This window comes from Coregonus clupeaformis, chromosome 37 (assembly GCF_020615455.1).
Source record: "Coregonus clupeaformis isolate EN_2021a chromosome 37, ASM2061545v1, whole genome shotgun sequence".
Taxonomy (NCBI): Eukaryota; Metazoa; Chordata; class Actinopteri; order Salmoniformes; family Salmonidae; genus Coregonus; species Coregonus clupeaformis.
This window is the reverse complement of record NC_059228.1, coordinates 21,455,942-21,600,120: the sequence shown is the minus strand read 5'-3', so window position 1 is coordinate 21,600,120 and position 144,179 is coordinate 21,455,942. Positions and strand designations below refer to the sequence as shown.

Genomic DNA, 144,179 nt, shown 5'->3' with positions numbered 1-144,179 from the left:
TGCTAACAATTCTAGGGAGAGAGAACGTTTTTGTAATGTTACCTGTAATATTACCACAGTATGAGTCATAAGACCCATAAAACCTAGCGGTCAAACAAGGAAATGGTTCCTATCGTTTTCCACCATTCATTTTTCTCATAGGGGATATAGAAACACTTAAAATCAGGGCTGTGTTTCGTGTAGGCTTACCCTGGCATGATGTTTTGATAACCATGTAAATCGCTCTAGGACAATGTGGCTTTTATCAATGTATTCACCTGTATTTACAGCGCATTCGGAAAGTATTCAGTCCCCTTGACTTTTTCCACATGTTGTTAAATTACACCCTTATTCTAACATTGATTTCAATCTACACACAGTACCACATAATGACAAAGCGAAAAGATACACAAATGTTTAACCTTATTTACATAAGTATTCGGACCCTTTGCTATGAGACTCGAAATTGAGCTCAGGTGCATCCTGTTTCCATTGATCATCCTTGAGATGTTTTTACAACTTGATTGGAGTCCACCTGTGGTAAATACAATTGATTGGACATAATCTGGAAAGGCACACACCTGTCAATATAAGGTCCCACAGTTGACAGTGCATGTCAGAGCAAAAACCAAGCCATGAGGTTGAAGGAATTGTCCGTAGAGCTCCGAGACAGGATTGTGTCGAGGCACAGATTTGGGGAAGGGTACCAAAACATTTCTGCAGCATTGAATGTCCCCAAGAACACAGTGGCCTCCATCATTCTTAATTGGAAGAAGTTTGGCACCACCAAGACTCTTCCTAGAGCTGGCCGTCCAGCCAAACTGAGAAATCTGGGGAGAAGGGCCTTGGTCAGGGAGGTGACCAATAACCCAATGGTCACTTTGACAGAGCTTCAGAGTTCCTCTGTGGAGATGGGAGAACTCCACCAATCAGGCCAGACGGAAGCCACTCTTCAGTAAAAGGCACATGACAGCCCGCTTGGAGTTTGCCAAAAGGCACCTAAAGGACTCTCAGACCATGAGAAACAAGATTCTCTGGTCTTATGAAACCAAGATTGAACTCTTCGGCCTGAATGCCAATCGTCACCTCTGGAGGAAACCTGGCACCATCCCTACGGTGATGCATGGTGGTGGCAGCATCATGCTGTGGGGATATTTTTCAGCGGCAGGGACTGGGAGACTAGTCAGGATCGATGGAAAGATGAAAGGAGCAAAGTACAGAGAGATCCTTGATGAAAACCTGCTCCAGAGCGCTCAGGACCTCAGACTGGGGTGAAGGTTCACCTTCCAACAGGACAACGACCCTAAACACACAGCCAAGACAACGCAGGAGTGGCTTCGGGACAAGTCTCAATGACCTTGAGTGGCCCAGCCAGAGCCCGGACTTGAACCCGATCGAACATCTCTGGAGAGACCTGAAAATAGCTGTGCAGCGACACTCCCCATCCAACCTGACAGAGCTTGAGAGGATCTGCGGAGAAGAATGGGAGAAACTCCCCAAATACAGGTGTGCCAAGCTTGTAGCGTCAAACCCAAGAAGACTCAAGGCTGTAATCGCTGCCAAAGGTGCTTCAACAAAGTGCTGAGTAAAGTGTCTGAATACTTATGTAAATGTGATATTTTCGTTTGTTATTTTTAATAAATTAGCAAAAATGTGTTTTTTTGCTTTGTCATTATGGGGTATTGTGTGTAGATTGATGAGGGGGGGAAATGAAATGCTAATTATCTGCTAATGTGGCTATCATCAATAACTAAAAATGCCATGATGACCTGGACAAGACTGCCGAATCGAGGCAAAGGTAAGAATCTCTGGATTAACTATCTAATGATAACTTCATTTTGTAATTAATAAATTGGCTACATTTCTTTAAATTTACAATACTGTGAACTGTCTTGTGGAAGTTTTAAACTTACACAATACCTGTTAGCAAAGGTGTCAGCTAGAGATGACGTGCAGGAGCTTGCAGGGATTTGTAGTCTTGCATGATGTCTACTTTGATGCTAATTAGTATTTTCGAATCTGAGAGTAAATAGAGACGAATATATTGATAAAAGTAACCTTGTCCGAGAGAGAGTTACATGGTTATCAAAATGTCACGCCAGGGTAAGCCTACACGAAACACAGCCCTTATTTTAAGTGTTTCTAAAATTCCCTATGGGAAAAAATGAATGGTGGAAAAACAGTTGGAACCATTTCCCTGTTTGACCGCTAGGTTTTATGGGTATTATGACACCTCCACTGTGGGGCTCTATGAACGTTGTGTTTTTCAACACCAAACCCACACCTGGTGTGCATGGCCAAAGAGCTCTATTTTCATGTCATCTGACCATATCACCGCCTGGAGTTTGATCAATGGCATTGGAACTTGGATTGGAACCGGTGCTATGGTCAGATGACATGAAAATAGAACTCTTTGGCCACACACCAGTGGTGGGTTTGGCATTGAAAAACATAAATATATGCTGAAAAGTACCTCATACCTACAGTAAAATATGGTGGTGGATCTTTGATGTTATGGGGCTATTTTGCTTCCTCTAGTCCTGTTAAGGTCAACGGCATCATGAACTTTACCAAGTACCAGAACATTTTAGCCAAAAACCTAGTTGCCTCTGCCAGGAGGCTGACACTTGGCCGCAAGTGAATCTTCCAGCAAGACAATAACCGCAAGCACTAATCAAAATCCACAAAGAAATGGTTAATTGTCCACAAAATAAACATTTTGCAATGGCCATCACAGTCTCCTTACTTGAACCCCATTGAAAACCTGTGGTTTGAATTGAAGAGGGCAGTCCATAAGACCAGACAAAGGATATCAAGGATTTGGAAAGATTATGTATGGTGGAATGGCCTAAGATCCCTCCCAATGTGTTCTACAATTCATAAAACATTTAAGAAAAAGGCTCAGTGTCGTTATCCTTGCAAGGGGAGGGTGCTAGAGTATTGAAAACAGGGTTGCCAAAAATGTTACCCTTTATCTTTTTTTTTTTCTTACTCTGAGCAATTGTATTAGTATAAAATAATATAATTTCCCCATTTTCTTTTAGCAAACAATACAGCTTGGTGTTTGTATTATTTATTTTATAGTATTTTTTGCTCATCTTTATAAAGGGTGCCAATAATTATGTACCAGATTGTATATGTTCTGGCTCTTGTCAGCGTTGCTTTCCCCAAAATCGCAGACTTTTGCTTTGACGTAACAAAGCTCTGATGCAAATACTTCTGTTATTCCTGCAGAGAGTTTGCCAATATTTCATTCTGGGTTATTTGACTCACACAGATTACATTTGGCTTGGATGTTACTCCTTAAAGTAACATACCGGTAAACATCATTCCATGTCCATGGCAGCACTTTTTAGAGAAATATGTTGCTCAGAAAATGTGATAATAGGGAACTTGGCTACTCAGGGGAACTTATCTAGCTGAGATATGATAAAAGGCTTTCGATCACAATGAATTAAAGTGCCCTGCAGAATCCATTCTCTGCCATAAAATGTATTATTTTTCATAGAAAAAAGGCTTCTAGAGTAAGTATATCAAACAAGATTAGGATGGCTCCCTGAGAACTCCCTTGTTACGAAACCTGTTAGGGCTCAGGAAACTGGACACCAGCACTGTAATCACAGCAACCAGAAAAAATTATATTGTATAATCATACTGTAATTTCAAATGACTTTGGTTTCAATTCCTGCCTGGCATTGTGGTCCTCTGTAGCTCAATTGGTAGAGCATGGCGCTTGTAACGCCAGGGTAGTGGGTTCGATCCCGGGACCACCCATACGTAAAAATGTATGCGCACTTTGGATAAAAGCGTCTGCTAAATGGCATATTATTATTTATGTATTATTATTGTAAGAAATAAAACAGAACCACGAATACTAGTTTAACTGATTCAATTATACCCCCTTGTCCTGCTAAATGAAGGCAGGCATATAACCACAGGCATCAAATCAGAAAAACTTGATAAGATTTCTACTAGTTTTACACCTGGATATGTGGTGACTAGCATAGAGGACATGAATACTGAGGTAGTTTTTGGTTGAGAAATAGTGTTGATTTACAGAAATGCGAGAGTGATTACAACATTGTATGATTTGATAGGCTCACAAAAAGAAGATCCTATCTGATGTCAGAGCAATTACTTTGTGTGACCCCCAATTAGAGGATGTTATTAGCTGCTAAGTTCAGAGAATTCACAATGAGTAATGGTTTGGAAGATAAATGGTCTAACACCTCTGAACTTTAGGCCTTTAATAGGTCATTTTCCCACTTTCGTGGAAACCGCATTAACGGTAAACGCTGCATAAACGCTGCGGTCGGCTCAATCGGAAATTACCTTCAATGTTAAGTGCATTTAAAGGCTGTTAAACGTGTGTTAAACAGGGTGTGTGTGTGTTTATGTTTTGAATTGTGTATTCTTTTCTTCTGTTTTTATATTTTCGTTTTCCTACGACTATTCTGACAACCTTTTGTTTTCAGACTTAAAGGACAAACAAAAACAATCAACAAGGCTATATATGCTGGCTTAGACCAGCAGCTCCTGGTAGAACAGTGCTGTCAGTAGCATTGTCACGCCATCGACGAGTCTCCCATGATGTAGCACTCCAGCTGGCATTCAGCTACAACTTACTCTGCTGACACTTTACTGTACAGTCTGCAGCTTCAGTTATAGTTGTTATCACTAATGAATGTTTTCATTTTTATCAACAGATACTCCCACAATCCAGTGCAACTATTAAAAGGCATATTCATTAATCAAGTTATACTGTATATCTCTGTTGCTTCATTTAGGTGGAGGTTAACTGGCTGGAAATCCCTTTGTTACTGGTCAGGTTGTGAAACAATTTCCTTGAGTGCATTCCCCAAGGTAGTGTAGATGAATATACTGTATATTCCATATTTTCTATTTTTTATTAATTTGTTGTAGTTTTTACCCCATTTTCTCCCCAATTGCTAGTTATGACTTTGTCTCAAATGTTTACTACTGAACTTGTTTAGACTTGCCATAACAAAGGGGTTGAATACTTATTGACTTAAGACATTTCAGGTTTTAATTTGTTATTAACTTGTTTGTTTTTTAAGTGTGTAGGCTAGTGACAGAAAAATCGCCATTTCTAACTACAGTTCCATTCAGAAAGTATTCACACACCTTGACTTATTCCATATTTTGTTGTGTTACAGCCTGAATTCAAAATTGAGTAAATAGTTTGCTTTTCTCATCCATCTACACACAATACCCCATAATGACAAAGTGAAAACATGTTTTTAGAAATTGTACCAAATTGATTGAAAATGAAATACAGAAATATCAAATTTACATAACTATTCACACCCCTTTGCTATGGCTCTCCAAATTGAGCTCAGGTGCATCCAATTTCCTTTGATCATCCTTGAGACGTCACTACAACTTGATTGGAGTCCACCTGTGGCTAATTCAATTGTTTGGACATGATTTAGAAAGAACCACACCTGACTATATAAGCTCCCACAGTTAACAGTGCATGTTACAGCAGAAACTATACCATGAAGTCCAAGGAACTGTCCGTAGATCTCCGAGAATGAATTGTGATGAGGCATATATCTGGGGAAGGGTATATGGAACTACCCAGACTCTGCCTAGAGCTGGCCATCTGACCAAACTGAACAACTGGGCAAGAAGGACCTTGGTCAGAGAGGTGACCAAGAACCCAATGTCCACTCTGACAGAACTACAGAATTCCTTGGCTGAGATGGGAGAACCTGTCAGTCTCTACAACACTTCACCAATCTGGGCTTTATGCGAGAGTGGCCAGACGGAAGCCACTCCTGAGAAAAAGGCACAAGACAGCACACCTGGTGTTTGGAAAAAGGCACGTGAAATACTGAGATCATAAGGCAAAAGATTCTGTGGTCTGATGAGACAAAAATTGAACACTTTGACCTGAATGCAAAGCGCTATGTCTGGAGAAAACCATGCACACTTCATCACCCATCTAACACCATCCCTACTGTGAAGCATGGTGGTGGCAGCATCATCATGCTATGGGGATGCTTTTCAGCGACAGGGACTGGGAGACCGGTAAGGATAGAGGGAACAATGAATGGAGCCAAATACAGGCAAATCCTTGATGAGAACCTGCTTCAGAGTGCAAACAACCTTAGACTGGGGCAAATATTTCCGTTCCAACAGGACAATGACCCCAAGCATACAGCCAAAGCAATGCTGCAATGGCTTCATAACAAGAATGTGAAAGTCCTTGAGTGGCCCAGCCAAAGCCCAGACTTGAATCCCATTGAAAATATGTGGAAAGACTTGAAGATTGCTGTTCACCGCTGGTCCCCATCTAACTTAACAGAGCTTGAGAAAATCTGCAAAGACGAATGGGAGAAAATCCCCAAATCCAGATGTCCAAAGCTGATACAGACATACCCAAGACAACTCAAAGCTGTAATCACTGCCAAAGGTGCTACTACAAAGTATTGACTTAGGGGTGTGAATACATATGTAAATGTATTTTTCTGTATTTCATTTTCAATAAATTTGCAAACATTTCTAAAAACATGCTTTCACTTTGTCATGATGGGTTATTGTGTGTAGATGGGTGAGGGAAAAACATATATTTAATCTATTTTGAATTCAGGCTGTAACGCAATAAAATGTGGAATAAGTCAAGGGGTATGAATACTTTCTAAAGGCACTGTATCTTAGCCGGCATGCCTTCTGGCAAGATTGGTAGACTTTAGAAAAGCAAGCAATAATTAATTGTACTGAATAAGACTCACATTCCTTTCACTCTTTTACCCAGATTTTAGCAGATGCAGAGAAGCATATTTAGTTTCTTTAAAAAAAGAATATACATTTTTTTTTCTACATAGAATTAAGCATAATGATTGTGGCTCTAGATTGCAGGAAAAAAAAAGTTGTTTCAGGTGTTTGAAAAATGAAAAAGTCTAAAAATTCCGGCCCACCCCGCAGCCATCTTCACGTACTCAGTGCATGACGCAGCTGCCTGATGTCCTTAAGGATGAAGTGAGAGCCGGGCCCACTAGCTCCTTATCCAGAGAGGCTCCTAGGGGATCAGAGAAGCAGGCAGATCACCAAGGAGAGAGAGAGCTCATTAACCACAGGGAATATAATCACAATAGCTCTGCTTCCTGCTGCTCATAAGAACAAAGGGGTAAAACACGACACAAGCAGTGTTAACTGACAAAGCTTTAAATGGATGGGGTGAGCCATAAAAATGGGAATTAGCTGCCTTTCACGGTGTGGTAATTGAAAGTGGTGTCTGCCGTTTGAAGTTTATAATTTCATTAGTGCTCTGGCTGGGACAGGGGAGAGTAAGGACAGGGTAGAGGGCAGCTATAGTGCTGGCCAACCACTCAATCACACTACCTGATGAGGTAACTCTGGTCTGGGGCAGTACCTGAAAGGAAGGCCTACCATAGAGAGTACATTATATGAACTGACCAGTTAACGCTTTTGGCAACGTCTGTTCACAGCTATAATTCCCAGTCATAACACAAATGTCCATTGCAAATTAACTGTTAACATTGATGACTAGACAAGACGGTTGGTAGACTGTAGAGTATTACATGGTAGTATTTAAAAATTGTATTTTTTTCTGGTTCTCTTACTTTTCTTAGGAGTTCCCTCTCGTCGTAAACTTTTAGAGGACAGAGCAGTAAGATGTTGAGTGTGGAAACATAGTTTAATACACGCTAGGTCACTGATCCTGATGCCCCTTTCTTTAGGGGAGGGTGATGTGGGGGTGGGGAGGATAGTTCCTCAGGCTGGGTTGATGAATATTTCACAGTTGGCCCTCCGCCTCGTCTCTCTACATCAGTTCACACCTGACGAAGCTCTGCCGTGCCTCTGGAAGACACCACCACCGTTCTCCGCTGTGTCCTTGTTCCCCCAGTGCACGAACGACCAGACAGGCTGCATTAGAGGGCCGCGGTCGACAGGTAACCTTCCACTACTGTCCACTCCGGTTACAGCAGAACGGCCAAATGGCTTAGCAATTCTTTGCTGATCTGTGTGTCTGGGATGTTTAGTGTTTTAAATGGATCAGACAGGCGTTAGATAGAGGAAGACTAGAGGGCAAGAGAGGAGTGTAGTGTCCCTTGAGAAATGTATAGTGCAGCAGTCAATGTTTTCAACCAGGGAGAGAGAGAGCAAAGTTGCTGAATCATTTTAATCCTGACTATCAGCGATCAGGACAGAAGCCGTGAGGTTGAGTGACCGCTCTGTCACTAAAAATGCAGGTTAGAGACCACTTAAATAGAACTGCTAGGTATTTCCGCTGCTGTCTGATGGTGTTGGCACTTTTCTCCTTCCGTTCCTTTTCTTTATGGCAAGCGTCAGTCTAGATCAGTGCCCACACACTGAGGTATGATTAGTGTCAGATTTGGTCTTGGGCTTGTTGTAACAGAGTCATTCTGCTTTGTAGTAAATGATGAATACCATGTTACAAAGTGAAAACATAAAAGAAAAATAGAATAGGCATTAATTCTCCCCCCACCAGACCACCAACAGGAAATGAATGAATTTATACTGCATAATTACCATTTGACCTTCTTATAGTTAAGTAAGGAATTGAGGTTACTGCAACTATACTCCCAGGAGCAATGTTTGTTTTCCATTTGTCAGAATCCAATTGAATTGCAACTAGAGCCCAATCAATCTCCAAAGATTCCCTGTGTCTTTTGGGGCCACATATGCTAATGAGCTCTGATTGCAGGAGTGTCTGATGATCTGGGTGAGTCCCGCAAAGGCACAGAGGAAGACCCAGCTGTCCTGGCTGCTGCAAATCAACATCATTTCAGTCTCGGCATTTGCAGCCAAGAGTGAAAGCAAATCTGTTTGCTGCTGTTTCATAACTGAGGTCTGAAACTAATATGTGTTTTTTCTAAAGCTAATCAACATGGTTTAATGCATTTAGAATAGTATGTTCTCCCACAGAAAATAAAATGTTGGTGTTTTACGTATCAAATTACTGTCACCCCAATATTGGCCTGCCCAATTGTGAGTTTTTCGTGGCTTTGGTAGGCTGATAGGGCTGCCAAGCTCCCTAGACTTGAATGTACAATACTTTACTCTTAGCCTGGAATCCTCAGATAATCAGTGTTTAGATTTTTTGTTTGTGTATTGTTGTGTATTGTATAATGATGAACAAAGTAGTTTTTTTGGAATAGAACAGTGTTGTTTGTGGGTTAGTTGCTATGCTGCACTGAGAGGTTGGGGAGCATTGTGGCCATGGAGCCCTGCAAGGCCTGACGTCTTTCAAAGGAAATCTTATGTTCTCGGCATCTGAGAAAATGTACCAATGACATGTTTCAAGGTTGTCTAAACAATACATTAGTTATACAAGACAATATTATCTAAAATATTATTTTCTGGACTGCCTGTCTACGTAGCTTCACACTCGCTCCCTGTCTCCCTCCCCCTCCCACTCTCTCTCGGCCTCAAGGGAGACAGTCCTTCATTATAGACAAGGCCCAGTTTAGCATGTACGGAGCAGTTCCCATCGATCTGTTTGGCTCCTCAGACCTCTCCCATAGCCCTCTCATTAGGTAGAGCCTGGGGGGAAGTGTTAGCACACGCACAGTAATAAGGGCAGATTTAACAAGGCTCATCTCACCCCTCTTCATCTCTCCTCCTCAGACCACCCCTCTTCAACTCTCCTCCTCAGACCACCCCTCTTCATCTCTCCTCCTCAGACCACCCCTCTTCATCTCTCCTCCTCAGACCACCCCTCTTCATCTCTCCTCCTCAGACCACCCCTCTTCAACTCTCCTCCTCAGACCACCCCTCTTCATCTCTCCTCCTCATACCACCCATCTTCATCTCTCCTCCTCAGACCACCCCTCTTCATCTCTCCTCCTCAGACCACCCCTCTTCATCTCTCCTCCTCAGACCACCCCTCTTCATCTCTCCTCCTCAGACCACCCCCCTTAATCTCTCCTCCTTATCTCACCCCTCTTCATCTCTCCTCCTCAGACAACCCCCCTTCATCTCTCCTCCTCAGACCACCCCTCTTCATCTCTCCTCCTCAGACCACCCCTATCATCTCTCCTGCTCAGACCACCCCCCCTTCATCTCTCCTTCTCAGACCACCCCCCTTCATCTCTCCTCCTCAGACCACCCCTCTTCATCTCTCCTCCTCAGACCACCCCTCTTCATCTCTCCTCCTCAGATCACCCCTCTTCATCTCTCCTCCTCAGACCACCCCCCTTCATCTCTCCTCCTCAGACCACCCCCCCTTCATCTCTCCTCCTCAGACCACCCCCTCTTCATCTCTCCTCCTCAGACCACCCCCCTTCATCTCTCCTCCTCAGACCACCCCTCTTCATCTCTCCTCCTCAGACCACCCCTCTTCATCTCTCCTCCTCAGACCACCCCCCTTCATCTCTCCTCCTCAGACCACCCCTCTTCATCTCTCCTCCTCAGACCACCCCTCTTCAACTCTCCTCCTCAGACCACCCCTCTTCATCTCTCCTCCTCAGACCACCCCTCTTCATCTCTCCTCCTCAGACCACCCCTCTCCCCTCTTGAACTTCACTGCAGCTCTGCTAAATACTCTCTCCCCTCTCCCTCATAATTCTCTCTCTTCCCTCGCTCCCCCCCTCCTCGTCCCTCTGTCCTCTACTGTGGAATACACACATCTCTATATTGTTATATATTGCTAACTAGTTATATTTCTATTATGTCTGGTTATCATCCCAAAGTTGAGGGAGGTCTCTGCATGACTAATAATGTTACATCATAATGATTATGTATGTAGAATATATCACAGCTATTCCCCAACACTGCTCCATCATTTCTGTTTAATAATTTCTCATTCATCGCTGTGAAATGTCCAATAAGAAGGTCAACGACAGATGTGAAGGAGAAAGAACACATTCTAAGTTTGTGCCTGTCTATCAACAGAAACCATTTTCAGTGGAGCACACAGAACAGGAGAGAGTGGAGCTGTGTGTGTGCACCGTGTGTGTGTGTATGTGTGTGTGTGTGCGTGTGTGTGTGTGTGTGTGCGTACACACGTGCCTGTGCGCTCGTGTCTGTTTAAGTGCTCTGAAAAAGCGGTGACCAGGAGCGTGTCTTTGAATAAAGGACAAGTCTATTAGGTTTTGGAGGAGCAGAGCAGTGCTACAGTACATGACATCTGAGATTTTCCGGGTAGGTATAGAGTGATTGGTGTGTACCGAGCTAATCTCTCCCTTCCCAGTTTTAGTAGTACACACACATTTAAGGCAGCTGTTCCTCTTGAAGCTAAGCTATGCCTTCCTTCTCCGTCGTGCTTGAGAGGCATTATCAATAGCTAGGCCATTCACTAAAGCAGCCAGCCTCCCATCCCAATCCCTCTAGCACAGTGCTTCTCAATTATTTTCTGTTACGCCCCCCCTAGGAAGAAGTAAACATTTCGCGCCCCCCAACTCTCCGCCGCGACTGTAAATAGTATAATTTGTCTATAAAATTGTTATATGTACACCTCTGCATAACATTGTATCCTTATTAACATTAAAGAAAATAAAAAAGAAAGAAATATAGATCAACTTACAACAAAGAATAACTTTATTAACATTGTAACAGAAAATACTTAAAGTGCATCAATTTGCCTGAAAAAAAAAAAAAATGCAACCCTTATTTAAACTGTAAAATTTTTTTGACCATTTGATACTGAAAAATAAAATTAAATATAATCAATAAATAATAATACATTCAATTGATCAGCAACATTAACTCAGGAACACAATATATGAAACACTTTGACCTATAAAACAAAAATGAAAAAAACAATTTGTGCTGATTTTTATTTTATTTTTTATCAAAATGAGGAAGTCAGGATTAATGGCTACAATGAGCACGTTTTGCAGTGCACAGCTTTTCGAAGCGGGGTTTGAAGCATGATACTGCAACTCTCAGCTCCTGCTCAATGTTTAGCTGGGACCTGTACTTGGTCTTCAGTGCAGCAACAGCAGAGAAGCCAGTCTCACAAAGAGAGGCAGTATCCACTCTTAGCCCTCTGCCCTAAGAGTGGATACTGCCTCTCTACACTCAGCCAGAATTCACTCAGTGTCTATGATGTGAACCTCAGTCTCAATGTGGAGTCAGACGTGATATCAATGAACTGGTCCTCCTCTGCAGAGCTGAAACCAGTTGGAGCTGGTGCATTGAAATGATCTCTCACCCAGTCATATTGGGAACTGTTTTCAGGGAAGTACTTTTTAAAGAATCCCATCAGTGATGAAATATGCTCCTTAATATATGGAATCACTGAGGTGGCATCATAGTCAGTAGTGTCAACAAATTCATGCAGGTTCTCGAATGAATCAGTATTTCCTTCATCAAGTCGCCTGCCCCACATTGCAAGCCTTCGAGTGAAAGAGCTGATCTTGTCTGTGACCTGAGGTGTTTATCTTTCCCTTGAAGCTGTAGATTTAGTTCATTTAGCTTTCCAAATATGTCACTCAGGTAGGCCAGCTTTGCCAGGAAGTTCTCATCACTACATTTTTCTGCGAGGTCATACTTGTGCTCCTGCTCGAAAACATTCTAATCTGCTCTCTGAGCTCAAAAACTCGGGACAAGACTTTTCCTCATGACAGCCACCTTGCTTCACTGTGAAACAGCACAGCTTGATGTTCAGCTCCCATCTCCTCACAGATAGCAGAGAAGACTCTTGTTTTTAGTGGTCTGGTCTTTGTGAAATTGACTACACCTACAATGTCAGTCATAACCTCACTTAATTCAGAGGAAAGGTGCCTTGATGCCAGTGCTTCTCTGGGTATAACACAGTGTGTCCACTCAGCATTAGGTGAGGCCTTCTTGATGAGTGCCCAAAGTCCTTTTCTCATCCCTGCCATGGTCTGTGCACCATCACTGCAAACACCAATGCAGTTCTCCCACTTTAGCCCATTCTCAGTCAGGAAGTAGTCCAGCATTTTGAATAGCTCTTCAGCTGTGGCTCTGTCTCTGACATATTTACAAAAAAGTAGATCCTCACACAGGGAGTTTGTCATGTCAAAACGTACATAAACGATAAACAGTCTTTGTTGCTGTCAGTTGCTTCATCGAACTGTAAGGCAAAAAGTTTGTCTTTGAGTTTACCAGCTGTTCTTTAAGATCGTTATCAATGTCATCTATACGTCTGGCGACAGTGTCATTGGCGACAGTGTCATTGGACAGAGGGATCGTTTTTATTTTTGCAGCACTTGCGTCATCCAGCATGACAGAGACCATGTCTAATGCTGCAGGCAGTATCAGCTCCTCTGCTATGGAGTGGGGTTTTCTGCACTGAGCAATTTGGTACGCCACCTTATATGATGCTAACAGTGCTCGCTGGTTTACTGAAGTAGCATTCACAAAGCGGGACGATTGTTGGCAATATTCGGCACGTTTTCGCTGAAAAAACTCAAGAGGCTTATCAGCGTGATTGGGGTGTAATGTCTTTAAGTGACGCCTTAATTTATTTGGCTTCATGCTGTCCGCTGCCAACATTTTTAGACACAGTAAACATACCGGTCTTTCCTCGTCTCCCACCGTAGTCACAGTGAAGCCAAGCGCTACATACGCTTCGTCATATTTCCTCGTCTTAGCTTTCGGGAGACTTTGTCTCATTATCTCCGTCTCTCTCCGCCTTTCTTTTCATCCCTGTTAGATATGTTTCCATGGTGTCTCTTAAGGGTTTGTTATCTGCACTTCATATCTCCTGCTCTGTGCTGTGTGGTCTTGTTCGGTGCAAAAAAAAAATACTCCCTGCGGCAAAAAAAAGCATGTTCCCCGGGGTCACACGCGCCCCCCCTGGCATCGCTCCGAGCCCCCCCAGGGGTCGCGCCCCACTATTTGAGAAGGACTGCTCTAGCAACAGTCATAGAAATTGTTAAAAGGTTTAAAAAAATACAATTCTGATAAATGCAACAGTCGGACAACGGATGAAGATACCTTAAACATTTTTTTGTTGATGGCCAAGTTACACAACCCAACACTGCTCCATCATTTCTGATTCATCACTTCCCATTCATCGCTATGAAATGTTGTTTTACGTGTCCAATGGGAAGGTCAATGACAGATGTGGAGAGGAAAGAACACATTCTAAGATTTTGCCTGTCTGTCAACAGAAACCATTTCAGTGGAGCACCACAGAACGGGAGAGAGGGGAGCTTTGTGTGTATCTGTCTGTTTAAGTGCACTGAAAGAGCGGTGACCAGGAGTGTGTCTCTGAATAAAGACACACTATTATCAAATTGTATCAATCAAATCAATCAAATTGTATTTATAAAGCCCTTTTTACATCAGCAGATGTCACAAAGTGCTATACAGAAACCCAGCCTAAAACCCCAAACAGCAAGCAATGCAGATGTAGAAGCACGGTGGCTAGGAAAAACTCCCTAGAAAGGCAGAAACCTAGGAAGAAACCTAGCGAGGAACCAGGCTCTGAGGGGTGGCCAGGTGGAGATTATAACAGTACATGGCCATTAAGGCCAGATTTTTCTCCAAGATGTTCAAATGTTCATAGATGACCAGCAGGGTCAAATAATAATCACAGTGGTTGTAGAGGTTGCAACAGGTCAGTACATAAGGAGTAAATGTCACTTGACTTTTCATAGCCGTGCATTTAGAGGTTGAAATAGCAGGTGCGGTAGAGAGAGAGAGTTGAAAACAGCAGGTCTGGGACAAGGTAGCACGTCCGGTGAACAGGTCAGGGTTCCATAGCCGCATGCAGAAGAGTGGAAACTGGAGCAGCAGCACGACCAGGTGGACTGGGGACAGCAATGAGTAATTTTTTTACATTTTAGTCTTTTAGCAGACGCTCTTATCCAGAGCGACTTACAGTTAGTGAGTGCATACATTTTCATACTGGCCCCCGTGGGAAATGAACCCACAACCCTGGCATTGCAAGCGCCATGCTCTACCAACTGAGCTACAGGGGACTGTAGTCATCAGGCCAGGTAGTCCTGAGGCATGGTCCTAGGGCTCAGGTCCTCCGTGATGGGAGGGAGAGAGAGAGATAATTAGCATACTTAAATTCACACAGGACACCGGATAAGACAGGAGAATAACACCAGATATAACAGACTGACCCTAGCCCCCCGGCACATAGACTATTGCAGCATAGATAATGGAGGCTGAGACAGGGGGGGGGGTCGGGAGACACTGTGGCCCCATCCGAAGATACTCCCAGACAGGGCCAACCAGGCAGGATATAACCCCACCCACTTTGCCAAAGCACAGTCCCCACACCACCAGAGGGATATCAACAGACCACCAACCTACTACCCTGAGACAAGGCTGAGTATAACCCACGAAGATCTCCTTTACTGCACAAGCCCAAGGGAGCGACAAACCAGAGAGGAAGATCACGTCAGTGACTCAACCCACTCAAGTGATGCACCCCTCCTAGGGACGGCATGGAAAGCACCAGTAAGCAAGTGACTCAGTTCCCGTAATAGGGTCAGAGGCAGAGAATCACAATGGAGAGACAGGAACCGGCCAGGCAGAGACAGCAAGGGCTGTTTGTCTCTCCAGTGCCTTTCCGTTCACCTTCGCACCCCTGGGCCAGACTACACTCAATCAAGGTCGAGACCGAGTCTGCGTCTCTCACATGGATAGGCAGACCATTCCATAAAAATGGAGCTCTATAGGAGAAAGCCCTGCCTCCAGCTGTTTGCTTAGAAATTCTAGGGACAATAAGGAGGACTGCGTCTTGTGACCGTAGCGAACATGTAGGTATGTGCGGCAGGACCAAATCAGAGAGAGAGGTAGGAGCAAGCCCATGTAATGCTTTGTAGGTTAGCAGTAAAACCTTGAAATCAGCCCTAGACTTAACAGGAAACCAGTGTAGAGAGACTAGCACTGGAGTAATATGCTACTTTTTTTTGGTTCTAGTCAAGATTCTAGCAGCCGTGTTTAGCACTAACTGAAGTTGATTTAGTGCTTATCCGGGTAGCCGGAGAGTAGAGCATTGCAGTAGTCTAATCTAGAAGTGACAAAAGCATGGATGAGTTTTTCTGCATTATTTTTGGACAAAAAGTTTTAGATTTTTGCAATTTTACGAAGATGGAAAAAAGCTGTCCTTGAAATATTATTGATATTCGTCAAAAGAGAGATCAGGGTCCAGAGTAACGCCGAGGTCCTTCACAGTTTTTTTGTTGAGACGACTGTACAACCATCAAGATGAATTGTCAGATCCAACAGAAGATCTCTTTGTTTCTTGGGACCTAGAACTAGCATCTCTGTTTTGTCCGAGTTTAAAAGTAAAAAATGTGCCACCATCCACTTCCTTATGTCTGAAACACATGCTTCCAGGGTAGGACATTTTGGGGCTTCACCATGTTTCATCGAAATGTAGAGCTGTGTGTCATCCGCATAGCAATGAAAGTTAACATTGTGTTTCCGAATGACATCACCAAGAGGTAAAATATATAGTGAAAACAATAGTGGTCCTAAAACGGAACCTTGAGGAACACCGAAATGTACAATTGATTTGTCAGAGGACAAACCATCCACAGAGATGAACTGATATCTTTCCGACAGATAAGATTTAAACCAGGCAAGAACTTGTCCGTGTAGACCAATTAAGGTTTCCAATCTCTCCAAAAGAATGTGGTGATCGATGGTGTCAAAGGCAGCCCTAAGGTCTAGGAGCACAAGGACAGATGCAGAGCCTTGGTCTGACGCCATTAAAAGGTCATTTACCACCTTCACGAGTGCGGTCTTAGTGCTATGATGGGGTCTAAAACCAGACTGAAGCATTTCGTATACATTTTTTGTCTTCAGGAAGGCAGTGAGTTGCTGCACAACAGCTTTTTGTAAAATTATTGAGAGGAACGGGAGATTTGATATAGGCCGATAGATAGTTTTTTACATTTTCTGGGTCAAGGTTTGGCTTTTTCAAGAGAGGCTTTATTACTGCCACTTTTAATGAGTTTGGTACACATCCAGTGGATAGGGAGCCATTTATTATGTTCATCAAAGGAGGGCCAAGCACAGGAAGTAGCTCTTTCAGTAGTTTAGTTGGAATAGGGTCCAGTATGCAGCTTGAAGGTTTAGAGGACATTACTATTTTCATGAATGTGTCAAGAGAAAAAAAACTTGAGTGTCTCCATTGATCCTAGGTCCTGGCAGTTTTGTGCAGACTCAGGACAGCTGAGCTTTGGAGAAATATGCAGATTCAAAGAGGAGTCCGTAATTTGCTTTCTAATGATCATGATCTTTTCGTCGAAGAAGTTCATGAATTCATCACTGCTGAAGTGAAAGGCATCCTCTCTTGGGGAACGCTGCTTTTTAGTTAGCTTTGCGACAGTATCAAATATTATTTTGGATTGTTCTTATTCTCCTCAATTAGGTTGGAAAAATAGGATGATCGAGCAGCAGTGAGGGCTCTTCGATATTGCTCTGTACTTTCTTTCCAAGCTAGTAGGAAGACTTCCAGTTTGGTGGAGCGCCATTTCCGTTCCAATTTTCTGGAGGCTTGCTTCAGGGCTCGGGTATTTTCTGTATACCAGGGAGCTAGTTTCTTGTGACAAATGTTTTTCTGTTTTTAGGGGTGCGACTGCATCTAGGGTATTACGCAAGGTTACATTTAGATACTCAGTTAGGTCGTTAGCTGATTTTTGTACTCCTACGTCCTTGAGTAAGTGGAGGGAGTCTGGAAGGGCGTCTAGGAAAGTTTGGGTTGTCCGAGAATTTATAGCACGGCTTTAGATGGTCCTTGGTTGGGGTCTGAGCAGATTATTTTTTGCGATTGCAAACGTAATAAGATGGTGGTCCGATAGTCCAGGGTTATGAGGAAAAACATTTAGATACACAATATTTATTCCACGGGACAAAACTAGATCCAGGGTATGACTGTGGCAATGAGTAGGTCCGGAGACATGTTGGACAAAACCCACTGAGTCGATGATGGCTCCGAAAGCCATTTGGAGTGTGTCTGTGGACTTTTCCAAGTGAACATTAAAGTCACCAAAAATGTGAATATTATTTGCCATGACTACAAGGTCCGATAGGAATTTAGGGAACTCAGTGAGGAACTCTGTATACGGCCCAGGAGGCCTGTAAACAGTAGCTATAAAAAGTGATTGAGTAGGCTGCATAGATTTCATGACTAGAAGCTCAAAAAACGAAAACGCAGTCACTTTGGGGGGGTAAATTGACATTTGCTATCGTAAATGAACTAATCACTGATCAAGATTATGATCAGTGATTAGTTCATTGACCATAACTGCCTTGGAAGTGAGGGATCTAACATTAAGTAGCCCTATTTTGAGATGTGAGATATCACAATCTCTTTCAATAATGACAGGAATGGAGGAAGTCTTTATTCCAGTGAGATTGCTAAGGCAAACACCGCCATGTTTAGTTTTGCTCAACCTAGATCGAGGCACAGACACGGTCTCAATGGGGATAGCTGAGCTGACTACACTGACTGTGCTAGTGGCAGACTCCACTAAGCTGGCAGGCTGGCTAAAATCCTGCTGCCTGGCCTGCACCCTGTCTCATTGTGGAGCTAGAGGAGTTAGAGCCCTGTCTATGTTGATAGATAAGATGAGAGCACCCCTCCAGCTACAATGGAGTCCGTCACTCACTCCTCAGCAGGCCAGGCTTGGTCCTGTTTGTGGGTGAGTCCCAGAAAGGGAGACAATTATCAACAAATTATATATTTTGGGAGTGGCAGAAAACAGTTTTCAACCAGCGATTTAGTTGTGAGACTCTGCTGTAGAGCTCATCTCTCGCCCTAACTGGGAGGGGGTCAGAGACAATTACTCGATGGCAACACATCTTTCTAGCTAATTTACATGCTGATGCTATGTTGCTCTTGGTGACCTCTGACTGTTTCATCCTAACGTCGTTGGTGCCGACGTGGATTACAATATCCCTATACGCTCTACACTCACCAGTTTTTGCCTTAGCCAGCACCATCTTCAGATTAGCCTTTACGTCGGTAGCCCTGCCCCCTGGTAAACAGTGTATGATCGCTGGATGATTATTTTTAAGTCTAATATTGCGGGTAATGGAGTCGCTAATGACTAGGGTTTTCAATTTGTCAGAGCTAATGGTGGGAGGCTTCGGTGGCTCAGACCATGTAACGGGTGGAGGAGAGACCTGAGAAGGTTCGGCCTCTGACTCGTTGCTTAATGGGGAGAACCGGTTGAAAGTTTCTGTCGGCTGAATGAATGAAACCGGTTGAGCATGCCAACAGCATTTCTTTCCAGAAGCCTTGAGAAAATTGTCCGGCTGCGGGGACTGTGCGAGGGGATTTATACTACTATCTGTACTTACTGGTGGCACAGATGCTGTTTCATCCTTTCCTACACTTACATTGCCCTTGCCTAACGATTGCGTCTGAAGCTGTGCTTGCAGCACGGCTATCCTAACCATAAGGCGATAGTTCTCCTGTATATTATGAATACAGCGACTGCAATTAGATAGCATAGTGTTAATGTTACTACTTAGCTTCGGCTGGTGGAGGTCCTGTAGAACCATGTCCAGATAAAGCGTCCAGGGTGAAAAAGTTGAATGGAAAATGTCGAGCGATTAAAAAATATAAAAAATAACTAAGAAGTTGGTAAAAATGTGTTAAATGAAGATAGATTAAACGTTTAAAAAAATAGTAAAAACCGTCAAGTTTGGCAGGTAGCCAAGCAGCAACAAACAGCGTAGCACAGAAACAAGTGACACGCTCAAAATGGAAGTGGCACAATGGCCTACATACTGTGGGAGGTAAATTCGGTACAGTTAGCTTCTAGGTTCTGGAGGAGGAAAGCAGTGCTACAGTGCCTTCAGAAAGTGTTCATACCCCTTGACTTATTCCACATTTTGTTATGTTATAGCCTGAAATCAATTTTGTTCTTACCCATCTACAAACAATACCCCATAATGACAAAGTAAAAACATTTTTTGGGAATCTTTTGCAAGTTTATTGAAAATCAAGTACAGAAATATCTAATTTAAAGTATTCACACCCCTGAATCAGTAGAAGCACCTTTGGCAGGGATTACAGCTTTGATTCGTCTTGGGTATGTCTGCATCAGCTTTGCACATCTGAATATGGGGATTTTCTCCCATTCTTCTTTGCAGATTTTCTCAAGCTCTGTTAAGTTAGATGGGGAGCGGCAGTGAACAGCAATCTTCAAATCTTTCCACAGATTTTCAATGGGATTCAAGTCTGGTCTTTGGCTGGGCCACTCAAGGACTTCCACATTTTTGTTTTGAAGCCATTGCAGCATTGCTTTGACTATATGCTTGGGGTCATTGTCCTGTTCGAAAGTAAATCTTCGCCCCAGTCTGTCTTTTGCACTCTGAATCAGGTTCTCATCAATGATTTGCCTGTAATTGGTTCAATTCATTGTTCCCTCTATCCTTACCGGTCTCCCAGTCCCTGGTACTGAAAAGCATCCCCATAGCATGATGCTGCCACCACCATGCTTCACGGTAGGGATGGTGTTAGACGGGTAATGAGCTGTGCCTGGTTTTCTCCAGACATAACGCTTTCCATTATGGCCATGGAGTTAAATTTTTGTCTCATCAGACCACAGAATATTTTGCTTATGATATCAGAGACTTTCACGTGCCTTTTTTGCTAACTCCAGGCATGCTGTCATGTGCCTTTTTCTCAGGAGTGGCTTCTGTCTGGCCAGTCTCCCATAAAGCCCAGATGGGTGAAGTGTTGTAGAGACTGTTGTCCTGACAGGTTTTCCCATCTCAGCCAAGGAATTCTGTAGTTATGTCAGAGTGGTCATTGGGTTCTTGGTCACCTCCCTGACCAAGGTCCTTTTTGCCTGGTTGCTCAATTTGGTTGGACAGCCAGCTCTAGGCAGAATCTGGGTAGTTCCATATTTGTTCCATTTCCCAATGATGGAGACCTCTGTGCTCTTGGAAACATTCAACAATCTAGAAATTGTTTTATACCCTTCCCCATATATACACAACCAGTCAAAAGTTTAGACGCCTACTCATTCAAAGGTTTTTCTTTATTTTTACTATTCTTTACATTGTAGAATAATAGTGAAGACATCAAAACTAGGAAATAACACATATGGAATCATGTAGGAACCAAAAAAGTGTTAAACATATCATAAATCACAGACAGTGTCACCAGCAAAGCACCCTCACACCATAACACCTCCTCCTCCATGTTTTACGGTGGGAAATACACATGCGGAGATCATCCGTTCACCCACACCGCGTCTCAAAAAGACACGGCGGTTGGAACCAAAATCTCCAATTTGGACTCGAGACCAAAGGACACATTTCCACCGGTCTAATGTCCATTGCTCATGTTTCTTGGCCCAAGCAGGTCTCTTCTTATTATTGGTGTCCTTTAGTAGTGGTTTCTTTGCAGTAATTCGACCATGAAGACCTGATTCACACAGTTCCATCTGAACAGTTGATGTTCAGATGTGTCTGTGACTTGAACTCTGTGAAGCATTTATTTGGGCTGCAATTTCTGAGGCTGGTAACTCTAATAAACTTATCCTCTGCAGCAGAGGTAACTCTGGGTCTTCCATTCCTGTGGCGGTCCTCATGAGAGCCAGTTTCATCATAGTGCTTGATGGTTTTTGCGACTGCACTTGAAGAAACGTTCAAAGTGGACTGTCGTTTCTCTTTGCTTATTTGAGCTGTTCTTGCCATACTATGGACTTGGACCAAATAGGGCTATCTTCTGTATACCCGCCCCCCTACCTTGTCACAACACAACTGATTGGCTCTAATGGAATGAAAGAAATTCCACAAATTAACTTATAACAAGGCACACCTGTTAAATGAAATGCATTCCAGGTGATTACCCAATGAAGCTGGTTGAGAGAATGCCAAGAGTGTGCAAAGCTGTCATCAAGGCAAAGGGTGGCTATTTGAAGAATCTCAAATATAAATATTTTGATTTGTTTAACACTTTTTTTGGATACTACATGATTCAATATGTGTTATTTCATAGTTTTGATGTCTTCACTATTATTCTACAATGTAGAAAATAGTACAAATTAAGAAAAACCCTGGAACGAGTAGGTGTGTCCAAACTTTTGACTGGTACTGTATGCCTCATCACAATTCTATCTCGGAAATCTACGGACAGTTCCTTGTACTCGGTATAGTTTCTGTTCTGACATGCACTGTCAACTGTGGGACCTTACAGTATTTAGAGGTGTTTCTTTCTAAATCATGTCCAAACAATTGAATTGGCCACAGGTGGACTCCATTCAAGTTGTAATGACATCTCAAGGATGAACAAAGGAAATTGGATTACAGCCTTGAGTCTTCTTGGGTATGACGCTACAAGCTTGGCACATCCGTATTTGGGGAGATTTTCCCATTTTTCTCTGCAGATCCTCTCAAGCCCTGTCAGGTTGGATGGGGAGCATCGCTGCACAGCTATTTTCACGTCTCTCCAGAGATGTTCGATCAAGTTCAAGTCCAGGCTCTGGCTGGGCCAATCAAGGATATTCAGAGACTTGTCCCGAAGCCACTCCTGCGTTGTCTTGGCTGTGTGTTTAGGGTCATTGTCCTGTTGGAAGGTGAACCGTCGCCCCAGTCTGAGGTCCTGAGCACTCTGTAGCAGGTTACATCAATGATCTCTCTGTACTTCGCTACGTTCAGCTTTCCATCGATCCTGACTAGTTTCCAAGTCCCTGCTGCTGAAAAACATCCCCACAGCATGATGCTTCCACCACCATGCTTCACCGTAGGGATGTTGCCTGGTTTCCTCCAGATGTGATGCATGGCATTCAGGCCAAAGAGTTCAATCTTGGTTTCTTCAGACCAGAGAATCTTGTTTCTCCTGGTCTGAGAGTCCTTTAGGTGTTTTTGGCAAAATCCAAGTGGGCTATCATGTGCCTTTTCCTGAAGAGTGGCGTCCGTCTGGCCACTCTACCATAAAGGTCTGATTGCTGGAATGCTGCAGAGATGATTGTCCTTCTGGAAGGTTTCCAATCTCCACAGATGAACTCTGGAGCTCTGTCAGAGTGACCATCAGGTTATTGGTCACCTCCCTGACCAAGACCCTTCTCCCCCGATTGCTCAGTTTGGCCGGGCGGCCAGATCTAGGAAGAGTCTTGGTGATTCCAAACTTCTTCCATTTAAGAATGATTTAGGCCACTGTGTTCTTGGGGACATTCAATGTTGCATAAATGTTTTGGTGCCGTTCCCCAGATCTGTGCCTCGACACAATCATGTCTTGGAGCTCTACAGACAATTCTTTCGACCTCATGGCTTGGTTTTTACTCTAGAGGCGAAAGAAACGCACAGCTATTTAGGCGAGGTGCTGGCTAACGGAGTAAAACACTTGAAAAAGAAAAGGAAAGCCGCACACTCTAGGAGCTCAGATGCAATAATTTAATAACCTAATAACCAACGTTTCGACAAACAAGTTGTCTTCATCAGGGTATAATGACAAACACTGAGTGTCAAAGGACACACGCAGGTGTCTGTAATCATGGCCAGGTGTGGCCTAATAGCATTGGTTAATTCACAGATAAACAGAACATACAAAAAACATGGATAGCATACGATCATAGATACAACTTGGCTACATAGGCCCACAAACATTTACAATGAATAGCAAAATCACAATAATCACAAGAATGGCTTCAAATCAAAGTCTACGTTGAGACCGAAGGGAGCAAGGGTCTTTAAATTAAAGATCCAGGCAGCCTCCCTCCTAGGGAGGGTGACATGTTCGATTCCGATATAACGTAGGGACGAAATCGAGTGGTTCCTTTCCAAAAAGTGGGCAGCGACTGGGTATGTCGAGTTTTTGCACCTAATGGTGCCACGATGTTCCGAGATTCGTAATTTTAATTCGCGCTTTGTTTTACCCACATCATTTTTACCACAAGGACAAGTTACATTTACATTTTAGTCATTTAGTAGACTCTCTTATCCAGTGCGACTTACAGTTAGTGAGTAAGTTATAAGATAAATAACTGCCTTTGTACTCTGACATGCATTGTCAACTGTGGGACCTTATATAGACAGGTGTGTGCCTTTCCAAATCATGCCCAATCAATTTAATTTACCACAGGTGGACTCCAATCAAGTTGTGGAAACATCTCAAGGATGATAAATGGAAACAGGATGCACCTGAGCTCATAGCAAAGGGTCTGAATACTTATGTAAATTAGGTATTTCAGTTGTATTTATTTTTTATTTGCTTAAATGTCTAAAAACCTGTTTTCACCGTGTCATTATGGGGTATTGTGTGTAGATTGATGAATAAAGAAATGTGTTTAATCAATTTTAGAATAAGGCTGTAACGTTACAAAATGTGAAAAAAGTGAAGGGGTCTGAATACTTTCCGAATGCATTGTAGGTGTTTTTCATGCTGAACAAATTTGCCTCTAGGTCCGTCAGCATAGATTTTCCTCCATCTTGGAATTTTTTCATTTCTTCGCATGAACCATAATTCCAAATAATACAAAATGGGGCCAAGGTACATCTCTAAACTTCGTTTGAAAAAAGATAAGGGATTGGTAAAGAGATGGCTGAGTTATTGATAAATCAGGAAATCAGATTTTACGTGTCCATTTAAATCCTTTGTAAATCCACTTCACAATGGTCTTTCAACATAAAACTTTTTAGGGTCTTCAAAGACATTAATATTGTGACGAGTACTGAGGATACGAAGAGGCAGGACGCAGACGCAGGAATGAACAAGGTAAAGGTTTACTTAACAATGAGAAAGAGAATAACAAAGAGCGAGTAAACGACACAACGCTAACAATTACACACAACAATGACTGAACAGTCCAGGGCTATATAGTGGTGGTGATGAGATGATGAGGTGCAGGTGCACTGGAGGTGATTAGGGTGCGATGGGTTTCCATTCCTGTGTTGCCGAGGTGGTGTGCTCAGTAGACCGGCGAATCAGGAGGAGACGTGACAGTACCCCACGGAACCTGGAGTCCAGCAGGTCCCTCAAAGCATACGCCGGACTCCCGTCAATGTCCAGGGGCGGACGGGGCGTACCCCGGGGGACGGCATCCGCCAGAGGACCAGGAACCACCGGCCTGAGGAGTGACACATGAAAAGTAGGTGAGACACGATAGTGAGGGGGAAGGAGCAGCCGGTACGACACCTCATTAATCCGCCGGAGGACCTTAAATGGCCCTCTGGAGACTGACATGGGCGGTGTCCCAGACCTGTCCGGCCCGGCGGAACCACTTGTCGACAGTGCGCACATTGGTCTGGCTGGGTGTCCAAGGGGTCAGGGCCGGCTGGTACCCCAGGATGCTTTGGAAGGGAGTGAGCCCCGTGGAGGAGTGAACGAGGGAGTTCTGGGCATATTCTGCCCAGGGAAGAAACTTCGCCCACTCACCCTTTCGGTCCTGACAGTGGCAACGAAGAAACCTCCACAGCTTCTGGTTCATGCGCTCCACCTACCCATTTGACTGAGGCCTATACCCGGAAGTGAGGCTGTCCTCCGGAAGTCCATAGTGCCGGAAGACCTGTTGGAACAGGACCTCAGCGACCTGGAGATCAGAAGGAAGACCAGTTAGTGGCAGAAAACGGCATGATTTTGAGAACCGATCTACGACCACCGTGACTGTGGTGAAGCCGTCAGAACGTGGGAGGTCGGTGACAAAGTCTATGGACAAGTGTGACCAAGGTCGCTGAGGCACTGGTAGAGGAACTAGTTTGCCTGCCGGGGCGTTCCGAGGTGTCTTTGTTTGGGCACATACGGAACAGGAGTTAACATAGCGAGAGACATCAGTAGCCAAGGTGGGCCACCAGTACTTTTGTGATAGAGAATGCAGGGCGCGCGTAATACCGGAGTGCCCTGCCGTAAGGGTGGTGTGCGCCCAGATCAGCAGGCGGTCACGGACACTGGTGGGTATATACACGCGCCCCGGAGGGGCGTTGGCAGGCGCTGGGTCCTCCTGAGCCGCCAGGCGGATGTCTTCGTCTACATCCCAAATGACAGGTGCAACGATGAGAGACGGGGGCAGGATAGGACCCCCCAGATCCTTCCTTTCTCCGGTATGGTGCATCCTGGAGAGTGCGTCGGCTTTCACATTCTGGGATCCTGGGCGGTAGGACAGAATTAACTGAAAACGAGTAAGAAATTGGGCCCACCTGTCTTGACGAGAGTTCATCCGTTTCAAATTCGTGCGTGCTCCAAATTCTGGGGGTCAGTAAGAATCCGGAATGGATGGACTGCGCCCTCCAGCCAGTGTCTCCATTCCTCCAGAGCGAGGACCACCGCTAACAGCTCCCTGTCTCCAACTCCATAGTTCCTCTCTGCGGGGCTAAACCTTTTAGAGAAAAAGGCACAGGGATACCTTGCCGCTGGGAGAGGTGGGGACTGGCCATGACCTGACGGTGTTCGTCTTCTCTCTTTCCATGAACACACCCTGAGGACTGATCCTTTATACCAGGAAGGAGATGGCTTGTTGGTGGAATTCGCATTTCTCCCAGGTCCAACTTGGTAAAGTACTGGGCCCCTCGTAGCTGCTCGATGGCCGACAGAACCAGAGGGAGGGGGTACCGGTACTTGGTGGTGACTGCATTCAGCCCCCTGCATGTCTTTTTTGGCCACGAAGAAGAAGTTGGCAGAGGGAGGAGAGGTAGAGCGTCTGATGAACCCCTGTTTCGGGGTCTCCGCCACATACTTCTCCATGGCCTCAGTCTACGCCATGGAAAGGGAGTAAATGTGACTCTTCGGGGGGTGTTGTCCCTCCAGCAGGTCAATGGCGCAGTCCCAGTGCCTGTGAGGAGGGAGACACATAGCCTTTGATGAAGAGAAGACATCGGAGAGATCTGCGTACTCACGTGGAATGTTGGGCTGGAGGGCGGACTCCGGACTCTCCACTGACGTGGAACAACAAACCACCGGCAGGCAGGTCTTCCGGCATGAGGTGGACCAGGCTGTGATCCTCTTGGCTATCCAATTGATGGTGGGGTTGTGTAGTCTAAGCCAGGGCAATCCAAAGACGATCCGGTGAAGGGATGTCGTGATGATGTGGAATGACAGCTCCTCGTGGTGCTCCGGTAGTGTGGGAATGGTGATGGTGATGGGGAGAGTGACGTGAGTAATGGTGCCTGATCCAAGTGGTTTATTGTCCAGGGAGGTGACGTGTAGCGGAGAAGGTAGTGGCACGGTGGGCAACCCCCATTCAGAGACCAGCTCCCTATCTATAAGGTTCCCCGCTGATCCGGAATCTATCATTGCAGTGGAAATGGAAGAGAAGGAATAACCAGTCACCGTTATGGGAACTAAAAACAATGGTTTTGTGATAGGAGATGACGTAACACTCACGGAGCGGCGACGGGAGTAATACCGCCTAGATTGGGAGCCGCCCAGAGATCTGTGGTCCGTGGTGGTGTAGGGGGTGCTGCCCACCTCCATGGGTGAGGACTCGGAGGCAGGGCGGCTTCCATAGCTCAGATGGGGTGAGCGTCGAGGCTCCGGGAGGTGTTGGGAACGTCGTCTGTCTCTCAACATGTTGTCAAGACAGATGGACGTGGCGATGAGGGTATCAAGGTCCATCTCGTCGTCCCGACAAGCAAGTTCCGTCTTGATGTCCTCCCGTAAGCCTCTCTTGAAGGCTGTGCACAGAGCACGCTCATTCCAGCCGGAATACGCCGCCACCGTGCGAAAGCTCAGAGCATACTCGGAAGCGGGCCCCTCTACCTGTTGTAGCTGGAGGAGATGCTCACCCCCGTCCTTTCCCTCCGTGGGATGATCAAACACCGCCTTGAACCGAGCAATGAAGGTGGAGTAGGGAAGCGCCGAGGCCTCACCTCCTTCCCAGACTGCCGTGGCCCAATTAAGCGGCTTTCCTTTAAGTAGCGAAATCACCAGCGCTATCCTGGATTGATCAGATGGATATGCCCCAGGCTGACGTGTCAGATAAAGAGAAACCTGTAGCAGGAAGCCGCTACATTTAGTAGTTTTACATTCATTGCGCTCCGGTAGGGCGAGGGGTCCCTCAGAAGTTGGTGATAGCACGGGAACAGGTGGACTGGGTGCACTCGCCGCTCCCTGAGGTGGAACCGGAGTGCTGGGCAGATTATGCAGAGTTTGGGGCACTTCCTGCATGGTGGCGTTCAACTGGGCAAGTTGCTGCTGGTGCTGGTCGAGGCGCTGGGAAACTCCAGGAGAATTACCTGCTGCATCCATTTTCGTGAGAGGTGTGTAATTCTGTGACAAGTACTGAGGATACTGGGCTCCCAAGTGGTGCAGTGGTCTAAGGCACTGCATCTCAGTGCTTGAGGCGTCACTACAGACCCCCTGGTTTGATTCCAGGCTGTATCACAACCGGCCGTGATTGGGAGTCCCATAGGGCGCCGCACAATTGGCCCAGCGTTGGCCGGTGTAGATCGTCATTGTAAATAAGAATTTGCTCTTAACTGACTTACCTGGTAAAATAAAAAAATATGGCAGACGCAGGAATCAACAAGGTAAAGGTTTACTTGAGAAAGAGAATAACAAAGCGAGTAAACAACATGACGCTAACAATTACACACAACAATGACTGAACAGTCCAGGGCTATATAGTGGTGATGATGAGATGCAGGTGTGCTGGATGTGATTAGGGTTCATTGGGTTTCCATTCCTGTGTTGCCAAGGTGGTGCGCATAGACAGGTGGCTCAGTAGACCGCGAATAAGAGTGCCGGAGGGGAGCAACGGGAGGAGACGTGACAAGTATGATGGACCATGTTACATTTGGCATTGACACAGTGTATCTTAAAAAATAAGGAAACAATTCTCTTTTTTGACTATGTAACGCTAATTCTTAAAATAATCATAAAATATCTTCTTCCCATGGACTAAAAGTCAGATTCACTCCAAATTAGATTTTTGTACTCATCACAATAGTCCCTAAAGAGTTTGAGAAAAGAACGTTAATGCATTCAAAAATGGCCACACTATACCAGTAGTTGCATATTAGCACATACGCTAATATGCTAAAATACAATACTTCAGAAATCTTCTTCTCATGAACCATAGGACCAAATGACAGAAGCATTGCTCTTCATGTAGCCTAATTTTGGCTAGCTAATATCACTATAATCCAAGTTTTCAATGAGCACCCTCCAAAATAAAGTTATCTTTCTTCTGTTTTTTTTTTTATGTACAGTTGAATTCGGAAGTTTACATACACTTAGGTTGGAGTCATTAAAACTCGTTTTTCAACCACTCCACAAATTTCTTGTTAACAAACTATAGTTTTGGCAAGTCGGTTAGGATATCTACTTTGTGCGTGACACAAGTAATTTTCCAACAATTGTTTACAGACAGATTATTTCACTTATAATTCACTGTATCACAATTCCAGTGGGTCAGAAGTTTACATACGGTAAGTTGACTATGCCTTTAAACAGCTTGGAAAATTCCAGAAATTTATGTAATGGCTTTAGAAGCTTCTGATTGGCTAATTGACATAATTTGAGTCAATTGGAGGTGTACCTGTGGATGTATTTCAAGGCCTACCTTCAAACTCAGTGCCTCTTTGCTTGACATAAAGGGAAAATCAAAAGAAATCAGCCAAGACCTCAGAAAAAAATTGTAGACCTCCACAAGTTTGGTTCATCCTTGGGAGCAATTTCCAAACACCTGAAGGTACCACGTTCATCTGTACAAACAATAGTATGCAAGTTTAAACACCATGGGACCACGCAGCCGTCATACTGCTCAGGAAGGAGACCTTGTGAAGATGCTGGAGGAAACAGGCACAAAAGTATCTATATCCACAGTAAAACGAGTCCTATATCGACATAACCTGAAAGGCCGCTCAGCAAGGAAGAAGCCACTGCTCCAAAACCGCCATAAAAAAGCCAGACTACGGTTCGCAACTGCACATGGGGACTAAGATTGTACTTTTTGGAGAAATGTCCTCTGGTCTGATGAAACAAAAATAGAACTGTTTGGCCATAATGACCATCGTTATGTTTGGAGGAAAAAGGGGGTGGATGCAAGCCGAAGAACACCATCCCAACCGTGAAGAACGGGGGTGGCAGCATCATGCTGTGGGGGTGCTTTGCTGCAGGAGGGACTGGTGCACTTCACAAAATACGTGGCATCATGAGGAAGGAAAATTATGTGGATATATTGAAGCAACATCTCAAGACATCAGTCAGGAAGTTAAAGCTTGGTCGCAAATGGGTCTTCCAAATGAAGAATGACCCCAAGCATACTTCTAAAGTTGTGGCAAAATGACTTAATGACAACAAAGTCAAGGTATTGGAGTGGCCATCACAAAGCCCTGACCTCAATCCTATAGAACATTTGTGGGCAGAACTGAAAAAGCGTGTGCGAGCAAGGAGGCCTACAAACTTGACTCAGTTACACCAGCTCTGTCAGGAGGAACGGGCCAAAATTCACCCAACTTATTGTGGGAAGCTTGTGGAAGGCTACCCGATTTTTGACCCAAGTTAAACAATTTAAAGGCAACGCTACCAAATACTAATTGAGTGTATGTAAACTTCTCGCACACAGTCAGGGTTTGCCTCTTTGTCTCTTCAGAAAGTTAAAGGAAAATACAAATCACTTATGCATTGTGTTCATGTCTTATGATAATCTTGGGCATATTCATTATTTTCTAATAAGTTCAATACATTTAGTTGATTAATACTGTTGAATTCCTTTTTATTGTTGATTCCGTGATTCCATCCACGTTCTCCGCATCATGGATTTTTATAGGGCCCTAAGTGTAGGCAAAGCTCTCTAAGTATGGAGCTCAGTGGAGCCCAGCGGCTAGAATGCCACACCTGCTGCAGCTGTGCTTCTATGCTCTCCTGTTGGGAGGAAGTGGAACTCGATCAATCCAGGAAAGAGGAAGCTCCATTGAGATGATAAAGCGGCCGCCAGTGGGGCTGGCCACGTTTATCCATTTCTGACAAATACGCTCCCGGCAACATCAATCTAGCCTAATCCCACCAACTGAGGGACAGGTGGGAGAGCAATCAGAAGGGTGTCCATGACGTGTCCATGACACGGAAGATCAGAGCAGGAAGGGGAGGCCCTCTGTGGTGTCATATGAAGAGGAGGAAAACCATATAGGTGAGGCAGGAGATGGGGGTAGGATCTTGTGTGACACACTCAAGACCAAGATCATTGATGTAATTTTTTAATTTATTGATGTCAACACAATATTTTTGTTACTCATTGAAAAAATTGATAAATTGGGCAATAAAATATTGGTAAATATGTGGCTCTTAAAAACCTGACCCTAAAGTAAAGGAACAATTGTTTGATGAGAGGCAGAACTTTAAACGTAAGGTTCTCAGTCATTGAACTGTGTTGCTCTGACCGTGATGAAGGACCTTTCCATTGAAGTAAATGAGGTTCCTGTTGCCTCCGTCCTTTCCCTTTACCTCCTGTCATTTTGAAGCACAAAGAGAAGCTAAAGCCTTTTGTAAATCTGAGGAGAAATATAACTGTCAGATCTCTCTCTCTTTCCTTTGTTACGTTTACATTCTGCTCATTCTTTTTTACAATTCACCCTTTTATTAGCTTTATTTTCTGCCTGGCTGTAATTTTCTTTGTTAGTCATTCAAGTCTATTATGAAGATTGATTTCACACCACTTTTTTATTTTACCTTTATTTAACTAGGCAAGCCAGTTAAGAACAAATTCTTATTTACAATGACGGCCTACCTCGGCCAAACCCAGACGACGCTAGACCAATTGTGCGCCGCCCTATGGGACTCCCAATCACGGCCGGATGTGATACAGCCTGGAATCGAACCAGGGTCTGTAGTGACGCCTCTAGCACTGAGATGCAGTGCCTTAGACCACTGCGCCACTCCTTTTCATTCTATAAAAGGTTGCAATTATGTTGTTAGAGCCACAATACCTCTATTGAAGTGGGGGTGTACATCTTTATGATTGGCTGCTCAAGAGAGCTACAGACATAAGTTGAAAGTATATATCATGCCCCAATCCTTCACCTTTTGTTCACCCCCCACCTGGCCCCCTCTGCCCCCCAGGGCTGCCTACTGGGAGAGCTCCAACTCTACAACAGCAAACATTAGTCTGTAATGACAGCAATAACACTGGCAGCTGGGGAAATATGGGCTTTGGAGACTCAATCATGAGGTAACAAATAGGAACAAAACAGGCAAACAGTAATATTATGACTTCTCAAGGCACTGGTTTATCTGGTTTATCATGGGCCTGATAGCATATTTTAAATAAAATCATTTTTGAGCAAATATCTGAAATATGTGTTGTCTATGATCTAATGACAGCAAGTCAAGGACAAGTAGCACAAAGGAAGGTGCAGAAATGAAAGAGTTCAAATCATCGCTAAGTGTGCCATTCCTTTCATCTCTCTCTACAGAGAACAGATAGGCTTTTGAAAAATGTTGTGTGGCAGCCAATGTAAACAGGAGGACATACCGGTAGCCTCTGTCAGACACAGGTAAAGTATGGCCCACTTAACAGACTAGAAGACTCCTCTAACATAGCGAATAATTTCCATGTCAGCAAAATCAATGTCATGGCAGAACAGCTGGCAATGACCTCCCCAGGAAATGTGCTGAGCCATCCCTTCTAGTAGCGGGCACTTGCCTTGCTTTGACTCTACTACTCAGCCTAATTATTCAAAGCTTGAGGTGCTACACATTAGACAAGTTCCCGACTTAAGATTTAAAGTGGTTGGAAATCTCTGAGGTGAGGATTTAGAATAAAAAAATCCCATACTAGATTGATGTAATTCTGGCAAGATTTGTCGTGTCATATTATAGTGTGCTTTGGAATCATGGCTCATTTAATTAAGGTTTCGTTTTCATTACGTCTGTTCTCACCAATGATTTATATTTATACTAGATGACTGATGGGGGGGGGCTGTGTTGAAGCCACTGTGCATCCATCTTGGCACTCCCCCGCTCATGTAAAAAGATTTTGGAAGGTATAGAAAGGCATTTATTAATGTCTACATTAATTGTTACCACATGTATTATATTACAGACGCCTTAATGCATACTTTTACATTATATTATGTGAGCTAAACATAAACAAATATATAAATGAGAGAATGCCAAGAGTGTGCAAAGGTGTCATCAAGGCAAAGGGTGGCTACTTTGACGAATCTCAAATATATTTTGATTTGTTTAACACTTTTTTGGTTACGACATGATTCCATATGTGTTATTTCATAGTTTTGTTGTCTTCACTATTATTCTACAATGTAGAAAATAATAAAAATAAAGAAAAACCCTGGAATGAGTAGGTGTGTCCAAACTTTTGACTGGTACTGTATATATGACATATTCCTTAAATTATACATGTTTTTATTACTAATGTTACTGTTCCCACTACAAACAAAAAAATTATTAAATGCTTGTGATTTTGTCGTTGAAACATTTAATTGAAATACTGTAGAATTCCATTGATTCCAATGGAGGACTGCTCCTTCTGAGGAGTGCCAATATGGCCGACAGGTGGCTTCAAAGCCTCTCAATGGCCAATGCATTGCATCAGCAATCCAGGGTTTATACATCATTGGTTCTCACTGCCGTAATGTTATTTTAATATCATAATCCTCCTGACATGATTATCTCTTCTCTTGTATGGGTAAAGCTTCTCATGGATATGAGCTATTACTCAAAGATGAGTGTGTGTGTGTTGTACTCATGGGCCTGAGAGCATAGGTGTGGTGAGTGTACTGTATGTTTAGGAGTGTTTGTGGTTTTTATTCTCAGTCATCTCAATAGTCCCTTGATCTTGGAGCACCTCTCATTAATCTTTCATAGGTCCTCTAGTCACCGTATGTATACTTTGGGCAATTAGCCGGTGTTCCCTGCTGTGCAGTCTGGCCTGTGGTGAGCGAGTGATAAATCTTTGACGCGGTAGGTGTTGATAAATCAGCGGCAACAGACCCCCTTAGGATCACTTCCACTACCATCATTAGCAACCACGCTGCATCCTAAGACGGCTTTATAGTGAAGTGCTATTGATCTCCATAAACGTGTAGGGAGCAACACGTTCTCTTGCTCCTATCACAGTTATGTTGCATTCTTCGTTTTGCTCCCGAAATGATGATCTGCCATCTCAGTCACACTTCAAACCATCCGCGAGGTTATTTGATCTCTCAAGTACTGACACAGTCCTCCAAATTTGAGGCCAACTGAGATATTACTGATAGTTTAGGTTGCGATCCTGTGTTCAGGGTTTCATCTCTCTCTATTTGTTGTTTTTATGTATCTTTGTCTCTCTTTAGTCTGACTGAAGAGACACACAGGTCGGCGTTTGACAGCGCTGAGATTCGCCCGGTAATTGAGGCATGTTTTTCTTCATGAGCCATACATATAGGCTAAGAGAGGTGGTGTTTGAAAATGTATTCTGGAAGATGCACTTAAACAGACCATTAAGCCTGAGGTAAATAAAAACACTGCAAAACATCCCTTTGAAATTTACAAGATACAGAGAAACGTAGAGTTTAGGAAGAAAATGGTGCTTACAAGTGATATGGACAACTTCAAAGCTGAGGCGACAAACGATCAATTCATTAATACTGAGTAATAAAGCAGAGACGAGTTCACTATATTTATCTTCAAAGCGTGGTGTTCTTTCTGTATGTACCCGTCTCTCCCTTTTTTTGCTGTCTAAAAAACATGCCCACGCACACACACACACACACACACACACACACACACTCTCTCACAGTAGTGAAGCAGTTCCAATTGATTTAATGTCTGATTTCTGTACTTGGATGAATTATTCCACTCAAGCCAAACTCTTTCGAATAATTAATATTACAATTCAAGACAAAAGATTAGCCAGAAAAGCAGTGTGAATTATTTCACACATTAACATCTCAAACATGAATTGTGTTTATTAATTAATAATAACAAACTAAAACTTGAAAAAGGGGTTAAGGAGCTCTCTTTATATTTCCCAATGTGTTCTATTTCTCAGGCTTCTACGTTTACAATCTTCAGTCGGAGGCTAAGTCAAGGTTATGATTACACACAGGCTCTGCTCTGAAGTGCCGCGTGGACAGCAGTCCTTTTGCACATGGACTGTGTGTGTGATTAGGTGAAGGTACTGTAGGTTTTCTCACCTCCCTCAGACCTGTGTGAACTCCTGATTAGAGTGAATAGCTTGCTGGGAGTAGGAAATTCAATTCTGTTGCCTGGGAGGCACCTTTGAAATAATGACTCTACTATTCTTTTCTCACCTCGTAAACACTTTTTTTTTATCTGCAAATCAACATTGAATCAATATGGGTAGTCTTTTTGAGAAACTATAATAACAACATATTGATGTACAGTAACAGCATGAAGTTATAAAATGTAACATTGTAATACCAGGTTCATGTCCTTTCTGTATTTTACAAAGTAATACCAGGTTCATGTCCCTTTTGTGTTTTACATTGTAATACCCACCATACGTGATTTTCCCACAGCGATAATCTGAAACATTTATATTTTTATAAACAATGCAACACTGTTACAATTGAATGTTGGATGCATTCATTCGCTGGATTAGCTTTTAGAATATATATCCCATTATTGACACAACTGCTTAGCCTATCAGTCTTTCTGCTCAATAGGCTATCTAATAATTTATAATTGTTCGGTGATACAGGCTATTTACATCTCTTTGAAGATGTCACATTGCAATTATAGTGTTCATCAGTTTGCATTATACATTCACTTTGAACATGAATCATACAGATTTTTATATGGAGTAGCACGTTTCTCAGTGCCCAGCCAGCCCACAGCATGTGGATGGTCAAGTATGATCAGCCTGTCCTGCAGCAAAGGAATGGTAACATCTATCCTTTGCACTGACTCATTGAAAGTTGTATGCAAACACATGAGCAGTGTTTGAATAAATCAGCAAAATCGAGTACAAAACAAGGGATTTTTAGAATGAAGGCTAGCGTCTGGGGATCTGATTATGACCATGCTGCCATCGTCTCTCGCATGTCCCTTTTTTCACTTTCAAAACAAGCCGTCTCGCCTGCAGCGTTTGTGAATATTTGAAAGTATCGCCAGGAGGAAGAGAGCAGAGTTGGCATCTCCCTTTAAAAGAGGCACGGTAGCCTACACTGTGGCAGTGAGGCAGAACACTCATCAAACAACAAGTCAAATATAAAAAGTTCCTCTATGCCTTTGTGCTGTGTCACAGCTGAAGTATTTAAAAGCCCTTACATGAATTTGCACATTTTGCTTCATGGAGCAATGATGAGAGGGGATAAAAAAAGAAAAATGTAAAACATTTGAATACATTTCCTTTAGATGAAAACTGGTACCTCATTAATGGACATTATTAATACTGTAAATGTTTCATTAAGGTAAGATCTTACTTGACATGTAATTAATGCTTAATAAAGACAGAGTAAGAATGTATTTGTAGTTGATCAAACAAGCACTATACATAGAATTACCATAATATTACTCTCCAGGGTCTAGCGGGATTTGCTGACAAGTTAACTGTCAGAATCAAGGCCATCACTTCAAGTCAAATCAAATTATATTTGTCACATGCACCGAATACAACAGGTGTAGACCTTACCGTGAAATGCTTACTTACAAGACCTTAACTCTTTCTTGAACTGCATTGTTGGTTAAGAAAATATTTACTAAATAAACTAAAGTAGAAAATAAAATAACAATAACAAGGCTATATACAGGGGGTACTGGTACTGAGTCAATGTGCGGGGGTACAGGTTAGTCGAGGTAATTTGTACATGTAGGTAGGGGTAAAGTGGCTTGGGGGAAGAAGCTGTTAAGGAGCCTTTTGGTCCTAGACTTGGCGCTCTGGTACCGCTTGCCGTGCAGTAGCAGAGAGAACAGTCTATGACTAGGGTGACTGGAGTCTTTGAAAAATGTTTGGGCCTTCTTCTGACACCACCTAGTATATAGGTCCTGGATGGCAGGAAGCTTGGCCCCAGTGATGTACTGGGCCGTACACACTACCCTCTGTAGTGCCTTATGGTCAGATGCCAAGCAGTTGCCATACCAGGCGGTGATGCAACCGGCCAGGATGCTCTCGATGGTGCAGCTGTATAACCTTTTGAGGATCTGGGGACTCATGCCAAATCTTTTCAGTCTCCTGAGGGGGAAAATATGTTGTTGTGCCCTCTTCACGACTGTCTTGGTGTGTTTGGACCATGATAGTTCGTTGGTGATGTGGACACCAAGGAACTTGAAACTCTCGACCGGCTCCACTACAGCCCCGTCAATGTTAATGGAGGCCTGTTCGGCCCTCCTTTTCCTGTAGTCCACAATCAGATCCTTTTTTCTTGCTCACTTTGAGAGAGAGGTTGTTGTCCTGGCACTTTCCTTACCCACAACTCCAAAACTAACTAGACGTTAATTAGCTCTAGCCGGTAAAGCTAGTATGGGACCGTAATTAAGTGACTTTTATTTTGATAGCGGAAGCTGTGGCTCTAGGGCATAAGGAGCAGGGGTTGCTGGGATATCTCTTCAGTTTAGGGTTTGGGTGCCACAGCATGGGCGTATTCATTATGCCAATTCTGTTGCAAAACGTTTCTTAAACGGAAGCAAACAGAACTAATTTGTCCAATAGAAATTCCTGTTTGGCCTAATGCTTACACCCTAGGTTCCAGCTCTCTGCTCATTTGATTTCTCCTTACATTTCATTTGTCCTCTGAAGTTGTGTGGTCGCTCTAATTAAACATTGGAGTCTACATCTGTGAATGGATATTATTTCTTTACCCTGGCCTCAAAGTAGAGGGAATCAATCAAATCTAATAGTGTTGTACAGAATAGTTAGATATACAGAATAAATGGTGATGGGAGAACCTTGACCACCTGTCAGACTTCTTGTCAGTCACCAAGAGTCTTTCAGTGGTTCCCACCAGCGTGGATTCACTTCTCAGCTGCTGCCTTTCAGACTGTGGCTAATGGCTAAACCTTACAGGTCTCATCTGTAGCTTCAAAAAAGTGAAGTTCAAGTGCACAGTTTCGTGAATGCTTCAGCATGTTCTTAAAAAGCTGTGACGTGGAGAGAGGTTAAAGTGAGCACACTCTTAAAGGGCGTCCTATGCAGAGATCGATGGTAGAGAATCTGGTGCACTGTAGAGAATACTAGACTAGAAGGAAATTGAAGTGACTCCCTTTAACTCCCTTTCTCCCTGGCATGGTTTGCATCTGCCCTGTAGGCACACACACCACACACATTCAATAACAACACATTGGTATCTTGGTGTGTCTAGAGACAAACACACAGTGGGTAACATAGATTTTCTGTTTGCCGTTGTGAGTGACATAGTCCTGTGTAGCTCAGTTGGTAGAGCATGGCGTTTGTAACGCCAGCGTTGTGGGTTCGTTTCCCACGGGGGACCAGTATGAAAAAAAAATGTATGCACTCACTAACTGTAAGTCGCTCTGGATAAGAGCGTCTGCTAAATTACTAAAATGTTAAAATCACGTAGGGACACCTCATGACAACCATGACTAGTGTTGTTTTGTCACTGTCTATATTGACACTGAAGTTCAAGTACACACTTCCTCAGAGAGTTATGTGATCAACAAGTTCACACACTATGTATGTATCTTGCTTTATAGATGGGTTAGCTGACAATGTCACGAAAATGATGCTTGAGCTTCAAAGGGGCAGAAGGCTGTGTGTTGTTATGGTTCTGGATGGCCAGATACTGTAGCTAGCAACAATGACAAGAAACTGCCATGTGGTGAATCATGTGGCTTGTTTAAGCTCGTTTGATATTGTTCTTGATACCATGTTTTGTTTTGAGGTGTTTTGACTGATGTCACGTCTATGCTAATATGGCTAACATTTGCTATCTAGCTAGCTAACCAATTTGCTAGCTAGCTAGCAAACCAACAACTGTAACAATGTATTTGAGAGACAACAAGTGCTCATTGTGCAACTTTATTTATGTTTTCAATAAACATAAGAGACTAAATATAGTTTACATGTTATCAACAATCTAAGCAACCCTGTCTGTTTTGCCCCATAGATTTTGTTCTAAAATCTTTCATTTTCAGAACTATGTTATTTTCCACAGGCGATATTCTGTAGCTGAGATATTATTTACTGCTGATTATTAAGGATGCAGGGACTCAATCTGTATTTCTGGACATAGCTACCATGGAGGAGGAAATATGAAACAAGAAGATCCTCCATGTTCAAACACACAACCATACACAACTGGGAGATGTTTTTTTTACCTGCCTTCTGCACAACCTGGAACTCAGTACACAGTGGACTCAGATATACAGTACCAGTCAAAAGTGTGGACACACCTACATTGTAGAATAATAGTGAAGACATCAAAACTATGAAATAACACATATGGAATCATGTAGTAACCAAAAAAGTGTTAAACAAATCTAAATATATTTTATATTTGAGATTCTTCAAATAGCCACCCTTTCCCTTGATGACAGCTTTGCACACTCTTGGCATTCTCTCAACCAGCTTCACCTGGACTGCTTTTCCAACAGTCTTGAAGGAGTTCCCACATATGCTGAGCACTTGTTGGCTGCTTTTCCTTCACTCTGCCGTCCGACTCATCCCAAATCATCTCAATTGGGTTGAGGTCTGGGGATTGTGGAGGCCAGGTCATCTGATGCTGCACTCCATCACTCTCTTTCTTGGTAAAATAGCCCTTACACAGCCTGGGGGTGTGTTGGGTCATTGTCCTGTTGAAAAACAAATGATAGTCCCACTAAGCCCAAACCAGATGGGATGGCGTATCGCTGCAGAATGCTGTGGTAGCCATGCTGGTTAAGTGTGCCTTGAATTCTAAATAAATCACAGACAGTGTCACCAGCAAAGCACCCCAACACCATAACACCTCCTCCTCCATGCTTTACGGTGGGAACTACAGATGCGGAAATCATCAATTCACCCACACCGCGTCTCACAAAGACACAGCAGTTGGAACCAAATATCTCCAATTTGGACTCCAGACCAAAGGATACATTTCCACCGGTCTAATGTCCATCGCTCATGTTTATTGGTCCAAGTAGGTCTCTTATTATTATTGGTGTCCTTTAGTAGTAGTTTCTTTGCAGGAATTCGACCATGAAGGCCTGATTCACACAGTCCCCTCTGAACAGTTGATGTTCAGATGTGTCTGTGACTTGAACTCTGAAGTATTTATTTGGGCTGCAATTTCTGAGGCTGGTAACTCTAATGAACTTATCCTCTGCAGCAGAAGTAACTCTGGGTCTTCCATTCCTGTGGCGGTCCTCATGAGAGCCAGTTTCATCATAGCACTTGATGGTTTTTGCGACTGCACTTGAAGAAACGTTCAAAGTTCTTGAAATGTTCCGTATTGACTGTCCTTCATGTCGTTTCTCTTTGCTTATTTGAGCTGTTCTTGCCATAATATGGACTTGGTATTTTACCAAATAGGGCTATCTTCTGTATACCCCCCATATCTTGTCACAACACAACTGATTGGCTCAAACGCATTAAGGAAAGAAATTCCACAAATTAGCCTTTAAGAAGGCACACCTGTTAATTGAAATGCATTCCAGGTGACTACCTCATGAAGCTGGTTGAGAGAATGCCAAGAGTGTGCAAAGCCGTCATCAAGGCAAAGGGTGGCTATTTGAAGAATATAAAATATAAAATATATTTTGATTTGTTTAACACTTCTTTGGTTACTACATGATTCCATACGTGTTATTTCATAGTTTTGATGTCTTCACTATTATTATACAATGTAAATAATAGTAAAAATAAAGAAAAACCCTTGAATCAGTACGTGTGTCCAAACTTTTGACTGGTAGTGTATACCTTTAAAATCAAATCAAATCAAATTTCATTTGCCACATGCGCCGAATACAACAGGTGTAGACATTACCGTGAAATGCTTACAGCCCTTAACCAACAATGCATTAATTTTTTTATATAAAAGTAAAATAAAACAACAACAAAAAATTGTGTTGAGAAAAAAAGAGCAGAAGTAAAATAAAATAACAGTAGGGAGGCTATATACAGGGGGGTACCGGTGTAGAGTCAATGTGCGGGGGCACCGGCTAGTTGAGGTAGTTGAGGTAATATATACATGTGGGTAGAGTTAAAGTGACTATGCATAAATAATTAACAGAGTAGCAACAGCGTAAAAAGTTGGGGTGGGGGTGAGGGGGCAGTGCAAGTAGTCCGGGTAGCCATGATTAGCTGTTCAGGAGTCTTATGGCTTGGGGGTAGAAGCTGTTGAGAAGCCTTTTGGACCTAGACTTGGCTTGACTTTTTGACTTTTTTATCTTTTTGATCTGAGGACCCATGCCAAATCTTTTCAGTCTCCTGGGGAGGAATAGGCTTTGTCGTGCCCTGTTCACGACTGTCTTGGTGTGTTTGGACCATGATAGTTTGTTGGTGATGTGGACACCAAGGAACTAGAAGCTCTCAACCTGTTCCACTACAGCCCCATCGATGAGAATGGGGGCGTGCTCAGTCCTCTTTTTTTTTACTGTAGTCCACAATCATCTCCTTTGTCTTGGTCACGTTGAGAGGGAGAGGTTGTTATCCTGGCACAACACGGCCAGGTCTCTGACCTCCTCCCTATAGGCTGTCTCTTCGTTGTCGGTGATCAGGCCTACCACTGTTGTGTCGTCTGCAAACTTAATGATGGTGTTGGAGTCGTGCTTGGCCATGCAGTCATGGGTGAAAAGGGAGTACAGGAGGGGACTGAGCACGCACCCCTGTGGGGCCCCCGTGTTGAGGATCAGCGTGGCAGATGTGTTGTTACCTACCCTTACCACCTGGGGGCGGCCCGTCAGGAAGTCCAGGATCCAGTTGCAGAGGTAGGTGTTTAGTCCCAGGATCCTTAGCTTAGTGATGAGCTTTGAGGGCACTATGGTGTTGAACGCTGAGCTGTAGTCAATGAATAGCATTCTCACGTAGGTGTTCCTCTTGTCCAGGTGGGAAAGGGCAGTGTGGAGTGCAATAGAGATTGCATCATCTGTGGATCTGTTGGGGCGGTATGCAAATTAGAGTGGGTCTAGGGTTTCTGGGATAATGGTGTTGATGTGAGCCATGACCAGCCTTTCAAAGCACTTCATGGCTACAGACGTCAGTGCTACGGGTCGGTAGTCATTTAGGCAGGTTATCTTAGTGTCCTTGGACACGGGGACTATGGTGGTCTGCTTGAAACATGTTGGTATTACAGACTCAGTCAGGGACATGTTGAAAATATCAGTGAAGGCACTTGCCAGTTGGTCAGCACATGCTCGGAGTACACGTCCTGGTAATCCGTCTGGCCCTGCAGCCTTGTGAATGTTGACCTGCTTAAAAGTCTTACTCACATCGGCTACGGAGAGCGTGATCACATAGTCGTCCGGAACAGCTGGTGCTCTCATGCATGCTTCAGTGTTGCTTGCCTCGAAGCGAGCATAGAAGTGGTTTAGCTCGTCTGGTAGGCTTGTGTCACTGGGCAGCTCGTGGCTGTGCTTCCCTTTGTAGTCTGTAATAGTTTTCAAGCCCTGCCACATCCGGAGAGCGTCAGAGCCGGTGTAGTACGATTCTTAGCCTGTTTGATGGTTCATCAGAGGGCATAGCGGGATTTCTTATAAGTGTCCGGGTTAGAGTCCCCCCAAAATTAGAGGGAACATTGGTTGTAGTGTTCTTTAGTCAAAGTATTCTTAGTTAAAATTTGTGTTGCTGTTCCTGTCCATTAGTGTTCTGTATTTTGTAATGTTCTATGTTTTGTGTGGACCCCAGGAAGAATAGCTGCTGCTTCTTCTACAGCTAATGGGGATCCGAATAAAATCATTTAAAAAATATCCAAAATCTTATCCAGAGCGACTTAGGACTAGAACAATTCAGAAAACAAGACACAGTAGTTTCAGCACAATCTCCATTTATTCCATCCACAAAACTCATACAGCAGGGGCACAACATCAGGAAAACCATAGATCCATTGCCTTCATAGAAACAGATAGTGGACTCATCTTTGTATCTGTGCCATTTTAGCGTCTGTGACATGAGCAGCGCCATTGAGGCTATCTCCATTTTAAAGTAGTCAATTTTCTTCTTCACGATTGGCTGATACCTCCTGATGACCCGGTTGGACAATACTACAACAGGGTCACCAGGAGGGATCAACCAATTAAGTTGTAAGTCCCACCCCCCAGTTGACTACATTAAAATGGCGCTGCCCATGCTAATATGGCTTATAATTCCTAGACCTAGTTGGCTGCAGAGTCATTCATTCTCTCTTCCTCCTGGTATTACATCAATTAATGTCACTTGACATCCACATATCTGGCATGTCAGGTCTGAATCAGTTGATGAAAAGGCCCAGATGAAAACAACAGACAACAATGGCCGACAATAACAGGGTTTGATGCTGCCTGCTTTAAAGCGTGAAGAAGTGCAATCCTGCACAACAACAACTCTTTCACTGCTTGACCTGAGGTAAATTACTCCAAAACAGACTTGGCAGGTTTGATACAGCCTTTATTGCTGTCTCACACAACCTCCACGAGAGAGAACAGGAAGTCCAGGATTTTGTACAGTACAAACAGGGAGAAAAGAAAACACAAAAAAATCAAGTCAAATCTTTAACAAATCTCCAGTTTAGTGTTACTTCAGTCTCAACTGTCATTTAAAGTGCATCTCTGATTAGCTTTAAAAAAAATACTTTTCCACTTGCATATGGGTAAGCAACAGTTGTTAGACATATAGTGTTGCTTCAATATCAGTATCTATATTGGTTAATATAGCTGTTGTTTCTTACAATATTACATGTTATACAATGGGATAATGCATTACAGCAGGATTGGTAGATAGATGATTTGACATGAAATACAGAAACAAGAAATGTTAAACATTGAAGATAGACAAATACCTCTCACAACGGTTGTAATTACACTATAGTAACTAAGTAAGTAATCAACAAATGAGTTAACGGGTGTGTAAACTGCTAGTGGTTTATGTGTAAGTAGTGGAAAAACTGGAGGGAATTCTAGTCCTGTTGCATAAATAGTGTAGGTAGATTGACAAATATGAATGAACCCCCCCATGTTGTTAGAAATGTGATCAGAGCCCAATGCCTTGAAAGACAACCAAACAGCAGAGTGGACAACCCTATCCTAAACTGAACCTGCACAATTGCATCAAATCTGTAATATTTAGCAATAGCTACAAAACAGTAAAGTATAATATCCTAATGATGATAGGCAGGCAGTTATGTTCCTTTGGTGACCCATTAACTAACACAATGGACAAAAAGGGCTGCTAGTTTCTCCACTAAAGAGAACGTGTTAGAAATGGCAAATTAATTCAGCTTGTTTTGTTGCATTGTGGGCTTTGTTCTGGTTTAACTAGCTCAGGGGTCTCCAACATTTAGATCTACTTAAAAAAATGCTGTGAGCTACTAATTTATTTGAATTTATTTTCTTGCTTTTTTCTGTTTCACTCTCACAATTACAATTTCTTATCGAAAAACAACAAAATAGAGTCCATGTCAATGCATAAATCATATCAGAATAAAAATTTTGAGGTCTGGAAAAAAACTAACAAATGTATATGTTTGAGTGTAAATCCCCTTTAATTCAAGTGCACACCTAGCAAGAAAAGAACGTGTTTGGCTAGCGATGTATCTGTTTAGGCCTACTGCACATCATGGCAGAGTTCGGGCTGCGAGATCGACCTGTTGGACCCCCGAGATAGTTATACTCCTGCTTTAGAATTATTGCTGAAAGATATTGATTGGCTGATGGAGAGAAAAACACTACCCTTTCTCCCTGGCATTATTTCTGTGGCCTGTGGGCACATACACCTGGCACACACACACAATGAAAACACTGGCAGATTGGACTCACACACACCCTCGCCTCTCACTAAAAACCAAGGTCCTATTGATTTCTCTGTTTGGAATTACCAAGCAGTATTGACTGACAGGTCCGGATGGCATGGGACATCTCACCATGGCAAACACAAATATTCTCTCTCCCACAAAACAAGCACAGAGAGAGAGAGAGAGACACACACACACACAGTCTTATGCAGCTAACTTTGTGGGGACACACAATTCAGTCCCATTCAAAACCCTAAACCTAACCCGTATTCTTATCCTAACCTTAACCCAAAAACCTAACCGTCACCATAAAACTAACCCTAGCTCCGAACCCTAACCCTTAACGTAATTCTAACCCTAACACTAATTCTAACCTTAACCCTAAACCCCCTAGAAATAGCATTTGACCTCGTGGGGACTAACAAAATGTCCCAAGTTGGTCAAATTTTCGTTAATTTACTATTCTTGTGGGGACTTCTGGTCCCCACAAGAATAGTTAAACACGTCCACACACACACACACACACACACAGTCTGAGTCCTGTCATCACCTGGGCTCAGATCAGTCCCCTAGGACTACACTGGCACCCATCTTGTCTTGCTATAAGGGACAGATGGATCAATGTCCCTATGAGAACTTTCTAGAAGTGTGTGTGTGTGTCTCTCGGTCTGTCGGATTTATACTAAATGAAAAGACAAGACACTGTTGACCATCTAGCTAACTATAATAAATTACTTGAAACTACACTGTGTACAGTTATTAATGGGTACTGTAAAACAGAGAGTGCCAGAGGCATAAACCTACAGCCATAGCCCACATTCATGGAAGCTGCCATAGTCTGTCACAAACTGTTTAACACACTCTCCATGTCTGGATGCATCCAAACGTTACCCACTATTCTGAAGAGGAGATAAACACAACCCCCAAATCCTCAAACTGACCTTAGCCCTAAAGTCTAACTCGAAATACACTAAACACTGGTTGATCTCAGAGGAAAGGGGGAGCATCCACGCAGACACACATCACCTTACATACTCATACAGGTGGAATAGGACTACAAGATGAACTGTGGTTTATTCAGGAGAGTTATAATTGTGTTTATGTTTGAGCCTCTTTCTTTGAATGATTCTTCTTTCAACCCATTTCCCTGTTTGAGCAGAAAGCTCCACTCCTTATTTCTGCCCCCCCCCTCTGCTTTTTTTCTGTCATTCTATTCTTACCCTCTGGGAGAAATGTAACATTGCTGAGGTCATGAAAGACAGTGGTCAAACCATGTTCTGCTGTTCCAGAGGAAGGACCCATGTGAGTGTGAGTAGAGTTGATCGGAGCATTCTGTATAGTCTTGGCGTTCTTAAAGAAAACACACGTGAGAGATTACCAAAGAGAAACAATGAATGTTAGTAATTATTTTTCTGTATATGACAATGTGCAATGAAAGGCTGCTAAGTAAGTGATTGGACATTTTATGAAGGAGATTTGTCAGTCAGAAACAGTCCCTCCGTGTATCTCAGTCATAACTTGTAGAAGCCATTTTGTATAGATGTGCAATGTACCTTTGCAGATTGTACATTTTAAGACAGGACCATGCTACTTATTACGTTCAGTTCAACAGAAGTTCAAACACTAGTTAAGGGCAGTTCCTGAATGTCCACACAGATGTGGGCGCACATGGTGAGCAGTAACCATGAGGAGGTGGAAGAGGAGGGATGTTATACAGCATATAACATGTCATGTTTGATGATGTGAACTCTTCAATGGATCTTTGGCTTGGGAAGGCGTGAGAGGCTGGGGGGAACCAGGACTCTGGCTCTGAGCAGTCCCAGGTCTGGCATTTCCAGACTAGGGCTAGGAGGGCTGGTGCTCCCGAGGTCCCTCCTGACCCCCAGCGTGCGGGGCTGTGCAAGCACACCGCGGCCCAGGGAGGGGCCCACCGCCTGAGGACCAGAATTGAAGCAGGGTAGGCCCCTGGAGGGAGGCGGCAGCTGCTTGATCCTGTTGTTGGCCAGCAGTCCTGCAGAGCCCGATTGGAGAAGAGAGCCATTAGCGTACCTCTGAGGCAGAGCTGGGACAGACACAGGCTTGTGGAGGCGAGGCCGCTGCAGGACGCGAGGGCAGCCGGGGCCCTCTGGAGAGGCTTGCTGCCCCCCCACTGGCCTGGACAGCGCTCCTGTTGCTGGGCTGCTGGATGCAGGGAGCCCCTGCGTAGGGCTGGGGGTGGTCCCAGGCCCCTCTCTGTCATGGATGTTAAGCTGGGTGCTGAGCAGCACACTCAACTCGTCTGGGTTGGGCACTGGGGGAGTGTCGACACCCCTGGCCAGGCTTCTAGTAGGGCGCTCAGAGTCTGTGCAAGGGGACCCATCTCCCCTGCTCCTCCTTCTCTGGGGGTCACTGTGGCCCTCGGTGAGGGCTGTTTTTACTAGTCTTTCCTGGGTGAGGTGCTCGTGGTGGCTGGGGCTGGAAGGCTGTAGTATTTGAGGCTATGGAAGAAAAACAAAAAAAATGACATTATTATCATAAATTCATTGGTAGTGAATTATCCTTCTTAAAAGGTCTATAATTGATGAAGATGGATGTTAATTTACAATGTAAATGTTTTCTATCTTTAATTCCAGATGAGGGTTCCCCATTCACTTTTTTATTTCATTCATGAACAAAAACTTGCCCTTACAAATGGGTGAAAACTTTGTAGATTGTGGACAGCGAGCCAAGATTATTTGCCCTGAGGACTTGTTTGTACTCTCTAACAATCAGTGAGAGAGTGGTAGTAGCAGTAGTCAAACAGTAATCCTCCCATCCACCTAGCACAGGGGCAGTGCATCAGACAAACAGCAGATCTAACACTGGGTAGTCAGGGAAGAGCCCAGCTGGCTGCTAGCTGTGGGTCCTGAGTTCAGGGGGACCTATCAGTTAGTATGCGGTATGAGATTATGGTAAAAGAGACATGAGCCTCCCTGTGGGGAGAGAACCAGGCTGGAGCAAGGAAAGGCCATGGTTAGAGCAGGGTTTTGAGGGCAACCTCTACTTTACCCTGTGGTGGTATCCAGGGCGAGGGGAATGATGGCTTGAGGTTGTGGTGGTCGGGGTTGTCTCTCAGACAGCCTGAGGGTCATACATCAACCAGACGTGTGTAGACATAAAACAGACTGGTATACTAACTGGTCTGTAGGCTTATATACCTCCTAGTCAGAGGTGGCTGGTGGGAGGAGCTATAGGAGGACTGGCTCATTGTAATGGCTGGAATGGAATAAATGGAACGGAGTCAAACATGTGGTTTCCATCTGTTTGATGTGTTTGATACGGTTCCATTAATTCCATTCCAGCCATTACAATGAGCCAGTCCTGTCAGGGTTGGGCTGGGTTGTGCAGTCAATTCAGGAAGTGATTTGAATTTAAAATTCTGAAAAATAAATAAAAAATTGCTTCTACTTTTCAGTTTATTGAGAAGTCATTGAAAATAAGTGTTCTTTTTTCAATTATTGAATTGTATTGTTAGTTTACTTCCTGAATTGACTGCCTTCAAACTGAATTGAGCCCAACCCTGTTCTGTGTGAATCTCTCCTGAGCCAAAGGGAACATACTTATGATGGCCCTGGTCTGACCAAGGCAGTCCGCCTCAAACATCCAAGAGGAGACCAGGCAGGCATCTGTTCCGGCACTTACCTTACAGAAGCAATGGGATGATCAGGCCCACAGCTCCACCTGGTGGCCATCTCCCATACTACACCAATCAGATATGGTAAACATAATGATTGTCTCTATGGTGATTACATTTTAGTAATTTAGCAGACAATCTTATCCAGAGCGACTTACAGTTAGTGAGTGCATACATTTTTCATACTGACCATGAGTATGACATCAAGTACTGCCTAACCCACTATATGCCTCCTGCCTGCAATTTGTTTTTGATAATAACATTCTAGACATTGACAAGCACAACCACCAAAAGAACGAATGTAACAAAATACACTACATCACAAAAGGTATGTGGACACCTGCTCGTCGAACATCTCATTCCAAAATCATGGGTATTAATATGCCCCCTTTGCTGCTATAACAGCCTCCACTCTTCTGGGAAGGCTTTCCACTAGATGTTGAAACATTGCTGCGGGGACTTGCTTCCATTCAGCCACAAGAGCATTGGTGTGGTCGGGCGCTGATGTTGGACGATTAGGCCAGGCTCGCAGTCGGCGTTCCAATTCATCCTAAGGCGTACGATGGGGTTGAGGTCAGGGCTCTGTGCAGGCCTGTCAAGTTCTTCTACACCGATCTCGACAAACTATTTCTGTATGGACCTCACTTTGTGCACGGGGGCATTGACATGCTGAAACAGGAAAGGGCCTTCCCCAAACTGTTGCCACAAAGTTGGAAGCACAGAATCATCTAGAATGTCATTATATGCTGTAGCCTTAAGAATTCCCTTCACTGGAACTAAGGGGCCTAGCCCGAACAATGAAAAACAGCCCCAGACCATTATTCCTCCTCCACCAAACTTTACAGTTGGCACTATGCATTGGGGCAGGTAGCGTTCTCCTGGCATCTGCCAAACCCAGATTTGTCCGTCGGACTTCCAGATGGTGAAGCGTGATTCATCACTCCAGAGAACGCGTTTCCACTGCTCCAGAGTCCAATGGCGGCGAGCTTTACACCACTCCAGCCAACGCTTGGTATTGCGCATTGTGATCTTAGGCTTGTGTGTGGCTGCTCGGCCATGGAAACCCATTTCATGAAGCTCCCGAAGAAACAGTTATTGTGCTGACATTGCTTCCAGTGGCAGTTTGGAACTCGGTAGTGAGTGTTGCAACCGAGGACAGACGATTTTTACGCACTATGTGCTTCAGCACTCGGCGGTCCCGTTCTGTGAGCTTGTGTGGCCTACCACTTCGCGGCTGATCCATTGTTGCTCCTAGACGTTTCCACTTCACAATAACAGCACTTACAGTTGACCGGGGCAGCTCTAGCAGGGCAGAAATTTGATGAACTGACTTGTTGGAAAGGTGGCATCCTATGATGGTGCCATGTTGAAAGTCACTGAGCTCTTCAGTACGGGCCATTCTACTGCTAATGTTTGTCTATGGAGATTGCGTGGCTGTGTGCTTGATTTTATACACCTGTCAGCAACGGGTGTGGCTGAAATAGCGGAATCCACTAATTTGAAGGGGTGTCCACATACTTTTGGTGATGTATTGTATTTACAGTGAGGGAAAAAAGTATTTGATCCCCTGCTGATTTTGTATGTTTGCCCACTGACAAAGAAATGATCAGTCTATAATTTTAATGGTAGGTTTATTTGAACAGTGTAACAACAAAGATATCCAGAAAAACGCATGTCAAAAATGTTATAAATTGATTTGCATTTTAAATGAGGGAAATAAGTATTTGACCCCTCTGCAAAAAATGACTTAGTACTTGGTGGCAAAACCCTTGTTGGCAATCACAGAGGTCAGACGTTTCTTGTAGTTGGCCACCAGGTTTGCACACATCTCAGGAGGGATTTTGTCCCACTCCTCTCTGCAGATCTTCTCCAAGTCATGAAGGTTTCGAGGCTGACGTTTGGCAACCGAACCTTCAGCTCCCTCCACAGATTTTCTATGGGATTAAGGTCTGGAGACTGGCTAGGCCACTCCAGGACCTTAATGTGCTTCTTCTTGAGCCACTCCTTTGTTGCCTTGGCCATGTGTTTTGGGTCATTGTCATGCTGGAATACCCATCCACGACCCATTTTCAAGGGAAGGAGGTTCTCACCCAAGATTTGACGGTACATGGTCGTCCCTTTGATGCGGTGAAGTTGTCCTGTCCCCTTAGCAGAAAAACACCCCCAAAGCATAACATTTCCACCTCCATGTTTGACGTTGGGGATGGTGTTCTTGGGGTCATAGGCAGCATTCCTCCTCCAAACACGGCAAGTTGAGTTGATGCCAAAGAGCTCGATTTTGGTCTCATTTGACCACAACACTTTCACCCAGTTCTCCTCTGAATCATTCAGATGTTCATTGGCAAACTTCAGACGGGCCTGTATATGTGCTTTCTTGAGCAGGGGGACCTTGCGGGCGCTGCAGGATTTCAGTCCTTCACGGCGTAGTGTGTTACCAATTGTTTTCTTGGTGACTATGGTCCCAGCTGCCTTGAGATCATTGACAAGGTCCTCCCGTGTAGTTCTGGGCTGATTCCTCACCGTTCTCATGATCATTGCAACTCCACGAGGTGAGATCTTGCATGAAGCCCCAGGCCGAGGGAGATTTACCATCTTTTGTGTTTCTTCCATTTGCGAATAATCACACCAACTGTTGTCACCTTCTCACCAAGCTGCTTGGCGATGGTCTTGTAGCACATTCCAGCCTTGTGTAGGTCTATAATCTTGTCCCTGACATCCTTGGAGAGCTCTTTGGTCGGCCATGGTGGAGAGTTTGGAATCTGATTGATTGATTGCTTCTGTGGACAGGTGTCTTTTATACAGGTAACAAGCTGAGATTAGGAGCACTCCCTTTAAGAGGGTGCTCCTAATCTCAGCTCGTTACCTGTATAAAAGACACCTGGGAGCCAGAAATCTTTCTGATTGAGAGGGGGTCAAATACTTATTCCCTCATTAAAATGCAAATCAATTTATAACATTTTTGACATGTGTTTTTCTGGATTTTGTTGTTGTTATTCTGTCTCTCACTGTTCAAATACACCTACCATTAAAATTATAGACTGATCATTTCTTTGTCAGTGGGCAAACGTACAAAATCAGCAGGGGATCAAATACTTTTTTCCCTCACTGTATGAAAAAATAGCACACCATATTTAAATCTAAAACAGAAAGGTGTATGACTTTAAATCAGAAATCAATTGAACAGTGGGCAGTTTTCTATCCCACAGGAGTGGCTAGTGTATAAATAAGAGGTTCTACCCGGCCATCTGCGACTTTGAGTGGACTGTCTATGAAGAACAATAGGAAATCCCTTTATAACACCATGTACAAGTATCTGCCCAGAAATGAGAACTTATAGTAATTTAGCTCCCAGGAAATCCCCCCATTATAATCCTCTGAACATTGCCAATGATGATCATTATCTATTTCAGCTCTAGTTTAGTGGACAATCATATATTGGTTGCTGTGAAAATAGTGGCAATTTCAATTTTGTTTACGTTACACTGCTCAGATCAGAACCAATGATACAGGGGAGAGAAGCCTGATTGCTTTCAATTGTCGACTGCTGGCTTAGCTAAACTGTTTGTGATTACATAGTGGGACAGTGACAGCTGACAACAGCGATAATGGGGCTTCAAATACATGTGGCCTAGTTCAGGAAATGTACCCTTTTTATTTAAGACAATTTAAAAAGACAGTAGATATTTATTGATGCATGCATTATACTTAACACCCCCCCCACACACACACACACACACACACACACACACCATGGAAAAACAGGCAGAGAGAGGGAGAGAGGTAGAGAGAGAGAGAGAGAGAGAGAGGTAGAGGTAAAGATCGAGGTAGAGAGAGAGAGAGAGGTAGAGGTAAAGATCGAGGTAGAGAGAGAGAGAGTGAGAGAGAGGTAGAGGGAGAGATAGAGAGAGGTAGAGAGAGAGAGGTAGAGAGAGAGACAGAGAGAGAGACAGAGAGAGAGAGACAGAGAGAGGTAGAGAGAGAGAGGTAGAGAGAGACAGAGAGAACAGAAAGAATAGAGATTGACAGAGAGCAAGAGAATGAAAGACAGAACAAAGTAGAGATGTGGCAGATGGAGAAATGACAACGCAAATTGATGCTAAAATGAAACTGAGATTCTGAGAAAATGAAATGAAATGATATCACATCAAAATAACAGTGCTGTGGGCTCATCAGAGCAATGCAGGCCCAGCAAGAAGACAAGGTAGACTCCAAAATCAACCCACGGCATGCAGATGCACATCAACACTGGCATGCTTTCATTGTGCCACATCATGCCACGCCAGCGTGCAAGGTGATGGGTAGATGGTTACTGTACCACGCTTTGTCAGTGATGTAATGCACAAGGTGCTCCACTCCTTGCCAAAGGCATTATGGGAGAGGCAGAGGGAGAGAAAGAACATTGACAAGGTATTCCCAGAGAGAGGGAGGGAGAGAGAGAGAGAAATTAGAAACATGAGCAGAAGGCAGACTGACAGAGGAGAGACTCACACACACAGGATTAAGACAGGGTTAAGATAGTTGGGTAGCTGAAAAGGAGCGATGAGTGATGACATCTTCACAGGCATCCACATTTTCGCAGACAAATACCTTGACCAATGACCACTGACTCAGTGTCCCATTCAAGCACAGAAAAAGACAGACATACTCACATCACACCTGAATTCAAGGGTTAAATGGTTAATTGTAAACAAGCTCAATCCAGTGCAAGCTCAAAAGCCAGTGCATTTGGCTACAACACATTAAAATCTCTCCCTCCCTCCCTCCCTCCCTCCCTCCCTCCCTCCCTATGGTACGAGGTAGAAGGCAAACCGGATGTCATTGTTTTCAATGAGAGCACGACAGTCAATGCCATTGAGGCTGGCGGTGAATGGCGTCAGCCGCCACGGTAGACGGGACTTGCCGTCAGAGTTAAAATATTTAAACTTTTGCAGTAGCGTTGTTTTCTATCGGATATTGATTTGCACCGTTTGTTTACCGAAATCACCATAGCAATGCATTCCATCGTGCTGGCTTGCTTTTGCCGGTGCAGTCTTTCTTGCTTTCTTGTCCCGCTATGCCGACTGGTATGACGGTTTTTGCGTCCCTCGTTTAAACGCAGCATAATATCACGTGTGTGGACTCATCACTCTGTTGAATTAGGACCTTGAAGCGTCAATACACCCCTTTGATTGACGGCGAGGTTGCCACATTGTTTGTCAATCTTAATAAAAGCACAGCCAATAGACTGCCCTGGGTTGTGGAAATGCAACCCCCTTCCGTAGAGAAACAAAGGAATTTTGTCTCTCTCTTTACTTATCATTCCTTTTATCTCTTCTTGTCTGTCACCCTCAGTTCATCAGCAGAACACAAAGTATTTATAATAGTGGGTTTTTGTAGGACAGAATGGCAATATCTGCACCAGATTCATAGTCTTCTTGGTTTGGGGTCTTTTTAAATGAAAATGTCTCAAGAACTTGCTAAAAGTAAATGATGAACAACCAACTGTTCACTATTACCATGTAATAACATCATACCGTAGATCACAGACAGAGTCTTGACTCGGCGTCACTGAACTCATCCAAGCATTAGCTAGGCTTGTTCCTTTACCCTAGTGCGTGTCGGATAACGATCCAAGTCAATTTACTAAAACTACCCGCTGCTTTTGCTCACTCAACCTTGCTACCAACTGATTTCCCCAAACACACAGGTGACTGAACTGAACACCAGTCACCCTCCTAACTGATGAAGGAATGGGTAGATCATATTAAAGGAAGAAAGTAACAATAGAGAGATGTGATAATTAAGGGGAGCAGAGGTTGGCGACAGAAGGGTAAGTGAGAGGGTCAGAGGGGGGTTGGGTTAGTGACTCACTCTGTCTGCGCTGGGGCATGCTGGTGCGGGGCGGCCCCTGGTACTGTCTCTGCCAGGGGGAGAGGAAGGGGGCGGGAAGCACACCCTGCACAGAGAAAAGACAAAGGAGGCGTGACGTACACTGACACACACACACACACACACACACACACATACACAAAGAGAGAGAGAGAAATCTACAGAGGTCCTATACATGTGAGAGTATAGAGTCATCATTCTTCACACGTAAACAGGAACTCATAATGTCATTCCATAGACAAAAGACACACACACACACAGTCCCTGATCTCCACAAGACATCCAGCCATGTTATGAGCGATTGTGTGAGTAGGAAGCATGACGTCAAAGAGCATGAAAAAACACAAACACTGTTAACATGCGAACGTTAGTGGGACGTCGTTTTGACTTTGTAAAGACCATCTACAAAAGTAAGAAAGGTAGAGTCACATATTGTAAAGCCAGCCAGCCTGTCGCAGGACTAGTACTTCATTTGACTTCTCATTTCCAGGTGAAGCAGTGCAGGGAGGAAGAAGGAAGGGTTATCAACCCAATCTCTCCATTTCACTCTGCAGTCAGCAAGTAGCCAAAATCAATTGTAGCCCACTGTTCCTCCCACTGCCACCACCAAGACCACATCGCTCACTCTGTCTGTTATTTGTCTCATTCTCTTACTCACTCTGTTTCCCTGCTCTAGGATGTCAATGCAAAAACATAACACTTTTGAAAGGCATACAAGTTAAAATGCATGTTGTACTTTTGTGAACCTCTCTCCAATAGCTCCTTCCTTTTTCTCTCACTCGCTCTCTGTCCCACAGTCTATTACGTTTAGCACTGAATAATCAGACAGAATGTTTGTCTGTGTGTGAGGGCGAATGCCTGTCCTCAATAACCGCCCCAAACTGGGCATTAAGATAAAAGCATCCTAGGTAAAAGAGGAGTGGAGGGGCGGCCGCAGGCGCTACGTTAACCAGAGATGACAGTCAACAGGTTATCCTGACTGTTTGGGGCCAGCTCTTAAATTGGCCAAATCTCCTCAAGCCGAGAGGGACATATATGCATCTAGGGTGAAAGAGATTGGACTCCCTGGGGGGCCCGCGCTATTTCAGAGACCCCCATGGTTAGGGAAGTGGATGAGAAATGAGGTTTCTGATCAACCTCCTCCCTGTCTTTCCTGTACAACACAATTACAGCAGGATCCTTCTGCATGGCCACCTGCCACGGCTTCATTTGCAGAAAGGAAGGTTTGAAATGGGAAAGGCGGCCTGGGCTAGCCTAGCGCCGACAGTGACTGGCATTTTCATTGGGCTGTCTGCAGCTCAGGGAGAGCTTTCCCATCTTCATCTAACATTCTGGTGTGAAGACGTAGCTACTTCCCAGGTCTGACAGTTCAGGGGGAACACTTTTCCTTTACTGACTTTATTGTTCCCGTGAAATTTTGTTGCAGTATCATGTACACGTTTAAAGTGGTGTTTAAATACAAATTGAAAAAAAATCATAACAGTTACATACAGTATATACAGTGGGGGAAAAAAGTATTTAGTCAGCCACCAATTGTGCAAGTTCTCCCACTTAAAAAGATGAGAGAGGCCTGTAATTGTCATCATAGGTACACGTCAACTATGACAGACAAAATGAGAAAAAAAATCCAGAAAATCACATTGTAGGATTTTTTTATGAATTTATTTGCAAATTATGGTGGAAAATAAGTATTTGGTCAATAACAAAAGTTTCTCAATACTTTGTTATATACCCTTTGTTGGCAATGACACAGGTCAAACGTTTTCTGTAAGTCTTCACAAGGTTTTCACACACTGTTGCTGGTATTTTGGCCCATTCCTCCATGCAGATCTCCCCTAGAGCAGTGATGTTTTGGGGCTGTCGCTGGGCAACACGGACTTTCAACTCCCTCCAAATATTTTCTATGGGGTTGAGATCTGGAGACTGGCTAGGCCACTCCAGGACCTTGAAATGCTTCTTACGAAGCCACTCCTTCATTGCCCGGGCGGTGTGTTTGGGATCATTGTCATGCTGAAAGACCCAGCCACATTTCATCTTCAATGCCCTTGCTGATGGAAGGAGGTTTTCACTCAAAATCTCACGATACATGGCCCCATTCATTCTTTCCTTTACACGGATCAGTCGTCCTGGTCCCTTTGCAGAAAAACAGCCCCAAAGCATGATGTTTCCACCCCCATGCTTCACAGTAGGTATGGTGTTCTTTGGATGCAACTCAGCATTCTTTGTCCTCCAAACACGACGAGTTGAGTTTTTACCAAAAAGTTATATTTTGGTTTCATCTGACCATATGACATTCTCCCAATCCTCTTCTGGATCATCCAAATGCACTCTAGCAAACTTCAGACGGGCCTGGACATGTACTGGCTTAAGCAGGGGGACATGTCTTGCACTGCAGGATATGAGTCCCTGGCGGCGTAGTGTGTTACTGATGGTAGGCTTTGTTACTTTGGTCCCAGCTCTCTGCAGGTCATTCACTAGGTCCCCTCGTGTGGTTCTGGGATTTTTGCTCACCGTTCTTGTGATCATTTTGACCCCACGGGGTGAGATCTTGCGTGGAGCCCCAGATCGAGGGAGATTATCAGTGGTCTTGTATGTCTTCCATTTCCTAATAATTGCTCCCACAGTTGATTTCTTCAAACCAAGCTGCTTACCTATTGCAGATTCAGTCTTCCCAGCCTGGTGCAGGTCTACAATTTTGTTTCTGGTGTCCTTTGACAGCTCTTTGGTCTTGGCCATAGTGGAGTTTGGAGTGTGACTGTTTGAGGTTGTGGACAGGTGTCTTTTATACTGATAACAAGTTCAAACAGGTGCCATTAATACAGGTAACGAGTGGAGGACAGAGGAGCCTCTTAAAGAAGAAGTTACAGGTCTGTGAGAGCCAGAAATCTTGGTTGTTTGTAGGTGACCAAATACTTATTTTCCACCATAATTTGCAAATAAATTCATTAAAAATCCTACAATGTGATTTTCAGGATTTTTTTCCCTCAATTTGTCTGTCATAGGTGACGTGTACCTATGATGAAAATTACAGGCCTCTCTCATCTTTTTAAGTGGGAGAACTTGCACAATTGGTGGCTGACTAAATACTTTTTTTCCCCACTGTACCAATGAAAGAAGACCAGCCTGCTGATCTTACTGGGTGGATAGGAACATTAACCCGAGCTGTTTAGGAGGGATATCACACCTGGCACAAATTATTGTCTAGTTCTGTATTTCCTGCCGGGGAGTAGTTAAAAGTCCAGGTACAGGGGGTGGCTTGAGTCTAAAATGATTTTGTGAGCCTTGCTGAGGGCCCTGACCTTAAAGATCTCATTCAAGCCTGTCTGTTTGACTCCAAGTACCTTGCTTGTTGTGGTGATAATCCTTCTCAGCATATTTTTCTGGCTGACAGTGGCCTTGCCAAACCAACAAACAATACAAAAAGTTAAAATACTCTCAATGAAAGATTTGTAAAACAGAGTCAAGCCAACATTAAAAAGACCCAAGCAAACATTACAGTACAGTCTCTGCTGACTCTTTCTGTAGATCAGGTCTGTGCATTTACTCCACTGAAGCTTATTGTCCAAGAGGACACCCAGATATGTGTCTCTTTGGTTTTGATGTTATTGAGGACCAAGTGTGAGTCATCACACCACTCTACAAAGTAATTTAGGACTGGGCCACAGTGTTCCTTGTCATCATGCAACAAGCTGATTGGGCAGTGTCATCAGCGAACTTGACGAGGTCTCTGTCAAGATGGGAACTTGTACAACTGATGATGTACAAGATGTACAGGAGTGGGACAAAACACATCCCTGAGGAGAGCCTGTGTTGGTGGTGCGTTGGTCTGACACGTGGGGACCCACCTTGACCTCTGGCTCAGGAAGTCCAACAGCCACAAAACCATCCCCCCCATCTAAGGAGAAATCCCTTATGATTGACTCTCTGCGCCAGAATGTAAGGCTGGATTGTGTGAAAGGCAGAAGAAAAGTAAACAAACAGAACCGTGACATGAGATTTGGCGCTCTCTAGATATCTATAGACCATGTTGAGGAGAGTAAGAATGTCATCAACTCCTCTGCTGGGCTGATAAGCAAACTGAAAGGGGTCAAGGAACTGCTGGGTGGCGCTGAGGATATGGCTTTTCACAATTTTCGCAAAGCATTTCACTACTAAGGATGTCAAGGCAACAGGGCGGTTGTCATTCAGCACAGAGGGATTAGATGCTTTAGGAATGGGTATAATTGTAGAGTTTTTCCACAACACTGGCACGTGTTGCTGGACGAGGGAGGATTGGAAAATGTCTGTAAAAACACCAGATCATTTTTCAGCACAGTGCTTTAACACTATTTTGTCTGGGCCTGGCCTTTGGTGTATATTACATCCCCTGAACAATTTCATAACATCAACCCTCTCAAACATTTGTAATGAGGCTTTCATTAGTTATACTTCCGACACAAAGTCGTCTGATTCAAATCGTGCCCCACTTATTTTGTCTGGGCCTCAAGCACACAAGTAGGCTAACTACCACCAGTTATTAGATGGATTTGTCTTTCATCATGTCATTAGCATGCTAACAGTGTCTTGTCCTAACATGTCAGTGTGAAGCATTAATAAGGTGTGCATACTGTTGTTGATGTGTTCATTATGAAGTATGAGCAAAGCATAAGCAGTTATACTAGTAAAGTGTTCGCTTCCCCTTTCGTCTTACAAACTGGTCTGAGGCCATATTTGTGGAGCATGGTGTCATTGCTCATTACAAATGATCAAGGCATTAGAAGTTCTGCTAGCAGTGACAAATCTTACCCTAATCATCCACTACATGAAAGGCTTTCAGCTAGACTGAGGACAACACCAAGAGAAGAGATACAACCCAGGTCTGTACACACATTTTTACTTTGGTAGTTCTGGCAATTAAATGTGCACCTGTCCGATAATATGAAGTTGATTTTCAAAGCAGCGTTCTGGTGGTAGCTGGGGGCAGGGTGGTTAGTATGGAATCTCTGGGGTATCTCTCTCTCTCTACCTCTCTCCCTCTCTCCCTCCTGCTGACAGGATGACAAGAGCATTGTGTCTAATTAGCACTTAGATAATGATAGAAAGAAAGAGGGGAAAGAGACGGAGGAAAAGAGAGAAAGTTTGAGGAGGAAAGAGGTAGACAGAGGGGGTGTAGCAGTAATTAGCCTTTTGTCTCGGTGTGACGAAACAAGGTTTAGCATTCTATTATTCTTCCAGCCGGTTTGATTTTCCGCGTTATTAATGAGGCCGTTCGGTATTCCCCTGTTGTCTAAACCCTTTGTCCCGGTCCTTTATCTATCCCTGTCACGCCCTGACTCAGAGGACACTTATATGTTGAGTCAGGGTGTGCATATTCCTTGTTGTGCTTGTTCTATGTTGTATTCTAGTATGTATAGATCTATGTTGGCCGGTGTGGTTCCCAATCAGAGGCAGCTGTCGCTCGTTGTCTCTGATTGGGGACCATACTTAGGCAGCCTATTGGCACTGTGTAGTTGTGGGATCTTGTTCCGGTTAAGGTTGGTTGTGCATCTACCTTAGGACTTCACGTTTCATTTATTGTTTTGTTGTGTGTTTATTAAGTTAAATAAACATGTACGTATATCACGCTGCGCCTTGGTCTGTCCCGTCATTCAACCAACGTGACAATCCTGAACCTCCAGGCACGCACGCACGCGCACACTCTCTCTCAATCTCTCTCAAATCAAGGCATTGCGTTAACAGTGTATCAATTAAGCCATAGGGAGTTATATCTGATAACATGAGTACCCTTAATTTCTTCTAAAGTTACAGTGGACTATGTTAAATCTTTCAAAGTGTGGTGTGTAGAAAGTCTCCCGTTCCATAAGAGATCAGACATGTGAAAGCCCTAACAACATCCTGGTCATTGGACACCCCTCTGTGAGTAGTGTACTGGGTAACCCTCAAAAAAGGACTAGCAGGCAGGCACCAGGATTTCACACAACAACACTATCGGTAGGAACTAGGATCAGAGGAGATATTAGACCTAAGTCATGCTTCAATGACGGTACCTGCTAGCAGCATGTGTCCCGCATCCGAAGCTACATCAATAAATCGGTAGACGGTTCTGATTGGAGAAACGCTGTTTGTATCGCTGAGCAGTGAACAAGAAACAATTAAACCCAGTTTTTAAATGCAACCCCCCCCTCCACAAATCAAAATCTAATATGGATGCCAATGTTTTGTTCGGGCTTTGCACGCACACATTTCCTCTACTGCGAGACTGATTAGCTAGACAAGCAGGTGTGAAACACAGACCAGTGTGCACGCTAAGTGAGAATACAGTCGTGGTCAAAAGTTTTGAGAATGACACAAGTATTGGTCTTCACAAAGTTTGCTGCTTCAGTGTTATGAGATATTTTTGTCAGATGTTACTATGGTATACTGAAGTATAATTACAAGCATTCCGTAAGTGTCAAAGGCTTTTATTGACAATTACATTAAGTTTATGCAAAGAGTCAATATTTGCAGTGTTGACCCTTCTTTTTCAAGACCTCTGCAATCCGCCATGGCATGCTGTCAATTAACTTCTGGGCCACATCCTGACTGATGGCAGCCCATTCTTGCATAATCAATGCTTGGAGTTTGTCAGAATTTGTGGGTTATTGTTTGTCCACCTGTCTCTTGAGGATCGACCACAAGTTCTCAATGGCATTAAGGTCTGGGGAGCTTCCTGGCCATGGACGTTCTCAATGTCGATGTTTTGTTCCCAGAGCCACTTAGTTATCACTTTTGCCTTATGGCAAGGTGCTCCATCATGCTGGAAAAGGCATTGATCGTCACCAAACTGTTCTTGGATGGTTGGGAGAAGTTGCTCTCGGAGGATGTGTTGGTACCATTCTTTATTCATGGCTGTGTTCTTAGGCAAAATTGTGAGTGAGCCCACTCCCTTGGCTGAGAAGCAACCCCACACATGAATGGTCTCAGGATGCTTTACTGTTGGAATGACACAGGACTGATGGTAGCGCTCACCCTGTCTTCTCCGGACAAGGTGTTTTCCGGATGCCCCAAACAATCGGAAAGGGGATTCAGAGAAAATGACTTTACCCAAGTCCTCAGCAGTCCAATCCCTGTACCTTTTGCAGAATATCAGTCTGTCCCTGATGTTCTTCCTGGAGAGAAGTGGCTTCTTTGCTGCCCTTCTTGACACCAGGCCATCCTCCAAAAGTCTTTGCCACACTGTGCGTGCAGATGCACTCACACCTGCCTGCTGCCATTCCTGAGCAAGCTCTGCACTGGTGGTGCCCTGATCCCGCTGCTGAATCAACTTTAGGAGACGGTCCTGGCGCTTGCTGGACTTTCTTGGGCATGGCCGCTTAAGCCTTCTTCAAAACAATTGCACCTCTCTCCTTGAAGTTCTTGATGATCCGATAAATGGTTGATTTAGGTGCAATCTTACTAGCAGCAATATCCTTGCCTGTGAAGCCCTTTTTGTGCAAAGCAATGATGACGGCACGTGTTTCCTTGCAGGTAACCATGGTTAACAGGGGAAGAACAATGATTTCAAGCACCACCCTCCTTTTAAAGCTTCCAGTCTGTTATTCTAACTCAATCAGCATGACTGAGTGATCTCCAGCCTTGTCCTCGTCAACACTCTCAACTGTGTTAATGAGAGAATCACTGACATGATGGCAGCTGGTCCTTTTGTGGCAGGGCTGAAATGAAGTGGACATGTTTTTTGGGGATTCAGTTCATTTTCATGGCAAATAGGGACTTTGCAATTAATTGCAATTCATCTGATCACTCTTCATGACATTCTGGAGTATATGCAAATTGCCATCATCAAAACTGAGGCAGCAGACTTTGTGAAAATTTGTATTTGTGTCATTCTCAAAACTTTTGACCACAACTGTACAACATGGAATGTGATGCCAACGGCAATTCTCCAATCAGAACCGTCTACCAATTATGCATGTAGCTTCGGATGCGGGACACATGCTGCTAGCAGGTACAGTCATTGAAGCATGACTTATCTCACACGATGTCGCTATGGAATGCCCTTAGAACTCGTCTTATTAATTAAATAATGAAGGTCTAAAATTGGGCCAATGTTCCACCTGCTCCAACAGTCCCTTTGAACTGTCTGTGGAGAGAGAGGGAGGGAGTAGGAGAGAGAGAGAGAGAGAGAGAGAGAGAGAGAGAGAGAGAGAGAGAGAGAGAGAGAGAGAGAGAGAGAGAGAGAGAGAGAGAGTGAGAGAGAGAGAGAGGGAGACAGAGAGAGAAAGAGTGAGAGAGAGTGAGAGAGAGAGAGAGAGGGAGTGCAACCTACAGTGTGAAACATGTACCTTTGATACTGTCTGAAGAAAAGAGACAAAAATAATTAAATGGGGAAAGAATAAGTGAGATTGACACATACAGATGTAGAAAGATAACAGAGGAAGTCACTACACCTGCCTTATGTGTGTAGATGGCTGACGGCTTGTCTCAAACACACAGACAGTCTCACCATCCATTAACTGGTTCCACCATATAGGACAATGGTAATGGAGTGGGGGTAGGGAGGGGGGATTTGGAGGTGTAGTACCAGTGAGTGAGTAAGTTGAATGGGAGGATAGGGTGTGAGGAAGGGGACTGACCTGATGACTGACTAGCAGTGGACAGATGAGACAGACTGGATGTGGGTCTCTCCAGGTATATATTATACAGGTGTACTCACAGCATGGCTGTTTCCTTGTCCTCTCCAGGGGGTCTGTGTGGCCTTGTCGTGGTGCGTCTGTCTATCTCCCCCGAGCGACGGTGCCCTCTGGTGGCAGTGACACCTCCCAGGCTGGTCATCATGGGCAGGCTGGGGGAGGAGAGAGAGTTACCACTACTGTATCAGGAAAATACACTGCTCAAAAAAATAAAGGGAACACTAAAATAACACATCCTAGATCTGAATGAATGAAATAATCTTATTAAATATTTTTTTCTTTACATAGTTGAATGTGCTGACAACAAAATCACACAAAAATTATCAATGGAAATCAAATTTATCAACCCATGGAGGTCTGGATTTGGAGTCACCCTCAAAATTAAAGTGGAAAACCACACTACAGGCTGATCCAACTTTGATGTAATGTCCTTAAAACAAGTCAAAATTAGGCTCAGTAGTGTGTGTCGCATCCACGTGCCTGTATGACCTCCCTACAACGCCTGGGCATGCTCCTGATGAGGTGGCGGATGGTCTCCTGAGGGATCTCCTCCCAGACCTGGACTAAAGCATCCGCCAACTCCTGGACAGTCTGTGGTGCAACGTGGCGTTGGTGGATGGAGCGAGACATGATGTCCCAGATGTGCTCAATTGGATTCAGGTCTGGGGAACGGGCGGGCCAGTCCATAGCATCAATGCCTTCCTCTTGCAGGAACTGCTGACACACTCCAGCCACATGAGGTCTAGCATTGTCTTGCATTAGGAGGAACCCAGGACCAACCGCACCAGCATGTGGTCTCACAAGGGGTCTGAGGATCTCATCTCGGTACCTAATGGCAGTCAGGCTACCTCTGGCGAGCACATGGAGGGCTGTGCGGCCCCCCAAAGAAATGCCACCCCACACCATGACTGACCCACCGCCAAACCGGTCATGCTGGAGGATGTTGCAGGCAGCAGAACGTTCTCCACGGCGTCTCCAGACTCTGTCACGTCTGTCACATGTGCTCAGTGTGAATTTTGTAAATGACATCGCCGAAGTCAAGGATCGGTAGGATAGTCAGTTTTACGAGGGCATGTTTGGCAGCATGAGTGAAGGAGGCTTTGTTGCGAAATAGGAAGCCGATTCTAGATTTAACTTTGGATTGGAGATTCTTAATGTGAGTCTGGAAGGAGAGTTTACAGTCTAACCAGACACCTAGGTATTTGTAGTTGTCCACATACTCTAGGTCAGACCCGTCGAGAGTGGTGATTCTAGTCGGGTGGGCGGGTGCCAGCAGCGTTCGATTGAAGAGCATGCATTTAGTTTTACTAGTGTTTAAGAGCAGTTGGAGGCTACTGAAGGAGTGTTGTATGGCATTGAAGCTCGTTTGGAGGTTTGTTAACACAGTGTCCAATGAAGGGCCAGATGTATACAAAATGGTGTCGTCTGCGTAGAGGTGGATCTGAGAGTCACCAGCAGCAAGAGCGACATCATTGATATACACGGAGAAAAGAGTCGGCCCAAGAATTGAACCCTGTGGCACCCCCATAGAGACTGCAATAGGTCCAGACAACAGGCCCTCCGATTTGACACACTGAACTCTATCTGAGAAGTAGTTGGTGAACCAGGCGAGGCAGTCATTTGAGAAACCAAGGCTATTTAGTCTGCCAATAAGAATGCGGTGGTTGACAGAGTCGAAAGCCTTGGCCAGGTCGATGAAGACGGCTGCACAGTAGTGTCTATTATCGATCGCGGTTATTATATCGTTTAGGACCTTGAGCGTGGCTGAAGTGCACCCATGACCAGCTCGGAAACCGGATTGCATAGCGGAGAAGGTACGGTGGGATTCGAAATGGTCGGTGATCTGTTTGTTAACTTGGCTTTCAAATACTTTCGAAAGGCAGGGCAGGATGGATATAGGTCTGTAACAGTTTGGATCTAGAGTGTCACCCCCTTTGAAGAGGGGGATGACCGCGGCAGCTTTCCAATCTCTGGGGATCTCAGACGTTACGAAAGAGAGGTTGAACAGACTAGTAATAGGGGCTGCGACAATTTCGGCGGCTAGTTTTAGAAAGAAAGGGTCCAGATTGTCTAGCCCAGCTGATTTGTAGGGGCAAGTTGCAGCGGAGGGTGCAGAGTTGGTGGCCGGGGTAGTGGTAGCCAGGTGGAACGCATGGCCAGCCGTAGCAAAATGCTTGTTGAAATTCTCGATTATTGTAGATTTATCGGTGGTGATAGTGTTTCCTAGCCTCAGTGCAGTGGGCAGCTGGGAGGAAGTGCTCTTATTCTCCATGAACTTTACAGTGTCCCAAAACTTTTTGGAGTTAGTGCTACAGGATGCAAATTTCTGTTTGAAAAAGTTAGCCTTTGCTTTCCTGACTGCTTGTGTATATTGGTTCCTAACTTCCCTGAAAAGTTGCATATCGCGGGGGCTATTTGATGCTAATGCAGTACGCCACAGGATGTTTTTGTGCTGGTCAAGGGCAGTCAAGTCTGAGGAGAACCAGGGGCTATATCTGTTCTTAGTTCTGTATTTTTTGAATGGGGCATGTTTATTTAAGATTGAGAAGAAATTACTTTTAAAGAACAACCAGGCATCCTCTACTCCATGCTCTGGACACTACGCTGACAGACACAGCAAACCTTCTTGCCACAGCTCGCATTGATGTGCCATCCTGGATGAGCTGCACTACCTGAGCCACTTGTGTAGGTTGTAGACTCCGTCTCATGCTACCACTAGAGTGAAAGCACCGCCAGCATTCAAAAGTGACCAAAACATCAGCCAGGAAGCATAGGAACTGAGATAGGGCGGCAGGTAGCTTAGTGGGTAAGAGCGTTGTGCCAGTAACCGAAAGGTCGCTGGTTCTAATCCCCGAGCCGACTAGGTGAAAAATCTGTCGATGTGCCCTTAAGCAAGGCACTTAACCCTAATTGCTCCTGTAAGTCGCTCTGGATAAGAGCGTCTGCTAAATGACTAAAATGTAAATGTAAATGTGGTCTGTGGTCACCACCTGCAAAACCAGTCCTTTATTGGGGGGTGTCTTGCTAATTGCCTATAATTTCCACCTGTTGTCTATTCCATTTGCACAACAGCATGTGAAATGTATTGTCAATCAGTGTTGCTTCCTAAGTGGACAGTTTGATTTCACAGAAGTGTGATTGACTTGGAGTTACATTGTGTTGTTTAAGTGTTCCCTTTATTTTTTTGAGCAGTGTACAACAACAACTGATCTACTAAGGTGAGTTGGTATTCAAAAACTGCATGAGTGGAACTTATTTCTGATGAAGATACAAAAACAGTCTCTAGTCTAAACACTACTACTACAGGCTATTAACTTTAATACTATGTAGGTCATCCCCAGTGGGTTTTCAAGTTTAGACTATAGCAGTGGATCAGTTGCTAATTGACAGTTTGTTGTTAAAGAATGTATTTATTCCAGGAGCACCAACGTCAGATGAGGTGAGGTTAACATTCAATCCAATTGGTAACCTCATATACATTTTATTTTTTTATTCACCTTTATTTAACCAGGTAAGCCAGTTGAGAACAAGTTCTCATTTACAACTGCGACCTGGCCAAGATAAAGCAAAGCAGTGCGATAAAAACAACAACACAGAGTTACATATGGGGTAAACAAAACATAAAGTCAAAAATACAACAGAAAATATATATACAGTGTGTGCAAATGTAGTAAGTTATGGAGGTAAGGCAATAAATAGGCTATAGTGCAAAATAATTACAATTTAGTATTAACACTGGAATGATAGATTTGCAAGAGATGATGTGCAAATAGAGATACTGGGGTGCAAATGAACAAAATAAATAACAATATGGGGATGAGGTAGTTGGGTGGGCTAATTTCAGATGGGCTGTGTACTGGTGCAGTGATCGGTAAGGTGCTTTGACAACTGATGCTTAAAGTTAGTGAGGGAGAAAAGAGTCTCCTGCTTCAGAGATTTTTGCAGTTCGTTCCAGTCATTGGCAGCAGAGAACTGGAAGGAATGGCGGCCAAAGGAGGTGTTGGCTTTGGGGATGATCAGTGAGACATACCTGCTGGAGCGCATACTACGGGTGGGTGTTGCTATGGTGACCAATGAGCTAAGATAAGGCGGGGATTTGCCTAGCAGTGATTTATAGATGACCTGGAGCCAGTGGGTTTGGCGACGAATATGTAGTGAGGACCAGCCAACAAGAGCGTACAGGTCACAGTGGTGGGTAGTATATGGGGCTTTGGTGACAAAACGGATGGCACTGTGATAGACTACATCCAATTTGCTGAGTAGAGTGTTGGAGGCTATTTTGTAAATGACATTGCCGAAGTCAAGGATCGGTAGGATAGTCAGTTTTACGAGGGCATGTTTGGCAGCATGAGTGGAGGCTTTGTTGCGAAATAGGAAGCCGATTCTAGATTTAACTTTGGATTGAAGATGCTTAATGTGAGTCAGGAAGGAGAGTTTACAGTCTAACCAGACACCTAGGTATTTGTAGTCCACATACTGTAGGTCAGACCCGCCGAGAGTAGTGATTCTAGTCGGGTGGGCGGGTGCCAGCAGCGTTCGATTGAAGAGCATGCATTTAGTTTTACTAGTGTTTAAGAGCAGTTGGAGGCTACGGAAGGAGTGTTGACAATTAAGCTGAGCTACATAAAAATTCAACATACCCATGTCTGTCTCTCTCCTCACAGTTCAATAAACACAACACCAACCACCCTTTGATAATGAGTAAAACAGAACACCTTCATCCTAGCAAAGCAGCCACGCCAACTCTCTCACTCTCTCACTCACTCATATATATTGAAGGGCTTTATTGGCATGGGGAATGTATGTTAACATTGCCTAAGCAAGTGAAGTAGATGGTAAACAAAAAAAGTGAAATAAACATTACACTCAGAAGTTCCAAAAGAATAAAGACAAATGTCATATTATGTATATATACAGTGTTGTAACAATGTGCAAATAGTTAAAGTACAAATGGGAAAATAAACATAAATATGGGTTGTATTTACAATGGTGTTTGTTCTTCACTGGTTGCCCTTTTCTTGTGGCAACAGGTCACAATACTGCTGCTGTGATGGCACATTGTGTTTTTTCACCCAGTAGATAAGGGAGTTTATCAAAATTGGGTTTGTTTTCGAATTCTTTGTGGATCTCTGTAATCTGAGGGAAATATGTGACTCTAATATGGTTATACATTTGGCAGGAGGTTAGAAGTGCAGCTCAGTTTCCACCTCATTTTGTGGGCAGTGTGCACATAGCCAATCGTCTCTTGAGAGCCAGGTCTGCCTACGGCGGCCTTTCTCAATAGCAAGGCTATGCTCACTGAGTCTGTACATAGTCAAAGTTTTCCTTAAGTTTGGGTCAGTCTCTGTTTAGGGCCAAATAGCATTCTAGTTTTCTCTGTTTTTTTGTTAATTCTTTCCAATGTGTCAAGTAATTCTCTTTTTGTTTTCTCATGATTTGGTTGGGTCTAATTGTGTTGTTGTTGTTGTCCTGGGCTCTGTGGGGTCTGTTTGTGTTTGTGAACAGAGCCCCAGAACCAGCTTACTTAGGGGACTCTTCTCCAAGTTCATCTCTCTGTAGGTGATGGCTTTGTTATGGAAGGTTTGGGAATCACTTGCTTTTAAGGTTATAGAATTTAACGGCTCTTTTATGGATTTGATAATTAGCGGGTATCGGCCTAATTCTGCTCTGCATGCATTATTTTGTGTTTTTCATTGTACACTGAGGATATTTTTCGTGTTTGTCCCATTTTGTGAATTCTTGGTTGGTGAGCGGACCCCAGACCTCACAACTATAAAGGGCAATGGGTTCTATAACTGATTCAAGTATTTTTAGCCAGATCCTAATTGGCATGTCAAATTTTATGTTCCTTTTGATAGCATAGAAGGCCCTTCTTGCCTTGTCTCTCAGATCGTTCACAGCTTTGTGGAAGTTACCTGTGGCGCTGATGTTTAGGCCGAGGTACGTATAGTTTTTTGTGTGCTCTAGGGCAACGGTGTCTAGATGGAGTTTGTATTTGTGGTCCTGGCAACTGGACCTTTTTTGGAACACCATTATTTTTGTCTTACTGAGATTAACTGTCAGGGCCCAGGTCTGACAGGATCTGTGCAGAATATATAGGTGCTGCTGTAGGCCCTCCTTAGTTGGTGACAGAAGCAAACAGTAGACAATTTACTTCAGATTCTAGTAGGTTGAGGCCGGGTGCTGCAGACTGTCCTAGTGCCCTCGCCAATTCGTTGATATATATATATGTTGAAGAGGGAGGGGCTTAAACTGCATCCCTGTCTCACCCCACGGCCCTGTGGAAAGAAATGTGTGCTTTTTGCCAATTTTAACTGCACCCTTGTTGTTTGTGTACATGGATTTTATAATGTCGTATGTTTTTCCCCCAACCCCACGTTCCATCAATTTGTATAGCAGACCCTCATGCCAAATTGAGTCAAAAGCTTTTTTGAAATCAACAAAGCATGAGAAGACTTTGCCTTTGTTTTGGTTTGTTTGTTTGTCAATTAGGGTGTGCAGGGTGAATACATGGTCTGTCGTACGGTAATTTGGTAAAAAGCCAATTTGACATTTGCTCAGTACATTGTTTTCACTGAGGAAATGATCTAGTCTGCTGTTAATGATAATGCAGAGAATTGGAGAATCCAGTGGGTTCTGGTAGTCTTTAATAGTTGATTCTAAGATTTGCATTTGATCATGTATATATTTTTTGCTCTTTGTTCTTTGTTATTGGGCCAAAAAGATTGGAAAGTGGTTTACCCATACATTTCCATTTTGGATAGATAGCTCTTCGTGTTGTTGTTTGTTTAGTGTTTTCCAAGTGGTTGGAGTCTATGGATTCTTCAATTACATTGAGCTGATTTCTGACATGCTGTTCCTTCTTTTACCGTAGTGTATTTCTGTATTGTTTTAGTGATTCACCATAGTGAAGGCGTAGGCACAGGTTTTCTGGGTCTCTATGTTTTTGATTGGATAGGTTTCTCAGATTTCTTTCTTAGGTTTTTGCATTCTTCATCAAACCATTTGTCATTGTTGTTACTTTTCTTCGGTTTTTTGTTAGAGATTTTTAGATTTGATAGGGAAGCTGAGAGTTCAAATATACTGTTTAGGTTTTCTACTGCCAAGTTTACACCTTCACTATTACAGTGGAACGTTTTGTCCAGGAAGTTGTCTAAAAGGGATTGAATTTGTTGTTGTCTAATTGTTTTTTGGTAGGTTTCGACACTATCCTTCCATCTATAGCATTTCGTAATATTATTCAGTTCCTTTGGCTTTGATTGAGTATTGCTCTGTTCAAGTAGACTGCGATTTTGCTGTGGTCTGATAGGGGTGTCAGTGGGCTGACTGAACGCTCTGAGAGACTTTGGGTTGAGGTCAGTGATAAAGTAGTCTACAGTACTACTGCCAAGAGATGAGCTATAGGTGTACCTACAATAGGAGTCCCCTCGAAGCCTACCATTGACTATGTACATACCCAGCGTGCGACAGAGCTGCAGGAGTTGTGACACGTTTTTGTTGGTTATGTTGTCGTAGTTGTGCCTAGGGGGGCATATGGGGGAGGGAATGCTGTCACCTCCAGGTAGGTGTTTGTCCCCCTGTGTGCTGAGGGTGTCAGGTTCTTGTCCAGTTCTGGCATTTAGGTCGCCACAGACTATGTCCCTGGGTCTGGAAATGATTGATTTCCCCCTCCAGGATGGAGAAGCTGTCTTCATTAAAGTATGGGGATTCTAGTGGGGGGATATAGGTAGCACACAGGAGGACATTTTTCTCTGTTGAGATCATTTCGTTTTGAATTTCTAGCCAAATGTAAAATGTTCCTGTTTTGATTAATTTAATAGAATGAGTTAGGTCTGCTCTATACCAAATTAGCATACCCCACACCTGTATTTGAGGGCGATATCCTTTAGGGTCTGGGCGAAGGTGGGCACAGCTGCCTTGTATAGGTGGACCTGGTCGTAAAGGCTGTTCAAGTCCAGGGTGGAGTGGTGGGCCAGGTAGACATTTGGTTTTGATGCACAGTCACGGGAAATACTTGTGTTTACCTGCTGTATGGTAGCAGGGTGGAAGTATTTTGGTGGTAGCAGGGTTGAGATAACCACTTGTGCGTTGGGGAAAGTAGAAGAAGAGTGCTGTGGCCACCCTTTCCTGCTGTGTTCTCAGGTCATTTGTGCCTGTGTGTATTATTATGTGGCTGGGTGATCCTAGTTGGTCCTCAGACAGAAGGTCTAGGGCGTGCTGGGTGTTTGGACACCAGAGTTTAGACACTGTGTGTTTGGGAAAAAGTTTATTTTCTTGTATGTATTTCCCGTTTGAGTCCATAAGGAGTACAATCTGTGGCTTGTATATGTCCTCAGTGGGTGTGGGGGGGGTCGTCAGGAGGGCTATCAGGGTGGCTGACAGGGGGGGGGGGGTGCTCAGAGGGGTTGGGATCGCTTGGGGTTGTTTGTCCGGCTGTGATGTCGAGGCTATGGTCAGGGTCTAGGGTGTACTGTTCTGCTGCGGTGTCGAGACTTTGGCCAGGATCTGAGGTGGGCTGTTCTGCTGGCTTCTCTGCGGGGGTGGCCAGCTCTCTAATAGGTTGTTCTCTGTCACCCGCCATCGTTCTCACCTTCTCCTCCAGCACTCTGATCCTCTCCTCTAGTGCTCTGTTCTTCTCCTGTTCTTTCTCCTGTTGTTGTTGTTGTCTCACCACATTCCAGAGTGCAGATATGTCTCTCTCCACCTCCAGATCTCCAGGTCTAGTTAAGGGGGTGTTGTTGTCTGGGTCTGTGCTGACTGGAGTGTGTTCACCTGCTGTTCCAGCTCCACCTGCCTTACCTCCAGCTAGGTTAATTTATCCTTAATTTCAATGAGGGAGTAGTACTCTGTGCTGGGAAGTTGACTTTCCGCTTGGGGTTGCTCGTCTGTGGGGTTATTTAATGAAGAGGTCTGGTCTGACCCGCTCGGGGTGGGGGTATCTTTCTCAAGGGAGAGCTTATCCTGCTTCTCGCTCTCTCCCTCCCTCCCTCCCTCCCTCCCTCCCTCCCTCCCTCCCTCCCTACCTCCAGACACCGATCTGCAAATATCCAGACACTGTTTGCATGTGCAAGATTAGAGGTGGCAGAATTGTGAGGGAGAGGACAGGGGTGCTACGCTACATGGGCTATTTGAATTGGAATTGGGAACGCTAGAGTGGTTGGAACACTGATGTTGCTCTGACATTTGCTATTACTGTACCATACGTTGTTCTGACATTTGGTATTGCTCTACATGGGGAATTTGAATAATGTCAGTGGACGGTCTGGTTGTTTACCTAACGAGCCCACTAGGCCCTGGACACTAATGAACGTTACAACACTGATGGATCCATGTGAAAGCAAACAGAACTGATGTCGGTGTCTTGACTATGTAATTCGTAGAAACACAACTCCCACATGTAATGTGTTGCATTATGATGGAGGCCAATGCACTGGCAGAGAATGACTGCCGTTGTCTCACTGACCCCTCCTGGAGACTCACCGCCTGTTGCTGTAGTGTGAGCTGTGTGATTGTCCTCTCCTTATTCCTCAGCTCCTCCCTGAGCTCCCGTACCTCCTTCATTAGCTCCTCCAGCTGGAACACATACACATTGGTTAATTCTGAACAAGTCTAACAATGCTACTTGTCTTGGCTACTGGATGTGGCTGACTGTACCTGTAAGGTTGTGCTGTTATCCTCCTCACCCTCCTCCACAACCTCTGGGCCTCCATCCTCCATCTACAAACACACAACACATACAGTGGGGAAAAAAAGTATTTAGTCAGCCACCAATTGTGCAAGTTCTCCCACTTAAAAAGATGAGAGAGGCCTGTAATTTTCATCATAGGTACACGTCAACTATGACAGACAAAATGAGAAAAAAAAATCCAGAAAATCACATTGTAGGATTTTTTATGAATCTATTTGCAAATTATGGTGGAAAATAAGTATTTGGTCAATAACAAAAGTTTCTCAATACTTTGTTATATACCCTTTGTTGGCAATGACACAGGTCAAATGTTTTCTGTAAGTCTTCACACGGTTTTCACACACTGTTGCTGGTATTTTGGCCCATTCCTCCATGCAGATCTCCTCTAGAGCAGTGATGTTTTGGGGCTGTCGCTGGGCAACACAGACTTTCAACTCCCCTCCAAAGATTTTCTATGGGGTTGAGATCTGGAGACTGGCTAGGCCACTCCAGGACCTTGAAATGCTTCTTACGAAGCCACTCCTTCGTTGCCCGGGCGGTGTGTTTGGGATCATTGTCATGCTGAAAGACCCAGCCACGTTTCATCTTCAATGCCCTTGCTGATGGAAGGAGGTTTTCACTCAAAATCTCACGATACATGGCCCCATTCATTCTTTCCTTTATACGGATCAGTTGTCCTGGTCCCTTTGCAGAAAAACAGCCCCAAAGCATGATGTTTCCACCCCCATGGTTCACAGTAGGTATGGTGTTCTTTGGATGCAACTCAGCATTCTTTGTCCTCCAAACACGACGAGTTGAGTTTTTATCAAAAAGTTATATTTTGTTTCATCTGACCATATGACATTCTCCCAATCCTCTTCTGGATCATCCAAATGCACTCTAGCAAACTTATGGACATGTACTGGCTTAAGCAGGGGGACACGTCTGGCACTGCAGGATTTGAGTCCCTGGCGGCGTAGTGTGTTACTGATGGTAGGCTTTGTTACTTTGGTTCCAGCTCTCTGCAGGTCATTCACTAGGTCCCCCCGTGTGGTTCTGGGATTTTTGCTCACCGTTCTTGTGATCATTTTGACCCAACGGGGTGAGATCTTGCGTGGAGCCCCAGATCGAGGGAGATTATCAGTGGTCTTGTATGTCTTCCATTTCCTAATAATTGCTCCCACAGTTGATTTCTTCAAACCAACCTGCTTACCTATTGCAGATTCAGTCTTCCCAGCCTGGTGCAGGTCTACAATTTTGTTTCTGGTGTCCTTTGACAGCTCTTTGTTCTTGGCCATAGTGGAGTTTGGAGTGTGACTGTTTGAGGTTGTGGACAGGTGTCTTTTATACTGATAACAAGTTCATACAGGTGCCATTAATACGGGTAACGAGTGGAGGACAGAGGAGCCTCTTAAAGAAGAAGTTACAGGTCTGTGAGAGCCAGAAATCTTGCTTGTTTGTAGGTGACCAAAGACTTATTTTCCACCATAATTTGCAAATAAATTCATTAAAAATCCTACAATGTGAGTTTCTGGATTTTTCTTTCTCAATTTGTCTGTCATAGTTGACGTGTACCTATGATGAAAATTACAGGCCTCTCTCATCTTTTTAAGTGGGAGAACTTGCACAATTGGTGGCTGACTAAATACTTTTTTGCCCCACTGTACGTTTCAGTATTCTGAACTATACTACATGGGGCAGGCAGCATGACTAGCTGTACGGATATTGACAGTTGATTATAATGATACTACTAATTGCTACTAAGTTTGGAGCTTCTTCTGTAATTTCTTCTGTAGACAGGCCTTGAAGCAGATTGGTAGACATCAAAATAATCTTTCTCAAACAGCGGGACCTGTTCACTGTGTATCCCAAAAACCTGTAATTTTCTGTTTTTGGGATGCTCTAGCTAGCCTATAGCCAGCTGGGTAAACCGATAAAGCCTGTTGCTTGTAGCTCAGAGAGATCACTTACGATTAAAGTAGAGCCTCATTTTACAGCTGCTGCCCACAGCACATCATCCCAGCTCCAAAGAAAGACAATTAAGAAGAGAACAACTAATGGTCCAACAAACTGTTTGGTGACCAAGGCCAAACTACCCTGCTAATTACAGACAACAAACAGACAGACATACTTTAAGACTTTCTCAATTAGACATTTTAGTCATTTAGCAATTAGATTACTATAATCAATAACAGCAGCATTACTTAGTGTAACGAACCTTGCCTAGGTAGGCCTGTTACGATCCCCCCCCAAACGGGTTAACCCTTATTGGAGTAGTGGTTAGCAGATCTGCCTACGGGCTGGGAGACCCGCAAGGGGCGTTACACTGTTGCCGTTTGCTACGATCGCTACATTTTACACAGTCAGAGGTCAAATGTCAAATTAACATGAATCAAACATGGGTACAAATAACGCACATTTATACACATCACTTTGGTCCCAATGAAAGATGTTCCTTTTTGGAGATAATGAACATATTCTCTGCTCTGACAAGCAAATCAAATTACTATCACAGAGAGTGCCTGTGGGGTGCTTTGTCATGTCATAGACCATCTTTGGGCACAGTTGACTTGTTTTGGAGGAATATAATGTGCTGAGGGCTGTGAGAGCAAAGTCAATATCACCCAGCCTTCACACTAACATAGATAATGGGGTCCTGAAGGGCCAGACAGAGACGCTGTACTGTCAAAGGCTGTACACTACTGATTAACTGTCCCACACATCACATCACTGACTCTGTGTGTTTGTTTGTGTGTGTGTGTGTGTGTGTGTGTGTGTGTGTGTGTGTGTGTGTGTTTGTGTGTGTGTGTGTGTGTGTGTGTTGAATGGAATGCTTCACCTGACAGATCTATTAAGTGATTAGGAACCACAGGTAACCCACAAGGGAGGAGGAGGGTTGGCTCCAGGAGTAATAACAGGTAAGAAGAGATGAGTGCCACAGCTTAACTGTTGCTCACTCTCAAGACATGGGCATGAGACATGGCATTGTAAAGCCAGCAGCTATTTTCTACATCACAAAATAGATTAAACCATTGCATCTCTGCTACATAGGCCTAAAGGGTCACTGTGACTGGCAGGCAGCAGTGCAGATTTCTACTGCCTTTAAACTTCAGCCTTCTGTCACCTGGATGTTTTGATGTGTGATAAACTCCTATAAAGCTACTGCTTAATAAAACATCAGCAGCCTCCGTCTGGCGAAATAAAAACTCTAACCCTTACATCATAGTTATTCTAATCAAGTGACATTTTATTGGACGCTAAATCTATTTGATTCTAAAAGGAGCTGACGCCAGTGACAAGATGTGATTTCCACTTGCTTAGTCAGTAAATAGCTCAACTCAACTAAGTGATTAGTTCCTGAGGACTGCCTTCGAGCCTTTGAGGGTGTGTGTGTGTGTTACCTGTAATAAACTCTTGAGTTTGAGCAGCTTGTTTTTCACAGAGCTGCAGTCCTGGGCCATGTGTTTGAGTGTGATCTCGTCCAGCGCCCCCGAGTAGCCATCATGTCTCCCTACAGGAGGAAGAGGACGGGGGCCAACCATGAACCCCCCATGACAAGTATAACCATCATACTGCTGGAACACTGGACCCCTGGGAGAGGATGGAGAGAGAGAGAACAGAGAGAGAGGACAGAGAAAAAATAGGATAATATATTATTTTATTATAGAAAGAGGAGAGGCGGTCAGAGAATGACCTTTGCCACATTGACTAGGCCTAAATGGGCAAATTAAGTCATTTACCAAATGCACTCTGGCTTTATCCAGAAAATATCCAATAATATCCAATTATGGCCAATCATATTTCACACAGCAGCTTTATATTCATGAATACAGCACACCTAGTAGACTATGTTGTGTTTGGTCTTTTTACCATTTTCATGCTGTAGGACAGCTACTGAGTCTCACCTGTTGTCATTATGGAAGTGGTCTAGTCCATTCCAGCGAGGCTGCCTCCTCCTCCAGTGACCCTTTCGTCCCACCCTCTCTGAGCAGTCAAAATGGGCCATCCCATCAGCGTCTGAATGGATGGATAGATGGATAGATAGATGGGTCAGGGTCATCCACAAGTTAGCTTATAAGATTATACAGTGGGGGAAAAAAGTATTTAGTCAGCCACCAATTGTGCAAGTTCTCCCACTTAAAAAGATGAGAGAGGCCTGTAATTTTCATCATAGATACACGTCAACTATGACAGACAAATTGAGAGAAAAAAATCCAGAAAATCACATTGTAGGATTTTTTATGAATTTATTTGCAAATTATGGTGGAAAATAAGTATTTGGTCACCTACAAACAAGCAAGATTTCTGGCTCTCACAGACCTGTAACTTCTTCTTTAAGAGGCACCTCTGTCCTCCACTCGTTACCTGTATTAATGGCACCTGTTTGAACTTGTTATCAGTATAAAAGACACCTGTCCACAACCTCAAACAGTCACACTCCAAACTCCACTATGGCCAAGACCAAAGAGCTGTCAAAGGACACCAGAAACAAAATTGTAGACCTGCACCAGGCTGGGAAGACTGAATCTGCAATAGGTAAGCAGCTTGGTTTGAAGAAATCAACTGTGGGAGCAATTATTAGGAAATGGAAGACATACAAGACCACTGATAATCTCCCTCGATCTGGGGCTACACGCAAGATCTCACCCCGTGGGGTCAAAATGATCACAAGAATGGTGAGCAAAAATCCCAGAACCACACGGGGGGACCTAGTGAATGACCTGCAGAGAGCTGGGACCAAAGTAACAAAGCCTACCATCAGTAACACACTACGCCGCCAGGGACTCAAATCCTGCAGTGCCAGACGTGTCCCCCTGCTTAAGCCAGTACATGTCCAGGCCCGTCTGAAGTTTGCTAGAGTGCATTTGGATGATCCAGAAGAGGATTGGGAGAATGTCATATGGTCAGATGAAACCAAAAAATAACTTTTTGGTAAAAACTCAACTCGTTGTGTTTGGAGGACAAAGAATGCTGAGTTGCATCCAAAGAACACCATACCTACTGTGAAGCATGGGGGTGGAAACATCATGCTTTGGGGCTGTTTTTCTGCAAAGGGACCAGGACGACTGATCCGTGTAAAGGAAAGAATGTATCGTGAGATTTTGAGTGAAAACCTCCTTCCATCAGCAAGGGCATTGAAGATGAAACGTGGCTGGGTCTTTCAGCATGACAATGATCCCAAACACACCGCCCGGGCAACGAAGGAGTGGCTTCGTAAGAAGCATTTCAAGGTCCTGGAGTGGCCTAGCCAGTCTCCAGATCTCAACCCCATAGAAAATCTTTGGAGGGAGTTGAAAGTCCGTGTTGCCCAGCGACAGCCCCAAAACATCACTGCTCTAGAGGAGATCTGCATGGAGGAATGGGCCAAAATACCAGCAACAGTGTGTGAAAACCTTGTGAAGACTTACAGAAAATGTTTGACCTGTGTCATTGCCAACAAAGGGTATATAACAAAGTATTGAGAAACTTTTGTTATTGACCAAATACTTATTTTCCACCATAATTTGCAAATAAATTCATAAAAAATCCTACAATGTGATTTTCTGGAAAAAAAATTCTCATTGTCTGTCATAGTTGACGTGTACCTATGATGAAAATTACAGGCCTCTCTCATCTTTTTAAGTGGGAGAACTTGCACAATTGGTGGCTGACTAAATACTTTTTTCCCCCACTGTAAGTGTGTGTGTGTGTGGAGGCAGTGGTTCTATATGTTGCGTGTAAACAGCAGAGGAGGCTGGTAGGAGGCTGAGTAGGGCTGTCCACGACAAAAACAATAATAATGTCGACCAAGAGTCATCTGTTCTTTCGACCTCCTATGTGTTTTAATCAAATCAACTATATGCACTGAACTTGTCTGATGCTTTAAGCGAACTGTTTGATGAAATAATGAAGACACACAAATGACTACAGGGAGTCCGACCGCAATTGATTTGATTGTGCCGGGCCTGGCTCAGACTGGCTGCACTGTGTTTAAAAAAAAGACAGCGAGTGACTGTGTGACTAGCACCCATAGTCTCTCTCTCCACCCTGCTGCAGTGACCACCACAGAACATCAACAGTGTTTATCGCGCTGTACATGTTGCTGAAGCTGCAACATAATTACAGCCATTTCTGACTGAAAAGTTATGTTACCGAAATTTGTTTAGGAAAAACATTCCCTATTCCCTCAATGGAACGGTTTAGGCCTATTTATTGTTTACGCTAATTATTCAATGCAACATATAGAACCACTTTGTTAATTTAGTTTAAAACAAAAAATGCTTGATTGCATTTCAAATCATGAATGACTCGTACGCTGTGTTATGACATGAACTAATAAATGATCGATTGATACAGTAACCTAAATAAATATTGAAATATAGGCCTAAGTTACGGTATTAAGACTAAACAGGATGTGCTCTTAGGCCTACAGCTCGATGGTGGTTATACAAGGCTGCTATACTAAGCCTACTAATGATCATGACATTACTTAGTATTATAATGATGATCATAATAATAATAATAACAATAAGAAGAGGTCAAGGAAAAAGTAGGGTTATTATTACAAATATAATGTTTCTGACAATTTGGAACAGTGTAAACACTAAATCAATTATAAATAATACCAGAGAGGCTGGCCTAACAAAAAAAAGTGTAAAGCCTTTATTACATCATAGCAAAGATTAAAAACATACACATTTGTGAAATCGTTTATCCGACATGTGGTTGCGTGAGGCTAGGTGCTCACGGAATCAGTAGCCTATTAAACAAACAGGCAACAGAAGCAGGATCTGTCTTATTTCTGTAGATATATATTGATGATTTATAAAGCCAGGCACATTTAACAGTTAGGCTACTGATTATAGGGCGGCAGGTAGCTTAGTGGGTAAGAGCGTTGTGCCAGTAACCGAAAGGTCGCTGGTTCTAATCCCCGAGCCGACTAGGTGAAAAATCTGTCGATGTGCCCTTAAGCAAGGCACTTAACCCTAATTGCTCATGTAAGTCGCTCTGGATAAGAACGTCTGCTAAATGACTAAAATGTAATGTAAATGTAATTATAGACCTAATTAAGTCAGGGTTTCCTCTCTCCTCACTTTTCTTAGACAATTAAGGCAAAGGCTGTTTTCTCATCCCCTAACTCCGCTGCTGCCTCCGCCACATTGTTCTCAACACCAAAATGTTGGTTAACTTTGCTATTATGCACATAGCAACATGGTCTAGGAAAAGGCGACAATTCAACAGCGCACTGATGTGTTTCAAAAATGTGGACAGCAACCACCATCCAACGCAGGAGAAAGCACATTTGTTATAAAATAATATTATTTTTGTATTTGTGTTGCACCATTGTTCTTACATAATATAACCATATACAATTTCAGTAGCACATGTCTTAGACTGATGGACTGTGCCATCCCCACGGCCTCCACAATGGATCAGTCCACTCAGACAGGCACGAATCAGACAGGTGTCTTGTACACCATTTTTTATTGCTAATGCTCGACTAAGCTAATGCTCGACCAAACAATCGACCAGTCGACTAAATGGGGTCAGCCCTAAAATGGAGTCAAACGTGGCTTCCATATGTTTGATGTGTTCAATACCATTCCATTAATTCCATTCCAGCCATTACAATGAGCCCGTCCTCCTATAGCTCCTCCCACCAGCCTCCTCTGGTAAACAGTCCTGTATACACTCTGCCAAGCGCACACAAACATAAATATTGCCTCATGAGACAAGGTTAACTTAGGGGACTTCTATTTGTTCACTTAGGGGACTTCTATATGTGTGAGAACAAATAGAAGTGTGTGTGTGTGTGTGAACAAATAGAAGTCCCCTAAATTAACAGTCAGACAGTAGGACTCTCAGGGGTTAACATCAACAGAGAAGATTAACAAACTCATACACACCCACAAAACACGTATAGTACAGACACACAACTTCTATTCCAAACTGAGCAACCAAGGGACATAAATATTTGGCAACGCTCTAATCAAACAAGCCATTAATGAACCGAGACAACATAAAAAAGACAGACTGCATAAAATTGGGTGGCAGTCTTCAAATAACTCAATCTGTCAGTCTTCAAATAACTCAATCTGCCAGTCTTTAAATAACTCAATCTGCCAGTCTTTAAATAACTCAATCTTACTGTTGTAGCATGTGAGGTGGTGCAAAACAAATGCCACAGAATACAGAAAGTCAGCCAAGTTCTTCAGCTGAGGACTAAACAAATACCTTACAGAGCCTCTCTCCACACCGTAACTGAAGACGACCCTGTCTAAATTGTCAGCCCAGTAATTCCAGAAGTGACCCGCTACATTCCAACATGCTCTGCTAAATCCATGAACTCCTTCTCAACACGTACAAAACTCAAATCCAAACATGACAAATCCAAAGTGGTCAAATTGAAAAGGAAAAGGGTGGGCTGAAGTGCTAGTCAGCTGTTTAAAGGGCTGGAGAAACTTATCCACCCTGTTGTCTGTTTTCTGAGAAACTCCCCAGGAGCCGGGGCCAGAGAGGGAGGGAGAGGCTGGGGTGGCTGTGTCTGTGGCCAGGCTGGGAGTCACCGGAGCTGGAGCTTGCTGGAGAAAATAGCAGGGCCTCCCTTTCCCTTCTCCCTTCTTCCTGCTTGGTTGACAGAGCCTGTGTCCATGGGAAGGAGGGAGGAAGGAGAGGAGAGGGAGGATGGGCCTAAGGCTATGCTACATTGAAGCTCCCTCCCTCCCTTCTCTCTAGGCCTGCCCTGGAGGGCTGAGCTTGGCTGGACCCTCTGTCCGCTCCCCTCTCCCTTAACTACGACCCCCTCGCTATGACATACAGAGCTATAAATACGGTCTCTTTCCAGAAAGGAGGAGGGAGGGATGCCGGTTGGATTCACAATCCTTCAGAGTAAACGTTCCTGTCACACACGAACACAACACACTCAATGTAGCACTCTGTAAACTGTAAAACCAGGCTGTGGCTGTTTACATAGATATGAATGACTAAGTAAAGAGCAGATGTCCTGGTAATGTATGTACTGTATGTACAGTGGGGGAAAAAAGTATTTAGTCAGCCACCAATTGTGTAAGTTCTCCCACTTAAAAAGATGAGAGAGGCCTGTAATTTTCATCATAGGTACACGTCAACTATGACAGACAAATTGAGGGGAAAAAATCCAGAAAATCACATTGTAGGATTTTTAATGAATTTATTTGCAAATTATGGTGGAAAATAAGTATTTGGTCACCTACAAACATGCAAAATTTCTGGCTCTCACAGACCTGTAACTTCTTCTTTAAGAGGCTCCTCTGTCCTCCACTCGTTACCTGTATTAATGGCACCTGTTTGAACTTGTTATCAGTATAAAAGACACCTGTTCATAACCTCAAACAGTCACACTCCAAACTCCACTATGGCCAAGACCAAAGAGCTGTCAAAGGACACCAGAAACAAAATTGTAGACCTGCACCAGGCTGGGAAGACTGAATCTGCAATAGGTAAGCAGCTTGGTTTGAAGAAATCAACTGTGGGAGCAATTATTAGGAAATGGAAGACACTGATAATCTCCCTCGATCTGGGGCTCCACGCAAGATCTCACCCCGTGGGGTCAAAATGATCACAAGAACGGTGAGCAAAAATCCCAGAACCACACGTGTACCTATGATGAAAATTACAGGCCTCTCTCATCTTTTTAAATGGGAGAACTTGTACAATTGGTGGCTGACTAAATACTTTTTTTTCCCACTGTATGTGTGTGTGTGTGTGTGTGTGTGTGTGTGTGTAGAGAGAGAACGAGATGCGCTTTGGGTTGTCTGTGCGGTTTGTGGTCATAAAGGGACCCTTGTTAGCAATCCTTTGGCAAGACTGGTCAGCAGTCTCACACTGGGCCAAGTGTTTTCAGAGCAGTGGAAAGAACTGCATTCCCCATGAATACCACTGTCAGTATGGCATTCACAATACAGTGGTTAGACTTCATTACCTAAGATTCATGATCAATGACCGATGATCACTGACGTAGGGAGTTTGTGATGGCTTGTATAATGTACAAAATGCCAAAATCTTTCTCTCACACAGACACACATACATGCCCACACACACCTACACCACACACACAAATACAATCCTGCTGTCTCAGAGAATAGAAGCCTATTTACCAAAACTATTTATGGGATTAGTTTATCTCGTTACCTAATCAGCACTTAAAATAGGACCAGAGGAATGTGTCATGATTTGAGATTAAAATGGTCATTTACATAGGTGTGCCATGATTACATTTACAGAGTGGAATGAAGAGCTACATTGAAAAGGTGAGAGGATCTGGTCACAGTGATTTCATTGTAATGATTAGGGCTCTCCTGAACCAATCATTAGCGTTAAGGAGCACCAAGCCTGGGGAAAGATGAAGGAAGAGGTGACTGCACCTGGAGCCACTGTTGTCTGTGTTCGTAGAGAGCCATCCTCAGGGAGGTCCACATCCAGCATGAGGTCGTCATCCTCCAGGTCAGCTGGCTCCAGGTTGTTCAGAATGTCCTGCATGGTGGAAGAGAACGAGCGAGGGAGACAAAAGTTGGTTTCAATCCAAATTCAAATTTGATTCAATTTATGTTATGACAATACTCAAGCTAGTAACGCAACTGTTTTGTTCTGTCAGTTCACAAGAGATCCTCAAAAAAGATTAGACAGAAGGTATTTTAAAAAACACCTCACAATGCTCCCATCTGTAAAGGCATGATTAGTTCACTATTTTCATCTTCTAGTGCAAAAGTAGTGGGTACATTTTTATGCTCACAGTTGTCCTTTTGATTCAGACTCTCACGGACAAACAGGTTGTTATTCAAAACAACAAGAAGCAGAGTCGGAGACAACTAAAGATTTGCAGGCATGAATTTCTCCAAAGAAACATCACTCTTGAATGAGTATGATAATATACCGGCAAGCATGTCTCATTATTAAAGCTAAAATAGTCTGCACTTTGCTTATTGTTGAATTGAAAGCATAACATACCCAAAAGCAAAAAATCCAAGAGTACAAATTATTACTTATAAGTTTGCAAAGCATCAATTCCAAGGCAATTTTGTACGTCAGAAGAAAATTAAAATACATAGCGAGGCCTTTACTTGATGATGTACCCATAAAATGATGGTGGTTGCTGGTATCTAATGGATGTTTTGTTATTAAAGGTAAGGGAACAGTTATCTAAATCAAGCTGGTCTTGAAGCAGGGAACCATGATAGAAAACAGAAAAATAACATCTGATATCTGATCCATACTTGTATCTGCCAGTGCACCCAACTGAACTGTACTCACTCTTTCTCCCACAAACCTGCTCTCCTCTATTCCCTCCCCTGCTCATTTGGTAATCCTATTATCACCTTCTTAACTTCTCTCGCTATTTCCCTTTCTCTGTCCTCTTCCTCTCTTCTCCTCTCCTCGCTCTCTTCCATTCTCCTCACCTCCTCTTCTCCCCCTCTGCTTGCTACCCTGCTCTCTTTTCCACTCTTCCCCTCTCTCTTTCCCCCCCACTCTATCCATCTCTCCTCTAGAGGTCCCTCATGCAGAGCAGGCCTTAGTCACGGCACGTTGCTCCAGAGGAAATGGCATTTCACACTGGCAGGCTGCAGCTTAGATGCCGAGCGGGCCACATAATCTCCCCCAAGGAGGAGAAAAAGGCTGGTTGAATGAACCGGGAATCTGGGGTCATATTTCACACAAATCCCACTCCAGCTGACTGCCCTGGCGCTCTGACGTTAGAACCATCAGCCAAACAGAGAGCACTGGGGGGTCCAGCAGAACCACAGTACCACAGCAGGTCCTGTGTTGAAATTAAGCTAGCTCAGTGGTGCTAAACCTCCTGTTCAGTAGATGGAGACTAATGGGCAACTGATTTCCAGGATTAGAGTGATTGTCCATCTCTCTCGTCATACATATTTAATATAAAGATATTTCATTAATTAAACTTAAACCTTGTTAAAATATTTCATCACATTATTCACATTATGATTTCATAAATTCAGGAAGGATTTTGCTGTGGTTGTGCACAGGGACTGTAACATGCTATGGGAATTCCTGCACCATTCTGTGTCCCTCAGTCAGTTAACCTCACATTCCCCCATCTTCTCCCTACTGCCCTCTCAATCTGCACCATGTGGGGAGATCAATGCAGAATAATAAACCAAAGGGAAAGCCTTGGCCCATTCAACCCTATATTGAATTGAAACTTCAAACACAACTCTCTGTTCAGATATTAATCTGAGGTTAGCTGAGGCCCAAAGCCCACACAGATTACCTCATATGACCCACTAGTGTGATTAATATATGATGTAGCTTTGCCCCCACAACCCAAGCCATGCAGAACTTCAGTCTGCCTTACCCAGAAATGTAATCAATACAAAATGAAACTATAACAAATATAAAATACAACCTTTTGGGTAAATTATTGCTCTATAAGGAATTATGGGTACAAATAAAAACACACATACCTCTAATATATCCTAGTGGGGCTTAAGATCAGTATGAAACAGGAAATGTTCAAATCAATATCTGTCGCAGATTCTCAGACGTAGTCACCAGCCCCTCAGCCTGAGATTTGAATTATCATGGCATTTTCACTAGATGTCCATTCTGTTTCCATAACTCTCAATGGAGGCTTCAGAGGTGCCTGGAGATCAATTGCTGCTCTTTCAGTAGATCTTCAGTCTAATTGAAGGTCATTCCCAGACTAAATGTAACACAGTTGGGCTTACTGCAAAGTGAGATACTGAAGATTTCAAAATGGTTTCTTTCATAAAAGACCAATACAGTATCTCCAAATAAAGTCGGACTAACCTATTTGTGAGTGTGACTCTGCAACGCCTCCACAATGACATTATGTTGACCCTATTCTACACTGAAGTTCTGAGTTGAAAGCACTAAGCTTGTCCTTTAAATATAAAATATGTCCTCTTCCTCTACAATGAAAGCACTTCCTTGTAATCCAATTATTCGACTCATTTACTGCTCTTGAACTAATGCATATCCCCCAAACCCAATTCTCAGGCTATAGCCAACTGCATATGACCATTCTCTGTGGTTCTATAAAGGATGTAATGTGGGGTAATCTAGGCAGCCATTGCTGCAAAGGGCTTATTGACTTTTACAGGGACAATTAGAGGGTCACTGTGAGCACAGAGAGTGTTAGAGAGATTGATGAGAGCAGAACTTCCCTTCCAAGGACAATAGGATGATACTGACTTGGGCAGAAAAGAGAGATTTAAGGAGAGATGGCCCCATAGCACTGATCTAAGGTCAGCTATGCTGCTTTAGGTTGGGATATTTAGGGTTTGGATGGTTAAAGGTGATAGGCAAAGGTTTCCCTTGTACATTTTAAACCTTTGTTTTTTATAACAGCTACATTTGAAAGACCTTCGAAATCATGAGAAAACAAGAAGAACTTTCACATTTTCCATTAGATGCAGCTATTCCAGTCAGGAAATAATCCGGTGCCAGGATCATTTGCCCTCTGACTGCCTACAGTGACCTCGCATTCAGAAACTCGCAGCAGAAACGTTCCAAAAAGCGGATTCGAAGCGGAATCCGCATTGACCACCATAGAGAGTCAACGTTTTAATTCCGCTTTGCCCAGCGGAGTGGAACTGATGGTCATATGGGCGGCAGAAGTGGTGGAAAATAGATCACTGCTCTATTTTGTCTGCTTCTGGTGACATGTTCACCAGAATGTGTTGGAGGGGCAATGGTCGGTGTAGATCGGTTTAAATTCATCCAGATTTCAAATGGGAAAAGGGGGGGACATTATATGCACGCTTTCATTTGCGGAAGCAGAAGTGGATTCTGACGCTAGTGTGTGAATACGGGATGAGAGCGGCGGCGGTCGGTCGGATTTATGCTAAATGACAAGACACTGTTGTCCATCTAGCTGACTATAATAAATTACTTGAAACGACACTACTGTTTACAGTGTTTTGTATTTATGGACAGTGTTAAAGTGGTGCGAGTATTTGGTGTGTGTGTGTGTGTTCTGATACGGTGTCTCTTTGTACTTGGCATGAGGGAATTGGGCCTTTCATAATTAATTATTAATCTCTCCATCTTCTTTCCATTTTCATCCTCCTGTCATCTCCCGCTGATGCCGACAGAGCTACGGGGATGAGTGAGTGACGGATTCATCTTCCACTCTTTTCATTACCCTCTGTCTTCATTATACCTCCTTCAACCAGGTTCCTGCATGCCTTACCTTACCTTGCCTGCTTTTATCAACTTCATAATCATGGGCCCCGTGTAGCTCAGTTGGTAGAGCATGGCGCTTTCAACGCCAGGGTTGTGGGTTCGATTCCCACGGGGGGCCAGTATGAAAAAAAATTAATAATGTATGCACTCACTAACTGTAAGTCGCTCTGGATAAAAGCGTCTGCTAAATGACTAAAATGTAAATGTAAATAATCAATTCGACAAACCCAAAAGCAGCAAGGTAAAAGTAAGCCTGGTTTACATCTAACAGGCGACATAAGGAGAGACGAGAGGAGGCAATTTTATGTTGTGGAACAAAATGACAGTCTAAATTGAGTTTATATGGAGACCTTTGACTATCACATTTACTGGCGTTACTAACAGTTACCACTGTGGTCAGCAACCAATAGGAGAATATGATGACTACATTGAGCCCACTAATCATAGGGCTGACGCAGATCACCGTCATCATCGTCAATTGCTACTTTCAAAAAACAGTAGTGACCACTATCAAATGTGTTTCTACATGCTCTGGCTGACGACACATTGGTTCAGTATAGCAGCTTTAAATGCATGCAGGTGTATGTCATATAGTAAGAGGGAAGACAGAAGGCAAGAGAGAGCAATAAGAAATAAATTAAATATCAGACAAGACAGTGTAGGGACATGTTGGCAGTTTATGCATGGAAAACAAAGCAGCCTAGGTATTAGCCAACTAATATGACAACCGTCTGCTTGCTGAGTGTATGTACTATAACAGCAGTGTACTGCAGAGAGAAAAGCTTAAGCACCTAGCTCAATTATCTGCTAATGAATTAGGCTGTCACCACCCAGCGCTACAAAGCCTAATATTAAACCCAAATAAATAAAGCAGTAAAGCAGCAGCTCTGCGGCTTTGAAGTCAGAGAGGAGGCGAGGATTAGAGACAGAGAGCCGTCAGGAGTTTGATCTGCTACTGAGAGGATATGTCTCACATGAGACAAGCCGAGTTCAAATAAAAATACAGAAAATACTAGGTACCTGCAGGAATAAGGAATAAACAGCCAGAGAGAGGAGAGGAAGGGAAGGGAAGGGAAGGGAAGGGAAGGGAAGGGAAGGGAAGGGAAGGGAAGGGAAGGGAAGGGAAGGGAAGGGAAGGGAAGGGAAGGGAAGGGAAGGGAAGGGAAGAAGGGCTTCAGCTTGTGTATTCCAATGTCTATCAGTTACAGCATTGAGGAAAATAGCCATTTTCAGGTACATTAGAATGACAGACAACCACTCTACAATATGTCTTCCACTGCCTATTTTATGTAAATGGCAGGCTACAGAAGAGTTCAGACACTTTCTTATGATTTCATTTGGTTTTGAAAAACTTACCACACCAGCAATAAGACCTCCTCAGGTTCATTGGACAGTATGAGGGGACGCAGAAAACCTGAACAAAATCTCCAAAAACACCCAAATACGTCATTTTAGAAACAGCAAAGCTCCCAGTATAGTGATGCAGGTCTTTAGATGTTGTACATATGAAACCGTGTCATTCCGAACTTTATCCGGAATGTTATATTTCATTTTGTTGGACTCAAGCGCTACTTTTCCATGCATATGCATGCACTTACATTCTTGTTCCCACTGTGATGATAGTGATGGTTTCTATAGCAACCAAATCGAGCAAAATAAATATTAGCTGTTGTCATATTATTATAGCCCATTTAGGACATCAAATATCTTTGCCGTTATCCACAAAACAGAGAAGTGTCAACAACCTGCAGGATGTGCACGGAAAAGTATCGCTCGAGTTCAACAAAATATCATGCCATTTACATCTAAAATAGAGATTAATAGAATGCTATTATAATGAATTAAAAACCTCTAATATAAGGGTAGGAGGACTTCTAATTAGGAAGCTGGCTGTCTACTACTCAACAGTAGGCTAAAGGAAATCATCCAGTGAAAAACATGGAAACCAGGTGATGTATTTCTCTTACCACAACCACACACACACACTTTTATGTCCTATTTAAGGTCATACTGCCATCAGGTGGAGTCACAGAGGTATTACAACAAAGCTGATTTGTTTTGTCTGGGGAAGAACAGAGTATCTGACTGGGTTCTCATTAGTGTTATGAAGCTCTTTTACAACACAGGATCATAAGACGTTTGTCTGGTTACTCCAACACCAGACGACAGATCATCACAGCTGTCTGTTGCCTCTGTTAAGAGACTTTTCTGTCTACGGTTCGATCCCCGGGACCACCCATACACAAAAATGTATGCACGCATGACTGTAAGTCGCTTTGGATAAAAGCGTCTGCTAAATGGCATATTATTATTATTATTACACTGAGGTACAAAACATTAGGAACACCTTCCTACTATTGAGTTGCACCCCCTTTCACCCTCTGAATGGCACACATACACAATCCATGTCTCAATTGTCTAAAGGGGGTGCAACTTCTCTTCATCTACACTGATTGAAGGGGGTTTAACAAGTGACATCAATAAGGTATCATAGCTTTCACCTGGATTCACCTGGTCAGTCTATGTCATGGAAAGAGCAGGTGTTCCTAATGATTTGTCCACTAAGTGTAGACATTAGTTCAGGACAGGGCACCAGGCCCTCTGGAATACCCAGGAATTATCCAGCATATCTTACTTGTTTCTTCTGGTCTATGTGCCATACTGGTATATTAATATATTCCAACATAGTACAATTATAGAAAAAAAGTTATTCATTCTATTTAATGAGCCAATTCTCTCTATCATCTAATATACCAGATACACCTCAAAGTTAGACTTCTGTTAAAGTCAATCAGTCTGCAGACGACTCTCTCTTTCCCACTCCAGTCATACTTATCTCCTCTGTCTCCCTCTGTCATACCTTAATCTGAACTATTACTCTGGAATTGACTTAATGATACACATTGAACGTGTTGAATGTTGTTGTGTTTCTACTCCGGGGTCTCCAACCTTCTCTAGCATGAGAGCTACTTTTTACAAATTAAACATGTCAGAGCGACAAAAAAATGTATAGCTTTCAAATAGGCACATTCTTCTCTTCTCCTCTCCCCTGCAACTCTTCCCTAGGTCCTTAGTGTACAAGAGAAAGTAGTGCAGTATGTTTTCTGTCAATATGTGGTCCTCTGCACTCAATTGTTTTTTTGTTTTTTTTAGTCATTTAGCAGACGCTCTTATCCAGAGCGACTTACAGTTAGTGAGTGCATACATTCTTTTTTTTCTTTTTTTCATACTGGCCCCCCGTGGGAATCGAACCCACAACACTGGCGTTGCAAACGCCATGCTCTACCAACTGAGCTACATCCCTGCCGGCCATTCCCGACTGTAAGTCGCTTTGGATAAAAGCATCTGCTAAATGGATTATTATTATTTTTAATATACATCATAAAATAATGGTTAAAAAACAACTCTAAGGGGGGCCCTATAAAAATCTGTGATTCTGTTTTATATTTTCCAAAATTATGTTAAAGTTGTATTTTTCACTCTTAAAATTGCAATTCAAATCAAATGTTATGTCACAAGCGCCGAATACAACAGGTGTAGACCTTACCCTGAAATGCTTATTTACAAGCCCTTAACCAATGCAGTTAAGAAAAATGAAAGTTAAGAAAATATTTACTAAAGAAACTAAAGTAAAAAATAAATAAAAGAGCAACAATAAAATAACAATGAGGCTATATACAGGGGGTACCGGCACCGAGTCAATGAGCAGGGGGTACAGGTTAGTCGAGGTAATTGAGGTAATACGTATATGTAGGTAGGGGAAAAGTGACTATGCATAGATAATAAACAGTGAGTAGCAGCAGCTCAAAAAAGGGGGCAATGCAAATAGTCCGGGTAGCCATTTGATTAACTGTTCAGCAGTCTTATGGCTTGGGGGTAGAAGCTGTTAAGGATCCTTTTGGACCTAGACTTGGCGCTCCGGTACCGCTTGCCGTGCGGTAGCAGAGAGAACAGTCTATGACTAGGGTGGCTGGAGTCTGGCAATTTTCAGGGCCTTCCTCTGACACCGCCTGGTATAGGGGACCTGGATGGCAGGAAGCTTGGGCCCAGTGATGTACTGGGCCGTACGCACTACCCTCTGTGGCGCCTTGCGGTCGGAGGCCGAGCAGTTGCCATACCAGGCGGTGATGCAACCAGTCAGGATGATCTCGATGATTCAGCTGTATAACTTTTTGAGGATCTGAGGACCCATTCCAAATCTTTTCAGCCTCCTGAGGAGGGGGAATAGGCATTGTCGTGCCCTCTTCACGACTGTCTTGGTGCGTTTGGACCATGATAGTTTGTTGGAGATGTGGACACCAAGGAACTTGAAGCTCTCAACCTGCTCCACTACAGCCCCGTCGATGAGAATGGGGGCGTGCTCGGCCCTCCTTTTTCTGTAGTCCACGATCATCTCAGATGTGTTGTTGCCTACCCTCACCACCTGGGGGGGGGGGGGGCGCATCAGGAAGTCCAGGTTCTAGTTGCAGAGGGAGGTGTTTAGTCCCAGGGTCCTTAGCTTAGTGATGAGATTTGAGGGGACTATGGTGTTGAACGCTGAGCTGTAGTCAATTAACAGCATTCTCACGTAGGAGTTCCTTTTGTCCAGGTGGGAAAGGGCAGTGTGGAATGCATAGAGAAACAACAAAATTGGATGTTCTGAGTCCATGTCAATGCTTAAATCACATTAGAATACCATTTTGGGGGGGGACTGGAAGAAAACTAACACATTTAGATTTTTTTGTGCAATTCCCCTTTAATTGTGCAACTGGCCCTTTAATTGCAAATTTAGTGAGTGAGGAATGTGCCATTTAAAGTGCTGGTCTAGCGTTGGTTCTGTACTCATTTATTTGCAGTTAACATTTAATTGAGAAGGTTTTGGGGAAAGTATTTCTGTCAACCCACAAGACGGTTATCACATGAACTGGCTGGCTACACACAGAGTGACAAACAAACGCATGCACCACACAGACACAGGGGCAACATTGCTGGAAATTAATTGGCAGATATTGTTTTAGGTTTGGCTTTCTAAGCCAATAGTGGCTAACTAGGGGTGGGATAATGTCAATGTTGCGTTGATTAGATAGTAGCTGGGAGCTTGCGGTGCCAGATACAGTTGAAGTCGGAAGTTTACATGCACTTAGGTTGGAGTTATTAAAACTCGTTTTTCAACCACTCCACAAATTTCTTGTTAACAAACTATTGTTTTGGCAAGTCGGTTAGAACATCTACATTGTGCATGACACAAGTAATTTTTCCAACAATTGTTAACAGACAGATTATTTCACTTATAATTCACTGCATCACAATTCCAGTGGGTCAGAAGTTTACATACACTAAGTTGACTGTGCCTTTAAATTCCAGAAAATGATGTAATGGCTTTAGAAGCTTCTGATAGGCTAATTGACATCATTTGAGTCAATTGGAGGTGTCCATGTGGATGTATTTCAAGGCCTACCTTAAAAACTCAGTGCCTCTCTGCTTGACATCATGGGAAAATCTAAAGAAATCAGCCAAGACCTCAGAAAAACAATTGTAGACCTCCACAAGTGTGGTTCATCCTTGGGAGCAATTTCCAAATGCCTGAAGGTACCATGTTCATCTGTACAAACAACAGTACGCAAGTATAAACACCATGGGACCACGCAGCCGTCATACCGCTCAGGAAGGAGACGCGTTCTGTCTCCTAGAGATGAACGTACTTTGGTGCGAAAAGTGCAAATCAATCCCAGAACAACAGCAAAGGACCTTGTGAAGATGCTGGAGGAAACAGGTACAAAAGTATCTATATCCACAGTAAAACGAGTCCTATATCGACATAACCTGAAAGGCCACTCAGCAAGGAAGAAGCCACTGCTCCAAAACCGCCATAAAAAAGTCAGACTACGGTTTGCAACTGCACATGGGGACAAAGATCGTACTTTTGGGGGGAATGTCCTCTGGTCTGATGAAACAAAAATAGAACTGTTTAGCCATAATGACCATCGTTACGTTTGGAGGAAAAAGGGGGACGCTTGCAAGCCGAAGAACACCATCCCAACCGTGAAGCACGGGGGTGGCAGCATCATGCTCTGGGGGTGCTTTGCTGCAGGAGGGTCTGGTGTACTTCACAAAATAGATGGCATCATGAGGAAGGACAATTATGTGGATATATTGAAGCAACATCTCAAGACATCAGTCAGAAAGTTAAAGCTTGGTCGCAAATGGGTCTTCCAAATGGACAATGACCCCAAGCATACTTCCAAAGTTGTGGCAAAATGGACAACAAAGTCAAGGTATTGGAGTGGCCATCACAAAGCCCTGACCTCAATCCTATAGAACATTTGTGGGTAGAACTGAAAAAGTGTGTGTGAGCAAGGAGGCCTACAAACCTGACTCAGTTACACCAGCTCTGTCAGGAGGAATGGGCCAAAATTCACCCAACTTATTTTGGGAAGCTTGTGGAAGGCTACCCGACACGTTTGACCCAAGTTAAACAATTTAAAAGGCAATGCTACCAAATACTAATTGAGTGTATGTAAACTTCTGACCCACTGGGAATGTGATGAAAGAAATAAAAGCTGAAATAAATCCTTCTCTCTACTATTATTCTGACATTTCACATTCTTAAAATAAAGTGGTGATCCTAACTGACCTAAAACAGGGAATTGTTACTAGGATTAAATGTCAGGAATTGTGAAAAACTGAGTTTAAATGTATTTGGCTAAGGTGTGTGTCGTCTCCTGAGTGGTGCAGTGGTCTAAGGCACTGCATCGCAGTGCTAACTGTGCCACTAGAGATCCTGGTTCGAATCCAGGCTCTGTCGCAGCCGGCCGCGACCGGGAGACTCATGGGCGGCGCACAATTGGCCCAGCGTCGTCCAGGGTAGGGGAGGGAATGGCCGGCAGGGATGTAGCTCAGTTGATAGAGCATGGCGTTTGCAACGCCAGGGTTGTGGGTTCGATTCCCACGGGGGGCCAGTATACAAAAATAAATATATGTATTCACTAACTGTAAGTCGCTCTGGATAAGAGCGTCTACTAAATGACTAAAATGTAAATGTAAAAATGTGTGTAAACTTCTGACTTCAACTGTACTTGAGAGATTTGTTTATGACAGTTTGCGGTGGAACACGTGAAAAATGTATGTACTTTCAGAATTGTTTGGCAAGCTGCTCAAGGGTGGTCTGAGAGCTACTGGTAGCTGGAGATCGACCTCTTGGAGACCCCTGTTCTACTCCAATCTACACTTCTTTATTGGTGTAACAAATAGCCTTGGCCACAAGGTGGCGCCCTACATACATGCTTTACTTTGCTGTGTTTGCTCTGAATCACATGTTCCAAACAAATGCAGCACATATCAAGGGTGCTTTGACCTAATAGGCCAAACAATTAGGACACAGTATGTTAGATGGACCCTTTACTAGGCTTACCAGACACATGAATGTCATTGTATCAGTACAATGATTTATGGCTCAGTTCGATTGTGGGTTCGATTCCCGAAGCCACCCACATGTAAAATGTATGCATGCATGACTATAAGGCGCTTTGGATAAAAGCGTCTGCTAAATATTATTATTATATTAGAGTCACTCACACCCACTCAGAACAGTTGGCATCCCCAGACAGCTCTCTCCCCAATACACACTGTCTCAGTCTCAGTCTATGCACTACTGTTCGGTCAACAGTTCTGTGTCTTCATGTAATGGTAAACCCCAGAGGAAGGGAAGAAAAGACTAAGCTGATTAACTCTTTCAAATCCCCGTCATTAAGCTCGTTAAACATTCCAGAGCCAATGGCACTGGAACACTGAGAGGAAAACAGAAAAAACTGTCCGATTATCTCCAGGAGATCATATGATCATATGTGGCTTGTAAGGAGCTATGCAGACATTCCAGAATCTGGGAACCCCGTGGGAGTGAGACCTTGGTTGGGAGTGGGTGGCTGGCAGCTTTGGCATTCACCCTCCCTTTCTACCCTGAGTCTTTGTTCTCCTAATCCCTAATTAAGGATCTAATTTAACTGAATCTTTAGCAGCGGGATCAATTAATAGAATGAAGCAGGTAGCTCCTGCTGGGAGGACTGGACTGACACAATAGGGTCAAAGGTACACACTGTCTCAGGCCTCTGGTGAAAACCAACACTAGTCAATCTGATGAAATAACTTTGTACTGTACTGTGCGTCATACAGAAATGACAGTATGTCATTACTAGTCAGTGATACTATATCAAGTGTATGCTAAGCGGAAGACAAGGCAATTGCGGACAATAAAACCCTCCAACAATATTGTCAGTTTTTCTAAACAATGACTCTCTCTATGTTCTGACTGTATCTGACCAGCCAAGTAAATATGGGTGTTTCCGTATGAATTTGTTACCCTGGGGCAAACCAAGCGTTGACTCACCATGCTGTTGAGGCGGTCTGAGTCATCATAGCTCTCACAAGGGTGCGTCCTGGGTCCGAGGGGCTCCAGATCCTCCTCGTCCCACATGTAGGTGCCCCCCGAGCTGTTGGAGGGGGACAGCTCCTGAGACGAGCCCTGAAGGAAGTCTCCCCTCTCTGGGGGCAGGATGCCAAGGGCTGTCCTCACCCCCACTTCCTCCTTCCGCCCTGCACAGGGGACACACAGGCCAAACATTTCATACTGTACATTTTACTCACTATCAGAAATGACGGAACTGAAGCACTGTTATCAAAGCTCTAGAGCGGTTAATTGTGGCAACTAGTAGTAACAAATCACAACAGCAGAAGATGATTTTAGCAGGTGTTTTTTATTTTAATGTTACCTGAGAGGCCCATCCCATCCCAGTCCATGGTCTCATTCAGGAAGCTCCGCAGGCGGGTCTGAGTGGCAATACTACCTCTCGTCCTGTTGTCTGGGACATCCCCGTCAGCCAGGTTATCAAAGTCATCCAAGAACTCCTCGCTGGTGTCTCCTCGAGAGAGAGATGAGGCTGAGGAGAGAGACATGTCCTCTAGCCCCTCCCCTGTCCCCCTGAGCTGCCCCCCTGAGGTCCTGTCACTGTCACTGAGGGGATCTGGGGTGAGGGTGAGGGGGGGCGACTCTGCCCTATCCCCTTCCCCCACCCCTCCAGCCCTGACCTCCCCCTTCACCCTCCCTGTAAACAGGGGTTTCTGCTGCTTGACCTGCCCAGGCCGCGTCAGTCTATAGCCCAGAGCAGAGGGCTTGTTCAGAACACAGTTCGGGAGAAGAGGCTTTTTCAGGCCACTAGGGGTTGTGGAGGGGGAGCAGGCTGAAGAGAGGCTCCTAGGATACTGAAGCCCCCCCAGACTTGTCCCCAGGCTGAGGCCCATCCCCAGGCCCAGCCTCCCATTCGACAGCTGGTGGGGTTTGATGTGGTTGGTCCTGGGTGGTTGTAGCTGGGTGTTGGCCAGAGGCTTGGCCAGCTCCACTGCCCGGTTAAAGGAGAAGGAGCGTGCCATGGGCAAGTTGGTCGGGGATGGGATCTGCTTGAAGTGGGTGAAACTCTGCGAGCGCACCATGTTGTCCAGAGTGAGGGACTTGAGGCTGTCACTTGACTGGGACAGGCTATCTCTCGAGCTGCTGCGCGGGGAGCTGGAGCTGGCCCGCAGCCTCACCAGCCCAGAGACTGACCGTCCTGAACAATCAGTAGCTCCATTCTGGCCTAGTTTGGAGCCTCCACTGAGGGAGGTGCTCTGCCCCTGTCTGGGCCCTGCCTTGGGGCTGTTTTTTTCTGGTTGGCGGGGGATGGCCCTGGGGCTGGAAGTAGAGGACACAGACGAACCAGACCTCCTGACCTGCTTAGGGGTGGATGCGGAGGGTTTCTTGATCTCCTTCCCCCATGTGGAGTGCTGAGTCTTGGGCTTGTCCCCTCCCTCCTTTGGGCATGCATCACCTTCAGGGCTAGTGGGGGTGGTCGGAGTACTACCACCGTCTTTCCTCCATTTTAGAGAGAAGGAGGAGGCGCGGACCACCCCATTGGGTCTTGCTGGGGGGGTGGTCTTGCCGTCTTGGGGTGGAGGGGTGGGCTGGGTGGTTCCATTGGGCAGGGGGCTGGCGGGGCGGACACCGAACTTAGGCAGTCTGGACACCATGGCAGGCTTGATGGGAGCCTTCTCTTCCATCAGCTGCCAGCACAGTCATAGAGGTGCACAGTAGACAGTATCACACAGGGCTGCTGAGAGAGAGAGAGAGGGGGAGAGAAGGAGAGCGAGGGGGAGATAGGGAGAGAGAGGGGAGAGATGGGGAGAGGAGCGAGGGGGAGAGGGAGAAGGTGAGAGCTAAAAATGACATACTTTCATGTATGCGTGTGAAAACATTTTTTTTTAGCAATGTCTTACAACAACAGTCTGATACATCTATAAATCTAAAGATTATCAAGGCCTAAACATGTTTGCTAGCATTACTTTCAAAAGCCTCTGCGTGTTGCCAAATCATTCCTGCAAAATAATAACATCTCCAAAAGTTTCCAGTTTAATGAAGATTTAATTAAATTAATGGATGAAAGATAGTATACTGAACAAAAATATAAACGCAACATGTAACAATTTCAAAGATTTTACTGAGTTACAGTTCATATAAGGCCCTAATCTATGGATTTCACATAACTGGGCAGGGGCACAGACTGGGGTGGGCATAGGCCTTTCTTACAGAGAAATACTCCTCAGCATCCCCCCTCAGACGATCCCGCAGGTGAAGAAGCCGGATGTGGAGGTCTTGGGCTTGAGTTGTGAGGCCTGTTGGATGTACTGCCAAATTCTCTAAAACGACGTTGGAGGCAGATTATGGTAGAGAAATTAACATTATATTCTCCGGCAACAGCTCTGGTGGACATTCCTGAAGTCAGCATGCCAATTGTACGACTGCACATTTTAGAGTGGCCTTTTATTGTCCCCAGCACAAGGTGTACCTGTGTAATGATCATGCTGTTTAATCAGCTTCTTGATATGCCACACTTGTCTGGTGGATGGATTATATTGGTAAAGGAGAAATGCTCACTACCAGGGATATAAACAAATTTGTGCACAACATTTTGGAGAAATAAGCTATTTGTGCGTATGGAAAATTTAGGGGATTTTTTATTTCAGCTCATGAAACATGGGACCAACCCTTTACATGTTGGGTTTATATTTTTGTTCAGTATGTTGTAGCAGTGAGACAGACAATGACATGATGTCATGATTCCTAGATTAGTAATAATTAAATTGGGTCAATGACTAGACAGGATACCGGCATTGACACAAGGATTCCGGCCCTACAGCGTTCTGTGTCGAGCATGGCAGTCTGGCACAAGATCAACGCTAACACATTGTTCTTTTTTTCTATGCAAAGATATGCAAGTTGAAAAGAGTAGACATTCTGGAGTCAATCCCTGATAGACTAAATTATTGGCAGACTAAATAGCCTTGGTTTCTCAAATGACTGCCTCGCCTGGTTCACCAACTACTTCTCAGATAGAGTTCAGTGTGTCAAATCGGAGGGCCTGTTGTCTGGACCTATGGCAGTCTCTATGGGGGTGCCACAGGGTTCAATTTTCGGGCCGACTCTATTCTCTGTGTATATCAATGATGTCGCTCTTGCTGCTGGTGACGCTCGGATCCACCTCTATACGGACGACACCATTTTGTATACATCTGGCCCTTCATTGGACACTGTGTTAACAAACCTCCAAACGAGCTTCAATGCCATACAACACTCCTTCCGTAGCCTCCAACTGCTCTTAAACACTAGTAAAACTAAATGCATGCTCTTCAACCGAACGCTGCTTGCACCCGCCCACCTGACTAGAATCACTACTCTCGACGGATCTGACCTAGAGTATGTGGACAACTACAAATACCTAGGTGTCTGGTTAGACTGTAAACTCTCCTTCCAGACTCACATTAAGCATCTCCAATCCAAAGTTAAATCTAGAATTGGCTTCCTATTTCGCAACAAAGCCTCCTTCACTCATGCTGCCAAACATGCCCTCGTAAAACTGTCTATCCTACCGATCCTTGACTTCGCCGATGTCATTTACAAAATAGCCTCCAACACTCTACTCAGCAAATTGGATGTAGTCTATCACAGTGCCATCCGTTTTGTCACCAAAGCCCCATATACTACCCACCATTGTGACCTGTACGCTCTTGTTGGCTGGCCCTCACTACATATTCGTCGCCAAACCCACTGGCTCCAGGTCATCTATAAATCACTGTTAGGCAAATCCCTGTCTTATCTTAGCTCACTGGTCACCATAGCAACACCCACACGTAGTCTGCGCTCCAGCAGGTATATCTCACTGGTCATCCCCAAAGCCAACACCTCCTTTGGCTGCCATTCCTTCCAGTTCTCTGCTGCCAATGACTGGAACGAACTGCAAAAATCTCTGAAGCAGGAGACTCTTATCTCCCTCACTAACTTTAAGCGTCAGTTGTCAGAGCAGCTTACCGATCACTGCACCTGTACACAGCCATTCTGAAATTAGCCCATCCAACTACCTCATCCCCATATTGTTATTTATTTTGCTAATTTGCACCCCAGTATCTCTATTTGCACATCATCTTTTGCACATCTATCATTCCAGTGTTAATTACGAAATTGTAACTATTTTTGCACTATGGCCTATTTATTTATTGCCTTACCTCCATAACTTACTACATTCGCACACACTGCATATATATTTTCTGTTGTATTTTTGACTTTATGTTTTGTTTACCCCATATGTAACTCTGTGTTGTTGTTTTTATCGCACTGCTTTGCTTTATCTTGGCCAGGTTGCAGTTGTAAATGAGAACTTGTTCTCAACTGGCTTACCTGGTTAAATAAAGGTTAAATAAAAAAAATAAAATAAAAATAGACAGAATCCTTTGTTGGACTGTCCAGTACTAGAAACAACCGTCTGTTATTTCACTTCATGAATATCAGTCTTTTCCTCTTAATCTACAGCGCTAGATTTGTAAACCACAGACAATGAAGAATGAACTTTGAAAGATGTCTGGTGGACTTTCCCCATTGTCTTCTCTATTCATTACCACTTTAGATATGTTTAGATGGGACCTCTGGGTTTCCCCCAGTTTAACAAAGCTGACAGATGAGTCACAGCTACCTTATCATAAAAACACCATAGGCTTTTTGATATCACAGAACAGTAGGGCATAATAGTGAATCATATATTCCTAGTTAAATAAATAAATATTTGGTTCAAAAGGAGGGGGAAGTTTTACGTTTACATTTACGTCATTTAGCAGACGCTCTTATCCAGAGCGATTTACAGTTAGTGCATACATTTTCATACTGGCCCCTCGTGAGAAACGAACCCACAACCCTGGCATTGCAAGAGCCATGCTCTACCAACTGAGCTACAGGGGACCAGTATAGCTTATAGGTATAGCTTCCTTTTCTTGCAGTACCTGGTAAAGAACCTTCATCTTCCTTATCCAACAGTTCCCCATTCCCAGACCCATTACTACTAATCTGGATCAGCTCCAGAACAGAGGCTGCATTGACTCAGCACACACACACACACACACACACACACACACACACACACACACACACACACACACACACACACACACACACACACACACACACATTAGAGGCTGCTGCTGCCTATTGGAATCACTGGCCACTTTAATAATGTTTACATATCTTGCACTACTCATCTCATATGTATATACTGCATTCTGTTCTATAATATTCTACTGTATCTTAGTCCATGCCGCTCTGTCATTGCTTGTCCATATATGTATATATTCTTAAATTCCATTCCTTACTAGATTTGTGTGTATTGGGTATATGTTGTGAAATCGTTAGATATTACTTGTTAGATATTACTGCACTGTCGGAGCTAGAAGCACAAGCATTTCGCTACACCCGCAAAAACATCTGCTAAACACGTGTATGTGACCAATAAAATGTGCTTTGATTTGATTTGACACACACACAGAGGCACAAAGCAGGTCACTTCATAATGACAATGATAAGGGCTGTTCTTAATTCCTTGCTGCTGCTGATATATGTGCCGGTCCCCTTAAGAAGGTCAGAAGATTGTGGAGGAGGGGAATTTGCATGTCCGGCTTATCTGACACTGGGATATTGTGACAAGTATGGTCTATTTCCTTCATGAGCACGGATAAACTGCTACACTGCGTTGCTCGTCCAAGGGCCATGCACACTGGCACCATTGTTTTTTCATTGTCCATCATCAGAGAAATCCCTCAAAAGGGTAAATTCCAGATAGTTATGTGAACTATAGTGGCTCAAGAGGAAACTCCAGGGAAGTTTTAGTTGGTCAATTTCAGAACATAATGGGGTAAAGAGGAAATGTGTTAATAGAAGGAAATAGAATGTTGAAGTGATGTGTAACTGCCATTCCCAACCCCACAGTGCAGCCATGTGAGATGCTGACATCAGAACCTGAGGGTAAGGTGCCAAGAGGGCTGGCCAAGTACAGGACAGGATCCCAAGTAGGACACTGAGGCTGGGACTCAGGCTTAAGCCATTGGTGAGTTTAGGCCTAACTCCATTCTCTTTCAGTTATAGCCATTCAATTCAAATAATTCATGCAGCCTGGGTGTTCTGGGAAGTCTTTGTTCTGACTCCAGTTAGAAGCCTGTCAAATTTGCTGTCAAAAGAGAAACCATTGTATAAACCTGTAATAACTGGCAGTTAACTTCAAACATACATCATTCTAGATGACTAATATGAGTTTCCATAGTATTCATACACAACCACAGAATACAGGGTGCTAGTTAACCTAATACATACAGATACCTACTGCTCTATTGGTAAAGGGATATTCCACAGTAACAGAGGGACACTGAGACTCCAATTTGTCACTTTCAAATGTATGTCAAACAAAAAACAATAATTGCAAAATTAAACAAACCATGCAACTATGCACAAGGACTACATATAACAATTTCCAACGACATTTTTACAAAAATAAATGTACTTGAAGAACAGTGCAGATGCAAAGTTTGGTAACAGAATGACGACAGAAACAGCACAAACTGTCATTCAGTTAACAAACTTTGCAACTGCACTGTTCTTCAAGTAAATGTGATTTTGTTGACATTTGTTAAAGTAGTCCTTGTGCATAGAGTTGTATGGCATAGAGTTGTATGGATTGTTTAAAGGCCCAGTGCAGTCAAAAACGTGATTTTCCTGTGTTTTATATATATTTCCACACTATGAGGTTGGAATAATACTGTGAAATTGTGAAAATTATGATAATGCCCTTTTAGTGTACGAGCTGTTTGAAAAGACCACCTGAAATGTCTGCCTGCTTTGGTGGGATAGAGTGGAATAGCCCTCAACCAGGGATGAGCAACTGCTTTTGGCAAGTTAGTCTAGCAGCCAGCTATCTACACTTGTAGTAATTATGGTCAAATCACCAACAGGGGGGCCCTCATTGATTTTGTTAGTTACTCTCACTCAGAAATCATATTAAAAACTGCAAATGTTTCTCTCTATCCCATGGCAAAATTAGCAGAATTGCATGAAATGTGTTATAAAATTAAAAAATATTTTCTTCGCCTCGTCAAAAGGTTTAGAATCGCAGCAAACTTGCTTCATAACTGCAAAATGTTCTCTACGCCCCATGGCAAAATGTGTACAATTGCAGGAAATTTTCCTCTCCGCTGTCATGAAGGGGGCCGCTAACAATTTGGGTCAAAAGGTGGAGGGCCAACAAAAATTTGCTTAAAGCCCCCAAAAGGCTAGGGCCGGCTCTGACTGCATTTGTGGGTACGGATGTAGGTACGCAGACATGCTAGTCACTGCGGCCCCCCATGATGAGTTCAGATTTTTCGTGGCCCCCAACCCTATCAAAGTTGCCCATCCCTGCCCTATGCCATTGATGTGCCACTTCCTATACTTGCAGAATAAATCCTTGTGTTTTGGACCAAAACCTACAGAAGTGTACATAAACTAAAGGATGACATTGGGCCATTAATCCACAAAGCTGGTGTGTGTGTGTGTTTGTGTGTCTGGGAACACTGCACATTGACCCACATTCCCACACGCACACACTGTGCCATCACCAGCCCAAACTGACACTGCAATGTAATAGAGAATAGAGTTGCTGCCAGCCTCACTAATCTGCCTCGCTCGCACACACACACACACACTCCTATAAATCAGGTCAGCCACTGGAGACAACACAGCCAAAGCCTCTTTGCCCAGGGAGGGGGTAGGGCAGGGTTGTGGGGGAGGAGGGGTATATATGGGGTTTCTCACTGATGCACCGCTGTCATAGTTCTACAAGCTCACCCAGGTTCCATTCACATCCAGAGTGACACACGACCACACCCTGACGCAGCTTCGGTGACCATCTTCAGCTGGCCAGCAAGACTGCCTGATATGTGCGTACTTATCCTGTAACATCGCCAGAACATACTATATCTTAAATAACTTTATTTCAAGAATATTCACACCAATAATTGAATTACCAAAACAGAATCACTAGACCAGTAAATGTAAAATACACATTTTCTCTGCTCTGTAATGTACGATATACACCCACTCACATGGACAAAAATGCCAACAACTGCTGCTGTACTGAAGGCATTAACTCACAGCTTAATATGTGGCCTGCATTAAGACCAGTACAAACATGTTAGCACAGCCTCATTAAACAGAAACACAATGCAACTGCAAGCAAACAGGGCGACTGACACACATGCAGTATATGAAGTTCATAGAGTCAGGGTTACCAACACACCATCTGTCACTCACTCACTGCTCCTACATTGCCCCCTCCCCCAAAGCATTGTGGTAAATAAACATCCCTGAACTGACACACTATACCACCTGCCCTTCTGTCCACACTCATCAAGTCTGATGAAACCTTGCAGAGAGATCAGGCCATCCAGGGAAAAAAAAAATATATATATATACACACTACCAGTCAAATGTTTGGACATACCTACTGATTCAAGGGTTTTTCTTAATTTTTAATATTTTTTACATTCTAGAATACTAGTGAAGACATCAAAACTATGAAATAACACATATAAAATCATGTAGTAACCAAAAAAGTGTTAAACAAATCAAAATATATTTTATATTTGAGATTCTTCAAATAGCCACCCTTTGCCTTGATGACAGCTTTGCACACTCTTGGCATTCTCTCAACCAGCTTCACCTGGAATATATATATATAAACAATTTATTAAAGCAAGTATCTCTTTAAAATGTGATTTAATTGCCAAAGTAATACTACGTGGTGGGTGTACCTGTAAGTAAAATCTCTAATGTAGTGTTTAACGTAATCTACATAATCCAAATCAAACGGATTAGACATGCTGCTCAGACATGGCCATGTCTTAATGTGTCCTCCATTAAATCAGAGTGCACTGCAGCTGCATCATCTCAACATCATCTGTGTGTTTTGAGAGTGGATCTTTCCATACTCACTTATGCATTTGGAGAGCTTTCGATTTGGCTGTGCAGCTCTCCGGAACGCATTTCCGACCCAGAGGCTACAGTTAGCACCTGGCAGAGATACAGCAAGCCTAGAAAATGGTTTGAATTGTGCAAATCTCTCGCTCGCTCACACACACACACACACACACACACACACACACACACACACACACACACACACACACACAGCCTTGGCCTCTAATCAGTCCACACCCCCTTGCAATACAGACTAGCATTCTTCTAGAGCAACAGGATGGACACAGATAGCACATGACAGCTCCTGGGCTGTGATCAATTGGGAAGTGGGGTTACGCATGAGTGCATCATACAGCAACCGTCCCGGCCCCCATCTCCAAAATCCCATGCTGCCCTGCCATAACCCTCCCCGCCTCTCCAGTCTCCACTATCTGCCAATAGGTCTGAGTACAAGAGCGACCAATAACCACTAGGCTTCCTCTTTATAGAAGTGTCTCTCTTCTATCTTCATCACAAACACAAACACACCCAACCAACCTCTGTCTGGATACTAAGAGCTAAGTCATAAGGGCGCTACGCAATGAAGGAGGGAATAGATAGGAAAAGGGAGGGGGAAACTGGGTTATCAAGCTGTATCTTCTTTCCATTAATGGGCCTTGGCACTGGTTTCCAATAGGGCCGGGATGATACCAGTATGACGATACTCGTTAGTATCATAGCAAGGAAACAAAGCACAAAGCAGATATAACTTATTTAGGAAAACAGCCCTAATGTTGGAAACATACATCATTATGTTGTCTTCCAGAGTCACGTGTTTATTTTTCTAGCTATAGCAGACAATATTTGACATAGAAAAGGTTTTTAGAGGGCCAAAGAGTTAGGTCTGCTTCGTCTTTTCATTTTTGCCATGGAAAGAAATATTGCGATACTGGTATAGTCCCGGTCCTAGTTTCCAGGTGGTTACAGTAGACCATGGCCTCTCCTACGTCCTCTCTGAGCCAGGCTCCACAGTCTGTACACGCACAGCCACCCATGCAACACGACCCTGTCAGTCTAACCCAGACTCAGTAGTTCATCCAAATCTGGACATGGCCTCCTTCCACTGGCTCTACAAACAGAAGGCTGTGTAAAAGAGAGACCTCCATTAGTGTTTCTCAAACCCCAGTGCATGAACCAGACGGTTCGCTGAAACTAATTTAAATTGTTCTCAAATGCAAGTTGTAAAATCAGTGGTCCCCCGAGAACAATAGCGTGCCAGTTCTTGGTATCCCAAAGGGAGCCCACCCTGCGTCTTTTAGGAGCCCACCCTGCTCCTAAAGGAGGGAGGTAGCAGGGCAGAACATGTAAGAGAGGTGTAGCATACTCCACACATAAGTCTCTGACACAAGGCAGTGTTTGGAACAATGAAAGTGACAGTGGCAAGGTTAGGGTACTGTAAACGAAAGAAAGGCTACATGCCACCAAGAGACCATTCACACACAATTTACCCAGGAAAAACTGAAGTAGCATTTCTCAGTGTGAAAGTAGTCACAAGCACACACTGTGACTACTAAAATAAATATATCAACTTGGCAATAGCGATGAGAACCCATTTTAGAGGGCTCTACAGACACATTTCAGAGGGATATCTGCCAGTAAACAGGATCTGTTATTGGTCTAATAAAGATACAGTGTCAATCAGTGGAGGCTGCTGAGGGAAGGACAGTTCATAATAATGCCGTAATGGAGTGAATGGTATCAAACATGTTTTGTAGGGTTTTCATGTGTTTGATACCATTCCATTCACTCCATTCCAGCCATTATACTCAATTTCAGCCATTATTATGAGCCGTCCTCCCCTTAGCAGCCTCCACTGGTTTCAATTAAATGTCCCCTTCTCTTTTCATGCTAAGTAGCATGTTGTTCCCCAGTCAGCCAGACAAGCCCAGTAAAACAGAATAACTATTGAGAATGTTCCTCAATATCCACTCTTTACAAGCTTCTGTGATGTCATACACCATCTTGATTCACATAAAACCTTGGCTTATTTTCACATCACATTTATTCCAGCTGCAGGATGGTTTTGATTTTAAGTTGGTTGGAGTGTTTTATTTTTATTTTACAATATGCTCTTGTGCTCTGACATTACAATGGCTTTACTATGGCCATTTGAGCAAGGGGTTGGGGGATTTGTCATTTATGTACGTGGCCCACAATGTCTGATAAGATTATGGGGGAAATCCATTTAAATTCAATCATTTTTTGACAGCACCCCTTTTGATTTGAACAAAACCTTCCCTACATATTTGCCCATTGTAGAAGTGCTCCAAAATTGACTTTTTTGGACCATAAAGTTGACCTATTTTGTATACCCCAACATACCATGAGACATCCATGTCTTCATCACTGGAAAACATCCACCAAAGCACTGCCCCACTTTCTTTACTGATTTCTCTGAACTATTGTCTATTGTCCTTGAAAACTATGATTAAATCATTGTGTTGGGTGATTTTAATATTCATGTTGACAAAGAGACTGACTCCAAGGCCATTGAATTTATGAATCTTTTGAGCGCTATGGACTTTATTTACATTTACATTTTTGTCATTTAGCAGATGCTCTTATCCAGAGCGACTTACAGTCAGTGAGTGCATACGTTTTTATTTTATTTTTTTCATACTGGCCCACGGTGGGAATCGAACCCACAACCCTGGCGTTGCAAACGCCATGCTCTACCAACTGAGCTACATTATCCAACATGTTACTGGGCCCACCAATAACTGCGGCCATACTCTAGACCTGGTTATTACCAAGGGGCTTTCTATTGACATATCCTCTATTGATGATGGTGCTTTATCTGATCACCACTGTGTATTTTGTACTACCTTGTTGCCCATAGCACAGGGTAATACTGAATGCATTATTAAGAAATGCTATCTTACCTCTGAAGTTGCTACATATTTTATTGAGTATGAACAATACTCCATCACCTATTCTGCCTTCCTCTTGTGATGATTTTAATAGCAAATTAAGGGCAACCATTGATGCCATAGCTCCATTAAAGTTGAAAAAGGCCACATCCAAAACGGAAGAGCCCCTTGGATGAGTGAGGAAACTAATAAATTAAAGAGAAATTGCAGAAAGGCAGAGCGGAAGTAGAGAAAGTCAAAGTTGCAGGTCCATTACAATATTCTGAGAGAGCAACTTGGCATATATAACAAGGCAATTAGACGGGCTCATTTTTCTAACTTGATCACTAATAATCAAAATAATTCGAGAGTGCTCTTCTCGACCATTGATGGCCTGATAAATCCTACCCCCGCAAACCTATGTGAACTTTCCTCCACATTAAATGTGATGAGTTTGTGGCATATTTCAGAGATAAGATAACCAACATTAGGCTTGGTATGAGTCAAGCAAGACCTGATGAGAAGTTTGATGATATGTGTCCTAGCCTATCACGCAAAGGCACTATGGATTTAATTTCCCTGGTTGACACAGACATGCTCAGGAAAGTGATATCACAACAGTGTTTAATTGCATATCTGAAGAAGTGCAAGCTATTGTTAATCTCTCCCTGTTGACAGGCACTTTCCCCACTGCACTAAAAACTGCTATGGTGAAACCCCTTCTGAAGAAAAGTAATCTAGATTCTTCAGCCAATCTCCAACCTTCCATTCTTAAGCAAATTTCTGGTTTTCAAACAGCTAAATTATTTTTTATGTGCCAACTCTATTTAAAAAAAAATCCAATCTGGTTTTCGGGCACACCACAGCACAGAGACCGCCTTAGTTAAAGTGGTAGATGATCTTAGAACCAACACAGATGCCAAACAGCTCTCCATCCTTGTACTCTTGGATTTAAGTGCTGCATTTGACACTGTTGACCATGATGTCCTTCTGGACAGAATGGAGAGGTGGGTTGTCCTCTCCGGTACAGTTCTAAATTGGTTTAGGACCTATTTAACCGGTCAAGAGTTTGTTTTTTGTCACCCTCGATGTACATAACTCAGAGAAAATACATACTGTATCACGTCGCGTTCCACAAGGTTCGATTTTGGATCCGGTACTGTTCAGTTTATATACGTTACCCCCTCGCAGCGTTACCAGAAAGCACAGCATTGATTTTCACTGCTACGCAGACGATACACAACTTTACATGTGTCACCAGAGGATATTAGCTCCACTGATAAATTATTAGACTGTATTAGTGATTTAAATACGTGGATGGCTCACAACTTCCTCCAGCTAAATCAAGACAAGACCGAGGTACTTATTGTTGGAGCCAAAGCACAGAGAGAGAATCTGGCCGCACATTTTAATTCACAGGCAATAAAGATAGAACCCCAGTTAAAAAACCTAGGTGTTATTTTAGATTGCTGAACTCTATTTCAAATCACACATTAGGAATGTGACCAAAATAGCTTTTTACCACCTGAGGAACATTGCCAAGGTGCAGCCGTTTCTCTCTCAGGCTGATACAGAGAGACTCATCCATGCTTTTATTACAAGCAGGCTTGACTTCTGTAATGCTCTCCTGTCTGGTCTACCCAAGAAAGCCATTGGTCAACTGCAAAACATACAGAATGCTGCAGCACGGGTACTGACCAAGACCAGACGGAGAGCATACATTACACTGGTTTTAAGGTCTCTGCACTGGCTACCTGTGAGTGTTAGAATTATTATTATTTTTCTATTGGTTTTTAAATCAATCCACGATTGTGCACCCCAATACATGTCAGACATGCTTTTAAGTTATGTACCCTGTAGGTCCCTCAGGTCCTCTGGCACTGGCCTTAACTATCCCAAAGCCTAGGAACAAGAGGCATGGAGAGGCAGCCTTTAGTTACTATGCCCCCAGCCTCTGAAATAGCCTGCCAGAGAACCTGAGTGGGGACGAAACTGTGGACATTTTTAAAAGAGATCTTAAAATACACGTGTTAAGATTTTGATTTGTTCAGTTTTTGTTATTATTTTGTTTTCTATCCTCTTATGTTTGTGTAGTAAATATTTCAGTTTTTATTTTCATTGTTTTTATTTGTATTTTCCTGTGAAGCACATTGTGTTGCATTCCATGTCTGAAATGTGCTGTATAAATAAAGCTTGATTTGATTAGGTCCATTCTATGAATTATATTTCTATAATTTAAATGACACCCACCCCAGTGGTGTAACGGTGCCCAAAAATTCCCCAACGGCCCACACGGCAAAGGAAAGGTGCCTTGTGTGAAAATTCTATGAGAAACAGTGACACACTGTGAATGACCTAAAATCATAAATCCCATATTGGTCTTTCACAGTCAGGCCAACCCATCATGCACTGTGCAAGTAGGCTAATAGTAGGTCTACTATTGAAATAGATAAATGAGGCTGTCAACTGAGTGTGTGAAAAACAACCAAATTCACAGGTTTCAGATTACTATTATTTTGTGTCAGGTTTTACACTTTTCCACAACAATGCTTCAACCACATCAAGAGACCACTTTTGAGGTGTTGTTACCCTTTAATGCAAGTGTGCAGGCACCTTGCACCTGTTGTTTGGTTAGCAGTGTTTCTGTAGCACATGAGATGGAGTTTGCAAAACAAATGGCCACTGGATTGATGCAAATAATCATGATATCATTCTGCCAGGTAGGAATAGGCTACTTTGTAGCTAGTTAACATTTAATAGAGAAGGTTTTGGGGAAAGCCTTTCCATCTACCAGAAGACGGTTAGGCCTATCATTAGCATTGTTATATTTTTCCTGTTCCTTCATTGTTTGAAAGCTGGACGTTTTACTTCATATTATGAGGCATGTCTTACCTGGCCTACAGCCAAAATCGCACCATAGAAACTTGGAGGCAATTACAGTTCCTTCAGAAAGTAGTCACACCCCTTGACGTTTTCCACATTTTGTTGTGTTACAGCCTGAATTTAAAATAGTTTAAATTGAGATTTTGTGTCACTGGCCTACAAACAATACCCAATAATGTGTTTGGAAGGTGGCCCATGTACTCCCCCTTCACAAAGGTGGTGACCCTTGTGACCTAAATAATTATCAGCCTATTTCTAATCCTTGATTAATTCTCAGTTAAGATCTTTCTTATCTTTGAAATGTATTCTAAATGCACATCAGTCGGGTTTTAGATCAGGTCATAGCACTATATCTGCTGCAACCCTAGTTATAAATGATGTGGTTAACTATGGATAAAAGGCAACATTGTGCTGCCCTCTTCATTGACCTGTCAAAGGCTTTCGATACTGTTGATCACGCACTGCTAATTCAGAGGCTTTCCTTAATTGGCCTAGACCAGGCTGCATGTAACTGGTTTAAAAATTACTTGACAATAGAACTCATTGTATATCTACTGATGGTGTTAAATCAGGTTTCCTGGATATTACGAAAGGTGTCCCACAGGGGTCGATTCCAGGTCCTGTACTTTTTACTGTTTACATTAACAATATCGGCTTGTCTGTAAAAAAAAATTAACCTGCACTTGTATGCCGATGATACTGTTGTGTAGGCTATTGCCCCCACTGTTAACCAGGCTCTATCTGAACTACAGTCTGCCTTCATTGTATTACAGAAAAACTTTATTGACCTGAAATGAGTGCTGAATGCAGGTAAAACTAAGTACAGTGAGGGAAAAAAGTATTTGATCCCCTGCTGATTTTGTACGTTTGCCCACTGACAAAGACATGATCAGTCTATAATTTTAAAGGTAGGTTTATTTGAACAGTGAGAGACATAATAACAACACAAAAATCGAGAAAAATGCATGTCAAAAATGTTATAAATTGATTTCCATTTTAATGAGGGAAATATGTATTTGACCCCTCTGCAAAACATGACTTAGTGCTTGGTGGCAAAACCCTTGTTGGCAATCACAGAGGTCAGACGTTTCTTGTAGTTGGCCACCAGGTTTGCACACATCTCAGGAGGGATTTTGTCCCACTCCTCTTTGCAGATCTTCTCGAAGTCATTAAGGTTTCGAGGCTGACGTTTGGCAACTCGAACATTCAGCTCCCTCCACAGATTTTCTATGGGATTAAGGTCTGGATACTGGCTAGGCCACTCCAGGACCTTAATGTGCTTCTTCTTGAGCCACTCCTTTGTTGCCTTGGCCGTGTGTTTTTGGTCATTGTCATGCTGGATTACCCATCCACGACCCATTTTCAATGCCCTGGCTGAGGGAAGGAGGTTCTCACCCAAGATTTGACGGTACATGGCCCTGTCCATCGTCCCTTTGATGCGGTGAAGTTGTCCTGTCCCCTTAGCAGAAAAACACCCCCAAAGCATAATGTTTCCACCTCCATGTTTGACGGTGGGGATGGTGTTCTTGGGGTCATAGACAGCATTCCTCCTCCTCCAAACACGGCGAGTTGAGTTGATGGCAAAGAGCTCGATTTTGGTCTCATCTGACCACAACACTTTCACCCAGTTCTCCTCTGAATCATTCAGATGTTCATTGGCAAACTTCAGATGGGCCTGTATATGTGCTTTCTTGAGCAGGGGGACCTTGCGGGCGCTGCAGGATTTCAGTCCTTCACGGCGTAGTCTGTTACCAATTGTTTTCTTGGTGACTATGGTCCCAGCTGCCTTGAGATCATTGACAAGATCCTCCCGTGTAGTTCTGGGCTGATTCCTCACCGTTCTCATGATCATTGCAACTCCACGAGGTGAGATCTTGCATGGAGACCCAGGCCGAGGGAGATTGACAGTTATTTTGTGTTTCTTCCATTTGCGAATAATCGCACCAACTGTTGTCACCTTCTCACCAAACTGCTTGGCAATGGTCTTGTAGCCCATTCCAATCTTGTGTAGGTCTATAATCTTGTCCCTGACATCCTTGGAGAGCTCTTTGGTCGGCCATGGTGGAGAGTTTGGAATCTGATTGATTGATTGCTTCTGTGGACAGGTGTCTTTTATACAGGTAACAAGCTGAGATTAGGAGCACTCCCTTTAAGAGTGTGCTCCTAATCTCAGCTCGTTACCTGTATAAAAGACACCTGGGAGCCAGAAATCTTTCTGATTGAGAGGGGGTCAAATACTTATTTCCCTCATTAAAATACAAATGAATTTATAACATTTTTGACATGCATTTTTCTGGATTTTGTTGTTGTTATTCTGTCTCTCACTGTTCAAATAAACCTACCATTAAAATTATAGACTGATCATGTCTTTGTCAGTGGGCAAACGTACAAAATCAGCAGGAGATGAAATACTTTTTTCCCCTCACTGTATATGTTGTTCTCTAGAGTGCATAAAAATAACTCTGATGATTTAAGCATATGTACTTTGGTTGGTGTCCATATTGATTGTGTCCATGTTTACAAATATCTGGGCATCTGGATAGATGAAAATCTGTCTTTTAAAAAGCATATTGAGGAGTTAGTTAAGAAGCTGAGAATAAAAATGGGCTTCTTCTATAGAAATAGATCCTACCTAGGGCTGTGGCAGTCACAAAATTTAGTCAGCCGGTGATGTCAAGCAAATAACTGTCGGTCTCACAGCAATTGACCATTCATTAACATAAACACATTTAGCATCTCCTGGCTTCCACGCATAGCCTACAAGCCACTGATGCAGACTTTTGGAACATCTACATTTTAAAAAGTCGAATAAATTATTTATTTTAGACAGGTCTAAAGAAGCATGATATGAAGAAAATGTAGTCTATTTCAGAAGAACATAATAGCATACTCTGAGCTGGCTATGCCCAATGGCTTTGGGCTACACTAGTTCATTTAGTAGACAAGATTTATCCAGAGCGACTTACAGTTTTAGTGAGTGCATACATTTTTTCATACTGGCCCCCCGTGGGAATAGAACCCACAACCCTGGCGTTGCAAGCGCCATGCTCTACCAACTGAGCTACACGGGGGGCTTTTAAAATGATAAAAACTTGGATTAGCAAACACAACGTGCCATTGGAACACAGGACTGACGGTTGCTGATAATGAGCCTCTGTACGCCTATGTAGATATTCCATAAACAAATCAGCCGTTTCCAGCTACAATAGCCATTTACAACATTAACAATGTCTACACTGTATTACTGATCAATTTGATGTTATTTTAATGGACAAAAAAATTGATTTTCTTTCGAAAACAAGGACATTTCTAAGTGACCCCAAACTTTTGAACGGTAGTGTATGTGTGAAATTTGTTTTGATTTAGAATGGACCGTTATCATGCACCCGTCTCTAAAAATACATGTCATCTATGCACTTAAATAGAGATTGGAGGACGCTTTTCCCGTGGTTCATTTTCATGCCAGCCTGGTAGGCTATACTCCTGTTGTAAAGATAAGCAATGTGCTTAATATTAGGAAAGTTGATAAATAAATATAGTAGGCCTAGCCTATAGAAAGCTGATGGGATCCTCCTCTTTTTAGTAGAGGCCATCACTCTGTTTTCTCGCGCAATTGCATAACCTATAGAAATGTTGTGCAACATGAGCTCATGGGCTCTCATGAAGTGTTTTTCGATTTTCGATCACATTTGCATTGATGTCAGAGTGATTAGCGGGACAGTAGAGTGCTGAGTACCAGGCAGTTGGCAAGTTTGGTAGGCTACTAATGACCATCAGAGCTTGGAAAAGCCTAATTAACGTGACTAAACGGTCATGTGGAATTTGACTGCCTTCATGACTTGTGACCGCCGGTGTGGCGGTAATACGGTCATCGCAACAGCCCTAGTCCTACCTCTCGCTAAATAGTAGAAAGCAGATTTAGGAATGTCGACGTTCCCATCGGTCCTAGACTATGGTGACATCATCTATATGAACGCAGCTGCCACTTCATTAAAGCTGTTAGATGCAGTTTATCATAGCCCACTGTGCTTTATTAAGGGCGACAATTTTCGTACTCATCACTGCATTCTCTACCAGAAAGTTGGTTGGCCCTCTTTGATGTCACGTAGTTTAATAGTTTTAGACAATTTACCACACCAGGTCTCAGGGATGGCGAACTCTGGAAATTCCTTTGGTCTCTACTGAGTTAGGTAAATCAGCTTTTAGTTTTCTTCCACCTTATTTGTGGAACAATCTTCAGAATGTTCTTAAAGTTGATGTTCCGGTGCCTCTAGGGCAATTCAGAAAGCTGATTGAGGACCTTATTACTGATAAATGTGTTTGTTTTTTATGACAGTGTTTTTCTTTCTGCTTGCATTTTGTATTTATATTTTGATGTGTGTATTTTCTGTAATGTACAGTATGTAATTCAGGGCTCATCTGAATTATGTTTTTACAAATTAATTAAAAATGAAAAGCTGAAATGTCTTGAGTCCATAAGTATTCAACCCGTTAAAGGAAAGCCTAAATAAGTTCAGGAGTAAAAATGTGCTTAACAAGTCACATAGGTTGCATGGACTCACTCTATGTCCAATAATAATGTTTAACATTATTTTTGAATGACTACCTCATCTCTGTACCCCACACATACAATTATCTGTAAGGTCCCTCAGTCGAACAGTGAATTGCAAACACAGAGTCAACCACAAAGACCAGGGAGGTTTTCCAATGCCTCGCAAAGAAGGGCACCTATTAGTAGATGAGTTTCAAAAAAAGCAGACATTGAATATCCCTTTGAGCATGGTGAAGATATTAATTACACTTTGGGTGATGTATCAATACACCCAGTCACTACAAAGATACAGGCGTCCTTCCTAACTCTGTTGCCGGAGAGGAATGAAACCACTCAGGGATTTCAACATGAGGCCAATGGTGACATTCATTTTAATGGCTGTGATAGGAGAAAACTGAGGATGGATCAACAACATTGTAGTTACTCCACAATACTAACCTAAATGACAGAGTGAAAAGAAGGAACCCTGTACAGAATATAAATATTCCAAAACATATATCCTGTTTGCAATAAGGCCCTAAAGTAAAACAAAAACAAAAAGTGGCAAAGCAATTACTTTATGTCCTGACTACAAGGCATTATGTTTGGGGCAAATCCAACACAACGAATCACTGAGTACCACTCTTCCTATTTTCAAGCATGGTGGTGGCTGCATCATGTTATGGGTATGCTTGTCATCAGCAAGGACTAGGGAGTTTAGGCAAAATCCTAGAGGAAAAGCTGGTTCAGTCTGCTTTCCAACAGATACTAGGAGACAAATTCACCTTTCAGCAGGACAATAACCTTAAACACATGGACAAATCTACACTGGAGTTGCTTACCAAGACAACATTGAATGTTCCTGAGTGGCCTAGTTAAAATTTTGACTTAAAATCAGCTTGTAAATCTATGGAAAATGGCTGTCTAGCAATAAATTGACAGAATTGACAGAGCCTAAATTTTTCTTTAAAGAGTAATGTGCAAATATTGTACAATCCAGGTGTGCAAAGCTCTTAGAGACTTACCCAGACTCACAGCTGTAATCGCTGCCATAGGTGATTCTAACATGTATTGACTAAGGGGTATGAATACTTATGTAAATTAGATATTTCTGTATTTCATTTTCAATATATTTGCAAACATTTCTAAAAACAAGTTTTCACTTATAGGGTATTGTGTGTAGATGGGTGAGAATGATTATTTTTGTAATCCATTTTGCATTCAGGCTGTAACACAACAAAATGTGGAATAATTGAAGGGGTATGAATACTTTCTGAAGGCACTGTATTTTATAAAGAAAGACTTATGCGTTCCTGTTCTATTGTTTTTCTTTCAACTTTCTTTCATTGTCTAGCAACCAAAGGCATTATCCTAGTCATATTAGCAACCCATGATAGTTGTTGAATCTTTAAATCTCCCCTCTTTCTACATTTCTAACAGATATTTCTATCTCTGTCCATAAAACTGTGCGCATTTTAGAATGGTGGTTTTCCAAAGATTTTGGAACATTCGTGCATAGGCCTATTGACATGTGCACATTGCTGCGCTAAAAATGTGAGCTAAACATTCTGATCTGTTCCATCAGCCGTATTAATTGATACTGCGTATACCTCCACTATACTACTTTGATATGCATCATGGGGATTAAGAAGTGAGTATACGGCGTATACTCTCCACTACACCACTGACCCACCCTGAATTCAATTCAACCGATGGCAGGTACAAAACAAAAACCTCTGATTATGTAAAGTAGGGTCTAGTCTACAACATATGCGAATATGAAAAAAATCAGAGTTGACGCGTTTCTAGATAATTGACGTTAAAAAAAGGTTTTTAAAAATACTTTTAATTCAAAAACGTTTTTTTTTATGAAATTATAAACTAGTTTGACAACCTGCTTGTAAGCTTTTAAATGATATGGTGAATTTACCATATGTCTCTATCAATCACTGATCCCATTCAAGTTAGTCTATTGATTACTGGATCAAAGATCGAGAGTAAATGACTAATAGCGATACAGTAGCTACTAGCTACTCAGAATCACCCTCAAAAACATTTAATCTAATTTTTCCATTAAACTTTATAATGACTCACTAATGTGATGTGTGGTTCCAGATAATGGCCACTGTGCAATGTTGCAGTGGGAGTCAGGGTAGGATTTTAATATAGGAAATGTGATTTGAAAAGGCTCAGATTTCAACAGCTATATCATTAAAATCACATTTCCCAAGAACAGCACTCTCTTATCTTCTTAACACTCAGCCGTGTCCTGTGCAGTGTGCAGGCGTTAGTGCTCACATGACCTTCAACATCAACCACTGTTAGAAGACTGCAGTGCGTTTGACAACCCGTTTACTTCTAGGCCTCTGATTGGCTGCAGGGAAGAGCGAGGCTGATGAGTGTCCTGCAGTAGCATCAGTGGTGTCAATCATTGTCAGTGAAGTCATTAAAAATGAGTTTATGGAGTGACAGGAGGACATACTTAACTCTACTCTCTCACCCATAGAAAATAATATAATAATTACGCTCACATGCCTTTTGCCATTGATAAAAGGGTAGAGGTGAGAATCCATTGGTAGTTTTAGTTACGGTCATTAGACGCTCTTATTAATTCAATAACGACTTCAACTCTAAAGTAGGCATCAAATCTGTACTTCTGACATATTAGAACACATAGCCATATTCTTTATTTGCTGATGTGGAAATCATGTCTTTATTCCTGCCTGGTGGAGGAGGAATGTCGCTTGCAATGCCTGAGCAAAGACATGTTACAAGGAGCAGGGCCGGATTACCGAACAGGCACGCAGGGCATGTGCCCAGGGGCCCGCTACCTCCAGGGGACCTTATTTTGTGTGGAGAGAGATAAGCCTTGCTTTCTGTGGCTGTACCACTGTGTGGAAGTCATGTGACATTCATATGACCCAGCTTTCATGTACTTTAGACACGCTCAATTACACTGGAGGGTTGTGAACAGCACAAAGAAAATATGGAAATAATTTACATTGAGAAATGGTACATCGAGCTACTATGAGTTAGCCTGGTCACTGCGTTCACCATTCTGTTATAGAACGATGAGTGGCCTGGCTCATATACTAAAGTCAAATACCTTTTTAAGGAAGTTAGTATCAGATACCCTAGTATCATGTTGCCAAAAGCACAAAGGAAGACAGCTGGTTGCCCATTCTATGGCAACGTGAACATGATCGCACAACCTGCCCATATCACAACATGAGAAGACACAGCAAATGCATCCACATGCAAGATGACACCAACATTTCATTGGAGACCCTTCAGTAGATCGCATATAAAGATCAAGACAGGAGAGCTGTACCACTTACAACTGAAATGTGTCATATCTCAACTAATCTCCTCTGTTGTCAAATCTGTTTCTCTTCTGTCTTATTGTAGCTGGGGACTGTAATAAAGCAAATCTGAGGAATACACTACCAAAGTTATCAAGACATCGCCTGCGCTACTTGCTCATCGAGAACTCTTGACCACTGCTACTCCCCCTTCCAGGACGGCTACAAAGCCCTCCCCCGCCCTCCCTTTGGCAAATCAGATCTTGCCTCCATTCTGCTCCTCCCTTCTTATAGGCAGGAACTTAAACAGGAAGTTCACGTGATAAGGACTGTCCAACGTTGATCTGACCAATCGGAATCTATGCTTCAAGGTTGTTTTTATCATGCTGACTGGGATATGTTCCGGGTTGCCTCTGAGAATAACATTGACGTATGCACTGACTCTGTGACTGAGTTCATCAGGAAGTGCATAGGGGATGACTGGGAACATGGATGAGTCCAGCTATGCCCTCTGTAAGGCAATCAAACAGGCAAAATGTCAGTACAGAGACGAAGTGGAGTCGCAATTCAATCACGGATTATAAAAGGAAAACCACCCACGTTGTGGACACCGACGCCTTGCTCCCGGACAAGCTAAACACCCTCTTCGCCCGCTTCGAGGAAAACACAGTGCCGCCAACGCAGGCCACTGCCGCTCACAAGGACTGTCAGCTCTCGTTCTCTCTGGCCGACGTGAGTAATACATTTAAGTGTGTTAACCCCCGCAAGACTGCTGTCCCAGACAGCTTCCCTAGCCGCATCCTCAGAGCATGTGCAGACCAGGTGGCTGGAGTGTTTATGGACATATAACATTTCTCCACTTGCTTCAAGATGTCCACCATTGTTCCTGTACCCAAGAAAACAAAGGTAAATGAACTAAATGACTACCGGCCCATAGCACTCACTTCTGTCATCATGAAGTGCTTTGAGAGGCTAGTTAAGGATCATATCACCTTACCCGATAACCCTAGACCCACTACAATTTGCATGATGCAATCGCCATCGCACTGCACACTGCCCTATCCCATCTGGACAAGAGGAATACCTATGTAATAATGCTGTTCATCGACTACAGCTCAGCCTTCAACACCATAGTGCCTTCCAAGCTCATCACTAGGCTCGGGGCCCTGGGTCTGAACCCCTCCCTGTGCAACTGGATCCTGGACTTCCTGATGGGCCGCCCCGCAGGTGGTGAAGGTAGGCAACAACACCTCCGCTACACTGATCCTCAACACGGGGCCCCACAAGGGTGCATGCTCAGCCCCCTCCTGTACTCCCTGTTTACCCATGACTGCGTTGCCCCACACGTCTCCAACTCATTACCAACAACGATGAGACAGCATACAGAGAGGAGGTGAGGGCCCTGGAAGAGTGGTGCCAGGAAAATAACCTCTCCCTCAGCGTCAACAAACTTAAGGAGCTGATCATGGACTTCAGGAGACAGCATAGAGAGCATGCCCCCATCCACATCGACCACAGTGGATCGGGTCAAAAGCTTCAAGTTTCTTGGCGTGCCCATCACTGACAACCAGAAATGGTCCATCCACACAGACAGTGTGGTGAAGAAGGACCTCAGCCACCCCAGCCATGGTCTGTTCACTCAATACCATCTAGAAGGCAGAGGCAGTACAGGTGTATCAAAGCTGGGACCGAAAGACTGATAAACTGCTTCTATTTCCAGGCCATCAGACTGTTAAACAGTCACCACTAGCCGGCCTCCGCCCAGTACCCTGCCCTGAACTTTAGTCAACGTTACTAGCCGGCTACCACCCAGTACTCAACCCTGCACCTTAGAGACTGTTGCCCTATGTACATAGTCATTGAACACTGATCACTTTAATAATGTTTACATCATGTTTTACCCACTACTGCTGTACACACCTTTTCTATTCATATACTGCCCATAATGTCTATACACACCATCATATACATATATATTTATATTCAGACTCTGACATTTCGTTGTAATATTTCTATATTTCTTAATTCCTTTCTTTATATTTTGTGGATTTGTATGTATTGTTTTGTATTGTCCGGTGTTACTGCACTGTTAGAGCTAGGAACATTAGCATTTTGCTACACCCGCGATAAAGTCTGCTAATTATGTGTACGCGACCAATCAAATTTGATTTGATTTGTCATTGTTGTCATGGGCAACAGTCCCCTATTTGACAACTGTATAACCACTAAAGCACACCAACTATTGTACTTTACTACTTTCCCTACCTGCTAACTCAGTAGAGGTCAGACAAACATACCAATAACACTGCACTGACAGTCACTGAGGTGAAAGCTCAGCGTAACTTAATTGACATGTTTAGGGTTCTCCTCACATGACACAGGCAGACTCAAAACAGACATGCCACAAGTTCAATCACTTCCATTGCAGTCCTCAGCCACAATGATCACATCACTCACATGAATAAACCCTCCCTTCGCTGTAAAGTGATACGACACTTCTCTCGCATCTCATTTGACATATGTAACCAGATCAGACAACCATGACTGCTTATGAGTCATATGATGGATGCTAGCCGATCCTAATCGGGGGTATGAGAGTGATGTCGATCAATGCTAATGCAGTTGGATTCAATACACACCCTATAGCTTCTTAGTCCACAATGTGTTTAAAATAGGAGGCCTAGTCTGTTATCACACCTCCCGAGTGGCGCAGTGGTCTAAGGCACTGCATCGCCACTAGAGATCCTGGTTCGAATCCAGGCTCTGTCGTAGCCGGCCGCGACCGGGAGACCCATGGGGCGGCGCACAATTGGCCCAGCGTCGTCCAGGGTAGGGGAGGGAATGGCCGGCAGGGATGTAGCTCAGTTGGTAGAGCATGGCGTTTGCAACGCCAGGGTTGTGGGTTCGATTCCCACGGGGGAAAATAACAAAATAATGTATGCACTCACTAACTGTAAGTCGCTCTGGATAAGAGCGTCTGCTAAATGACTAAAATGTAAATGTCTCATTTCCATGTCTTTGGGTTGTGTATTGAACAGGAGAGCACTGGTTTCAAATGTCACCATCTCATAAATATGTTATCAGGTTATTAGAGAGGCTGTGTAGAGGTAAAATCTTGACTCCCATCTCACAGTGAGTACTTGGCATATCCTAAGAATGTTTATGGCGATGTTGAATAACAACATGAAAAATAGTTGAATGGATTTACTCCAATATTGGACACAAGGAGAAACTAATTCAAAGAGGATGCTGAATGTCATCCTCGCTTTCTTGTGGGTTATATGTTCTGGAAAACACCCTCATGACAGTTAAGCATCACATTAGCCTGCATATTGGACAGCTATTTTAAATGCATAAGAGGTTTTTTTTAGGAGCGCAACAGACTACATTAGACATGGTGATGTTTGGAATTGGAATGACTCAGCAGTTTAGAGTGCACAAATCCAAAGCCAGCATACTAAAGCTCTTGCATATAGGACATTGTTCACACACATGGACATGCACACACACATTTTCTAAAAAAAACACCAGTTTAGAGTGCAGCAGCAATTCATAAGCAGCACTTATAGGTCCAAGCCCTAGCCCTTGGGGCAAAGAGCAGACCCTATGCTGAAACTAGTATCACATGACATGGGGGAGGGGGGCTGGGGTATTATTGAATGAAACAACATGCAGGCCTAATGGAGGGGGCCTCTGGGGCCTTGTATAGGAAGGTCTCAATGGACCTGCCTGCTGCTACTGGGAGCTGGAGGGCATTACTAGGAAACTAGAAACAGCACATATGCTGCTTGTCATCCAAACACATTAGAGCCAAGATGGCAGTCAGCAACGAGGCTCATAAACATCCTATGATTCAAAACACTGTCCACACCTGGTTCTCCCAATCAAACAGAGTTGCATAATCTTACCCATCAGTGTTGCTTTTGGCTAGTGGAAAGTCCAATTGTACATTCAGACAGTTTGTTTATTACTAATTTAGGTGAGAAAGATAAGTGATTAAATGTTGCTATTATTGACAATGAGAGACTAAAAACAGAGCCACGCACACCTTCCACCGGACCGTGAAACACCCAGCTCAACTGTCAGATAGAAGTGATAAGCAGTGCTAAAGATAGCTGTAATGATAGGCCCCATAGTGAGAGTGTGGAGACAGAGAAACGGATCAGACTACCGTCAAAGTCAAATCAACCCCCACATCACAACCAGCTCTACTGAAACATATAATTTCAGAGTGGGGTTTGTGGGCCACTCTGGCATTCATTTTTTACTAGTACTAGAAGGTGAAACACACACACAGTCTTCTATTGAGCACTGCTACCCAAATCCTCTCCTGGGTCAGACATTCAATTATTATAGTAATGTTATAACAAATTGCTAAACCACAATACAATTAAAAACAACAGACATGAGATTACATTGCCAGGCCACTCTTGCAATAAAGGTGTTGAGATCAACATTAAACCAAGCTGTTAAATACTCAGTTATCCAATGCTCACTCACCTTACAAATAGCAGGTTAGTTGTAAATTCAAGTCCCTGAGATCCAAGTAAAGTCTTGACTCTCAGTGACACAGTGCAGTGACTAAACACTGCTGCATGTAACCTTTATGGCGGTGTGGTCTAGTAATGACATCTTATCTGCTCAACTAGACAGTTTTTCAGGGACACCACCATTGCTGGGTATGACCGGTTTGTTCTGCTTTCACACACTGGCCATGACATATTGTGTGTGTATCAGAAATACACGCACATATATACACAGACACAGACACGACCCGAGGATACCCTGATACTACGAGTTGTGGGGGTCCTCCGTGGGCAGACCCTCAGTGGAGACATTCAGCTGTTGTGGGGTAGTGTGGTCGTAAACACAAAGTAGCCAACGCAGCAGGCTGGGGCCTACACAGACAGGTGCCAGGGGAACACACACAGAGATATGTGGAAGAGGAGGAGAAAGCCTCCATCAGAGCACCAAGGAATGTCCAGCTCACTTACACTATGGAGTGTCAAAACTGTCAATGCATACAATCACAGTCAGAGGAATGCCACTTGTTATGTACATTTGGGGTGATGGTACAGGGAGTTTAGCACTGTCTGGGTTATCTATTTCACTTGGCAGACAGTATCACGTGTCATTGATTGACAATAAATGGTCTTGGTGGATTATGTATTGGGATCATGTGTATTAAAGATGCAGTCAGGGAACTTAAGCACAACAAATTCGTAACATATTGTGAGAATTGGATTCATAACATACAGTATCATCCTAATTTTTATTTAAAAAATTACATATCATACAAAATGGATGACGTAGTACACAAAAACAGGGATCCGTTTTGGCTTGTGAGCGCCACTATCAAAACTACTGGCTGAAATTATACAAAAGATCTGGAGTGTCACATTAAGTGCCCTCTAGTACAAATGTGAACAAAAAATATGAATAATAATACATCAATGAACAGTTCATTAATTCCCATGGTTATTTTTATAACACTATTACATAAATGTCTAAGCATAACATAACCATTCATGGTACAGTAACATCCACAGGGTTATAACGTTGCATAAAACAGTGTGTCTTCTGCGTGGCTGGAGAGCAGTAGGGAAAGAGAGCGATTGTACTATTGGCCTTAGGATGCTCGGTTGATGCATGCAGGGCCGTCGGAAAACGTGTGAGGAGGCGGCATTTGCCACAGCATTTTTCGATTATGTGTGGCAGCGCCACACCACTATTGATTTAGTTTAACAAAATATATTGATGCAAACATTAAAAAGTTGTTTTTAGACCGATTTGCCTCATGATTTGTCAACTCAACACAATTTCTCTGTCCTTCACAACGGGGTGTTGCTTCAGGCTCTTTGCATGTCTTGGTCAATCAGATTCACAAAAATCGCAGGTCGTGCAGGCACAACGCACAAAGCTCAAGGCGCGCTCTCCACTTTCCTCCAGTATTTATTTAGCAAGCGTGATAACACATCACTCCCGACAGATATAAGCAAAAACTCTTCCATAAATGTAGCAGCCTATACATCTAAACAATAGAGATCTGACATGCTGTATGGCATGGAAATGAGATTATTTTTCAGTCTGATCAACTGTAGGCTACTGTCAATAGCAGCTGTATAGTCTAGCCTAGTATGCGCCCTGTCCCTCTGGCTAGGGTATACGAAGCCGTAACGCTGTGTATTTATAGTCCATTTGCTTGTGAGAAAATGTGAATAGGATCACATTTGGTCTAAATTCAAACTTGGGCTGACTAGGCTACCTAGACTTTTTCAATCCAAAATCATTAACTGGAATTAATCAATAAACACAATAGCTGACAGACTCAACCCTGTGAGTTTTATTGTCCAATCATGTTGCTTTCTCTATGTATAGAAAAAACCCATTTTTTAAATATAATTAATATGAACAAGTACAAGGTTGCTGCAGTTTGACAGGGTTTTTCCAAGAGTTTTTTTAAACCATGTGACCTGATTTGAAAAACTTTGGTCCCATCATAACCCATGTTAAACCTAGCCCATATTAAACCTTTTTAAAACAGATGAATCACATCATATCATATAAGGTCTGGAGTTTTACCTGGTTAGGTTACCAGATCAGGAAAATCTACGGGCCCCAGAATTGTTTTTCTGCTACTAGGGCTGTAGTGGTCATGAAATTGTCAGCTGGGGATTGTCATGCAAATAACTACCGGTCTCATGGTAATTGACCAGAAATTAACATAAAAACATTTAGCATCTCCTGGCTTCCATGAATAGCCATGAGCTCTGCTCTGTTTCTTGCGCAGGCTGCACACCAGTGGAGGCTCCTCAGAGGAGGAAAGGGAGGACCATCCTTCTCAGTGAATTTCATAAAAATAAAAAGTGAAACATTAAAAAAGTTATGCTTTTTAGATAAAACTATACTAAATATATTCATGTCACCAAATAATTGATTAAAAGACACTGTTTTGTAATGAAGGTCAACAGTAGCCTCAGTAGCACTCTGTAGGGTAGCACCATGGTGTAGTCGGATGACAGCTAGCTTCTGTCCTCCTCTGAGTACATTTACTTCAATACAAAACCTAGGAGTCTCATGGTTCTCACCCCCTTCCATAGACCTACACAGTAATTATGACAACTTCTGGAGGACGTCCTCCAACCTATCAGAGCTCTTGCAGCATGAACTGACATGTTGTCCACCCAATCAAAGGATCAGAGAATGAATCTAGTTCTGAAAGCATAAGCTACAACTAGCTAGCACTGCAGTGCATAAAATGTGGTGAGTAGTTGACTCAAAGAGAGAGAAATACAATAGTTGAACAGTTTTGAACAAAATGACTTCTTCCTAAATTAAGGAGAAGCAAGAGAGAGAGAGAGAATTTGGTTGTATTTTTTTTTTTTACTTTCACTTAGCTAGCCAATTCAGCTAGCTAGTTTAGCCTACTCAAACATAGAGGGATGCTATGTTAGCTAGCTGGCTGTGGCTATCCAACACTGGAACATTTCCAAGTCAAGGTAAGCTTTTGGTTTTATTAATTTATTGCCACAGGGGTCCACCTGAGTAACTGCTAAACTGCTTATGCAGCTAGCAAGTTTAGCCTACTCAAACACCCAGCTCAAACAGAGAGTGATGCTATGTTAGCTAGCTGGCTATGGCTATCCAACACTGGAACTCTTCCAAGTCAAGGTAAGCTTTTGGTTTTATTAATTTATTACCACAGGGGCCCGCCGGTGTAACTGCTAAACAGTTTTCTTACTGTACACTGTACTGCAAGATTGTAGCGGGTTTACTAATGCGTTAGTTCTAGTAGTTCTAGTTGACTATGACGTGACAACGATGTAGGCTGCGTGTAGCTGTTAGCGGTCATGATATGAAGGTTTGGCTTAGAACGTTTTTTGCCTGGTCACAGATAGCTGATGTGTTGTGCACTGAAGTCCACAAGCGAAGGAAAAAGGTGAAAGGAGGAGAACGCGTAGATAGTTGCGAGAAGGAATTATATAAACAACGAGCAAAGTGATTGTGATGTTTTTATGTGGCTGCTATGAAAGTGAACTCTTTGCGTGTGATCAACGAAAAACATTTCTTAAATGGAAGCAAACGGAACAAAATGGGGATAAACATACCTGAATTTGTCCAATAGAAACTCTCATTTGCAACTGTTGGACTAAGGCGGTATTGAATGTGTTACTGTCTGTCACCTTGGTTACTCAAAATTCTCTCGACCTGTGCACCTACATTGTAAACTTTCATTCATAGGCTAGGTTGTAGCAACCTCATGATGGGTACAGGGAAAATTTGAGTATCATGTAGTAGCCTAAACCTATTGATGTTACATTTGAGCTCTGTGAATGGAATATGAATGACAGTCATCCAATATGCTGTAATAGAAATAAGGCATTACTCATCAATAAAATAATCACCCTCCCTCATCTTTGTTTTTTTGTTGTTGTACTTTTTGGCTGAAAGCCGTGGTATGTACCAAGGGTATGACAAAACATTATTTTTACTGTTCTAATTACATTGGCAACCAGTTTATAAGAGCAATAAGACACCTAGGGGGTTTGTGGTATATGGCCAATATACCACGGCTAAGGGCTGAATCCAGGCACTTCGCGTTGGTGGTGCTTAAGAACAGCCCTTAGCCATGGTATATTGGCCATATACCACACCCCCTCAGGCCTTATTGCTTAAATAATAATAATATGCCATTTAGCAGACGCTTTTATCCAAAGCGACTTACAGTCATGCGTGCATTGATTTTTGTGTATGGGTGGTCCCGGGGATCGAACCCACTACCTTGGCGTTACAAGCGCCGTGCTCTACCAGCTGAGCTACAGAGGACCACATATTATACCAATGACTAAACACAACAGTGATGAAAGATAGAGAACAGCCATATGAGCCATTGCAATGAGTCAAGTTTTGATACTATACCCATTCTAGAAAATATCATGTAAAACAATTTACAAGTAATCCATGTATTGTACTTTATATTCCTTACTCTTCTACTGAAGGACTCAAAGGATTACCCTGAGTAATGACTTCTGTTATTGACATGTTATCGTGGTTATCATGTTAATATTGTATGTTTATATACGGTATCTCCTCTTTCCCTATAACAGGTGACATGCGCTCAGAATACCATGGACTAAGAAAATTACTACAGAGTAGTAGATTTTGGTACATTTTAAATTAGCATAGTGATATAAACTTTTTAAAAGTGAAATGGACTCTTACCTGGAAGAACAAAATTATGAAGTTGTTCAGTCAGATTTACTAGGGTCCACGGTCCAACGAAGGCAAGTGTCAGATGAAGGCAGTGGCTGTCCTGAAATTGAAGTTATCCTCTTGGAATCACCATCGCCAAGTTTGTTTATATAAGAACAGTTTTCTTTAGAATGTGAACAAAAAAAATGGCAGAAAGAGGATTATACCGCCTTTTCTCACTAAAGCATACAAAGCTATTCTGGTTGTTCAAGAAAACATTCTCTTGAGTCTTGACGTTGAAATGTGGTTACAATTGTAATTGTAATATGCCTAATGTAAAGAATCTTGGAAATACCCCCAGTTTGCGCTGTAATCTCGTTTCCAGACACTTCCGCTTTATATGCGCAATAGCCTGGGGACGAGGTTAGTTGCACTTTAGCCATGATAAACGCAAACTACAGCATTATCTTGTCAACACCGATACAATCTAACGATAACGTCGAATGATGTTCGGAAGCAACAGTCATACAGAGAAACAATGTATCAACGTGCCCGTGCCGTCAAATAATTTAAACGTCCATCAGAAAACATCTATTTTTTTCGAATAAAACTAAATCTTACGTTACAGTTCAGCGGAATCTCAAAGGAGATTAGACGCATGATGCTTTATCATTCCAACATCCTCTTCTACTCGATGGGCGGAGCGTTCAGACGTCACCTGGAACTCAATAGAGTCCCACGGTGGAGGTGTCATAATATCATAAAACCTAGCAGTCAAACGGTTCCAATCGTTTTTCCACCATTCATTTTTCCCATAGGAGATTTTAGAAACACTTCAAAAAAAGGTCTGTGTTTCGTGTAGGCTTACCCTAGCGTGATGTTTTGATAACCATGTAAATCTCTCTCAGACAAGGTGACTTTTATCAATATATTCAGCTCTATTTACTCTCAGATTCGAAAAGGCTCATTAGCATCAAAGTAGACATGCAAAACTACAAATCCCTGCAAGCTCCTGCACATCATCTCTAGCTGACACCTTTGCTAACAGGTATTGTGTCAATTTAAAACTTGCACAAGACAGTTCACAGAATTGTCCATTTGAAGAAATGTTGTCAATTTATTCATTACTACAATTAGCTAACATTAGATAGTGAATCCAGAGATTCTTACCTTTGCCTTGATTCAGCAGTCTCATCCCAATCATCATGGCATTTGAAGTTCTTTATGATAGCCACATTAGCAGCTAATTAGTGTTTCATTTTTGGGGGGTAAATACAGTCTAATATATTGATAAAAGTCACCTTGTCCTAGAGAGATTTACACAGTTATCAAAACGTCATGCCAGGATAAGCCTACACGAGACCTTATTTTAAATGTTTCTAAAACCCCCTATGGGAAAAATGTATGGTGGAAAAATGATTGGAACCATTTCCCTGTTTGACCGCTAGGTTTTATGGGTATTATGTCTCATACTGTGGTACTCTGTCTTGGAGACATCTCTAATCTCAATGTGTCAGATAACAAGTGGTGCAAATATTTCGTTTTCGTAGAACCCCCGTTTGGAAGGTTCGATAACAAAAGTAAAAGGTGTTAGAAATGTTGCATATCTTACCCAATTTGAATAACTAGGCTACATGATCGACATGAGTAATGACCCATGTTATTCTACCCTCCCCAGCTTCGACCTCAGTCATTCTCATTAGCGCTGTTGACACTGATGTCAGCTGTCATACTTTCATCCCGCCCTCAGGGTAAATGTGCACACTCACTAGTATCAGTTTTTGCAAACATATGGGATATACAGTATGGATAGCAGGCATATGTGTTATCAGAGAGTAAGGTATGTAAAACATTTGCATAAAAAACATCATGAAAATGGGGGTTGGATCATTTCTGCACATAATTAATCATAAACGTTCCTGTATACGTCCCTACCATGGTCCCTAACCCCCACCTTCACTCTTTCTCTCTAGCTCGCTCTCACTCACACAGACACACACAAACAGCCTATGACTCTTTCTCTCTCACATAAATACACCTACACTGAACAATTTTCAGAGGGATGACAGTGCATGTTTTCGTTCCACTCTTAGCAGTTACCTCTCAAATCCCCTTTGATGGTCATCCATCTGAAGGGAAGCTTCAGAAGGTCATGACATTTGAATCTAGTGAGAAACCTGAGAGCTCTCTGGTCTAAACGTTTACAACCAATAAACGAAGGGAAGAACTTACATTCGAATAGAAAAGACAGTGATACAAATGGAGGTTCTGTTGTGGGATCATGTACAGTACTATAAACCAAGTTATTCATGTACAGTATGAAAAATGTATGCACTCATTAACTGTAAGTCACTCTGGATAAGAGTGTCTGCTAAATGACTCAAATGTAAAAATGTACTGATATGTCTAATCAAATATGTATAGTAGTCATGCATCACAATGACCACTAGATGACAGTGTTAAGCTTCTCCTGACATTGCCCCCCTAGTCAGTCAGTCATCTCCCCATCTCACTATCTTCAGCCCCCAACAAACTGCGTAAAGTGTGTCCCTTTATAAGGATTGAGGAAAAAATATTGGATGTTCATACCTAGAAGTTTCTCTGAAAACTGATGATACAATTGCTAGGGGCATCACATCTTTGTCCATTGTGATCACAACACTCCCAGGACCTCTATACCAGGCGGTGTCAGAGGAAGGCCCTAAAATTTGTCTAAGACTCCAGCCACCCAAGTTATAGATTGTTCTCTCTGCTGCCACACGGCAAGCTGTAACGATGCACCAAGTCTGGAACCAACAAGACCCTGAACAGCTTCTACCCCCAAGCCATAAGACTGCTAAATAGTTAGTTAAATAGTTAACCAAATAGCTACCCGGACTATCTGCATTGACACTTTTTTTGATTATCTATCCTGTTGCCTAGTCACTGTATTCTTAGCTTTATGTACATATCTACCTCAATTACCTCATACCCCTGCATATAGACTCGGTACTAGTACCCCGTGTATATACCGAAGTTATCGTTACTCATTGTGTATTGTATTTATTACTTTTATTATTACGTGATTTTTACATTTCTATTATTACTCTATTTTCTTTCTCTCTGCATTGTTGGGAAGGGTAAGCATTTCACTGTTAGTCTACACCTGTTGTTTCTGACTAATACAGGACTAGTAATTGTTTTTTTCTTCCGATTTTTCAGGTTTGTGCTGCAGCACCCTCAGCACACCTACTTTCCACGGCTATGGGGAAAGAGGAACTGGTTCTCATTGAGGCTGGCAGTCCTTCACAGACACATACATTTACAGGCCAGAGCACACATGGATTCAGCCAATATATCTCTCTCTCTCTCTCTCTCGCTCTCTCTCTCTCGTCCTTTTCTTTACATCATAGGTAAAGTTAAACCCTCTAACAAACCCTCTCACAACACCTACTGTATGTCTGAATGGCATTTTCTGTTTTCGTCTAATTGATTGACTGACTGAAGGTGCATATATTGTCTCTGAGTATTTTGGTCTGCTGATGTGGCCTATAAACAGGGGGCTATTGTGAACTGAAGATTAAGAGGAGGAGGTAGAAAGGAGGGGAGAGGAGGGGCAGATAAGGCAGGATTGTAAGAATAGGAGATCAAATAAAAGGAGGGAGAAAGTATAGGCAGCAGAATTTGAAAACAGATACCTTTAAGGAACAGGTGAAAAGGAGAGGGAAGGGTATGCAGCTGGCAAGACGCAGAACAACAAGGGAATAGCAACGGAGGATCGAAGCAAGTGAAACTCTGGTAAGATTTCTGAAGCAGTGGGGGAAAATGACTTGTTCCATATAATGACTTCCTCTGTTGATGTCTAATGTCTTCCTCTCCATGTAACTCAATCTGTCTCCTACAGCACAGTAATTGGAAATGATTGCTTTCTTCTAACTGAGCCTCATTGTTTTTTCCTGGATTATTAGAATGACTGGTAAATAATGGAGGGAAATTACACCAAATAAGAAAAGTTGTGTCTGTTGTCCAAGCATATCTGGATAAATTAACAATCTCAAAGTTATATTTCTCTTTCACTCTTCAGTAAGGGTTATTTTACAGTGAATCATATAAAAGGAAACGTTTTATTTAATTAATTTGATATACAAGTAGTATACATAAATTGGCCATGTCAGTGAAATAGTTCTGTTTGGTTTATTTCTCCTGCAGGACTGTTAGAAACTCCCTTCTCTCGCGTTCAGCCTGACACTTGACCATGCTCCTGACTATGAACCTGCTCTTTCTGCTGGTCCTGACCTTTCACCCTGACCTGGCCATGGTGAGTATAACCTTTCTCCTCATTACGTTAGGAGGCTGGGACCTCTTCAGAAGAGTGCATTATTACAGAAGGTTCAGACAGAAATGTTACAGAAGATTGTAGAACAGATATAATTGTTTGTCTGTCACAGTCTATCGTCTGTCATGTAGAATAGTGAATGTTGTCAGCTTTATTCATTATATATCTATCTGCAACGTTTTACATTTTTGATCTCACTAAGTACGTCCCAAGTGGGATGGAAAGTTGGGACTGTTATACCTTGAAGAATGTTCATAGACGTCAACGCATACTTTTATATCCAGCCAGGCACCTGGTAAAAATGTGTGTATAGCTGAGGAAATCACTTGGTATGTCAAAACAACTGAAGGAAAAATAGTAGGTCTTTACTGAAATAGGACAACTTTTCATGTAGCATACACATTGAGAAATTGTCCCACATGTTTGAATGAGTTGGAGGATGATCAGCATTCCTCTGTTTGTTATTGAGATGGAATTAAGTTGGAGTTGTTAGGCGATAAATTAATGTTAAAGGAAAACTCCACCCAAAAACTATCTTTTGGTATTTGTTAATATAGTCCAAAAATATGTTGCATATAAGCAATCAAGTTTTCAAGATATATAACTTTCAAAATACAGATATCATATGATATCATACCGGCTGTATTTCTGTATTTTGAAAGTGATATATCTTGAAAACTTGATTGCTGACATGCTGAACATTTTTGGGACTACATCAACAATGGACTAATGAAACAATTGGGCTTTGGGAGCTGAAGGAGCTGAAGGAGCTGAGGCCCCAGTATTTTGGGTCACAACCCACTGGGCACAGACGTCAACGTATATTCCATGTTGGTTCAACGTAACTTCATTGAAATGACGTGGAAACAACGTTGATTCAACCAGTGTGTGCCCAGTGGGAATGCATCTGTTTCTCATGAGAACAGGGCGTAGGTTCAGGGCAGATGTGGGTCTGGCTCAGACTACAAAGACCATAGTAGGGGATTGAGGATAGTGGGAATTTGGGGTTGGGGGGTTTGGAGCATCCCCCTCCCAGGGGGGCTGTTCTGTGCCAGTCAGGCTTTCATACACTACAGGGATTATAGAGGAGACAAGTCATCGATTCACATAGCTTCAATATGAACAGTGAAAGGACTTGGATTGGCTTGAAATGATTTGTTATCAGTGGCAGACTGTCAGGCATGTACAGATTTATCATGGTTGAAGATCAATCTAATAATTTGGGAGAGGTTCTGACTGTTGCTTGGCCTCTATTTGTCTGAGAACCCAACCATCCAAAATATAATTCAACACAAAAGTCCTTCTCCAAAACAGAGCAGTTAAGTTATCAACTCATGTTGAGTGGCTAGGCGCTAAAATATGCTATACTAGTACAGCGGTTTCAAAGAACACAGCATGAAAAGACAAACACATGTTCTGGGTTTATTCAATGTTACAAACTGATAACAGAGCGGTCTGTCTCTTTTTGCTCCCGAATTCTGTGTGTTTCAGGGAGGCAGAGCCCAGCGCAAACAAAGGCAGGCTGAGAACAGTCTGAGACCATATCTAGGTAGAGTGGACCCAGGTGAGACAAGCGCCAACATATAAACAGTTGAAGTCGGAAGTTTACATACACCTTAGCCAAATACATTTAAACTCAGTGTTTCACAATTCCTGATATTTAATCCTAGTAAAAATTCCCTGTCTTAGGTCAGTTAGGATCACCACTTTATTTTAAGAATGAAATGTCAGAATAATAGTAGAGAGTGATTTGTTTCAGCTTTTATTTCTTTCATCACATTCCCAGTGGGTCAGATGTTTACATACACTCAATTAGTATTTGGTAGCATTGCCTTTAAATTGTTTAAACTTGGGTCAAACGTTTCGGGTAGCCTTCCACAAGCTTCCCACAATAAGTTGGGTGAATTGTGGCCCATTCCTCCTGACAGAGCTGGTGTAACTGAGTCAGGTTTGTAGGCCTCTTTGCTCGCACATGCTTTTTCAGTTCTGCCCACAAATGTTCTATAGGATTGAGGTCAGGGCTTTGTGATGGCCACTCCAATACCTTGACTTTGTTGTCCTTAAGCCATTTTGCCACAACTTTGGAAGTATGCTTGGGGTCATTTTGGGGTCATTTGGAAGACCAAGCTTTAACTTCCTGACTGATGTCTTGAGATGTTGCTTCAATATATCCACATAATTTTCCTTCCTCATGATGCCATCTATTTTGTGAAGTGCACCATTCCCTCCTGCAGCAAAGCACCCCCACAGCATGATGCTGCCACCCTCTGTCACACCCTGGCTCTGGGACTCATTATGTTGAGCCAGGGTGTGTTCATTCTATGTGTTCTGTTTCTATGTTGGGTGTTCTAGGTTGTTTATTTCTATGTTTGACTGAGTGACTCCCAATCAGAGGCAACGAGTGTCAGCTGTGTGCTGGTTGTCTCTGATTGGGAGCCATATTTAACTGTCTGTGTTTCACTTTGTGTTTGTGGGTTTTTGTTCCTTGTCGGTCTTTGTCACCGTGGACTTCACGAGTCGTTTATTGTTTTGTTTAGTGTGCTTATTATCACTGACGGTAATAAAGTCAAGTATGTTCGCTCAACACGCTGCGTATTGGTCTACTTCTCTTCAAGACGATCGTGACAGAAAAACCCACCATAAAAGGACCAAGCAGCGTGTCCAGGAGCAGGCAGACTGGACATGGGAGGAAGCGCCGGGAAAGGAGATGGAGAGGCTGGCGATGGCCCAGGTGGGCAAATCGTGGTCCTGGGAGGACATGCTCGGGGGCAAGGGACCTTGGGGTAGGATTAAGGCCCTGGCGAGAGAGGAGCAGCGACGTCAGCAGTGCCATCGTCGGACGGACGAGAGGCACCCCCAATAATTTTTTAGGGGGGGGGCACACGGCATGGGCGACTGGGCAGCAGGAGGCTGCCACAGGGCGAAATGGGAGATGAGGAGAGAAGGCCACCGGGTTACGGGAGCCATTGGCGAGAGGAGGGAAGGAAGTTGTAGAGGCACGGCGAGAGGTACTGAGGTGTATTGCCAGTCCGGTCCGGCCCGTTCCTGATCCCCGTTTAAGGCCAGTGGTGTGTGTTCCCAGTACGGTCCGGCCTGTTCCTGCTCCACGCACCAAGCCTACGGTGTGCGTCGCCAGCCCAGTCCGGCCTGTCCCTGCTCCACGCACCAAGCCTACGGTGTGCGTCGACAGCCCAGCCCGGCCTGTCCCTGCTCCACGCACCAAGCCTACGGTGTGCGTCGCCAGCCCAGCCCGGCCTGTCCCTGCTCCACGCACCAAGCCTACGGTGTGCGTCGCCAGCCCAGCCCGGCCTGTTCCTGCTCCACGCACCAAGCCTACGGTGTGCGTCGCCAGCCCAGTCCGGCCTGTCCCTGCTCCACGCACCAAGCCTACGGTGTGCGTCGACAGCCCAGCCCGGCCTGTCCCTGCTCCACGCACCAAGCCTACGGTGTGCGTCGCCAGCCCAGCCCGGCCTGTTCCTGCTCCACGCACCAAGCCTACGGTGTGCGTCGCCAGCCCAGTCCGGCCTGTCCCTGCTCCACGCACCAAGCCTACGGTGTGCGTCGCCAGCCCGGCCCGGCCTGTCCCTGCTCCACGCACCAAGTCTACGGTGCGCGTCGCCAGCCCGGTCCGGCCTGTTCCTGCCACTCGCACCAAGTCTACGGTGCGCGTCGCCAGCCCGGCCCGGCCCGTTCCTGCCACTCGCACCAAGCCAGGGGTGCGAGTCATCAGTCCGGCACAACCCGTGCCTGGGTCATCGGTGCCAATTCAGGTACCGCTCTACTGCTCCACTAAGGAGCTGAAGCCTACCGCTCCTGCTACGTCCAGTCCAGCTCCAGCCAGCGGGGCCAGACCGGACCAGGGGCGCTATGGGGGGTTTGTTGGAGGGTGGTGGGCAAGCCCGGAGCCGGAGCCGCCGCCGAGGAGGAATGCCCACCCAGCCCTCCCCTGTTTTGCTCGTATTTAGGCGCTGTCGAAGTCCGCGCCTTTAGGGGGGGGGTACTGTCACACCCTGGCTCTGGGACTCATTATGTTGAGCCAGGGTGTGTTCATTCTATGTGTTCTGTTTCTATGTTGGGTGTTCTAGGTTGTTTATTTCTATGTTTGACTGAGTGACTCCCAATCAGAGGCAACGAGTGTCAGCTGTGTGCTGGTTGTCTCTGATTGGGAGCCATATTTAACTGTCTGTGTTTCACTTTGTGTTTGTGGGTTTTTGTTCCTTGTCGGTCTTTGTCACCGTGGACTTCACGAGTCGTTTATTGTTTTGTTTAGTGTGCTTATTATCACTGACGGTAATAAAGTCAAGTATGTTCGCTCAACACGCTGCGTATTGGTCTACTTCTCTTCAAGACGATCGTGACACCCTCGTGCTTCACGGTTGGGATGGTGTTCCTCGGCTTGCAAGCGACCCCCTTTTTCCTCCAAACATAACGATGGTCATTATGGCCAAACAATTCTATTTTTGTTTCATCAGACGAGAGGACATTTCTCCAAAAAGTACGACCTTTGTCCCCATGTGCACTTGTTAACCGTAGTCTGGCTTTTTATGGCGGTTTTGGAGCAGTGGCTTCTTCCTTGCTGAGCGGCCTTTCAGGTTATGTCGATATAGGACTCGTTTTACTGTGGATATAGATACTGTTGTACCTGTTTCCTCCAGCATCTTCACAAGGTCCTTTGCTGTTGTTCTGGGATTGATTTGCACTTTTCGCACCAAGAACGCGTCTCCTTCCTGAGCGGTATGACAGCTGCGTGGTCCCATGGTGTTTATACTTGCGTACTATTGTTTGTACAGATGAACGTGGTACCTTCAGGCGTTTGGAAATTGCTCCCAAGGATGAACCAGACTTGTGGAGGCCTACAATGTTTTTTCTGAGGTCTTGGCTGATTTATTTTGTTTGAAGGTAGGCCTTGAAATACATCCACATGTACACCTCCAATTGACTCAAATGATGTCAATTAGCCCATCAGATGCTTCTAAAGCCATGACATCATTTTCTGGAATTTTCCAAGCTGTTTAAAGGCACAGTCAACTTAGTGTATGTAAACTTCTGACTCACTGGAATTGTGATACAGTGAATAATAAGTGAAATAATCTGTCTGTAAACAATTGTTGGAAAAATTACTTGTGTCATGCACAAAGTAGATGTCCTAACCGACTTGCCAAAACTATAGTTTGTTAACAATAAATTTGTGGAGTGGTTGAAAAACGAGTTTTAATGACTCCAACCTAAGTGTATGTAAACTTCCGACTTCAACTGTAACTCTTTATCCACAATATAGCACGGGGTGTAAAGCCATAATACATGAGTTTTCCAGCAGCAGACTATGATCGATAATGTCAAAAGCCAAACTGAAGTCTAACAAAACAGCTCCCACAATCTTTTGATCATCAATTTCTCTCAGCCAATCAGTCATTTGTGTAAGTGCCATGCTTGTTGAATGTCCTTCCCTATAAGCGTGCTGAAAGTCTGTTGTCATTTTGTTTACTGTAAAATTGCATTGTATCTGGTCAAACACACATTCTTCAAAGGTTTACTAAGGGTTAACCCTAAAAGTGCCAAATTGGTAATGATTGCAAAGAGACACTTTCTATCAAGCAGTAACACTTTCTCTTTTATCAACCTTTTGTAACACAAGTAAATGGTTTTAATTCCCCAAAATAAACATATATTTTAAAATTTTCATACATTTATAGTCAAATTTGATGTTTAATAATCATTGATCTTTAGACTGCAAATAACCCCATTGTAGTTCTGCATCCACTGATTTTCTTTTCAAAGCATGACAGTCTCTTCCACCTACCTTCCTTCCTCTCCATCTCTCCATCTCTCCATATGCTAGTCCTACTATGTGAGCTTCTGAAGTGTCACAGTCCAATGGGCTCCTGGTGCCAGGTGGTTCAGGACAATGGAGTCCTCTTCCCAAAGTGTGTGTGTCCTAAGACCTGCCCACGGTAGGACCACACCACTAACTTCATTCAGTTGTGTTCAAGTGATACAGAAATGTGCATTACACTGACTACAGTATTAGTCATTATGCTTGTAATGACTTGTGTGTGCAGGCAGGGGGCACCAGTGTGCAGTGTTCTGGGAAAGACCTATGGGAACGAGTGTCTGTTGCATAGAGAAGCCTGCCGCAAGAGACGTCACATTGGAATGGCTCATATAGGGCCCTGTCTGGGTAGGATACACAAACACACACAGTACTGCAGTACTGTACCTACATAATAAGCCTTCTTCAAGTCCAGTTTCCACTTCATGCTTGCTTATGTTTGTTTCCAAGTTCCCAAGGCAAACTGCACAGAGGAGGAGTATGGCCAGTTCCCATACCGCCTCATGGACTGGTTCCTCCTATTGAGTCGCATGGGAGAGTCCTATGCCCCCTACTCCCCGCCCCAGAGCTGCCTGAGCCATGCCCAGCGCTCCCAACTAGCCCAGGTAACAGACAAGGCAGAGGAATAGGGCTGGGCAACTCTGGTCCTGGAGGGCTGCAGTGTTCGCAAGCTCTACCGCACCTGATTACACTTATCACTAACTAAATTAAAGAGCACTTTGGCATAAGAGCACTATGATTTGTGTTGTGGTATGAAATTGTTACAGTTACCGGGAGCAGATGTCATTTAAGGTTAAAAAGCTCCTGTGTAGCTTATTGTGTGGGCTTCCACTACTCAGAATGAGGGGGCATTCAGGAACACAAGTATAAATAGACTTAGTCAATAATCACTAAATTATTAAATAAGAAAGATAACTGGGTGGTAATATTATATCCTCATCCCTGCCTTCCTGACCTGTCGCCCTACCTTTATCTATTCAACAAACCACATCTTTAACCCTCCCTCCCTCTCTAGACTCTGTCCATCCTCCTTTTAGGTAAATTGGCATTAGGAGAGCCTGAGCTGTATAGCTCATTCTTGTCATTCAATATTCCTCTACTTAGATGTCTCCTCTCTCTCCTGAATTGTATAGCAGAGGTTTGCCCTGCTGGACAAGAACAAGGATGGAAAGCTGAGCCGGAGGGACCTGAGGAAGTTACGCTACAAGAGAATGCCTCTAGAGCACTGTGCTACCTCCTTCTTCCAGTGAGCCCCACTCTGAATACACACTTAGACTTCATCTTTCTTATTCTCTACGTACCATATACAAATTATGACACATACAAATCCCCATTATGTTCATCTGTGTCTTTATCAGTTGCCAACTGTCAATATAATTTCATCTCAGTCAATACAGGAAAAAATTCAAATTCAACTGATAAATTGAGAACATTATGGAAAAATGTGAAATTGGGGGAAATTACCTATTTGTAAAGAGAAGGTCAAATGATTTCCTGAATGTAGAGGGTTAAATTGTCATTCGCCCCCATTCCATGTTGCACCTCCCATCCTCATGTTCTCTCTGCACCCCATCCTCAGCAGACATCCTCTGTGCCAACCCCCTTCCTGTGATCCCCCCTCTCCCTCTACTACCCAGACAACCCCCCTTCCCACTCATCACACTCTCCTCTCTATCTCACCCATCCCTCCCTCCCCCCATGTCCTCATCCCTCTCTTTCCTCCCTACTAAGTCATCCCCCCAGTGAGGCTGGCTGGCTGTTTACTAATGTTTATTACGCACTGTGCTTCCCACTGTGTGTGGATTAGCACAAATGGAAAGGGTACCCTTCAAAGATATTGTTTCTGTGTGGGTGAAGACTAATGTCAGTCTGTGCATATTGTATGCAGATGTGTTTGTTTGCATAAGTCCTTTGTGTATGTGTGTGTGCCTGCGTGTGTGCCTGCGTGTGTGCATGCATGTGTGTGTGTGTGTGTGTGTGGGGGGGGGGTGTTTATTTGCAACAGTATATGTTTGTTTATGTGTATTTGTATTTATTATGGATTATGGATCCCCATTAGTTCCTGCCAAGGCAGCAGCTACTCTTCCTGGGGTCCAGCAACATTAAGGAAGTTATATACAATAAAAAATATTACATGACATTACATTTCATAACACTTTTCACAACATATTAAGTGTGTGCCCCTCAGGCCACTACTCTACTACCACATACAGTGGGGAAAAAAAGTATTTAGTCAGCCACCAATTGTGCAAGTTCTCCCACTTAAAAAGATGAGAGAGGCCTGTAATTTTCATCATAGGTACACGTCAACTATGACAGACGAAATGAGGGGAAAAAATCAAGAAAATCACATTGTAGGATTTTTAATGAATTTATTTGCAAATTATGATGGAAAATAAGTATTTGGTCAATAACAAAAGTTTCTCAATACTTTGTTATATACCCTTTGTTGGCAATGACACAGGTCAAATGTTTTCTGTAAGTCTTCACAAGGTTTTCACACACTGTTGCTGGTATTTTGGCCCATTCCTCCATGCAGATCTCCTCTAGAGCAGTGATGTTTTGGGGCTGTCGCTGGGCAACATGGACTTTCAACTCCCTCCAAAGATTTTCTATGGGGTTGAGATCTGGAGACTGGCTAGGCCACTCCAGGACCTTGAAATGCTTCTTACGAAGCCACTCCTTCATTGCCCGGGCGGTGTGTTTGGGATCATTGTCATGCTGAAAGACCCAGCCACGTTTCATCTTCAATGCCCTTGCTGATGGAAGGAGGTTTTCACTCAAAATCTCACGATACATGGCCCCATTCATTCTTTCCTTTACACGGATCAGTTGTCCTGGTCCCTTTGCAGAAAAACAGCCCCAAAGCATGATGTTTCCACCCCCATGCTTCACAGTAGGTATGGTGTTCTTTGGATGCAACTCAGCATTCTTTGTCCTCCAAACACGACGAGTTGAGTTTTTACCAAAAAGTTCTATTTTGGTTTCATCTGACCATATGACATTTGCCCAATCCTCTTCTGGATCATCCAAATGCACTCTAGCAAACTTCAGATGGGCCTGGACATGTACTGGCTTAAGCAGGGGGACACGTCTGGCACTGCAGGATTTGAGTCCCTGGCGGCGTAGTGTGTTACTGATGGTAGGCTTTGTTACTTTGGTCCCTCTCTCTGCAGGTCATTCACTAGGTCCCCCCGTGTGGTTCTGGGATTTTTGCTCACCGTTCTTGTGATCATTTTGACCCCACGGGGTGAGATCTTGCGTGGAGCTCCAGATCGAGGGAGATTATCAGTGGTCTTGTATGTCTTCCTTTTCCTAATAATTGCTCCCACAGTTGATTTCTTCAAACCAAGCTGCTTACCTATTGCAGATTCAGTCTTCCCAGCCTGGTGCAGGTCTACAATTTTGTTTCTGGTGTCCTTTGACAGCTCTTTGGTCTTGGCCATAGTGGAGTTTGGAGTGTGACTGTTTGAGGTTGTGGACAGGTGTCTTTTATACTGATAACAAGTTCAAACAGGTGCCATTAATACAGGTAACGAGTGGAGGACAGAGGAGCCTCTTAAAGAAGAAGTTACAGGTCTGTGAGAGCCAGAAATCTTGCTTGTTTGTAGGTGACCAAATACTTATTTTCCACCATAATTTGCAAATAAATTCATTAAAAATCCTACAATGTGATTTACTGGATTTTTTTTTTCTCAATTTGTCTGTCATAGTTGACGTGTACCTATGATGAAAATTACAGGCCTCTCTCATCTTTTTAAGTGGGAGAACTTGCACAATTGGTGGCTGACTAAATACTTTTTTCCCCCACTGTACACTATATTAGGCCCAGCCTTTTGAACTTTGGTTTTCCTAGATATGGCTACTATGTTGTGATCACTACATCTGATGGATTTGGATACTGCTTTAAAGCAGATTTCTGCAGCATTAGTAAAGATGTGATCAGTACATATTGTTGATTTCATTCCTGTGCTGTTTGTAAATACCCTGGTAGGTTGATTGATAACCTGAACTGGTTACAGTTTGAAGCTTTTTTTTTGAGTGGGCAGCTTGATGAAAGCCAGTCAATGTTACGGTAACCCATAAAATATAGTTCTCTGTTGATATCACATACATTATCAAGCATTTCACACATGTTATCCAGATACTGACTGTTAGCATTTGGTGGTCTATAGCAGCTTTCCACAAGAATGGGCTTTAGGTGAGGCAGATTAACCTGTAGCCATATTACATCAACAGTATTTAACATGAGATCCTCTCGAAGCATTACAGGAATGTGGTTCTGAATATAGACTGCAACACCACCCCCCATTGGCATTTCTGTATTTTCTGTAGTTGTTATAACCATGTATTGCTACCACTGTATCATCACATTTATTATCTAAGTGAGTTTCAGAGATAGTCAGAATATGAATGTGATCTGTTACAAGCAAGTTATTAATGTCATTAACCTTTTTCTTAGGCTACATATGTTAATGTGGGCTATTTTTAGCACTTTTCTGGGATGCTTGATTGTTTTTATTGCTTTACTGGGAAGCTTATCAGAAGTAGACATGACAATGTTATTTATGTTTGAGCTGATAGTGCAGGGTGAGCTGCACTTCCTACTAGGGCAAACTGCCTCAGTGCTAACAGTATAACTCAGGTTCATAGGCACATGATTACTGTATACAATAGCTGTAGGTTCGACAGAGGCATTCAGGGGAGTTAGAGGGACATAAATTAGGTTTCTTACATTGTGACTGCCAACGCCCCTGGGATAATGTACATACATTTGCTGCAGCATTACAACAACGACACAATGGTAGGGATTATCTAAGATGGGCTTGGGTCATTGTGGTCCTCTGTAGCTCAGCTGGTAGAGCACGGCGCTTGTAATGCCAGGGTAGTGGGTTCGATCCCCGGGACCACCCATACGTACAAATGTATGCACGCATGACTGTAAGTCGCTTTGGATAAAAGCGTCTGCTAAATGGCATATTATATTATATTATATTATTGATAAGTCATTGTCTCAAGGCAGCCTTGAAATGTGTGGACAGAGTCCAGGAGCCAAGATTTTTTGGATGGACTTCATCATTCCTGTAGTTTCTAAAAGGTGTCAAAGTTATCTATACATGTTATTCCAACAGAGCTACAGTAATCTTTTATGTGATATTGTGTATGTATATTCTTTGTATACAGGTCATGTGACCATAACAAGAACAGTAAGGTGACCCTGCATGAATGGATCTCCTGTCTGGTGGATCGCTCAGAGATGTGGTTCCACAGCTTCATGTGTGGGTGCAATCCCTTAACCTCACTATCCAAATTATGCTACATTATCAAAACAAATTGTATTCGTCACATTCTTCGTAAACAACAGGCGTAGACTAACAGTGAAATGCTTACTTACGGGCCCTTCCCAACAATGCAGAGAGAAAGAAAATAGAAATATAATAGAAACATAATAACACGTAATAATACAAGTAATAATAAATACACAATGAGCAATGATAACTTGGCTATATACACGGGGTACCAGTACCATTAGCCTTAAATCCTAGTGTCATTTGTTTAGTCTTTAATTGAACTAAATTTGATTACAGCAAATGCTTTGATTACAACAAATGATTATAGCAAATGTTTCTTTCTCTCTCTGACAGCTATGAAAATGGGATCCGGTAAGCTGTGTCCCATGTAGACCGACAACCACCTTTGACCTCGATATGAACACCTCTCCTCTCGCATTTTGTATGTATTCCTCGTGTTACTATTTTTCTGTTATTTCTCATTTTTATCTCTCTGCATTGTTGGGAAGCATTTCAATGTTAGTCTACACCCGTTGTTTACGAAGCATGTGACAAATAAAATTTTATTTGATTTGAATTTGATTTGTCTACATGTGCATCTGTTTATCACTGCTATCTACATTCTACAATCATCAGCATCAATTAATTATCCACTACCAGTATCATATTTCCACTACTCCCTCTAAATGTCACACTCAGTACTGCATTTGTTTTTTTATTTACGACGTCATCTGTTTTGGGAAGTCCACTGTGGGAGAAATGGCCTGTAATAAATGTCAATGAGTCCTGGCTGCCCTCTTAGTGTGTATGGGGATGGCCCGAGGAGAGAGGGGCTCATTAAGAACCAAGAGGACGTGTTGCATGGATCAAGCATCCAATTACTGTGGAGGGAGAGAGAGATGAAGAAAGACTCACAGAGACAGTGGGATATTGTGATGGAGGAATGATGGAGGGAAGAGATAGAAAAGAGATGATGGAAGGAGAGGAAGCTTAGTGTGAGAAGCCGTGACCAGGGAAGTGAACGAGGGATAATTGGGAGGGGAGACGGGGTAAGAAAGAGGAGTGTGGTAATGCACTAAACGAAGGAGGGAAATAATAAAGTGTGTTTATGGAAGGAGAGGGGAGTAATGCACTGTAAATGGGGAGTAGAGATGGGGTGGGTAAAGTAATGCATGAAAAATGGATCAGAAATGAGAGAAAGAACAAGAGGGGGATGGAATAGTCTGAGAGAAGTGGGAGAAAAATAGTAACTGAGAAGAGGTTTGATGCTGTGGGAATATTAGCATATTATATCTGTCAAAAGAAGGCAGGAAATGAAGAAATAATGGCCTCTTGTAAGGTCAAAGAGCCAAATCATCAGCCCTTACACAGTCCAGTACATCATATTGAGGTATCTGATCTGTTGCCTCAGCTTTTCCACAGCTCTTATTGTGTTTTGTTTTGTCTGTGCGTGCGTGTTCTCTAAAAGATCAATAGGGGATGTGCGTGGCCCGGGGTGGATTCTTCGGTTCCACTGGTGTCTCTGGACTAATTAGCCCTCACATTTTGCTTCGCCGGGAGGATGGGAGGAGAAAGAGAGAGAGATATTTCAATATTCAACAGAAGATACAGATGCTTCTCAGACACGGGGCAAATGAGGAATGAGATTTGCAATGTGCCCAGAAAAAAAGTATAACCCAAAGAATCAAAACAAGATTTTTTTCCTGACTTCTCAGATTCGCTCTCATCACTTTTGATTAAGACGAGACCACTGGAGGCAGTAAAACATATCAGAGTTTTAAAAAAGAAGAGAGGAAAAAACAGACAGTGAGAGGAGCTGTAAAAAAAGAGATATAGGCGCGTGATCGGAGATCAGCCAATTGAGAGCAGGCTGTATTTACTAATGAGTGACCTGCACATCAAGCTGTTAACACAGTCGCCACGGTGAGGTGAAAGGAGCTCTGAATACAATTT

The 144,179-nt window shown here is 43.4% G+C and overlaps 2 protein-coding genes and 1 non-coding gene across 8 annotated transcripts; 2 read left to right on the top strand and 1 right to left on the bottom strand.

Moving 5' to 3' along the window:
- Positions 1-43,287: 43,287 nt before the first annotated feature.
- On the bottom strand, positions 43,288-127,458 carry LOC121553780 (serine-rich coiled-coil domain-containing protein 2). 6 transcript variants are annotated; one of them, XM_041867169.1, is made up of 12 exons: positions 97,257-97,296; positions 95,410-96,783; positions 95,028-95,233; positions 82,864-82,972; positions 76,387-76,498; positions 75,883-76,072; positions 72,469-72,531; positions 72,295-72,387; positions 62,838-62,966; positions 54,149-54,233; positions 52,614-52,653; positions 46,962-47,123 (listed from the first exon to the last, which is right to left on the bottom strand). In XM_041867169.1, exons 2-12 carry the CDS (start codon positions 96,728-96,730, stop codon positions 47,063-47,065), a joined length of 2,409 nt encoding a protein of 802 aa, XP_041723103.1. In that variant the 5' UTR covers positions 96,731-96,783; positions 97,257-97,296; the 3' UTR covers positions 46,962-47,062. The 6 variants fall into 6 exon arrangements, 5 of the variants coding, with proteins under 5 accessions (XP_041723100.1, XP_041723101.1, XP_041723099.1 ...); XR_005997575.1 differs by lacking the exons at positions 52,614-52,653; positions 54,149-54,233 and adding an exon at positions 43,288-43,324 and having other exon boundaries at positions 45,867-47,123; XM_041867170.1 differs by lacking the exon at positions 52,614-52,653 and having other exon boundaries at positions 46,942-47,123.
- On the top strand, positions 86,709-86,784 carry trnae-uuc. Its single transcript has one exon. It is a non-coding gene; the product is annotated as a tRNA-Glu (tRNA).
- Positions 127,459-130,448: 2,990 nt separating the features above from the next.
- Positions 130,449-142,743, top strand: LOC121553188 (SPARC-like). The gene is made up of 9 exons (XM_041866175.1): positions 130,449-130,567; positions 130,979-131,087; positions 132,597-132,669; positions 136,945-137,056; positions 137,165-137,283; positions 137,386-137,540; positions 138,069-138,181; positions 142,120-142,214; positions 142,581-142,743. Exons 2-9 carry the CDS (start codon positions 131,025-131,027, stop codon positions 142,616-142,618), a joined length of 768 nt encoding a protein of 255 aa, XP_041722109.1. The 5' UTR covers positions 130,449-130,567; positions 130,979-131,024; the 3' UTR covers positions 142,619-142,743.
- The last annotated feature ends 1,436 nt before the right edge of the window (positions 142,744-144,179 follow it).

Excerpts from the sequence above, each read along its gene's own strand:
- LOC121553780 (XM_041867166.1), bottom strand. The coding sequence starts at position 96,730 with ATGGAAGAGAAGGCTCCCATCAAGCCTGCCATGGTGTCCAGACTGCCT. Across the intron at positions 72,388-72,468 it reads ATAACAGCACAACCTTACAG|CTGGAGGAGCTAATGAAGGA; the intron begins GTACAGTCAGCC and ends TATGTGTTCCAG. Across the intron at positions 47,124-62,837 it reads GACAAGGAAACAGCCATGCT|CCTCAAATACTACAGCCTTC; the intron begins GTGAGTACACCT and ends TTTCTTCCATAG.
- LOC121553188 (XM_041866175.1), top strand. The coding sequence starts at position 131,025 with ATGCTCCTGACTATGAACCTGCTCTTTCTGCTGGTCCTGACCTTTCAC. Across the intron at positions 131,088-132,596 it reads TTCACCCTGACCTGGCCATG|GGAGGCAGAGCCCAGCGCAA; the intron begins GTGAGTATAACC and ends TGTGTGTTTCAG. Across the intron at positions 137,284-137,385 it reads TCATATAGGGCCCTGTCTGG|TTCCCAAGGCAAACTGCACA; the intron begins GTAGGATACACA and ends TTTGTTTCCAAG.